This window comes from Dasypus novemcinctus, chromosome 6 (assembly GCF_030445035.2).
Source record: "Dasypus novemcinctus isolate mDasNov1 chromosome 6, mDasNov1.1.hap2, whole genome shotgun sequence".
Classification (NCBI taxonomy): domain Eukaryota; kingdom Metazoa; phylum Chordata; class Mammalia; order Cingulata; family Dasypodidae; genus Dasypus; species Dasypus novemcinctus.
This window is the reverse complement of record NC_080678.1, coordinates 110,797,420-110,941,598: the sequence shown is the minus strand read 5'-3', so window position 1 is coordinate 110,941,598 and position 144,179 is coordinate 110,797,420. Positions and strand designations below refer to the sequence as shown.

The 144,179-nt window shown below is 46.0% G+C and overlaps 1 protein-coding gene and 1 long non-coding RNA gene across 2 annotated transcripts; both read right to left on the bottom strand.

Moving 5' to 3' along the window:
• Window positions 1-65,546: 65,546 nt before the first annotated feature.
• LOC139439126 (uncharacterized) lies at window positions 65,547-74,978 on the bottom strand. Its single transcript, XR_011648960.1, has 3 exons — window positions 74,904-74,978; window positions 65,841-66,014; window positions 65,547-65,618 (listed from the first exon to the last, which is right to left on the bottom strand). It is a non-coding gene; the product is annotated as an uncharacterized lncRNA (long non-coding RNA).
• Window positions 74,979-75,803: 825 nt separating this feature from the next.
• LOC111760983 (anthrax toxin receptor-like) lies at window positions 75,804-133,843 on the bottom strand. Its single transcript, XM_071215571.1, has 16 exons — window positions 133,672-133,843; window positions 115,380-115,451; window positions 114,630-114,701; window positions 112,661-112,745; window positions 112,523-112,556; window positions 111,430-111,509; window positions 111,284-111,352; window positions 110,865-110,942; window positions 110,686-110,746; window positions 102,315-102,413; window positions 83,272-83,341; window positions 82,286-82,364; window positions 81,368-81,844; window positions 77,666-77,692; window positions 76,284-76,367; window positions 75,804-75,872 (listed from the first exon to the last, which is right to left on the bottom strand). The coding sequence occupies exons 3-16, from the start codon at window positions 114,692-114,694 to the stop codon at window positions 75,804-75,806; spliced, it is 1,377 nt and encodes a 458-aa protein (XP_071071672.1). The 5' UTR covers window positions 114,695-114,701; window positions 115,380-115,451; window positions 133,672-133,843.
• Between the last annotated feature and the right edge of the window lie 10,336 nt (window positions 133,844-144,179).

Genomic DNA, 144,179 nt, shown 5'->3' with positions numbered 1-144,179 from the left:
GCCGGGTGACTGGACAGAACTTGTTTTCTTGTCTCCCTGCTTTTCTGCCCCAAAGTATCTTGAGGGCCCCCCCCCCCCCCGGGGCACATCCTGGTCTCTCACGGGGAGCTCTCAGCTGTGCAACGCGGCCCGTAGGAGAGTGGAAATCCCAGCCCCTCGCTGTCCCATCGGGCCACTGGCACTCCACAGAGTCCGGGCGTTCCTGCGCGTTTCCCCAAGAGTCCTGGTGGCCCCTTCCTCGGCTTCCCTCTCCCTGAGCCCGTTCTCCCGGGGCCTCCTCAGAGCGGCAGTTCTGGCTTCACCAGGGAGGGCACTGAGGCTCCTCACATCCCTTAGAGCAGGGCCTCAGGGGAAGCAGAGATGGCCTGGCGGGGTCGGCTGCCTCTCCAGAACCTTCTTCCCAGAGGGCGATGCTCTTGAGCCCTCCCCATGAAGCATGAAAGGGGACAAACGGAGAGGGTCGGGGGCGGGGGGGGGGTCCGCCCTGACAGAGCGGCACACAGCGGGGAGCAGCGCGAGCCCCTCAGCACCCCGTTTAGGAGCCCCGTCTGGTCCGGTGTCCCAGCCTGTGGGACGGCAACAGAGACCCGAAACCTGCCGAGAAAGAATGGTGGAACAAGAGACACAAACAATGACAGCAAGACAGGGTTCTGATCAAACTGCAACTTTATTAAAGGGGACAAAGTATATATACCCTCGGGAGGGGGAGGAGCGGGGAGTGAGGTGGTGGAGGCTAAGGATTGGTTGTTGCTGTTGCCGGGGTGGGAGGCAGACTTTAGTTTCGCGTCTTGCGCCTGCGCACTATCTTATCAGTCTGGGCAGTGGTGGGAAGATGGAGAACAAAGAGCAGGGAGGGAGAACAAGAAGGAAGTGGGCTCTGCTCTGGTGGCCATGTTGCTGGCATTGCTGAATTCAGTGTATACTCGTATTGACCGCTCCCAACAGTCCAGCACCGTCCAGGGCCCCGTTTCCAGGCTGGATGCGAGACGGATTCTCCCATGGGGTGGTTTCCTAAATCCCCAGCCCCACAGCCCCCTAACAGGTAGAGTTGTACCTGGAGTTCTGCGTCAAGGCTGGTGGGTGGGAAGGAGGCTGCAGCCTCCAGGTGAGGCCCCCATTTGGGGAGCAGGGTCTGTGTGAGGCGGTGAGGAAAGCAGCTTCTCTCCCTGGCAGCTCCTGGCATCTTAGCTCCAACATGGAGGGGCTCCTGAGAGGGTCTGGGGGCTGTCCCGGCCGGACAGCCCACCCTTCGGCTCTCAGGCCAGCTCCCGCTGCCAGGTGCTCCCCGAGGGCCACACCCTTCTAGCCCTCGCCCCTTGGAGGACTGACCCCCCCCACAGAGGGGCCAGGCCCAGGACAGTGGGAGGAGGCACAGCTGGGCCTGGATGAGCCCCCTACCTGGGGTGTGGGCAGACCCCTCGCAGAACCGGTGAGGCCCCCACCCTGGCCTGGAGACCCCCTCACTCCTGTTCGAGGGCCAGCTCCTCAGAGCCCGGCTGTTGGTTCCCAGCCCAGGCTCACCAGGCCTGTGCCTCTGTTTCCTTCTTTCCAGGGCCCTAGGCATGTCTGAGCTGAGCCAGGGGCCTCAGTGCCGGGGTCTGTCAGCCAGAAGGTCACCACCTCCGGCATGTGGAAGCAGCAACCACATTGGATACTCTGGAGCATGCCAGAGCCACCAGCGTCCTGTTCCTGTCCCCAGACCCTCCAGATTCTCAGAGCCCGGTTGGTGAGAGGATGCACCTCCCTTTTGCTTCCTGGGCAGTTGATCTCTCTCTATAACTGCCTGTGACAAGCAGCAGCGAAAGGATCAGATTCTCCATTTAAGTTCAGCTCTTAAGGGAGCAGGCCAAGCAGCCCACTCACCCTGGCCTCATAATGTCCTAGCACGAAAGCGCTGGGCACGGCCAAGCGTGGGCACAGCCAAGCGTGGGCATGCACTGATCGTAAAGTATCCTCTTTATAAGTTGTCAACCGCCCCAGGCAATCCTATAGTTGTCAACTAGGTAAGCATAGAAATGGACTTTCCTGCCTCTGCTGTTTGTGATGTGTGTTCAGCCTCTGTGTGTTTTGTTTTACTCTAGTGTTTTTCAGAGCTTCATCTTCTTCTTTGGCTTTCAGCAGTTTGACTCTGCTGTGCCTCGGTGTGGTTTCCTAGTGGATAATGTCATTGGGGGTTACTGAATATCTTGGATATGTAAATTTATGGTTCAGGCCATTCTTTTGTCATATATGTTCCTGTTGTAGAAGTCAAGAGAGGTTCAATTATTTGCATATAGAAAGGCCAGGTCTCAGGAATAATTTTGGGAAGGAAAAAGTAATTTATTTAACACTGGTCGAACTCAGGAGCTTTCTGTTCAAAACCTGAGCCCCGAACAAGATTTTCAAGTTCTTTTTTATACAGAGGAAGGGCCAAATGATTCTTTGTTTCAGTGCTTAATAAGCTTGAATTAACATATATCTTTCACATCCTAGGTAAGCTTCTAGAGTGGACTTCATACATTCCATGTAAGCTGTTAACACATTTGGTTTGTATTCTCCCTGAATATTTAAAGTTTATAAAGTTTGCTTTGCTAAACTGTTTTTCCCGGACTGGAGTTGTTGTCATGCTTACCAAGGGCAGGGCTGCCATTCTCACTGTCCCACATGCATAGCTCAGGACACAAACAGCTCAGGTTATCTATGAAGAGATGAACACCCACCCATAGACTCCATCATTCCAGCCCAGTTCTCTGCATTCCACCACCCCTGCCCCCACCCCTAGGGGACACCAGTTACACATGTTAGACTATTTAATTTTACCCTCCAGCAGAGTCATGTAGGGATGCTTGAGTTTTTCCATCTTTTTTCTCCTTCTCTCAACTTCAGATTGAATAATTCCTCTAGCTTTAGGTTTAGGTTGACGGACATTTGTTTTTCTCACAGCTAAGGCCACTTGGCTTTGGTTTCTCTATCAGAATCTCTAACATCTCAAGACATTGCTATCAAGAGCCTCCACTTGCCTCTTACCATTGTTTCCACAACTCTACCAGGATCCCATGTTTACCTATTCTAGTCTGCCTCAAAATCCTGTCAATTAATCCCAACATTTGAGGTAATTATCAGTCCATCTCTTCTGACAAATTTTATTTTTTGACTCTTGGCTTGAGTCACATTTTTAGTTTGTATTTCTCATTAGTTTTGATTACTCGTTGGCTATCCTGGCAGGTGTGTAGATCAAGGCTATATTCTATTACCTTCCTCTTAAGAACATTGGAATTTAGAACCAGATGGAGGTGGGAGTGGATGCAGTGTCACTGCATTGTTCACTTTAAAACAGTTAATTTTCTGTTATGTGACTTTTACCTCGATAAATGATTTTTAAAGATGGTACTTAGAAAAAGGATGGTTTGATGCCTAGCTACCCTAAAGTTCCTTGCATGGTTCCTTGGCCTGGGCTAGCTGGAACTTCTGCTGCTCCTTCTCCAGTCACTTCACCTACCCCCAAGTCCTACAGGGACCCTGAGCACAGATCCCAGGCCTGGCTGGGCCACTCCCCTGAGCGCTGCCGGCTCTTCCACCCCATCACTCTTCTTGCACCTTTATTATTAAAAGATATATCATGGAGGGGGGGTATTTCTCCTGGAGCTTGACCCCCATATCCATCCTGCTGCCCCATGCCTAGCCCACTTCTGCTTCTCACTAGGTGCTTGTGAGGGTGGAAGCTGTGAATCTGGCTGAGCCCTCTTCCCCAAATTTCTGCCAGAAAGTACAATTGGTGCCAATACAACATGACATTGTGGCATTTGCCTTTGCCAATGATTTCCCAGGAGGGTGACTGCCCCTCCTGAACATGGATTTTTGGTGGACTGGACCAGCTGTGCCATTCTTGGGAGGTTTCCTGAGATTGGTGGGCTTCTTTTTGGTGGAATTATCACTGACCACAAGGTGGTGGGATTATACTGGCTATCACAGAAACCTTCCAGCAGGGTCATTCAGGGACTCCTGATTATTTCCATCTTCTTTTTTTCTCTTGTCTTCAGAGTGAATAATTCCTACAGCTTTGCCTTTATGTTGACTGATGTTTGTTTTTTCTCCTATCTACAGTTAAGGCCACATGACTTTTAATATTAATATTTGATATGTGTGGGCACAGGTTTGAGCAGATTTCATCTCTTGGAGCTTCCTCATGATTCTAGAAAGCCTTCTGAGCCCCCCGCAGGCAGCAATCCTCATGGCTGGTACAGTCTGGACTTTGTTTTTTTAATTTATTTTTATTTATTTATCCCCCCGCTTGCCACTTGCTTGCTGTCTGCTCCCTGTGTCCATTCCCTGTGTGTTATTCTGTGTCTGCTTGTAGCCTTTTGTCACATCATCTTGCTGTGCCAGCTCTCCATGTACATGGGCTGTCAGCTGTCTGCGGGTGCAGGCCAGCTGCCTTCACAAGGAGGCTCTAGGAAGCGAACCCAGGGCCTCCCATATGATAGACGGGAGCCCAGTTGGTTCAGCCACATCCGCTTTCCACAGTCTGGACTTTTTGACCTTTAGCCTGTCATCGAGCAAGGCACTGATCAGGGGACGTTGGGGGGAGTATTGGGCTCACCTGCCACCACAAAAGTGATGTCTCTGGGATCTCAGTGCAAACTCGAGGATGCTGTTATTTTGAGACCCTCTGCCTGCACAGTGTGGTGGTATTTGTGTCCTGGCTGGAAAGGGCCATGTCCCTTCACCTGCAGGACTAAGAGAGTGCAGGTGGGGTTGACACAGGTGGTGTCTATAAGGAAGAAGGCATTAATCCTATTCATCAGCCAGAGGGCACGGAGAGGAAGGGGGAGTCCTTTGGCATCTCTATATTCCTTGCCCCAGAGAAAAGGGCTTTGAAAAATGATCAGATTCTCATCTATAAATGAAATGTCTCCCAAAAATGTACTCCACATTTTTCACTTCTGGGAGAACTTCCCTGCTGTGAACAATGTCCAAGCTGTTATATTACAAATGATTTGTACATTACAATCTGTAAATAACAAAACACCTATAATTACAACTTCAGAAAGCTGCTGAGGGGAAAGCAGATGTAGCTCAACAGATAGAGTGTCCACCTACCATATAGGAGGTCCAAAGGTTTGATACCGAGGACCTCCTGGCCTGTGTGGTGAGCTGGCCCATGTGCAGTGCTGCTGTGTGCAAGAAGTGCCACCCCACATAGGGATGCCCCTACGTAAGGGTGCCTCCCATGCAAGGAGTGGCCCCTGTACAAGGAGAGCTGCCCTATGCGAAATCACAGCCCACCCTGGAGTGGTTGCGACATATATGGAGAGCTGATGCAGCAAGATGACACAACAAAAAGAAACACAGACCCCAGTGCCGCCTGGTGAGAATACAAGAGGACACAGAAGAACACACAGCAAATGGACACAGAGAGCAGACAGTGGAGGTGGGGGTGGGGAAGAAGTAAATAAATAAATCTTAAAAAAAAAAGCTGCTGAGATAACAAGAACTGAATGGGGCTAGACTCTGGAACGGGAGTTTTTGGATTATTGTACTCATTTTGGCAGAGTCTTAGTCCCAGGAGGAATTTCATGAATCAAAACTTTGTACTGGAAGAAGTCTCTCTTGGGGTCAGAGAAAATAGCAGCGGCATGGTGTATTAGACTGATGGGGGCTCTAGTAACTCCCAGGATGGGGGATTGAACCTGGGACCTCATATGTAGGAGGCTGAAGCCAGCAATCAGTTACTAAGCCACATTGGCTCCCCTGAGTTGGTTTTTCCATTTATTTTGCTTGTTGTTTGTTTGTTTTTAGGAGGCACTGGAATTGAACCTGGGATCTCCCTGTGGGAAGCGGGTGCTCAACTGCTTGAGCTGCATCCACTCCCACAGATTTTTTATAAGTTCTGAATCTGAAGAGAGTTAGGAAGCTCACAATCCAAGGGGAAATTCTGAAAATCAGAGCATGACTTTAGCTTAGAGTAAGAGATATCAAGTGCCCTCTCACCACAAACAACTAGAAACCAGACAAAATGCACCACACAACACTTCTACGACAGTGGAAATCCAGTGGCGCCAGCCTGTGATCCCCAAGGTAAGGCGGGAGATGAGGAGAGCACTGAGATTACCCCGCACAGGCTATACCTCAGGGGATACGACCAGCAGAGTGGTGGCTCTGAGCCTGGGAGTCAGGGGTCTGGGGTCAGGGCAGTTGCAGCTTCGGGAATATATGGGGCAGAGTAACAGACACGAAAATACCCTTGAACCTCTGGTTAAATCTTAAGATGGATATGTAATGGGCCAGACTTCATAATGCCAGTCAGAATCTGTTGGCAAAGAAAGAACAGCTGAGGGAGAGGAAGTTGAAAAGTGCTCACAGTTTACCCATGGATGGGAGATGTTTCTGCTTTACCCACCAGAGTGGAAAGCCCCTGCTGAACACAGGTGTAACCTAGCAGTAAGCATGGGGGAGAGGTCCCTGTACAGCAGCTGTGACAAAGCTTAAAGTGAGGACAATAGAATCTTTATACTTAGTTCCCAGCAATTTGAGTATGATATGCTTTGGTGGAGCTTTGTTTATGTTTAACCCACTGGGTGCTTGTTGATCTGCTTGCAACTCCAGGTTTATAATTTTTTATCAAATTTTGGGGAAAGAATTGGTCCATTATTTCTTCAAATATTTTTGTCTCTGCCTCTCTCTCCTCAGCTTTGTGGACTCCAGTTACATCAAAGGATCGTTCAATATCTTCCCCTCAAGTTACTGAGTCCCTCTTCTTCTCTCTATGTTTCATGTTAGGCAATTTCAACTGAAGTTTTCCTAAGTTTATGGGTCATTCCTTCAGAAGTTTCTAATCCTCTCTTATGGCCATCTGGAACATTTTTTGCTTCAGATATAGTGTTTTTTCTGCTCTAGAACTCCTGCTTGTTTCTGCTTTATATCTTCTATTATTCTCCATCATGTTTCTATTTTCCTTTATATCCTTGAGCATATTTATAATAGCTGTAATAAAGCTCTTATCTTCTGGTTTCATCATCTCTCTTATTTATGGGTGTGTTTATATGGACTGATTTTTCTCCTGATTTTCTTAGGAGTAGGCTGACTGGGGCGGGGGGCGGGACATGAAATAGAGGAAACAAAGAACAGAGTGACCACCGACCCTGAGTGAGACCCAGAGCTGTCACATACATGTTACACCACAGCTTTAATTTATAGATTGAGCTAACGAATGACACTTTAGTTTTAACTATGTAATCTCACTCCTGTAATTCCTAGCATGTAGCTGTGCATCACTATTTTTTAATGAAAGTCTTTAGTCACAAAGTAAGTTCTTGTTTTTCATTCCCTAGCAAATTCCTGTTTTTCTCTCCCCAGCAAGCTCCTGTGCTTCTCTTCCCCCTTACCTAAGACCCAAGGACACTCTAAAGAGCACAATTAAAGTGGGCCAAACCAGCGGCCATGAGCTCACCCCTTCCTCTTCCTCGAATGCCCACCTTGCAGACCCAGGTTTGCAGGTGGGCTCAGCCGGTGGCATTTCTGTCCCCACCTCTCTAATTCTATAATAATAAAATGCTTGCCTCCTGGGGTTGGGGGGGGCAGATTTGAGACTTTGTCTTTGACCTCGGCTGGCTTAGTAAACTATAATGATAAAAATGATAATTCATTGGTAGAACAGAAAAATAAATGTTAATGCACCTAATTAAAGGGCTTCAAGATGTATGTGCAAAATCTGATAGAACTAAAGGGAGAAATGGACAAGGACATGATTCTACATCTCAAGTTCAAGCTTAGTTTAACATTCTAAAATCAATGTAATTCACCATATCAACAGAACAAAGAAGGAAAAAAAACATATGATCATCTCAATGAATTGGGACAAATCATTCAGTGAATTCAAGATACATCCAAGGTGACAATCCTTAGCTCAGAAGGAACAGGACCCCATTTGGAGGAAGGCATCCCTGGAAACAGGATCTGACTCCTTATGGCGGAACGCTCACTCTGACCCCTGAGACGGGTACAAGGCAAGAATGTCCACCTTCACCATCCCAGTCAACACACTTCAGGTGGTTCCTGCAATAAGGCAAGTGATGGAAAAACAAGGCTGGAGAGGAAGGAGGAAAAAGAAAACCTGGGGTTCACATTCATCATGAGAGTAAAAATAGCAAATCCTAAGGACTCTACCAAGAAAAGCCCAGAATTAGTGAATTTAGCCATGTCTCAGGATTTAGGTTTACTACCTAAATATCAGTTGTATTTCTATGTACTGGCACTAAATGATTAGATATTGAAATAGAAAATATCCATATACAATAGCGTCAAAACCCATAAAATACTTAAAATTAAAATTAATGAAAATATGCAAGAACGTTACTGTAAATCAAGGAGTAAATTTAAATATCTATGTAAAAGAAGAGCTATATCATTCTCATGCCCGATATTTTAAAATGTCAGTTTTTCACAAATGGAGTCAATGCAATCTCATTATAATTCCTGAAGGTTTATATGAATTGAAATGACATGCTGATTGTTGAATAGTATGGAAACACAGATAATAGAGAAGAGTCAAAGCATCTTGTGTCAGAAGATTCAAATTAAAGTCCGGAAATTGAGCCATACTTTGATGCCTAATTGGTTTCTGATGAAGGTCCAAAAGCAATTCAGCAGAGGAAAGTGAATTGTTTTTAACAAATTTTACTGGTAAAACTGTAGTTCTCCCCAAATGATTCTTTTTTTTAAAATTAATTAATTATTTATTTATTTTTAATTACATTATGAAAAATATGAGGTCCCATTCAACCCCACCGCCCCCGCCCCCCACTCCCCCCACAGCAACACTCTCTCCCATCATCATGACACATCCATTGCACCTGGTAAGTTCATCTCTGAGCATCACTGCGATAGCCCTTCTTTGGAGCTGGTGTTTCTGCGTGATGGAATTGGACTCAGAGGGGATCTCTTTTCACAAGACTTGCATGCTACTTTATTGGAATTGTAGTCGGTGCTGGGTTTAAGATATATGTAGGGGATTCGAATCTCTGGACTGATAATATGACACCCAGGCCCAGAGCCTCAACAGACTTCAGCTCCTACACTTCGATTTATTGGACTTACTCCACTCAGCTAACATGGAGTTGAAGAAGGTCAACCACCACAACATGGAGCCTAGAGTGTCTACAACTGGAAGCGGGAGGAGTGCATCCAGTACCGATATGGAATCTAAGTCCCCAAATGACTCTTGACCCCTATCTCACAACATTTAAAGAAGTTAATTTGAATTGAAGAAGAGATCTTAAACTTAAACTGTGTTTCAGAAGTAACATCAAAGAATAACTTTCTGACCTGGAAACTGGCAATGATTTCTTAAACAGGACCCAGAAAGCATGAAGCATAAAAATGATTATAGATACAAGAAACAGAACTTACCCTCATTAAGAGACATCCTAAGGAAAATGAGTATCCAGGACACAGAGTAGGAGAAAATGCAAAAGAACATTTATCTAGAATATGTAAACAGCTTGGAAAATTCAACACAAAACACACAGAAACAATGGTGAAATACCTGAATAGACACTTCACAAAGGAATACACATGAGTTGGCAATGGAAGAGAAAAAGAGTGATCAAAAGAATTGATCATTTGATAAATGAAAATTAAGACTAAAATGAGATGCCAATATGCAGCCAGAAATTGCTAAGACTCAAAGTCTAACATCATCAAATGTCAATAGAATGTGGAACAATTGGAACTCTGAAATGTTGTTGATTGGAGTATAAAAGGTAACAATCATTGTGGAAAAAAAGTGCATATATTTGAAGTTAAATATACATGGGCAATTCAACTACCATGTGGAAATATATTTCCACAGACAGACTCTTTCACAGGAGCTTCCTTTTTAATAGTCAAAAGATAGAGACAATCCCAAAGCCCATAAATCAGAGAAATTCTAACCACTTGTAGTCGAGTCATAAGGCCAGCCCAGGGATTAACGAACTTGGGTAGGTATTGCACCCCTGGTCGCTCCCCTTCTAGGTACACTTTCTTCACTTGGTTTCTAGGAGACTGGGCACTTCTTATTTGACCTCTTCATGCTGGATTTCCCGAGAGCTCAGTCTGTTTTTTTTTTTTTTAATCTCTCCTTGCTGTCCTTCCCATGGGAATCTCCCCCAGTCTCCTGCATTCTAGTAGCTCACATACACAAAGCCTCTCTCTTGTAAGTCTGCAGCACAGATCTCCCTTTTGAACCCCAACTCAGAGATCTAAGTCATAGGTTGCCTTCTCCACATCTCTTCTTGGATGTTTATTAATGAATTTAAATTTAGCATGTCCAAAACTGAATTCTTGATCTTTCCTCAAACCTGCCCACCTGTAGGCACCTCCGTCGCAGGTGGGGGCAAGTCTTCCAGGTGCACAGGCCAAAGTTCCAGGAGTCCTCCTTGAAGCCTGTCTTCCCCTCTCTCTGTGCCTCCAAAATACGTCCAGAATCCAATGGCTTCTCACCACAGCCAAACTTACCCACCCCCCTCCAAGGCATCTTTGTCCTCTACCTGGATCACTGGGAAAAACTAATGGTCCCCCCGTTTCCACTTCTTTCCCCTTCCATTCTATTCTCTACCCACAGCCAGGTGGTTAAACTTCTGCTTAAAACAACCATGTCCTGACAGTGGCCTGTGCATCCCCGCAGGACCTGCCTCCCCAGCTCCATCTTTCCAATCAAGGCACAACCCAGTGCACCAGAATGTTCTCCTCTGGTCACTCTTCTTCATGTCCCCACCACACCGTGTTTACCTGACCCCAGTGGAAACAGACTCTTAAACCAAAACCCACAATGGCCACAGCCACTCCACAGCAGGCACCTGGACTGGTTTCTCTGCCTGAGTCTAGGAAGTAACCAGACTTTCACAGGTACCTTGTCCAAATCACATAAGAGCTCAGGGATTTCTCAGGAAAATCTAAAAGGGGACTCTGCAACTTGGAGAAACTCAATTACTGTCTAATTAAATAAATCACAAATAAAAGGGCAGTAGAGATAATTATATTTTGGTACCTCATTGGGTTGATTCTAAAATAGTACCTTTTTTTAAAAAAAAATATTTCTTACTTTCTTTCTCTCCTCTTACCTCCCCCCCCCGTCCCCGTTGTCTGTTCTCTGTGTCTATTTGCTGCATCTTCTTCTTTGTCCACTTCTCTTGTTGTCAGCAGCACAGGATCTGTGTTTCTTTTTGTTGTATCATCTTGTTGTGGCAGCTTTCTGTGTGGGAGGCACCATTCTTAGGCAGGCTGCACTTTTTTTTTTCTGTACTGGGAGGCTCTCCTTATGGGGCAGCACTCCTTGTGTGTGGGGCTCCCCTATGTGGCACAGCACTCCTTGCGAGCACCAGCACTGCGCATGGGCCAGCTCCACATGGGTCAAGGAGGCCCGGGGTTTGAACTGCAGACCTCCCATGTGGTAGACGGATGCCCTAACTACTGGGCCAAGTCCACTTTCCTCCAAGTTTTCTTCATATTCTTCATATTCTTAATCTCTTCCTTCACTTCATCAAATTGGTCGCTAATATATGTTTTGAGAGTTTTAATTACTTGTTCGATGTTCTACGCCTCTTCATGGTTTTTAGTTTGTTCATTGGATTTGGCCATGTTTTCCTGATTATTGGTTTTGTTTGTAGTTTTTTGTTGCTGTCTGGTCATCATTTTATCTTGGCGGGTTTAATCAGTTCTGTAGCTTCTTTGTCTAGTCTTGGGGTTTAATTAGTTGTTGCTTTTGCATACACATTATGTCTTCTCTTTGTCACTTTGTGCTTCTTATTCTATTTTCTTGTTGCTGGCTAAGTTCACTTGAAGGAAAATATTAGGGCCAGAGAAAGCAAAATAAGTAAGAAAAGAAAATGTATAATAGTAGTATTTTTTTTAACTTTCATTTTTTAAAATTTATTTTTAATTTATTTTTATTTTTTAAAAATATTACATTCAAAAAATTTGAGGTCCCATTCAACCCCACCGCCCCCACCCCCCACTCCCCCCACAGCAACACTCTCTCCCATCATCATGACACATCCATTGCACCTGGTAAGTACATCTCTGAGCATCACTGCACCCCATAGTCAATGGTCCACATCATAGCCCACACTCTCCCATGTTCCATCCAGTGGGCCCTGGGGGGATCTACAATGTCCCCTAATTGACCATGAAGCACCACCCAGGACAACTCCACATCCCAAAAATGCCTCCCCATCTCATCTCTTCCTCCCATTCACCGCACCCAGCAGCCACTATGGCCACCCTTCCCACGCCCATGCCACATTTTCTCTGTGGACATTGGATTGGTTGTGTCCATTGCACATCTATGTCAAGAGGGGGCTTGGATTCCACATGGATACTGGATGCACTCCTCCTGCTTTCAGTTGTAGACACTCTAGGCTCCATGGTGTGGTGGTGGACCTTCTTCAACTCCATGTTAGCTGAGTGGGGTAAGTCCAATAAATCAGAGTGTAGGAGTTGAAGTCTGTTGAGGCTCAGGGCCTGGCTATCATATTGTCAGTCCAGAGATTCAAATCCACCAAATATATCTCAAACCCCAGCACCAACTACAATTCCAGTAAAGTAGCATGCGAGTCTTGTGAAAAGAGATCCCCTCTGAGTCCAGTTCCATCATGCAGAAACACCAACTCCAAAAAAGGGCCATTTGACATGGCAGTGAGCCCCATCTTCCATGACCATAGAACTCGTGGGTCTCTTTATCCCTCATAAGAACCAATACCCGGGGTTGTATCTACTTTATCTGTCTCTTAGATTCTGCTCAGTTGTGCATAAGGGCATTCCTTCTGACAACCTCCAGACTCTTTTTTAGAGACCCATAGCCTTATAAACTCATTTCTCCTTTCCATTTCCCCCTTACATTAGGTCAAACAGCATTTTGAAGTCATGTTATTATATGTAGACAGGGATATTCTGCTGATCTGCATTGAACTTTTAATTCAAGGTCATTTTCTAGTTGCATCTTCAGCTGGTATGTGGTAGTGATCCCTCGGTGCCAGGGAGGCTCATCCCCGGGTGTCATGTCCCACGCTGGGGGGAATGCACTGCATCTACATGCTGAGTTTGGCTTTGAGAGTGGCCACATTTGAGTAACGTGAAGGCTGTCAGGAGGAAACTCCCAGGCACAATGCTACTCTAGGCCTTGTTCTTATTGCAGGTGTATAGGCTCACAAGCATAGCCATTAGTATCAGGAGCCGACTGTTGGGCCCTCATTCCTTCCTGGTTCTTACCGTTGCACCTGGGGGACTGCCGCTGCTCCCCCAGGGACCATGACAGAGACTCCCCAGCCAGGAACCCAGTACCCCCCCAGCTGTTGTTTTTAATTGTTTCCATTATGAGTATATCTAAACATTACCATGTACCCTGGACATATGCCCTGTATAACTCTCTGTCAACCATATATAGCCTGTCAATAACATCCCATATCAGTATTCCTCCACCGCCATTGTTGAACCACTCTGTGATCCAAAACTTCCTGTAAAGTGAGTCCCAACATAATGTCAGTTTCCCTTACTAGTAAAATGGAATATAGCGATGAGTTTAAAGGTTAGATCTTCAAAATATAATTAAGAGGGTTACCTGTTTAGGATGCTCAGAGGGGATGGTCTGATGCGGGATGGGCTCCTGGGGAATGTCTGAATGCTTATTTTGCCAGAGTGGGTGGTACCTTGGGATAGAGACCCAAGTAGTGAGAGTGGGGGTGGACCCACATCCTGGGGAGGACTAATGACATCAAATAGAGGGAACTGTATCTCTCGAGAGAAAGGGTGGCTCCCAGGGCATTGGGGCAGCTGAGCAAGTTAGGCCCTGAACACTGTTGCAAGTATCTCTGGACATGGCTCCTCAGGAAACGGAGGTTGGATGTCACTGTTGGCATCAAGGGGATGGGAAAATGGATGTTAAATGTGTGGAACCAAAGTAAATGTGGGATAAGAGAGGACTTTCACGAGAGTACACAAGGATGGATATAAAACATGTACTATTACACCATAAACATATAGGGGACGACAGACTAATAATGTAAACCATAATGTAAAACATGGGACAACTAAAAATTTAGAAAACTGTATATCCTAAAGTATGGATGACAATGTAAGCACAGATATCATCTTGTTTGAAAGCTCTTGTCACAGAGTCTCTACATCACTGTAAGTAAATATGATATGAATAAGGTCTAAGAATATCGCTGTGGAAGGGAAAAGGTTTTATGGTGGATGTGTGGGAGTACTGCATATTGTACATATGAATTACTGTGGTCTATGGCTCTTGTGAAGAGAAGTTCAATAATTAGGGAAAAAAAAGAAAAAGATAGGATGTATAATTTTTCCAACTCAACACGTATTCTATATCTAACCTTTAAACCCATCGCTATATGCCATCTTACTAGTAAGGGAACCTGACATTATATTGGGCTTCAATTTTCAGGAAGTTTTGGATCACAGAGTGGTTCAACAATGGCAGTAGAGGAATACTAGTATAGGATACTATTGACAGGTGATATATGGCTGACAGGGAGCTATACAGGGCATATGTCCAGGGTGCATGGTAATGTTTGGATATACTCATAGTGGCAACAATTAAAAACTACAGCTGGGGGGGTACTGGGTTCCTGGCCAGGGGTGCTCTGTCGTGGTCACTAGGGGAGCAGCAGCAGTCCCCCTGGTGCAATGGTAAGGACCAGGAAGGAATGAGGGTCCAACAGTGAGAGCATGATACTAATGACTATGCTTGTGAGCCTATATGCCTGAAATAAGAACAAGGCCTAGAGCATCACAGTGCCTGGGAATTTCCTCCTGACAGCCTTTATATTACTCAAATGTGGCCAGTCTTGAAGCCAAACTCAACATGTAAATGCAATGCCTTCCCCTCAGCGTGGGACATGACACCCAGGGATGAGCCTCCCTGGCACCGAGGGATCACTATCAAATACCAACTGATGATGCAACTGGAAAATGACCTTGAATTGAAGGTTCAATGCGGATCTAGCAGAATATCCCTGTCTACATATAATAACATGACTTTAAAATGCTGTTTGACCTAATTTAAGGGGGAAATGGAAAGGAGAAATGAGTTTATATGGCTACGAGTCTCTAAAAAAGAGTCTGGGGGCTGTCAGAAGGATTGCCCTTATGCACAACTGAGCAGAATCTAAGAGACAGATGAAGTAGATACAATCCCAGGTATTGGTTCCTTTGAGGGCTAAAGAGACCCATGGGCTATATGGTCATGGCAGATGGGGTTCACTGCCATGTCAGATGGCCCTTCTTTGGAGCTGGTGTTTCTGCGTGATGAAACTGATTCAGATGGAATCTCTTTTCATTAGACTTTCATGCTACTTTACTGGAATTGTAGTTGGTGTTGGGGTTTAAGATATATTTAGGGGATTTGAATCTCTGGACTGACAATATGATAGCCAGGCCCTGAGCCTCAACAGACTTCAGCTGCTACAATCTGATTTATTGGACTCACCTCACTCAGCTAAGATGGAGTTGAAGAAGGACAACCACCACACCATGGAGCCTGGAGTGCCTACAACTGAAAGCAGGAGGATTGCATCCAGTATCCATATGGAATCTGAGCCTCCTCTTGACATAGAGATGCCACAGACATAACCAATCCAAGGTCCACAGAGAAAAGATGGCATTGGAGTGGAGTGGGAAAAGTGGACATGGTGGCTGATATGGGTATGGGGAATAGCAGGAAGAGATGAGATGTGGAGGCGCCTTTGGGACTTAGAGTTGCCCTGGATGGTGCTGCAGGGGCAATCACTGGACATTGTAAATCCTCCCAGGGCCCACTGGATGGAATGTGGGAGAGTATGGGCCATGATGTGGACCATTGACCATGAGATGCAGAGATGCCCAGAGATGTACTTACCAAATGCAATGGAAGTATCATGGTGATGGGAGTGAGTGTTGCTGGGGGAGGAGTGGTGGGGTGGGGGTGGTGGGGTTGAATGGGACCTCATATTGTTTTTTTAATGTAATATTTTTACAAAATCAATAAAATAAAAAAAAATAAAGGTTAGATCTAGAGTACATATTGATTGGTAAATTTCTACATCCTATCTTTTTATTTTCTTTTTTTTTTCTAATTATTGAGCTTCTCTTCACAAGAGTCTTAGATCACAGTAATTCATATATACAATATACAGTACTCCCACAGATCCACCATAAAACCTTTTCCCTTCCACAGCGATAATATTTTAACTTATTCATATCATATTTCCTGAAACTGATGTACATATTCCGAAACAATAGCTTTCAAACAAGGTGACATCTGTGCTTACAATGTGGTCCATACTTTAGGATGTACAGTTTTCTAAATTTTTTAGTTATCGTATGTTTTGCATTATGGTTTACATTATTAGTCTGTCATCCCCTATATGTTTTTGGTGTAATATTACATGTTTTATATTCATCCTCGTGTACTCTCGCAAAACTTCTCTCTTGCCCCCACATTTACCTTGGTTCCATCCATTCCACATCCATTTTCCCCTCCCCCTGGGGCCCACAGTGCCAGCCAATCTCCGTTTCCCGAGAAGCCACGTCCAGAGATACTTGCAGCAGTGTTCAGGGCCTGACTTTCTCAACTGCCCTAATGCCCTGGGAGCCACCCTTTCTCACGAGAGATACAGTCCTTTCTATTTGATGGCATTAGTCCTCCCCAGGATGTGGGTCCACCCCAACTCTCACTTCTTGGGTCTCTACCCAATGGTACAACCCACCCTGGCAAAATGAGCCTTCAGCTATTCCCCCGGAGTCCATCCCACATCAGACCATCCCCCTGAGTATCCTAAACAGGTAACCCTCCTAATTATATTTTGATATGATTTTTTCAACATTTTACTCTCAGCGAACACCTGACACTCTCCTATGTTCGTATGTTGCCCCTCCCTCCCCCCAATTTTTGGACAATATTACCCCTTGGCCCATCCTCAGCCCCCCTCAAACCTGCAAAGCCCTACCCAAAGGCAACCCCTTGCCCCCATTTTGTCCCTTCTTTGTGCTCATACTTACCGCCAGCTCATAATAGATTCCACCCCTGCAGACGTCAGCTCACATCCTTCCTCCACCCCCCGATTTCCTGTAAGCCTCTTTTCCAGTCTCTATCTCTCTGAGGCAGGTTGCTCATTTCATATCATTGAGGTCATGTAGTATTTGTCCTTCAATGCCTGGGTTGCTTCACTCAACATAAGGTTCTCAAGATTCATCTATGTTATCACGTGTGTTTGTCGTGTATTTGTTCTTACAGCCGAGTAGTATTCCATTGTGTGTATATACCACATTTTATTGATCCACTAGTCTGTTGATGGGCATTTGGATTGATTCCAACTTTTGGCGATAGTGAACAATGCTGCTATGAACATTGGTGTACATATATCTGTTTGTGTCCTTGTTTTCAGTTCTGATGGGTATATACCCAGCAGTGGTATTGTTGGATCATATGGCAAATCTATAGTTAGTTTTTTGAGAAACCACCAAACTGACCTCCAGAATGGTTGGATCCTTCTGCATTCCCACCAGCAGTGGATGAGTGTTCCCCTTTCTTCACATCCTCTCCAGCATTTGTATTCTTCTGTTTTTTTCATAGCTGCCAATCTTATGGGAGTAAGATGGTATCTCATTGTAGTTTTGATTTGCATTTCCCTGATAGCTAGAGATTTGTAGCATTCTTTCATGTGCTTTTTAGCCATTTGTATTTCTTCTTTGGAGAAGTGTCTGTTTAAATCTTTTTCCCATTTTTTAAATGGGTTGTTTATCTTTTTATTTTCAAGATATAGGAGTTCTTTATATATGCAAGTTATAAGTTTCTTATCAGATATATGGTTGCCAAATATTTTCTCCCACTGTGTGGGCTCCCTTTTTACTTTCTTGACAAACTCCTTTAAGGTGCAGAAGGCTTTAATTTTGAGGAAGTCCCATTTATCTATTTGTTCTTTTGCTGCTCGTGCTTTTGGTGTGATATTCATGAAGCCATTTCCTATTACCAGGTCCTGTAGATGTTTCCCTACACTGCTTTCCAAGATCTTTATGGTCTTGGCTCTTATATTTAGGTCTTTGACCAATCTTGAGTTGATTTTTGTATAAGGTGTGAGATGGTAATCCTCTTTCATTCTTCTACATATGGCTATCCAGTTCTCCAGGCACCATTTGTTGAATAGGCCATTCTCTCCAAGTTGAGAGGGTTTGGTGGGTTTATCGAATATTATATGGCTATATATGTGAGGTTATATATCAGAGCTTTCAATTCGATTCCATTGGTCTGTGTGTCTCTGCTTATGCCAATACCATGCTGTTTTCACTACTGTAGCTTTGTAGTATGTTTTGAAGTCAGGTAGTGTGATTCCTCCAATTTCATTTTTCTTTTTCAATATGTCTTTGAGTATTCGGGGCCTCTTTCCTTTCCAAATAAATTTCATAGTTAGTTTTTCTAGTTCCTTAAAGAAGGCTGTGTTGATTTTTATTGGGATTGCATTGAATGTGTAGATCAGTTTTGGTAGGATAGACATCTTAGTAATATTCAGTCTTCCTATCCATGAACAAGGAATATTCTTCCATTTATTTAGGTCTTCTTTGATTTCCTTGAACAGTCTTGTATAGTTCTCGGTGTATAAGTTTTTTACCTCTTTAGTTAAATTTATTCCTAAGTATTTGATTTTTTAATTTACTATTGTGAATGGTATTTGTTTCTTGATTTCCTCCTGATCTTGCTCGTTATTGGTGTACAGAAATGCTACTGATTTTTGTGCATTGATCTTATAACTTGCGACTTTACTGAACTCATTTATGAGTTCTAGAAGCTTTGTTGTAGATCTCTCAGGGTTTTCTATGTATAGGATCATGTCATCTGCAAATAATGAAATTTTGACTTCTTCCTTTCCAATTTGAATGCCTTTTATATCTAGTTCTTTCCTCAGTGCTCGAGCAAGTACGTCTAAGACAATGTTAAATAGGAGCAGAGACAATGGGCATCCTTGTCTTGTTCCTGAGTTTAGAGGGAAGGATTTCAGGATTTCTCCATTGTAAACAATGTTGGCTGTAGGTTTTTCATATATACTCTTTATCATGTTCAAAAAGGTTCCTTGTATTCCGATCTTTTGGAGTGTTTTTATCAAGAAGGGGTGCTGTATTTTGTCAAATGCTTTTTCTGCATCTATTGATATAATCATATGATTTTTTTCCTTCAATCTGTTTATATGGTGTATCACATTGATTGATTTTCTTATGTTGAACCATCCTTGCATACCTGGAACAAATCCCACTTGGTCGTGGTGTATAATTCATTTAATGTGTTGTTGAATATGATTAGCAAGTATTTTGTTAAGTAGTTTTGCGTCTAGGTTCATTAGAGAAATTGGTCTGTAATTTTCCTTTCTTGTGGTGTCTTTGGATTTGGTACTAGGGTAATGTTGGTATCATAGAAGGAGTTAGGCAATATTCCTTCTGTTTTGATTTTTTGGAAGAGTTTCAGCAGGATTGGTGTTAGTTCTTTCCGGAATGTTTTGTAGAATTTACCTGTAAAGTTGTCTGGCCCTGGGCTCTTCTTAGTTGGGAGATTTTTAATGACTGATTCTATCTCTTTGCTTGTGATTGGTTTGTTAAGATCGTCAATTTCTTCTTTCGTCAATATGGGCTGCTTATGTGTTTCTAGGAATTTGTCCATTTCCTCTAAATTGTCATTTTTGTTGGAATATAGTTTTTCAAAGTATCCTCTTATGATCGTCTTTATTTCTGTGGGGTCAGTGGTGATATCGCCTTTCTCATTTCTTATTTTGTGTATTTGCACCTTCTCTCTTTTTTTCTTTGTTAGTCTCACTAAAGGTTTATCAATTTTGTTGATCTTCTCAAAAAACCAGCTCTTGGTCTTGTTTATCTTTTCAAGTGCTTTCTTATTTTCTATTTCATTTAGTTCTGCTTTTATCTTTGTTATTTCCTTCCTTCTTCTTACTGTTGTGTTACATTGTTGTTGTTTTTCTAATTCCTTCAAAAGTGCAGTTAGTTCTTCAATTTTTGCTCTTTCTTCTTTTTTGATATATGAATTTATGGCTATAAGTTTCCCTCTCAGTACTGCTTTTGCTGCATCCCATAAATTTTGGTATGTTGTGTTATCATTATCATTTGTGTCAGGTAGTCATTGATTTCTTTTGAGATTTCCTCTTTGACCCACTGTTTTTCTAAGAGTGTGCTGTTTAATTTCCAAATCGTGGTGTGAAGTCTGGGCCTCTGTCCCTTGCAAATTTCCAGCTTCACTCCACTGTGGTCAGAGATATTGTTTTGTATGATTTCGTCTTTCTGAATTCATTAAGCCTTTCTTTGTGGCCTAGCAAATGGTCTATCTTGGAGAATGTTCCATGTGCGCTTGAGAAAAACGTATATCCTGCTGTGTTTGGGTGTAGTGATCTATATATGTCTATTAGATCCTGCTCTTCTAATATACTGTTCAAATGTTTTGTTTCTTTAGTGATTCTCTTTTGAGATGTTCTGTCCAGAGTTGATAGTGTGTATTAAAATCCCCCACTATAATTGTAGATGCATCTATTTTTTCACTTAGTTTTTCCAGCATTTGCCTCACATATTTAGAGGCACCCTTGTTAGGAGCATAAATATTTATGATCATTCGATCTTCTTGACAGATTGTCCCTTTCACTAAAATGTAGTATCCTTCTTTGTCTCTCACAATTGTTTCGCATTTAAAGTCTATTTTGTCTGATATTAATATAGCTACTCCTGCCTTTTTTTGGTTATTGTTTGCTTGTATGATTGTTTTCCAGCCATTCACTTTCATCCTCCATGAGTCTCTGGGTCTAAGATGTGTCTCTTGTAGACAGCATATAGATGGGTCATATTTCCTTATCCAGTGTCCCAGTCTGAATCTTTTGATAGGTGAGTTTAATCCATTGACATTCAGTGTTATTACTTTCAGGGAATTATTTGTGTTAGCCATATTTTGATTGGATTTGTGTTTGTCATATTTTGTTTGTATTATTTTTTTCCCTTCTATTTTTGTCTTTTTTGTTGCTCTTACACTCTCCTCTAACTCTGCCTGTCCTGGTTTTTCCTTTCTTCCTGCAGAACTCCCTTTAGAATTTCTTGAAGGGGAGGTTTCTTGTTGGAATACTCTTTTAGTTTCTGTTTATCTGCGAATATTTTGAACTCTCCATCATTTTGAATGCTAGTTTAGCTGGATAGAGTATTCTTGGTTGGAAATTTTTTTCCTTTAGTACCTTGACTATATCATACTACTGCCTTCTTGCCTCCATCATTTCAGATGAGAAATCAGCACTTAATCTTATGGGGCTTCCCTTGTATGTGATGGTTTTCTTTTCTCTTGCTGCTTTTAGAATTTTCTCTTTGTCTTGAGCATTGGATAATTCGACAAGTATATGTCTTGGGGTGGGCCTGTTGGGGTTTATGACCATTGGAGTGTGCTGTGCTTCTTGGATATGTACATCTGTCTCTTTCAGTAGATTTGGGAAGTTTTCAGTGATTATTTCCTGCAACACTCCTTCTGACCCCTTTCCCTTCTCTTCTCCTTCTGGAATGCCTATAATATGTATGTTTGAGTGTTTTGCATTATCATTCAGGTCGCTAAGTACTATCTGGTTTTTTTCTATCTTTTTATTGACTACTTCTGCTATCTGTTTGATTTCCAATACACTATCTTCCACATCACTAATTCTCTGCTCTGCCTCTTCTAGTCTGCTGATATTTGCTGCAAGTGTATTTTTTATTTCTTGAATTGTGGTGTTCATTTCCATCATATCTGTTATTTTTTTGCGTATGTCTGCAATTTCCCCTCCAAGTGTTATCTTCATGTTGTTAACCTCTTCCTTTACTTCATCAAATTTGTTGGTGATAAATGTTCTGAGCTCTTTCATTGCTTGTGCGAAGTTCTGCTCCCCTTCCTGATTTTTAGTTTGTTGATTGGATTCAGCCATGTTTTCCTGATTACTGGTTTGGTTTGTAGATTTTTGTTGCTGTGTGGTCATCATATTTTCTTGATGGGTTTAATCAGGTCCTTAACTTCTTTGTCTAGTCTTGGAGATTAATTAGTTGTTGTTTTGGCCTAAGTGTTATATCTTCTCTTTGTCACTTTTTTCTTCTTATTCTAATTTCTTACTGCTGATTAAGTTCACTTTAAAGGAAAGTATTAGTGCCAGGGGAAGGCAATTGTGTAAGGAAGGAAAAAGTGTGAAGTAGTATTGGTGATATATGTTAACAAAGCAACAATATAAGTTCTGGGAGGATGGAGGTTAGAATCATGTAAATTGTGTAGAGTTATAGCAGTAGGTAGAGTACCTATAATGAGGTAGATGACTGAATATGGGAGGAATATGGTACGTACTAAGAAGCTATTGTTTTCGTGAGAGAGGGAAAGAGAAAAGAAAGGTAATAGTTTCAAGAGCAGATACCAGACAGAAAAGAGAACAAAGGTATTAGAAATTAAGAGTTAGACACTTTGTGGATCAAAGAAAGGGAGGTGGAATATAGGAGAGATAGTAGATGGTGGAGGATATCCAGATGTAGGGGAAAGGGGATAGTTTAGATAGCCAAAATCTATTCACAGAGAAATGAGGCAGTGGAGGATGAGGAAGCCCAGCAAATGTGAGGTGTTTCCTGCAGGACCTATTGTATTGTTAAGATAAAATAGAATAAGAAGAAGATGGGGGACAAGAAAGAGAGGGAAAAAAAAGACTTTGGGGGATATGCTGGGAGAAAAGACTAGGGGATAATGCAATGCCAGGAATCAGAACATTAAAAAAATAGAATAAAAAATAGAAATAGAATAAAAGTAAAAACAAAAGAAAACCGAACAAAGAAGAAAAAACGCAAACGTTGAGGGCTAGGACATTCAAGGACCTCAGATGGCCCTCAGGGCGTGGTGGATTCAGGGATGGAAAGTCTGAGATATTGAGGACTCAAGAGGTGTGAGTCTTTGGGGTGTGGGCCACCAGAGTCCAGGGAACTCAGACCTGGCAACCTCAAGTCTGGTTAACAGGAAGCCTGGGAGCACCACAGTGCATCACAGCCTTCAGGGATCCCTGCAGCTGGGTGCCAGGCCTATGGGTGAGGTCACATCCACAAGCTCTATCCTGTGTTCTGTACCCTACAATTCACTCAGTTACTAGCGTCTGTTGTGTGGATATATCACCAATTGACTTCAGGAACCCTCCCACCCTGTGGCTCCCTGGAATGGCCACCTGGGGGCGCCTCTAGGCTGCAGCCAATTTAATGATTCAGATCAATATCCAGGTCCGGGGGAGGGGCTCCAGCCCAAAACGTTAATAACAGAATCCAAACCTGAAATTCCCACGTTTCGCAAAATATTCCCCTAATCAGCTTCCAAACACCTCCCACCCTGTGAGACCCTGGTAGCGTCTCTTTGTTGCTATCACTTTAAGACTGCTGTAGGTCAGCAGCCGGGCTTGGGGGGGGGGGTGCCTCTAGGCAGAAAAGCTATTGTTTGTGTCCGCAATCAAAAATTCCCCCGTGTGTCTGCCCAAATTGGTCTGCAAGCGTCTCCCATCCCACTAACCCCCCAATAGGCCGCCCAGGGCCCACAAACTCCCCAGTACTGCAGAGCCTCAAAAAAAAAAGAAAAAAAAAACAAAAAGAAAGAAAACCCTGCCGCGCTGCGCCCGCTCCCTGAGCTGCGCCTGCTCCCCGCGCTGCGCCCGCTCCCCGCGCTGCGCCCGCTCCCCACGCTGTGCTGGATGCTGTGGCTCTGCCCACTCAAGGAGGGAATCTTCCGTGCACAGCTGGGATCTCCATGTATATTTCAGACTCATCCTCTCTGTTACCTTCCCTCCAAATCGATGTCCAGACACCTCCCGACCAGAAAAAATCCCGAAACAGCCCAGTCCCAAAGAGCCTCCAACGCCACCCAGCCGAATCCCTGCAGGAGATACTATCAGGGAAGTTCACTCAGCCACCATCTTGCCCCGCCTCTTCCCCTAATAGTAGTATTGATAGTAAATGTTAACAGAGGAACCATGAGAGATACAGGAGAATGGATATTAGACTCATGTAAACTGTGTAAGGTTATAACAGTAAGTGAAGTAGAGCACCTATAATGAGACAGTCAACTGAATATGAGGGGGAACATAGTATGAATTAAAAGGCCAGTGTTTTCAAGGAGAAAGGAAAGAGAAAAGAAAGACAATAATATAAAGAGTGAATAAAAGACAGAAAATGGAACAAAGTTCTTAGGAATAAAAAGTCAGAAAATTTGGGGGCCAAACAAAGAGGTGGAATATAAGAGAGCAATAAATGATGGAGGATAGAAAGATGTAGAGGAAAGGGGATAGTGTTGGTGGCCAAAATCAATACACACAGAAAAGAGGAAATGGAGGATGAGGAAGCACCGCAAATGTGAAGCGCTCCCTGCAGCAGTTAATATAAAAAAAATAAAAGTAAAAAAGAAGAGAATGGAAGAAAAAGAAAAAAAATGGGGGTGACAAACAAAGGGGGGGAAGCAAGCAAGAAAAAGAAAAAGAGAAAAATGAAAAGAAGAGAAAAAGGGCCTTCGGGGGATAAAGAGGAAGGAAAAACAAGAAGACAAACCAACAAAAAAAAACCCAAAGTTTCAAGCAAGGAATCCTCTTTGCAGTTAAATAAAATGCTTAGGAATCTGACATTCCCCCTTTCTCCCTTCCTTACCTCCCTCTCTCCCAGGGCAGCAGGAAAGCTGCATGAGGGGTCCATTAAGAGATTCAAGTGGGTCCTTGGTGAACCAACTCAACACAGAAGACAATGACTGCTTATTTCCAGCGAGAGAGCACCCACACCTCACCAGGAACCCCAAATATGCTGTTGGAAGCTTGGAAGCACGTCCTACAGCCCCTCTCCTTTAGGTGTGTTACAGGAGGGCTAATTGATTTTCTGACTCCACTTCTCCAGACCAAGCTTCCTATTCCAGGGCATTTAGGTAAATTGGGCTTTCTCAGCAGATTTGCCTCTCCTTTCTTCCCAGGCTCTCCCCAAGCCAGCTGGTATGCTCCTCCAAGCTAAAAAAAAAGAAAGAAAAAAGAAGGGGGGAACAGAAAATTCAGCCTGCACTCACCTGGCCCCTGTGCGTCTCCCACCAAATCGGTTGCACTCACAGAGTCAGTCCAAAACCAGAGGGCTGGGGCAATCCCGGACCTCAGGGAGTGCTGGATTCAGGAATGGGAAGTCTGGCATATTACGGACTCAAGGTATGTGGGTCTGTGGAGTGTGGGCTATGGGGGCTTAGGGGACACGGACCTGAGAACCACACATCCGGGAAACACGGGGCTTGGGAACACCACCACACAATTGACAGTTTTCAGGGAACACTGTGGCCACCAGCCCTAGGGGAAAGAGTCCCACCTCCCCACATCTTCTGACCTCCATGTCCAAAACCCAAAATTCTACCTCTAGGAAGCACCACTTCTGTCACTGTCTCTCCAAATCGATGTCCAGACACCTCCTGTCCAGCAAGCCCGACACAGCCTGCTCCAGCAGGACTCCAACCCCACCCAGCCGCTTCTTTGCAGGAGAGATTATGAGGTGCACTCACTCAGACGCCATCTTGCCCCACCTCCACTAGTGGGCTCTTTGTCAGTTATCTTTATTTTTCCATCACTGGAATATGAGCTCTTCAAGAGGAAGCTCTTTGTCTTATGCCGTGCTGGTGCCTGGCACATAATAGGCATAAAGCAATTTTTGTGTGTGTGTGTGGTACTGGGAATTGAACCAGGAACCTCCTATGTGGGAAGCCAGTACTCAACCCCTGAGCCACATTGGCTTCCCTGAATTGGTTTTCATTTGTTTTGCTTGTTCTTCGTTTTTTTTTCCAAACTGAACCTGAACCTCCCATGAGGGAGGCAGGAACTCAACTGCTTGAGCCACATCTGCTCCTGTAAATTTTGAATGAACATGTAATAACACTTGTATTTATTACCATCTCCAAAAACGTGCAGACCCCACTGCCGGCTCAACTGCAGGCTGGACTCCAGCTGCCACAAGCGGATGCCCAAACGGGTGACCCTGGGCAACCAAGAGGGGTGGAAGAAGCGTCCCTGACTCCAGGTGAGTGGAGGGACAGAGAAGGGCTTGGCGGCAGGGGATGCTTGAGGCTCAACCATAGCGATAAATAAATTCCACGTGGAGCGCCTCCGTAGCCCCATGAGGCTTGGCAGGTGGGAAGTGTGAGCAGCTTGCGGCTGATCGCCTCCTTCCCTGCAGCGAATTTTCTGAATCAAAGGTGCTTGATTCACCTTTTATTTCAAGGCTGATGGGAAAGGAGCAGAGATCCTCATTCATTAGCCAATTCTATGCCATGGCATTTCCAAGTTAGACAACTCATTTACATGCTGTTCCTCAAGCGGGGTCTTCCAGGAACTTTGTTTGCTTGAGTGCTTATGTCACTGCACTGGGAGCTTGAGCAGCTCCTCGTCCATCGTGACATTAACCCCCATGGCCTCGTCCTCACAGAGACAGGTTGTCATCATCACACAGGTGAGCACACTGGCTCGGATTTTGTCACTTACCAGGGATTCAGTTAATGCAATCGAACCTCGGCTGTGATGGTTACAGTACAATATATTCTGCTGGGTCAAAGTTTTCAACTTAAAAAAAAGTTTTTTGTTTTTTGTTTTTGTAATAAAGACACAAAATCCAGAGTCCACATAATGAAGACTGATCAACCTGATTACATAAAAGGCGAATGCCTATTTTTATCATCTGCACTGCATCTCTGAGATGATGTAATTCCGTGGTATGTATGAAGCACATGGTGTGTGGCAGGTGCTACTAAATGATGCCTGCTGTTATCTTTCCTGAAATTTTTCATATGATGACTTTGCTTGCTGGATGTGTCTGGAAACTGGTTGAGAAATACTTTGTAAAACAATTTCTAACTTTTATGTGTAAAATGTAAAGTAACTTTAAAAAAATATATTTATTTATTTATTTCTCTCCCCTTCCCCTCCACCCCCCCGCCCTGGTTGTCTGTTCTTTGTGTCTATTTGCTGCGTCTTCTTTATCTGCTTCTGTTGTTGTCAGTGGCATGGGAATCTGTGTCTCTTTTTGTTGTGTCATCTTGTTGTGTCAGCTCTCCGTGTGGGTGGCACCATTCCTGGGCAGGCTGCACTTCTTTTTGCACTGGGCAGCTCTCCTTACGGGGTGCACTCCTTGCGCATGGGGCTCCCCTACACGGGGGACACCCCTACGTGGCAAGGCACTCCTTGCCCACATCAGCACTGCACATGGGCCAGCTCCACACAGGTCAAGGAGGCCCGGGTTTCAACCGTGGACCTCCCATGTGGTAGACGGATGCACTAACCACTGGGCCAAGTCCGCTTCCCTAAAGTAAATTTTTATATTAGAAATTGAGACTTTAACACTTTATACGATTATCATAAATTAGGACTAATGCTTCCAGACAGACCATTTTTTGTGACCGAAGGCCTGAAACATCTTAATTATTCTCAGTACAGGGGCTCCAGGTAATGTGGACACTAACGATTTACTGCAACTCAGCAAGTCACTGCCTTACGCTGTCATTCGTAATTGAGATTGTGGTATATATATTTAAATCCATGTAAATATTAAGTTATAATAAATAACATGAAATCCTTTACTAGTTGCTGTTCTTAAAAGGAATAGGTCTGTTTTATGTCAAAAGCCAGTTCTCAGGGAAGTTTGGGATTGTTCGTTCATGCACCACTTCCTGATGCCCACTAGGTGGCAGTGTGGCACGGAGTGCTGGGACTAAAAGATGGAATCGCCGAACAAGGTTTTGACTTAGATTCTTGTTCTGTGAACCTTATAAGACAGGATGAATGTCAGAGCGGGGATAAGGAGGTGCTGAGGGCCACTGATGTGGCCTGGGGCATCCGCGAAGAAGGCTTCTGGGTAACAGTCCCCTTTCCTTGATACCTGTAGCTGGAGTCCTATTGTCTGGATCTTTGGCTTTGTCCTTCCTACTCAAACAGCCTTGAGCAGTTTATTGAATAGTTAAAGATTAAAGACGTCACGCTCTATTTGCATTGCTCTTTTTACTGCATAAATTCACGGCACTTATAACTTTTGTATACAGAGGAGCTTCAGCGTCCCTGGAGAAGAAGGGTTGTCGCAGGGTTTTTCAGGGCCTCAAGGTGACACGAGGCAGGACTTGAAGCACGGCAGTGAGTCAAAACGGGCACGTCACCTGCTCACGGTTCAATTTGGTGGAGCTGCACTTGATACGATGCATGTTTGTGCCCAACAGACTGCTTTGGATAGCCCACTGATGTAATCATTTATTTCTTATGCAAGGAAGCTTAGTTTTCTTAGACGAGTCACTGGATGTTATTTTTTAAATTTTAATCTCAGGAATTGGAAGTGGTCAGCCAGACCAGACACGATCAGAATGTGAAGATTACCATCAAATTCTCCAAAGAGCTCTCGCCTACCTCACCAGATTGCCTCTGCTATTACAATATTCACTTCGGAAGGTGAGGTAGTGACAGTTAGTGCCTGAGAGTTTTGTTTTACTGTGTAGCAGAGCTGTTGATCGCTGTAGATTGCTTTTAGCATTCCACATCTTTTTATTTATTTATGCTTTATTTTTAAATTTTTTCATTTCACATCTTGATGGTCTCCAGCTTTGCATAGAGTGAAGGGTCTTTGAAATGAAATGACTGTTGGGCCTCACCTAGAGACGTGCAAGTTCAGGCCTCCCCCACACTGTTGTTTTCCCACTTTCCCTTCCCATGTCCGACTTCCATCTAGAAAGAATAATAAACCCTGACCCTTCATATCTGTGCATCCTTCTCCCTGCAGTGAATACACCTGTTTTCTCTTCTACATTTCACTCTGCTGATCAAATTAAAACTGGGGCACAGAGTCTAAAAAGACATTTTGGTTTTGTTTGGGCATGGAGGACATCCTGATGGTATTTCCACCTTATTTGGTTTTATTGTCTGGAAAGGGACCAGAAAATGTGGTCAGAAGTGAACATACCATTCAGGTCACAATACAGTTCCCTTATACATGCCTATCAGGCACGTCATGTTCATGCAGAGTTGAAACACAGTCAGATTTCTCCAAGTGTATTCTCTTATATGCTACTGGATGCTTAATAATAGTCACTATTCTTTCAATGAAATCAATTCTTTTAATTTCTAGTATTTTGAGGGTAATGAATTCACAACAAGTTGGCTGCAACTCTTACAACACAAATGACCCAACTAAGATTCCTCATCATCGGTTTGTATATGGTGGAACGTTTCACCTTCTGTAGACTTAAGAAAGTTACTCCAATTTTAAGTTTTATGATTGACAAGTGCTGGCTTTTTAAATGGTATCCACCAACCATGAAAAATTAAGCTTTCAGGTTGATGTAAACTTAAAATAAAGTGTGAGATTCACCTTTAAATATCCCAGCACGATCACCATAAACTGAACTCTGAAACCCTCGTGAACCAATTCTCTCTGGCAGGTTGGAGCTCTGGCTTGCTTATACAGCTTCTATTCTTCAATATGAAAACAGCATTTCTCCTGTGCTGATGTGAATTATAAACTCCTCCAGCAAGAAACTGTCCTTGACTTGAGAGTCAGACTGTATCAGCAAACCAGAAGGGTGCTGTGGAATCAAGAGGTTCAATAATTGCGCATGGAAGGCCAGGGCTCAGTAATAATTTTGGGAAGGCAAAAATTTATTTACGACTGGCTTGGGAGCTTCTCTGTCCAAAAACCCAAGCCCCAAATAGGATTTTTGGGTTCTTTTCCTACAGAGGAAGAGCCAAATGGTCCTTTGTTTGAGTTCTCAATAACTTGAGTTAACACTTATTTCCCACATTCCAGGTAGGCTTGAATTAACATGTTTAGTTTGCATCCTCCCTGAATATTCCAAGTCTCTAGAGCTTACATTGTTAATTGGCTTCCTGGGACTGGAGTGGTTGGCATCATTAGGAAAGGTGAAGCTCAGCCTTTCCTTGTCTGACACACACAGCCCAGGTTATTTACAAAGAGATGCGTAGCCCCCACCCAGGGCTCCTGTCATTTCCCCCCTTTAAGCTAGCTTACTTGCTAAGCTTTGGCATAATTATTGCTGGAGTTATGAGGTGGGTGGCTGCTTGTTGTTTTGATTGATTACTCCATTTATCAATTTCCCATTGAGGGCTGAAGGACAAAGCCCCTGCGCAACAGGCAGGGCCTCTTCCTATTCCCAGGAGAAGTCCTCGTTCTGCACAGCAGAATCCTGGGGGTTACTGGTGCTTATGTGGATTAATTTTTATTTTTTCTTTAGAGAGTTTACACCTTTCTCTTAAAGGGGTGCTGAAGGGAGATGATCTTTTTTCCATAGCTACTTCCTGCTGGCTATGGGCTGTAGTTTCTACCTGACAAGGTGTAAAAACTTTGTTATTTTATTTTGCCTGGAGGAAGATGGATCTGGCATTTTGTATGAAGCTGGATGAAGTGTTCACATGGCTAATAAGATGCTCATTCTGAAACAAATTTAATTAGAATACATGTTTTTTTTTTTTTTTAAGAGTACACTGGATTACAGAGGTAGAAAAGGTTAGGTGCCCGTAAAGATGGCACCTGTTTTAAAAGTTGGTGGCGAACAGTATATATGTATTTTAAGTTCTTGGTTAGCCCTCAGAGAGAAATTGTAATAGATAACAATTTAGGTACTTAGCTTTGTTTTGAAGATACATTTCAGGCTGTTCAGTGATTGGCACTTATGTGCTTCATCAGGTCCTTCAGGTGAACTAGCACTTTCTTGGGCAGCTGGTCTCATTCAGGATTAATGCACCAACTTGGAAATTTCTTTTACCTTTAGCTGTGGGAGTGATCAGAACTACAGAGTAAAGTTTTTTTTTTTTTTACATTTTGGCTTTAATTCCTGGTATTTGTGACTGTTTAAAAGGTGGCCCACTGTTAGTAAGCAAGCCTCGTTTTTATCACACAGTAGAGTGGTAGGGGGGCTGAGCCTGGTATAATGAACCAGTTACCTATAAGCCATGGTGGCCCCTGGCCATAAGCACACTCTTTACACTGTGTGGGGTAAAGGCTGTGAGAGGCTGCCCCCAAGTTAGTTTGGTGGCCTTTAGATTAAAAGGTTTTTTGACTCCACTGTTTTCAGCCAAGATGGCTGTTACTTAATGCATAAGGGTTTTGAGCTTCAATTAATAGTTTTAAGTTTCAGGCTTGCAATACTTCACATGTTTTCTCTCCCTGGGAGCAGGCCATAATGCCAATTGTGTTTCAAGTTCTACTTACAGTATTCTGGTATTTATTGTTCCACTTCATATGTTCTTCACAGAAGCAGTACTGTTGACTCTAGAGAGAAACTAGGGAGTAGGTTTTACTGGCTGGTGCCTAGTGCTCTCTGGCACTCTGAAACAGTGCCAGTCTGAAGATGATGTCCATTGCACATTTGGCTGTACTGAGCCACTGCTGGCTGCTGCAGGAGCTTGAAATTGCAAAGTAGTTTCCATCCACTTCAGGAGCATGACCAGAGAAGTAGTAGATATTTTTATTGTTTTAGGGGTCAGTGACCAAACAGCCAATAACTCACATGGAGAGGCAACCTACAATGTATTCAAGGCCTGTTTTGAATGTAAAAGAGAGTTTGACAATGCTCAAGTTTACTTCTTGATTTTTATATACCTTTTAAACATTTCAATGCAAAGTGTTACATATTAAATGAACTTACTTTTTAGTACTTTGCTTTTTACTTTAAAAAAAATTATTTTCATTTATTTCTCTCCCCTTTCCTCTGGTGGTCTGCTTTCTGTGTCCATTTGCTTCTGCATCTGCTTGCATTATCTGGCAGCACTGGGAAACTGCATCTCTTTTTTGTTGTGTCATCTTGCTGTGTCAGCTCTCCGTGTGTGTGGTGCCACTTCTGGGTGGGCTGTGCTTTTGTCACACTGGGTGGCTCACCTTACAGGGCGCACTCCTTGCCCATGGGGCACCCCTACATCCCTGTGTGGCATGGCACTCCTTGCACGTAGCAGCACTGCACATGGGCCAGCTCCACACGGGTCAGAAGGCCCTGAGGATCGAACCCTGGACCTTCCATATGGTAGATGGATGCTCTATCAGTTGAGCTATGCCCGCTTCCCCTTTGCTTTTTGCTTTTACACTTTTATCTTGAAGATATTAATTAGCAGGCATTTTAATTTAGCAGTGGAAGTAAAACTATTTTTATTGGTAAAATTAAAACAGAAGATTCCCAATGGAATAGAGGAAACTTTTATTATTGCTACTTGAATATGCACATTGAGGTGACTTTCAGACAGGTTTCATTGCTATGAAGTTACTTATTGCTGTTCATATTAATCCAGGCTTCTAGCTAATAATGGCCCTTAGAACTAGAGCCATTTAAATGCTTCAGTTGGGAAGATGTTTTTATAAACTCTTTACAATTGACAACAATTACAGACTGGTAAATTTACCTTAGATTACAATTAGTAAGCAATGGGATTTTCTTTGTGCATTTAAGAGAAAGCAGGCCTATATTTAATTTAATTTTATTAAACATGAGCTTACAGCTTTTATTATTTTAAAGATTCAATATATATAATGTAAACTTATTAACCTGGTATCCCATAAACCAAAGAGATAATACTTAAGCTAAACAAATTGAAATTGTTATTTTTTAAACAAAGAATGTTGTTTTCTTTTTCTGTACAGGGGCTTAAAATCTTCTGTTTTTGATCATTTTAAAACTGAATAATTTTTAAAGTATACTGATTTTTAGGCTTTGGAATATAAAGCAATTACTTAACTTGTTCCAATTGTAGCTTAATAAGGATTTTTATAACTTTTTGAATAGTTTTTGTATTCAGATTTCCATATGATTTTTTAATACCACCTAGTTCAATTTGTGTTTTAGGAATATATATATATTACTTATATAACTGCATATTTAACTTCAACAATTTGAGCAAATAGGCAGACATGCATAGTTTGATACAGAAACACCACTTAGTTGTTTAAAACTTTTTTCTTTGCTGGCTAATCCAGAGTATAATCTTCTCACTGGTTTTCCTGGTTACATTGTTTTGAGGAAACTGGCAAGCATTTGGGGCTTCTGCTTAGACTGAAAAGAAATCTGGTAGCTCTGACTCACTTTCTTCTGAGACAGCCTGAACAATAGGGGTTGCTTAGTAAGGCCTTTTGGGCAAAGGAAAGGCCTCATATGCGGCGGCTTGCTCGGTCGGTAGAGGTGGGGTCTGGCTGCGGACGAGGGGTCGGTCCAGCTCAGGACAAGGGGTCGGTCCCGCTTGGGATGAGGGATTGGTCCTGCTTGGGACGAGGGGTCGGTCTGGCAGCAGACGAGGGGTCGGTCTCACAGGGGTTGCGCGGTTCGTCTGACGGGGTCGCCTGGCGAAGCCAGCGATGAGGGGGTCACCCGGAGAAGCAGGCGACGAACTGGGGACAAGGGAGGCCAGGCCCTTGTCAGGGGCTCTCAGGACTGGAGGGCGCACGGCAGAACTACCGTGGAGACAAGGTAAACACACAAGTCCACTTTATTGAGGGAGAGGCAAGAGTTTTATATGGGCAGGGGAACGCTGATTGGTCGAAGCCACGCCTTGTTCTGATTGGTTGCCTGAGAAAGGTCAGTGGGCGGTACTGGATGGGGGAGGGGTGGTGATTAGGGATTGGCTGTTGCTGTTGCTGGGGGAAGCGGCAGGGTTTAGTGATTGGTGGCTGCTGTTGCTGGGGTAGAGGGCAGACTGGAGTTTCCCGCCCATGTCTGGCTGTTGCTGCTGTCGGGGGGAGGGAAAAGGGCAGACTGGATTTTTCCACCCTGCGCCTGCGCAGGGAGAAAGAAGAAGAAGGGTGCCGCCCCACAAGGCATCGTGTGGCGCCATCCGGGAGGAGGGGCGGCTGCAGAAGAATGGCTGCCGAGAAGGGGAGACCCGAGGGCACTCTGCGCCCATGCCGAGCTTCCTTCAGGGGTGGCGGTGGGCCCGACCAACCACCCTATTGTGGGGGCAGCGGTTTGGAATAGGCCTACCACGGCCGCCGCCCCTCACCAGGCCAGCAAACCACACTTCAGCCCGAGGGGTGACCGCATTTCCCCCTTCTTTTCAAAGAAGGGCCAGGATGGCAGCAGTAACAAGTAGCCGAGGCCCAAGGGCAGTAAGCAAATGAGGGAAGTGGGCTGAAGGGGGAGGTGGGTATGATGGGGATACAAATGTACAATTAGGGGGGTGGTATCTTGCCGTTGTAAACAAGGGTGGCCAATGTCCAATTCTCGTTGATCTCGGTGGCTATAAGGTCCATCTGCTGTTAAAAGTCCAGAGTGACAGTGCGCTACAGGTAGTTGATCTCTCCTTGGCGGCGAAGAGCGGCAGAGGCAGACTGTGTGATGGTCTGGAGGATCACAGTTGTGAGGACAAGTCGCATCAGGGCACCAGCGGCGGTGGTGGCGGCAGCGTCAGGAGTGGTGGAGACGTAGGCGAGGACAGCAAGAAGGCCAAAGTCTCCACGGGCACAAGAGAGGCCAATGTTAATGGGGTGGGCCGACATGGGGTGGCCCAATCTGCAATGCAATGGGGGTTCAAGCAAAAAAGGAGGGTGGTGGGGGATGAGAAAGGACGCTTTGGATGGCTGAGAAGAGGAGTGAGGTCGAGACAGGAGGAAGCTCCGCAGAAGTATGGGGAGGCAAAAGCAGAAACATTATTAGATGCTAGAAAGCAGGCCGCAGGCCGGGGAAAGCGGGTTGCAGGCCGCTTAGCGGGGCCGGAGCTGCTTGAGAGCGATGGCGGCATGGGGGGCCGTGGTTACAGAAGACTGGGGGCACCTGCGGGAAGAGTGAGCAGGAAGAGGTCGGGTAGGAGGAGGCCAAGAAGATGAAGTGGGGGGGGTGTCCTCAGCAGTGGCGAGTCATTGATAGCTGACCTGTACGTATGTGCTAAAAATTGCATTAGCCTGATAAAGCAGGTTATGGATCTGTAGTGGGGGTAGAGGGGTAGGAGGGGTACGGACGGGATTAGAGGATTGACTGCTGGAGGTTATGTAGGAGGGAGGCTAGAGGGAGCCACGCGTGTGGCAGCTTGCCACGGATCGGATGGAGGGGGCTGCCGGGGGAGGCGGAGCCGGGGGGGCCGCTTGCACAGAGGGCGCGAGAGGAGCCATTGCCCATGCGGTGTTGCAAAATGGCTGCAGGCCATCCCCAGCAGTACTACAAAATGGCAGCGGGCCACAAAATGGCCGTGGGCTACAAGATGGCCACGGGCCGCCCTGCGCGGAGGGATAAAATGGTGGGGAGGGAGCTTCCGGCCCACCCAGGCAGGAATTCGTTGGGGGGAGGGAGGGGTAAAGGGACCTCCCCTTTTCGAGTGAGGAAGAAGGCAGAAGTCCGCCATCTTGGGAGTGCTTCCCCTTTTCGAGTGAGGAAGAAGGCAGAAATTCGCCATCTTCACCGACGCTCGACACTGCAAGATTACACTGTTTAGGGGGACAATTTTCGAGCGCGTTATTAAGGCGCTCAACAAGTGACTCAGAGTCAAAATCAGAGTCGGTATCAGGATTCCGATCAGGGTCACTGTTAAAGTCGCCGTCCTGACAATCACGGCGGCGGCGGTGGCGCGGCCGGGGGGAGTCGATGGTAGGGGCGCCTTGAAGGCAGGAGCGGATGGTAAAAAGCACCGGTAATAAGCCAGGAGGCAATCTTTTACCTTCCTGCTCCACAGCAGAAGTGACCCTATCTATAAGGCGAGTATAGGTGTCCGGGTCCCAAAGCTGACACGTGGTAAGCCACGGATTAAAGGGGAGAAGAAGGTCCCAATAAACTTGGAGCTGTTTCAAAGAGATCTTACACCAGTGAGTGTCCAGGAGACTGGTGAGGGCCCGAACTTGTGGGGCTTGCTTAGCAGAAAGGATGTTACCCATTGCTAATGGCCTTTTGGAGCCGATAAGAAAAGGGGCCCTTACCTTGAGAGCGCGGCGATGGGAGCCGAGGTGCGTGGTGAGACGAGGGGTCGGAGCCGATGGGACTCTGACGGTGGTCGCGGGCCAAAGGAAGGCCCCGACGACGGGAAGGCAGAACGATGAGCAGTGGAGCAAGGCAAAGGGGAGCAAGCGCGGAGGGGAGGAGGCAGAGGTGAAGGCCGGGGTGGAGGTGCTCAGGCACACACTCCTGAGAGTTTTATTGGCACCTCTTAATCATAGCGGGTCGGTACAAGCCCCCGACATGGAAGGAGAAAGCAATCCAGTGATTCTCCCAGACCGCCGTGGATCGTATGAGGTCACTAAGGTTCAGGAGCAGCAATGCAGAGCGAAAAGATAGGGGTGAGAAGAGAGGAGGGCGTAGGGCTGTGGTAGGGTTACTTCAGACGTGCAAGCGTGCGCTCCCAAGAAATCCAAGGCTCCTCTTAATCATAGTGGGTCGGTATAAGCCCCCGACATGGAAGGAGAAAGCCATCCAGCGATTCTCCCAGACTGCCGTGGATCATATGAGGTAGCCAAGGCTCAGGTAGCAGCAATGTTGCACGAGAGAAGCCCCACGGTGAGAAGAGGGGGGGGGGGGCCGCCAGGTTATGGAGTGAGGCTGTGGTGGGGTTGCCTAGCCCCACGTTGGTCGCCAGCTGCGGTGGCTTGCTCGGTCGGTAGAGGTGGGGTCTGGCTGCGGATGAGGGGTCAGTGCAGCTCAGGACAAGGGGTTAGTCCCGCTTGGGACGAGGGGTCGGTCCAGCAGCAGACGAGGGGTCGGTCTCACAGGGGTTGCGCGGTTCGGCTGACGGGGTCGCCCGGCAAAGCCGGCGACAAGGGGGTCGCCCGGAGAGCAGGCGACAAACTGGGGACAAGGGAGGCTAGGCCCTTGTCGGGGGTTCTCAGGACTGGAGGGCGCACGGCAGAAGAACTACCGCGGAGACAAGGTAAACACGCAAGTCCACTTTATTGAGGGAGAGGCAACGGTTTTATAGGGGCTGGGGAAGGCTGATTGGTCGAAGCCATGCCCTGTTCTGATTGGTTGCCGGAGAAAGGTCAGTGGGCAGTACTGGACGGGGGAGGGGTGGTGATTAGGGATTGGCTGTTGCTGTTGCTGGGGGAAGTGGCAGGGTTTAGTGATTGGTGGCTGCTGTTGCTGGGGTAGAGGGCAGACTGGAGTTTCCCGCCCACGTCTGGCTGTTGCTGCTGTCGGGGGGAGGGAAAAGGGCAGACTGGATTTTTCCACCCTGCGCCTGCGCAGGGAGAAAGAAGAAGAAGGGTGCCGCCCCACAAGGCATCGTGTGGCGCCATCCAGGAGGAGGGGCGGCCGCGGAAGCATGGCTGCCAAGAAGGGGAGACCCGAGGGCACTCTGCGCCCATGCCGAGCTTCCTTCAGGGGTGGCGGTGGGCCCGACCAACCACCCTATTATGGGGGCAGTGGTTTGGAATAGGCCTACCGCGGCCGCCTCCCCTTGCCAGGCCAGCAAACCACACTTCAGCCCGAGGGGTGACCGCACTCGTACAATGGGAAGAGCACTGCTTACTTTTGGAAAACCTGGCAACAGTTATTTCTGATTCCTCGTGGAAATGGCCAATCAGAATTAATTTATATTATTGGGATGGTCAAGGAAAAAGACAGCTTTCCTTTTAAAAGGGTAAAGAATTGTGAAGAACAAAATTATTTAGAATGACACAAAAGTGATATACATAAAACTTTTCTAAATCCAACTATAAGTTTCCCATAGTCTAATTATCAAGTTGAATTGTCAAGGGGTGGGCCAGACCTGCAGGAACCATAAGCAAAGCCAAATGCAGTTTATAATTACTATCACAATAGTTGAAGTTTAAGGGTCAAATTAGTTATAAAATAACTATAAGTTTGAGTTATGATTACTATTATTATAAGCACTAGATAACCTTGAAGTAGACATAAACAGAGGTAAATTAATTTAATATTACTATTACAATAGCTGAAATTTAGGTTATATTTGCTCCACTATAGTAGTTTAGTTATAAATTTATATATATATATATACACACACACACATGTATATAAGTACTTATAAAATGATTTTAATTTTTAGTTATAGTTTTTAGTAAGTTTTTACCTTAAGGTGAATTTATAATTAAGCCACAAGAATTTTATTAGTAACAATCCTGTGAAGTTTCTTGCTTTTCTAATAACTGAATAAATTTCATTTGTGAGTTATGCATTAAATTTACCAGCAAGACAGTATTGGTATTTAAAAATTCATTTCTTGGTTACTTTTTTTTTAGTCTTTATTTATATTTTAATGTCACATTAAAAAATATGAGGTCCCCATATTACCCCCCACCCTCCTCACCCCACTCCTCCCCCCATAACAACAACCTCCTCCATCATCATGAGACATTCATTGCACTTGGTGAATACATCTCTGAGCATCACTGCACCTCATGTTCAATGGTTCACAACATAGCCCACACTCTCCCACAGTTCACCCAGTGGGCCACAGGAGGACATACAATGTCTGGTCACTGTCCCTGCAGCACCACCCAGGACAACTCCAAGTCCTGAAAACGCCCCCACATCTCATCTCTTCCTCTCACTCCCTACCCCCAGCAGCCACCATGGCTACTTTCTCCACACCAGTGCCACATTTTCTTCGATTACTAATCACAATATTTCATGAATAGAATATCAGTAGGTCTACTCTAATCCATACACTGTTCCTCCATCCTGTGGACCCTGGAATGGTTGTGTCCACTCCAAATCTATATCAAGAGGGGGGTTAGATTCCATATGGATGCTGGATGCAATTCTCCTGCTTTCAGTTGTAGGCCCTCTTGGCTCCCTGGTATGGTAGTTGACCTTCTTCACCTCCATGTTAGCTGAGTGGGGTAAGTCCAATAAACCAGAGTGTAGGAGTTGCAAGTCTGTCAAACTCAGGGCCTGGCTATCACATGGTTAGTCCAGAGATTCTGGTCCCCTGGGTATACACTAAACCCCAGCACCAACCACAGATCCGGTAAAAGTAACAGGAGAGGCTTGTGGACAAAGATCACATCTGAGTCCAGCTACTTTTTTACTGTTATTCAACAAGCGGACTTTAAATTGATTTTCTAGGCACAGGCAAACTGACAAGGTTAAGCATAGATTTTAAAGTTGAACACAACGTTAAGTACAGATTAAAATGGAAGAATTATTATTATTTTTTACCTTTTGCATTTCCGGGGTATTGGGAGATAGGCTGATTATATTTAGCATGATGTTGCCAAGCCAAATTGTTCTTTTCCTTTGCAGTTTTTTATGACTTTATTGTCAGACAGTTTCCCAGCTAAACCATTAAAAGGGCTATTAAGTAATTAGAGGTTTCTTGTTGTAGGCAATAGTTTTTTTTCCTCTGGACAAATGTACTTTACCAGTTACACAGTTTTCAAAACATTTCAAAGCATTTTTACACAGACATGTGAAGAGAAATTCAGAGAGGCAGAATCTGGGCAGAAGTTAATTTTGCAAATGTATTTTGGCTGTGTCACCTTCGGGGAGGAATTTTTATTGCATTCATCCTGGCTCTGCTCAGCACCCCTCCACCTCCCCCCTCCTAGGCAGCTGGGCATGATCAGATGGGAATGTGGTTTACGAATTGAAGGTGTGGACTTACTGGGAGAGGCCAGCCCCTGGCTTTCCACTGCTGTCATGCATCTCCCTAAGGGAGGAGGAGAGAGAAGGTAATGGCAGCAAGTTCCAGCCTGCTAAAATGGTTTGAAAAAACTTTCCAGGCTTGGTGCCTTCCCGGGGACCCCTGTCCTGGCAGGGTCATGATTCAAGCCATTGTTCCACCAGCCATCCTGACTGGGGCCAGCTCCAATAAACTAGGGTGCATGGTGTAGACACAGATGACCCCCGAGCCCCAGCAAATCAGATGGACCCAGAGGCAAGAGAGCAGAGTGTGTGCACATTCAGACTCCATGGTTTTGCTTTATAAGCTACAATCATTTCACTCCTTTGCTAGTGGCAAGGGAGGGCTCCAGGTTAACCAAAGTTCACTACTTCACACAATTACACAATCCAGCATCATTGTCCAGAGGCATGAAAACATTCTGAACAGCAGAGACAGAAGCACAAAGCTCATCAATCTGACCCACAACCTTTATTCCCCCAGCACGGCTGTCCCTGAGCAACCACTGTAGTCCTAGGAATAAGGAACTTTCTTTTTTTTTTTTTAAGGATTTTTAATTTATTTCTCTCCCAGTTGTCTGCTTTCTGTGTCCATTCACTGTGTGTTCTTTTGTGACTGCTTTTATCCTTATCAGCGGCACTGGGAAACTGTGTTTCTTTTCATTGTGTCATCTTGTTTTGTCAGCTCTCCATGTGTGTGGCCCCTTTCTTGGGCAGGCTGCACTTTCTTTTGCACTTGGCAGCTCTCCTTATGGGGCACACTCCTTGCACGTGGGGCTCCCCTGTGTGGCATGGCACTCCTTTGAGCATCAGCACTGCACATGGGCCAGCTCCACATGGGTCAAGGAGGCCTGGGGTTTAAACCGCGGACCTCCCATGTGGTAGGTGGACACCCTATCCATTGGGCCTAGTCCACTTCCTGGAAGAGGAAACTTTCAAACCAAACCTTTAATAGGACTTTCTCTTTACCCTTGCTGTTTACAAAGCAAGCTTATTTGCAACTCAGCACCAAAATAAAGATTTATTTCTGGCTAAACTTTTTCACTGTGTAACCTTATACTCAGATCAAACTGTATTACAAAAACCAAACCATTTTCCTGTAACCAAGATTTTCCAAATCCAGACCAATTTTCAGGATGCATTAAGACTTAAAACCATCAATGTTTTTCCCACTGTAATTAAACCTCCATTATCTTAGTGAAGGTGGAACCAGAAGCTAACTGCAGTTAGCTGAACCTAAACATCAGGTTTCTTTTTTTTTTTCCTCTTTCTTTTCAGACCTGGAAAAGATGGCTTTCCCCTGAATTTCTGGAGGTACTGGGGTCCTCTTGGGAGGTGATCAGGCTCCCCTTCTAACATTTAAAGTTGGGTTTTCCTGACAGTATGCCCCCCTGGGAGGGTCTTCCCTGGGGTGTGGAGATTTTTCATTCCCAGAATCTTTTTAGATCATCTGCTGCATCTGATTCTTGCTGAGAGGATTCCGGCAGAGCCCACATCCTCTTTCTGGACTGAAGAGAGTCCAGGGCTGCCTGGATTTGGGGTCCCTCTGATCCAGAGCCTTTACCTGGGGGGTCTCACCTGGCAGCGCTGCCTTCCCCACACCATACTTGGTGCACAGCCAGCCCTTGGCTTCTCCGGTGGGAGCTGCAGTCAAGGACTCAGCACCCCCCCCACCTCCCCATCCAACTCAGTCCTATTCACAAGGGAAAGGGAACAGGTAAGCCAGAATCTTTCCCCTGGTGAGCCTCTTGCTCACACCATCACAGTAAGGGATTCAGCACTTGATTGCTACTTTAATTGTGGCTTGATGGCCTTAGTTGACTATTTTCCACACCTGGGAGCTCAGCTTCCTCAGCTCAGAAGCTGCTGTATCCAGATTGTACCCTGCTAGCATGGCTCAGGAGACGTAAGGAAGAAGTCTGAGAACTTCTACAAGGTGGGGGCCACCTTGTATGAAGTTTTGGGCACTGGGACAAATAAATTTGATTTCATATTCATTGAACCTTTTTCCTGTAGATGAATGAAAGGATAGATTGATTGATTTGTAGACTGTCTGCTAATGGATTGCAGAAGTGTGGAAAAGAATAGAGGCAAGGAGACCATCGAGGAGGTTGTCAAATCGTTTAGCAAGGGAGGAGGTGGCCAGGAGAAGTAGGTGGGAATGGGCAGGACTTGATGTCTTGGAATTAGTGCGTGTAGAAAAGAGGAGAGTGTTATGTAACCCTTGGACATTTTATGAAGAAGTGGTTTGATTTTGGTGCCATTTGATAAGATGGGGAAGACTGTAAGAAGGGCAGAAGATGGAATCTGAAAGGATCACAAAATGCTGTATCAGTGATTTATTATTTTATTACTATTATTATTTGTAGAGATTTTAAAAAATTTATTTCTCTCCCCTTCCCCCCCCAGTTGTGTCCTCTCTGTGTTCATTCACTGTGTGTTCTTCTGTGCCTGCTTCTATTTTTGTCAGTAGAACCTGGAATCTGTGTCTCTTCTTTTTGTTGTGTCATCTTGTTGTGTCAGCTCTCCATGTGTGTGGTGCCTTTCCTGGCCAGGCTGAACTTTCTTTTGCACTGGGCGGCTCTCCTTATGGAGCATACTCTTTGCGCATGGGGCTTCCCTATGTGAGGTACACCCCTGTGTGGCATGGCACTCCTTGTGTGCTTCAGCACTGCATGTGGGCTAGCTCACCATGGATCAAGGAGGCCCTGGGTTTGAACCGTGGACCTCCCATGTGGTAGATGGATGCTGTATCTGTTGAGCCAAGTCCGCTTCCCTGTATCAGTGATTTAATTTGTCTTGAACCAAGTCTACCATGAGTGGACTCTTCAGGGAAACCCTGCTCCAAGACATGACTCAAGATCCAGGGTGTTACCATTTGTGGCTCTTCCCTCTTGACAAGTGGTCCCATGGTCGCATGTTAGAGGAAAACCAGTAGAAGTGGTGCAGTGACGCATATGTGCCTTTGGCTGGATTGGCAGTAATGACCCCTTCTGCTTGTCTTCCTGTCAGCCAAAATTCAGTCCTATGGACTGAATGCAGCTGACTGCAGGCTGGGAATGCCATCCTCTTGTGCCTTGAGGTGGAATGATTTCAAGGAGGCATGGTGTAGTTGCTGCTACAGGGGGTAAATGAAGCCTGCTTTTAGGATGTGTTGGTAAGTTGTAGTTCCAGAGAGAGGACAGGCTGGAGATGCTGTTTCCAGCTGTCTCTGGATATTATGTCGTCAAACTGGGCTATAAAGAATAACCTAGAATATATAGCCATGTGAATAATACATTTCAAGGAGGAACGTTACCAAGAAATTAAATAAGGCAAAAACCAGAAGAGACCTTTGCAAGTGAGGATGGAAGTCCAGTTGTGAAGTTATTGAAGAAAAACGGTGGCCAGCTTTGCCAAAATGATGAGAAGGGGCATAGTTTCATAGCTGGAGGAGAATATATTTAAGTTAGGGAAAGCTAGAGTATGTTTTTATTCTGATGGGAATGTTCAAATAGCACAGAATGAAGTGATAATTTAGGATGCAAGTGGAATAAGTGATAATGGAAGCACCCTTGAAGGTGACATTGTCTAGAGTCCAGAGCTTAAGCAGAGAGACAGAGCTTTCTGGAGAGCAGGACACACCGTCCATTGTACTCTACCTCCTGGTAGAAGGGAAGGTGGTAAAGGTGGATGGAAGGGGTGGGAGTTTCTTTCTGAATTCTTGTATCTCTCAGTGGAAAATAAACCAGGTCATTGGCTGAGTGGGCTAGAGGGGGGAGACTAGGAGACATGTAGGAGTTTTGAGAAGAGGTGGGCTTTGCTGGGGAGCACCCCTCAAAGAGTGTGCCAAGGCTGCAGGTGTGAATAACCAGCAGGGTTTTGTTGCTGGGTGCTCCCTCTGACAGCCCATTCTGGTGACCAGAGTTAGAGGCGAGCCCGCACGACTCGGTGAAGGGTTAAGGAAACAAAGGAATCACTGGCATTTTTGATGAAGGGATTCGAATGACAGGGCATGGATATCAGCTGGAGAGCTAAGGGGGTGACGATGTGGGGGAGATGGAAACTTCCACACTTTTACCATGGTCAAAGGTTATGTGTCCTCTACTTGGGTCTGGTCAGTCTAACTCTTTCACCTCAAGGTTCATTGACTCAGAAGAGTCATTTGGACACCCCAACAACTGCCTCCATGCATGTACCTGCCTGCATCCTTGGGCCTGGGGGAGGCTCCCAGGGAGATTATAGTACTTCACTGCAGGTATCTCAGCTGGTACCTGCACATGGGGGTGATTATTTTATTAACTGCTTCCCTTTTAGATTATGACTTTCTGGGGGCAGAAACTGTCCGTTTTGCTTTTAGTAATATCTTCAGTATCACATGCCTGGCACTTATCAGATACCCCAGAATTAGCTGGGAATATTTACTAGTTCATGTGTGTCCATGTCACAGAGCAGTGGGTTAAGGCACAATTTTCAATAGGGCAACTTGCTTTCCTGCATGTATCGGTAGTGTCAACTGAGACATGGCAAACTAAGCTGCAAGACAACAGACCCATTTATCTGGAGTCTTAGAATTTCAATTTGGGAAGCACAGATTCAGGGAGCACCTCAAATCATGTCCCATTTGGCATTTCCAGGCCAGGGTTTATAAAGGAAAGAAGTTTGACAAGTTGTTTGTGGTTGGTGGGTATTTGGGGTGCTCTTGTCCTTCAGGTTAGATGGTTAACTGAGTTCTTTACCTTATGGCTTATGTTGTGGTTCAGAGGTTCTTGGGGTTTTGAGAAGCATTGTTGCTCGAGGCTTTGCCGACTTAGAAGTTTATGGTATCGTTTGTGACATCTCATTCAGGCCTCTGTAAGAGTGACTTCTAGAGTGACCTGCTGGCTCCATTTTAAATGTCTTAGAGCCACAGTAACTCTACTTTGTTTTATTTCTTTAAACAGTAGGTAGAAGACTTGGTTGTGGATGAAAAATAAAGAGGTGGCTCCTGCAGTAAAATACTTGAGTAAATGGGGGGCGACATTTGAAATTGTTAGGGTCGTGTCTACAGACCCTGTTTGAAAGGCAGAACAAAAGGAGGCAACTGCTTAATTTTAACAGTGTAATGAAAACCTGAAATCCTCTAAATTTATACATGAGTCCCAGGAAGAGAAATTCAGCCCTGGCTTTCAATAGAAGCTTATTAATAATGTGAATAGGAATAACAAGATTTGTTAGATACAGAAGTCGATGTTGCACTGGATGACGCGAAGGTATTTATGAAAAGGGTAAGGATTAGCGTGCAAGATGCAAATCTTCCCACAGGAAGGACAGCACATCCCGAGCTCTGTTCAGCTAGGTGGTGGAGTGGGGACCAGTGAAAGATGGTGACGCTTCTACTACCAGCGTGTGTAAACCCCGTGCTCCTGCATGGGAGAGCTCCAGACAGCAGCACAGGCTCACTCCTAGGTTTCTTTCAAAAAGAAAACCACCACCAACAAAAGCCCAGCCACCTCTGGCCTTTTGCACCTATTTCTGTCTCTTCTGAAAATGGCCCTGTGCTCCTTGGCATGCATTGTGCAGCAACACATATGTCTGCTCATGAGAAAGGCAGGGGATGGTTCCTTGGAGGTATAGAGTGACAGAATTCTAAACAGAACTTAGAGCCTCATCTCTAACTTGGAGAAAACAGCCACCAGCATGCCTCCTCACCTCCGTGTGTGCTCGGAAAGAAGCAGAACAAAGCGAACCCTTGTGCACCTGCTCGTGGCTGTCACTGAGGTCCCTCCTGAGAATGGTGGCCATGCCCCCTTGCTTTTCCTGTGCAGCACTACCATCAAGAGATCATGGATCCCAGGCAGCCACCCTTCATCAGCCAGGGCAAGTGGAAGAAGAGCCAGACGAACTACCCGAGAGAATCTGTGCTGCTGATTCCTGAGCTCTTCCCTTCGACAGGTACTGCTGGGCCATGCAGTCTTTCCACAGTGAGCCCCTCTGAGCCCCACAGGCCTGTGACTGGAGACGTGTGCTTCTGGCAGCACCTTGCTGTAACCTTGGAACTAGATGTCCAGTCTTGCTGGGTTCCTCCTCTCCAAGATGCCACTGTTTAGACTTCTCTGCCATAAACGTAGCCTTGCTTGTTCAGATAGACCTTTTGATTTTCTTTTCTAAAAGTTTAACAGACAAGAAGTGTAAGGATTATACGATGATGAAAGATTTGGTGGTCCATATGAGGTTGAATCCAGAAAAGAGGAAACCTGAATTTTAAAAAATTTATAACTACTACACAAAAGTAAGTATTCCTTCTCTGTCTGTGCGTACCAAACTCAAGGCCTGTCTAGATCCTCAGCATTTCAGATTCTTCTACTAGAAAAAGACAATTGGGAAGAAAATGACATTTTTTGGCCAACTCTAGTTATTGCATCATTAGAATATTGAAAGAGGTTAAGAGGGGCGAGAAGGAAAGGCTCTCAAGTGCTTACAGGAACAGTGGCGCGAAACCAAGACTGCGCTGGAGTTGGACGGTATTTGTCTGCAGCATTTCCACAGCAGCAGCAGGCATGAGCGCTGGCTCAAAGGAAAGTCGACACCTGCCTTTTGCAAATCATGGGGTTGCTTCTTGCTTATTTTCGTGAGCTGTTTTCCATTTTCAGAGATGAGTGTGTGCAAAGGGAGCTTCAGTGCTGGGATCTGAAATTTGATAGCAAATTTCTGTCCTTCTCAGGGAGAGTTTTGAAATCAGTAAAAATCATCCAAGGAGAAAGAATGGTAAGAGTGTTTCAAGATTGTTGTGTCAAGTTTGGGGCAAATGAATTATGATGCCAGAGGAATGGACTCGGTCCTGCTATAATTGTGACCACTGTGTCTTCTCAAATTAGCCATCCCTTCCCCATGAGGGAACAAACAGGCTTGCAATAAGAATGTTTAGAAAATACCTGGCACATAGTAAGCTTTGTATTATGGCTTTATCACTTAATAATGTGGGCATTTTTTCAAGGCATAATAATCCAAATTTATCCATGAAGACACAAATTCATAGAATCAATCTAAAAGACTGTAAGCCATGGGAGATTTCCAATTTTACTACCTCATATTTTTAAGGAAAGTGAGTAATTCAGTCAGCATTTGAGCTTGTCATTTGTAGTATTTCAGTAGGAAGTCACAGTTGATAAAACATTTAAGATTTATAATATGCTTTAGAATTCTTTTCCAGCTTGACTCCCATTCACAACTTGCAGACTGGTCAAAAGAAATAGAAGTGGCTCTTACTCAGGAGAAGGTCTCTCCATGGCTGGCCCTTGCTGTATACCAGGAAAAATCAGAATGCTGCCATGTCTTGAGCACAGAGTCTGCAGAAAGTGACAAAAAACATGGGCATAGCTATGAAAAGTCCAAAGTGTAAGTATGTAGAGCAGAAATCCATTCCAGCTTAAATTTGGTTCCTGGCAATCTAGCAGCAGAGGAACTGAAATATTAATTTGTAGGAATGAGTCTCCTTCTTTGACAAAACCCTTTAAAATTTTGTAAACAAAAAGTCTTTTGTTTTGTCTCCCTTAGACATATGTTGAACCTTGATTTTGTGAAATACGGTTAGTGGCTAGTGGAATCCATGTTGAAGGAGATTTCAGAAATAGCAACTTGATCTGGAATTGGCATGGGTAGTAATAACAAGTAGCTCCCAATCATGTTTTCAGAAAATTGAACTTGTTTTTGTTTTCAAAAACAAAATTTTCCCTAGGATGATTGTCTCAGCATTGTATCTTATGCCATTTTCTAATTCATTTCATGGGCTATGTAAAATTCTTGTTATATGTTTTGTTCTACGTTATCTTATGTGTATAGAAGATATACGTATTTTATAGGATTGAGGTGGGTGATACAATTGAATCCTATTTAATGGTCTTAGATGAACATGCTTCATCAAAAATACAGATGGTACATATCGTCTTGATATATGGTCCATCTATAGCAGTTGAGTAGTTCTAAAGCTGCATACTCATGCATTTTAGAAGCTAGAGTTTTGCCAAGTGGTTCTGAAACCAGCCCAGGAAAGCAAATTTACCTCTCTCGTGTAGCTGAACTCAGGCAGCTGCAGTTTAGCTATTTTTTAATATCATCTCATGCTAATTCTCTGAGGTTCATAGACGTAGAATTGCCACAGAAGTCTGTAAATTTCTATGGTGTTTTTAGATTTCTAAGTGCTGTGGGTCATGGTAATCTCCAAATGTGATTGTTAGTGTTCTCTCCCTACTTATAACTCACTACATCTATGACCCATCTCCTCCAGCATATCTCTTCCAAAGCTCAGTATTTCTCTTGGAATCTTCCCTTTCCTTTCCCTTAGCCACTGCCTTAGACCTAGTTGTCATTCTGGGATGGGAATTCCTTCACCAACTGTTCCTTCAGTTCTTTCTCCTAACACATCTCTTTCTTCTGCTTCCTCCAGCATGCAATTAGGAGCTTGTTCTTTCTTGATCACGTGACCAAGGTGTTTGTCCTATTGTCTTGTACCTAAAACCTACACTTCTCTCTCCTTCACAATTTCCAGTAAGGAGGACTTTTCAGGCTATGCTGAAGAATTCCTTGTACTTATCATTCTTACATGAACTGCCTCGCTTTCATAATCCTGTCTCTCCTAATGCTGTGGCTCACTTCCTATTACTTGATCACGTGCCATCTTATATTGTCATCTGGTGTTGTGGCCTTAGGTCCTCAGAGCAGAGAAATCTTTTGTTGGGAGCTCTCACAGCATGGCATTTTGCGCATGAGAATCTGTGTGAACGGGATGGAGTTTGGTCAGTGTTTGGATTTCAAATCATTATCATAATGGGAATTTCTTTGCTTGTTTAGCATCTGCCTAAAAAATTAAGGTCTGCCTTTTAATTTGGGGATTCTGAAAACAAACCAACCCATCTACCCTCCCTTTGTTTCCCCTCTTGAAGGGGAACTTGACTAGTTTACCTCCTGGTACAATAGACTCTTCTCTTCATCAAGGCATCTCCTTACATATTCTAAGGGTGTAGGTTAGATGGTGAGAAGACTAGCCCCAGAATCTTTCTTCTTATGTTCTCCAGAGATTGAGGGATGACCAGGAGGACAGGGACTGAACCCTCACTCTCAAAATCAGAGAATTTCCTAGTCTAATAAAAGATGCCTCACCAAAAGGTCCTGTGAGCATCATGATGTGATAAGCAACATTTCAAAGAATTTCCTTTTGAATCAGGAACAAACACTTTCTCCTCGACTGCCCAGGCCTTGAGACCAGTGAAGGTTTGATACCCTCCTTTGCTTATAAACAGGCAGTTTCCAGAACTCTTCAGCTTGTTCTGTGGTTAGTACCTAACTCAGTAGATTGTAGAAGTAATGAACTGAGCCCAATGAAATGCTTGGTAAGTACTTGACTGATCATGTTTGTCCAGTAATTGGTGAATATCCTTATTTTTTTAAAAAGATTTATTTATTTATTTATTTCTCTCCCCTTTCCCCCAGCCCCAGTTGTCTGTTCTCTGTGTCTATTTGCTGCATCTTCTTCTTTGTCCACTTCTGTTGTCAGCGTCATGGGAATCTGTGTTTCTTTTTATTGCATCGTCTTGTTGTGTCAGCTCTCTGTGTGTGCGGCACCATTCCTGGGCCATACACACTTTCTTTCGCACTGGGTGGCTCTCCTTATGGGGCGTACTCCTTGCATGTGGGTCTCCCCTATGCGGGGACACCCCTGCATGGCAGGGCACTCCTTGCACACATCAACGCTGTGCATGGGCGAGCTCCACACAGGTCAAGGAGGCCCAGGGTTTGAAGCACGGAGCTCCCATGTGGTAGATGAATGCCCTAACCACTGGGCCAAATCTGCCACCTCATGAATATCCTTATGATGGAATCCTGCAGTGAGTGTTTTTTTAACCCTGCTTGTTGGCTTCATGATAAATTCCAGGGAATTGAAACACTAGCTCCACAGGACCTGTGCCAGTTTAAGCTCTTGATGCAACTGCCAAATCACCTACATTGCAGCCTGTCTCTCCACACACTCTCCCTCACAGCTGTCATGTAAGCTCTAGAAATGTCACCCTCTTAGACCCAAATATTTGCTTAATCAGTCTACACTAGCTGGTCATTGCTCCACCTCAACTGCTTCCTTGATGGTTTTCATTTCTCCTATCACTGCCTGGCTGTTTCTCTGGGAGTCTCACGTGTGTTTGCTTTCAAGGTCATCTGCATGCTGTCCAACAACAGGGAAGTCAAGTATGATAGCATAAAAAAATACTTGTGTACCGACTGCCGCATTCTGAGCCAGTGCTTGCTGGTGTGGACCATAGAGAGATCACAGATGCCAATGAGCATTGCTATCAAGATGGGAGGAGAGCTCTGGAAGGTGGACACAGGTGTATGTTGGATTTCATTGCCTACTCTCTTTTTTTTAAAAAGATTTATTTATCCCCCCCCACCATGCTGTCTGCTCTCTCTGTCCATTTGAGGTGTGTTCTTCTGTGTCTGTTTGTCTTCTCTTTAGGTGGCACAGGGAACCCATCCTGGGACCTTCCAGAGTGGGAGAGAGGTGATCACTCTCTTGCGCCACCTTAGCTCCCTGGTCTGCCACATCTCCCATTGTCTCTCCTCTGTGTCTTTTTGTTGCATCATCTTGTTGCACCTGCACTCCTGCACAGGCCAGCACTCCATGTGAACCAGCTTGGCTTCACCAGGAAGCCCCAGGAATCAAACCCCAAACCTCCCATATGCTAGACAGGAGCCCAATCACGTGAGCCACATCCACTTCCCTCATTGGCTTCTCCTTATTTGTTTGTGTTTAGTGGGGTTTGATAAGAGTCTAAGGAACTCTTTTTTAATTCAGTGGTTAAAGTTTGCTTGGATTCTGTTATAACTAAATCTACCTTTATTTTAAAATTTAAGCTAAAGCAAGCAATGTTTATTGGTATCGATTGTTTCCATGATATTGAAAATTGACAGAAGTCAATTGCAGGATTGTGTCAAGCTTGAATGAAGATTTAACACAGTGAGTAAGCTTTTGCAGATGTTGTTTAGTTGGTGTTAAGCCTAGAGAATGAGAGCGGTCTTTGGGTAAAACTGGAGAGGTGAGCCAAACAAGAAGTTGCCTGCTTCTCAAGAGGTCAGGAGCTGGAAAGAAAAGTTGTTCTTTGCCCTTCTGTATATTTCCAAAATACAGTGGAAGGCTTCACAAAGTTTTATATTGCTACCTAGCCAATCATCACAAAGTTAGCAGCTCCAGGTAACATCTGTTTGTGACTGGACAGTTCTGTGGGTCAGAAACCTGGCATGGTATGGGCGCAGGCCTCACAAGTTTAAAGTCCAAGTGTGTTAGCTGAGCTGCATCATCGCCTGGAAGCCTGGGGTCCCCTTCCAAGCTCACCTGGATGTGGCAGAATCCATCCCTTATGGTTGTTGTGGGACTGAGGTCCTGTTGGGGTTTGGCTGTCAGGTCATATAAGCTTCTAGAACACGTCCACATTTCTTAAGTGACCCCTCCATCTCCAACCAGCCTGGGCACACTGAGTCTTCCTTCTGATTTGAATCCCTCTGTCTTTTCTGTCACCAGCCAGAAGTAACACTCTGCTTTAGAGGGTCTCCTGTAATTAGATTATTCCTCCTTGGAAAATGTTATTTTAACGGGAACTCTGCCCCATAGCATATATCATCACAGGGGTGGTAACTCGGCATATACACAGGATCTGGGTTTGGAGTAGGGCATTTGGGGGACCATTGTGGGAATGCAGCCTCCCTCTCCAGGTGGATCATCAGTACAAGAAGGAAGACAAACATGGAAACCCAACTGGGATGCAGAGGCAGCCAGGAAGGAGGATCTGGGGGTTCTCGTCTATTTGTGCATAAACTACCCAGAAGAGGAAGGCTGCTTCTAGCTACCAGGCCTCTCCTTTTCTCCACGGGCCTTTTCTATTCTGCTCTTGGGTGCAAACCACACTGCTCCCTGAAATGAATTTGTGCACACTTCAGTACATAATTCCTTCTGCATTACATGATACATGACTGTCGTAAATCACCATTTGTTTCATCATAATGTTTGTGGTCAGTGAAGCATAACTGTCAAGAGTATTCTTTAAGAAGCAACCTTTTTATTTTTAAATTTTTTCCTTACGAGGTACTGGTGATCAAACCCGGGACCTTTTACATGGGAGGCAGGTGCTTAACCACTTGAGCAACATCTCCTCCCCAAGAAGAACCATTTTTATTTTGACAGATGATTAACTTGACCAGCCACCATATTCTCTGTCAAAACAAAAACCTTCTTTTGCTATGTTTTTCTGGGGGGGAATTAGAGAATGATATTGCATTGATAAGGACAAATTAAGCTTTCATTCATTCAACAGATATTGTTGAGTACCATTTTCTAAATACTCAGATTGCAGTCATTAACCTGTAGACCAAAAATGCCTGCCCTTTCCTATGGAGCTTAAATTCTGGTGGAGAGGCAGGCAGACAAATACACACATCCCAGGACAAGTGGTCAAGATGTGCTGAAGTAAACTAAAACACAACAAGACAGTTGAAACTTGAGGGAAAAGTAGAATTTTTCTTGACATATTAAGTGGCTGTTACAAATGCTGTCACCATTCCCAAGAGAGCTGCTTTCTCAAAGCAGATGGTTGTAGATGAGCCAGAGTGTGAGAACTCCATCTCCAGGAGGAGGCCCCCAGGAGTTCTGGCTCTTTGTTTGTTGTTGTTGTTGTTGCATTCTCCCATAGGGGAAACTGCACAGCCATGCATAGTGACAGTGGTGTATTCTGTAGTATTGCTGTTAAATGCCCCCTTATCTCTTCCTTTTGCACACATCAATGTTTTGTAAAAATGTTTGATGTCATAAGGGACAAGACTTTGGTGAGCTCTGTAGGGGGTTATAGAATTGATCTTTAATAAGATCCTCAATTCTGATTGTAATGTTGATGTTATAGATTCATTCAGAAGGGAAGTAAGATTCCAAGACTCTTGCTTTCCAAACCCATCACTTTATTATTCTCTGAGAAGATGGCACTCTCAATGTGTTTTCCAGGAATCAGGGCAAGAGCTTGTGGATGGGCTGAAGACCTGCTTGTGTGGTCAGTGTCAACACTAATAGTTTTCAACTGGGACAACCTTCTGCCATCCCAACCCCCATCCCCAGAGGACACTGGTCCTTGTCTAGAGACTTTCCAAATGTCATGGTTCACAGTTTGGGGTGGGGGTGTGCCTGGTGACTGGCCTCTAGTGCGCAGAGGTCAGGGACGCTGCTAACCCTACAATGCATAGCGCAACCTCCTGCAGCAAAGAATTATCTGGCCCCCAAATGTCTACAGTCCTGTGGTGAGAAGTCCTGGACTAGACTAAAGATTTAGGCTGTGAAAGACCCTAAGTGCTGTAGTGTCAAAAATGTGCCTCAAATTTGTCAAAACTACCAATGGTTACTGTTTATTAACACAGGTGTCTGGTTTTTTTCCAGCTGTGATGAAGACCTGGACTAAGTGTAACTCAGCCCCTGCCATCTTTTATTATCGTGTATTGGGATAGGGTGGGAGATGGACAGTTTCAAGCATTGCTAGATTATGGAATACCACAGCTCAACCTCCTTAAAACTAGTTGCTAAGTCCTTTGAGTAAGTATCTACATTGCAAAGGGCCACCTTTATGTGTATGTGTGCATGTGTGTATGTGAGAGCTGCACTTGAGTCTTTAACATTTCCAAAGCAAAACTAAAAACCAAAATATATATATATTTCCAAAGGAATTCCAAGTGTTAATGATGAGGACAAGGAACTCGACACCAATGGTGGACCTCAGGCAATGGGAGGAGAGAATACAGACCCTACTGCTTTGACATTGGGTCCCACACCAGAGTCAGAGGGAAAAAAGGCAGAATTGGTATGTTTGAGGAGTAGATATTTCTTTGCCTCCAGGGTAAAAATTTTGCCATTTTCAATCTCCATTCCAGCCCTGAAGTAGGAAGGCTTGGTGGCCTCAGATTTTCACAAGATCCATGATGTTAGCCTGGCCAGTGGCTTGCACTCCTCTCCCCTTCACCCAGAGTTTTGCAGTTACCAGGAGGGGGAGCCCTCCCAGCTGGCTTCTCTAGCCCCATCTGTGTGTCTTTTGGCCCTGCTGCCCTGCCTGAATAGCAGGAATAGCTCCTAAGGCTGGAGGAAAGACCTTTCCCCTGGGGAGTAGGTGGCTGGATCGGAGTAGACACCTTTTTATTTACATCTTGAAATAGACACATGAACCTAAAACAGTGATAATGGGTACCTAGAGTGCTGCTGTCCCCATATGATTATTATCTTTAGGAGGTACTGGGGATTGAATGGAGGACCTTCTATGTGGGAAGCAGGAACTCACCTATGAGCTACACCCATTCCTGCAAACTCTTTTAAGAGATCCTATGTATATGATCTTTCACATATTGAATGCTTCCAAGATAAGACTGAGTAGACACAGTAGCACTTATCACAATTTTTTAAAGTGCCAAATTGACTGTAATTGTGGTGAAGAAATGCATTAACATCAGAATTTTTTGTTGAGTCTCAAGGAAGAATTCAAAATCACTTCCAGGCATGGTTATCAATGTGGAGCTGCCCAGAAGGGAATAGTAAGCCCTTTTTTAGTTTTATTTTCATTTTTAAAAAATCTGATTATATAATTTTCTCAAATTACTTCAGTTTAGCAAAGTCATTTAATTCAAATAACTTCTCCTTAGAAATTATTTTTGGTTCTTTACACCTATTTTGAGCTTATATTATTACTTTTACACTGTGGTTCTTTATTTGGATATAGGAATTGTGCTTGGTGATCTGGTTGGGTGGGTTTCTTAATCTCACTTTTATAGGAGTCTGTGACCCAAAACCATTGTTTTTTGATGGAGCCCTAAATTGTATGTTACAATCATATGAGAGAGTAAATTGTGCTTATATTGACATTCCTCAGTCATCAAAGTCAGGTCTTAGCAAATATAACCTAAAAATCAAAGTATTAAATTAACACCCTAAGGAGGTTTATTGTTTTTAAATGTTTTGTTGCACTTCTAGGGGACAGCATCTAAACTAAGCTAAAGCACAATTTCTCTTACGTGCAAATTTTCTGTATGTAATATCTATCTCCTCTGAACTGGGGTGATTCAATACCAAAGTAATATTAACAGTTATTTGGCAACAAAATACAGAGTTTAATTTTTAAAAATCAGGACTGGATAATATGGACATCAAGAAATAATTGAAAATGATGATTCAGAAATTGCTTTGTCTTCTTTTGAGGAAGCAACTCTTAGAGGGAAGCTGCAGGCAATACAACATAGAGCTAAACACATAAGTTTCAGATAAAGTGTTGGAAATAGTTTATATAAATGAATTTTTAAAAGATTATATATATGTATAATGGAACAGAACATAAGAGAACTGATAAATGTTGAATAGAAAGTTGACTTTGTAATTGGATATCTAGCAATGATAAAGATGGTAGAAGTGAGATAGATAGAAGATAGAAGAGTTAAAGGGCAGGTTAGACACAAAAGAACAGAAATAAATAACTGCAAAATCCATTCAAAGAAATTCACAGAATTCAGTGCAGAGTCATGGAGAGATGGAAGGTATGAATACAGATTATCGAAATGTAAAACTAAGTGAGCAGATTTGCTATAGGTTGAGTAGAAGTTCAAAAAGGTGGAGATAGCAGGAAGGGGGTCAATACTTAAAGAGAGAATTGTTGAAAACCTGACTTCTTAGATTCAGGAATAATAGAACCTAAGCAAGAACAATTAAAATAAATCAATACCTAGACACAAAGTGAAACATCAAAATATCCGAGACAAGAGATTTTAAAATCAGAAGAGGAAAATATTTTATTGATAAACAATAAAAATTCCATTCAATAATAGAAAACATAAGACATTGAAAAAATATCCTCAATATGCTAACAAGTAACTCTCACCCTAAAATTTGATACCCAGTTAAACTATCATTCAAAGGTGAGAGTGAAATAAAACAAGATTTAGATAATTATACATATTGTATATGTGCATCAGACCTTCACTGAAATATAACTATCTTAAAGTATATATTTAGGGAAAAGGAGAGAACAAATAAAGAAGGAATGAGATTCAAGAAGCAATGCTATCAAAAATATTTGGGAGTTTAAAACACTGACCTTATCAATGTCAAATTTGGGGAGTATGTAAGAACTAGGTAGATATAAAATATTGGACATAAATACCATTTGCATGGGAAAATAGGGATCAGGGCTAAAGAATCTAGAGATCCTCAGTTGCTAGGTAGAATGGTTAAATTAAAGTTTAAATGATTAACTTTAGACTTGTTAAGTTGACTATGTAAATTAAAAAAACTTGACTTCCATCTCAATAGAGTGGGAGGAGTGATAAATGAAATTGAAAGAAAGGCAGAAATATTGATCAATCTAGTAGAAGACAGGAAAGGATTAAGCAAAACACAGAAAAAACATAAATGTAAAGAACAAAATAATATGGTCCACATAAAATAAACCTGATAATTTAAACATTAACCTTGCCCCTTAAGTCAGATTGCAGTTTGGAGAAAAATCATTAAGTTAGTTGTTCTTTGGAAGAAACACTCCTAGTAAATCTTAAAAGTATGATAAAATTGGGGGAAAAAAATGGATGGAAAAACACACCAGAATATTAATTCAAAATGCTGGCCTTGGATATATTGATCAAAAGAAATAAACGAAACTAACAGTTCACCAGAAAGAGACCAATTCTGAATTCGCAGCTGCTCAACCTAAGCTCCAATCTGGCTATATACTTTAGAGAAAGACTTGCATTTGGGGCCTAAGAAAGCACCCATTAGACTCTTCCTCATGTCTTTAGACTGGAAAAAAAAATTAGGAGGAAACTAACAACAAGAGAATGGATAATGAATTTTGAAGCCTGTATATGATGGGGAATTACTTAACAGGCAACTGAAAGGACTAGGAACATTTTATTATGTAATTCTGGATAATAAGATCTATCCAACAATATGGGTAAATCTTTAAACTAGAGTAAATAAAAGTTCTTTTGACATATACAACCTACACATATATATATACACACACACAATATAAATATATATACATTTTTGAAATGTATGTTGTTTAGAGATAATATGTAGGTAATAGCAAATGTGCTAATTTTATTTTTCTCTCTAGACATCTGTGTGTACGTTATTAGTCTAAAGCACCTGACAGTACCATCCCAATGATTTAAATGTCCTTTATGGAGTTGTGTCATTATATCATTGTTTACCTGTTCGACAGACTGCTTCATTTAAGAAAACACTTTCTGCTTGGGGAACGCATTTCTGTTGAGTAACAGACTAAATGTTTTCAGAGCCTCCACTCACTACGTGCTTTTCTTCTGCAATGAGCTGATTCTCATGTGTCCTTTTAATTCCAGGTATGATTTCTTCATTGTGAGTCAGCTCTGAAAGATGGGTCTGTTACTCCCACACATTATAATGTCATCTATGACACCGTTTGCTTGACCCCAGACACAGTGCAGCATTTGACTTACAAGCTGTGCCACATGTATTATAACTTGCCAGTATGTATCTTCTGATCCTGGTTTTCCTCCAGATCTGTAAAATGAATGGCTCAAACTTGCATGCCTATGTTTTGAATCTGTGATGTGACATATGTAAATGTAAATCTAAAGAAAATAGATGTAAATTAAATTCAGAAAAAGAAACTTCCTCTTCGTTTTCTTCCTCCTATAGGATGTGATTTGCGTTCCTGCGCCTCTCCACTTCGCTCACAAACTGGCTTACCTCGTGGGTCAGGGCACTGACCAACAACCACACAATTCACTGTCAGAATGTCTCTATTACTTTGATCTGCCAAAGATTGAGCTTTGTACGTATCAATTTGTAAATTGAAGCTGGACGTTTGTATTATTCTCCTAGATTCATGTTTCAAATTTGACTCATTCTTGATTGGACATGGGAGAGGCTCAGGGGGATGTATTCTATTTTCAGTAGTATCACTCACTTAAACAAGACTTTATGCACCATTTTCCAGGAAGGAAAACCGACAGTGAGAGTTTTGTCTTACAGGTTAGCTTTCCAATATGTTACAAAGAGCATATAATTTAAACAGAGATGAATGCTGCCCTCCAAGAAAAGGGTCAAATAGAAAATGGTTGACCATTATTCACATGAAAATGGCAATAATGCACATCTATAAACAAATATATTGGAACACTAGCATACACACAGTTTCCCAAGTACAATGTGTATGTGCATTACATGAAACACTCATTGCTTTGTGAAATATTTATTTTGCTTTGGAAGGACAGGAAATATGAGATGGTGATGGATTTGTGTTAATTAATATGTTCTATTTTTAAATAAGTGACCTATTACTGATATATTATACATGAAATGTTCATGATATTCTCTGCACTGGGGTGGGAGTTGAATATATTTTTGGTATAAAAAGATACCGGTGATTTGAAAGTTGGCAGCTTAGGAACATGGACGCATTTCATCATTTTCTTTTTGCGGAGAAGGAAAACTAAGACCTTGACTGGCACCTCTGACTTCATTCTATTGCACATGTGCCAAGTGCGATGATGTTTATTTTGATAGCTGCACCATCATCTGGAGGAAATTTTGCATAATTTGTTTGAATGAAGCCATTTTTCCTCCTGAAAGTAGACACGTTTTTTCCCTCACAGTATAAAGCAATCTTAAATAGACTCAGAATTTAATGGGCCTGGTATTTGAGAGTACCCTATTTTCTTATATTCATAGAGTGGTATATTTTGGGGAATGATTTGTTTCAAACATGCCAGAAAGTGTTATGTCTGAAATTGATAGAACTGCTTCAATCATAAGTTAAGTAAATTTGATTTGATATTTGAGCGAGTCTTAGAAGAAATACAATTAAGCAAGAGTTACTTAAACTTTGCCATCCAGTTAAAATTCTAGTGATCAGTACTGCCAACGGTGATAAATCTATTATAGGAGATTGGCTCATAATGCAAGACAAGCAAAGGCAAAATGCTCTTTTCTGAAGCCATGAATTAGACTTAAGGTAACACATTTCTAGGTATCTACAGAAAAAGAAACAAACTTAAGGTAGTATTTCTGTGTTTCCTATTATGCAGTATGTGCAAATATAATTTATCCATAACAGTATTCAAATTTGTAAATTTAAGAGATATGGTTGAATAAAATGTTTAAGTTGGATCTCCTTATTTAAAAATTCATGTTGGCCTTTGTATTCTAAATCTACTGTTTGGAGAAAAAAATTGTTGCTTTTTCAAACTAAATGGATATATTTTCTGGACTAGTGGGGCATCTAAACCTTTAACCTATATGCTTTAAAAAAATTAAACAAAGGGAGACAGATATTCAATATTTCTAAGAGAAAACCTATGGTCCCAAAGGCCTAGGTAAAGCTTCTATAATGTATCACCATATATAAGTATCCAATTGCTGCGAGGTATCTAATTAAAGGACTATCAGGAATGCATTTGGCCTAAATGGAAATATTATATATAATTGAATACATCTCCTGATTCTGCCAAGATTTTATAAATTATCCATTGAAGTGATAGCAAGGCAAAGAAGAAAACAGCTTTAATATTTGGCAGGTAGCCCTGATATTTGAGACGAATTTTATATTTCCTTTGAGATGTCTTCTTTGACACATGGGTTTTTTAGAAATGTTTAATCCTCAAATATTTTTGGATTTTCTAGTGGTCTTTCTGTTACTGATTTTTACTTTAATTGCACTGTGATGTGAGAGCATACTTTGTCTTCTATTCTTTTAAATTTGTTCATGTGTTTTATGGATCAGGGTTTGGGCTATCTTTGTGAGTGTTCATTGGATGCTTGAGAAGAATGTGTATCCTGTTGTTTTTGGAGGAAGAATTCCATTGGTGTCAACTAGATCTAGTTGATTGTTGCTGTTGATATCAAATGTATTCTTCTAGATTTTCTGCCTTCTGGTTCTGTCTGTAACTGATACAGGGGCACTGAAGTCTCCAGAGAGATTTGTCTTTTCTCCTTGCAGTTCTACCCTTTTTGCTTCACACATTTGGTGCTTTACTGTTAGGCACAAATACATTCAGGATTGTTGTGTCTTGAAAAATCTGCCCACTTTTTCATGATGTAATGCCACTCTTTATCCCTGATAATTTTCCTTACTGTGAAATCTGCTTTGTCTGAAGTTAACAGAATTATTAAAGCTTTCTATTTGATTAGTGTTTGTGTGGTGCATCTTTTTCCATCCTTTTTATTTTTAATCTGTCTTTGTCTTTATATTTAAAGTGGGTTTCTTTAGACAACAAATAGTTGGGTCATCTTTTTATTTTTTTTAATCCATGCTGATAGTCTGTTTTTAAATTGCTGTATTTAGACCATTCACATTTAAAGCAATTGACATGCTTGGATTAATATATATCATTTTGTAACTATTTTCTATCTGTTGTCCTTGTTCTTTCTTTTACTTCTTTTTTTTAAATTTCTTTTTAAAGAAGCTCTAGACTACATTGAAAATATAGATTCCCATATACCCTACCTCCTCCCCCACCACTTTTCCCCATTAACATCTTTTTCTTTCTTTTTATGCCTTCTGTGGTTTTGAGTAAGCATTTTATGATTCCATTTTCTCTCCTCTCCTAGCATAAGAAATATATTTCTTTTAAAATTATTTTACTAGTTTCTTTAAAGCTTGAAATAGGAATTTTCAAATCCACCTTCAAATAACACTATGTCCTCACAGGTAGTTAAGGTACCTTATAATGCAGTATTAGCAATCCCTCCCACGTGTCACTTAAAATATTGGCTGGAATATGTGTTCTCCCCCACATGGAAGGATGGGAGGAGCCCAGCCCTGGAGAGGCTCCTGCCAGGCCCTGCTGGAACCGCCAGCTCCCTAATGTGCCCCCAAGCCTGTGATGCAGCAAGTTCTCAGCTCAGGGATCCCTGCTCTGTTCTCTGTCCCCTCTTGGAGAGCATGGCCTTCCTGACCACGCAGGGCTCCTGCCTGAGGCCAGGGCTGTTATGACTGCTCCTCCCACAGGGAGCTGGGACTCAAACCTCCCCCTGGCCCTGCCTGGCCCTCGTCTGCCTGAGAAGGGCATTAGCCCAGGGACCACGGCTCAGAGCCCAGCCTTGTAGTGGGTGAGTGACCTCGCCCCATCCTGGTTTGATGCTCCCAGGACTGGTTGGGTCACGTCCCTCTAATCATTAAGCCGAGGCGTTGGTGCAGGGCCGGCTCCTTTCCACGCCCGCGGAGCCCGTGCTCAGGCACTGAGTCCCCTGCGAGAAGCGGGAGAGGGAGGCTGATGCCAGCCCTGCCCAGGCCAGGGGACAGGAACTCGCGGGGACCACACGAGGGCGGGGCACGACCTCGGCCTGCAGGCTGTGCATCTTTTAGGCACCTCAGGGGTGGACCCTGGGGGCTCCAGATCCCAGCAGAGTGACCCGTGCGGAAACAGGGTGCGGGGATACACGTGCTTGCTGGCACGCATTCACCCACACAGGTAAAATGTGCATAAAATGGACCCAGTTTCCACACAGAACCTGCAACAGAGCCTGGCAAAGACGCACACAGAATTAAGAGGGCGCATAAACCCTACAAGAAGACCTCGATAACACCCAATTTGGAAATCACACCTGCACACAGCGACTTCAGAATTGTCCCGGCACGCCCAAGACTGCTGTGAGGATCCGGTGGGAGGCGCCCGTCAAGGCCCCTTCGGGCCCCCCGGCTGGCTCTGTGAGGAGGGGTGCACGCCGCCAGCCTCCCCGCTCCTGTTGCCTTCCCTTCCCGGTCGGCCTCTGGGGGGCCCTCGGTTTGTTCCCCCGACTCCCCTGTCACCGGGGCTCACCCGGTGAGGGACAGGCTCCTCTCTCCTTGTTTCTGGGGTCTGAACGTCTCCACATCCAGAAGGTTCTGAAGGCATTTCCCACACAAGAGGGCCTTTCTCAGGGCTCGCTTCTCCCGCCCAGAACCCTCCCCACTTGCTCACAACCCCCTCAGCTGTCCACCCAGAAGCCTGGGCATGCAATTGGGCAAGGAGATGAATGTAAGCTACGAGCGCCATTTGGGAGCCGTCTGCACCTCACGGGCCTCCCGACCCCCAGCCCCGCCTGGGCGCCTGGTGCTGAGGCAGGAAGGCCCTGCATCCCTGGCTCAGCCGCATCTGAGACAGCCTCCGGCCCGGCCCACCCGGGGCAGGGCCCTGCACCCCGACCTCTCCAGCCGCGTCCCTTCTCGGTTTCCTGATGCCAAGGCCTCCCGTGAGGACAGAGGCAGAGGCTCCCCAACATGTGGAGACAACTCTGGGGGCGCTGACAGCCCCGGGGCCACCTCCTAACTGTCCCTCCCCCTGCCTGGGCCCTGATAGCAGCTCTGTTGGAGTCACGTGACCAGTGGGTGGCCAGGAGGGACCCTGACCAGTAAGTGCACCAGGCAGCTCCCTGGGAGCCCCTCAGTCCTCCATGCAGGGGCTGTGGGGGGTGCGGGCAGCACCCAGAGGGCAGGGGCCTGCAGGAGGAAACGCTGCTGGTTCCCAAGGCTTTCCAGCTTCTGGAGCCCTGGGCCTGGCTGCCTGCCGCAGCCCCCCTCCGCTCTGCCCCCCCGCGACCCGCCCCCCTTGGCTCCAACCCAGCCCCAGGCCCCGCCCCCTCAGCCCTGTCCTCTGCTCTGGGGTCGCTGCCTCTGCACAGCCTGAGGCGGGTCAGGCCTGTGCTGTGGGCAGCGCAGCTTTGATGTTTCCATGGAAACGCCCCTTGGACAGAGGCACTGAGGGACACCGCAGGCTGGGGCATCTGGAAGTGGCCTGTGGAGAGTTGTGCAGGTTTCGTGGGTCCCTGGAAGCTTCCATGTTAGGCAATAGTGATGAGGGCCATTTTCGGGACTTGGAGTTGTCCTGAACAACATTGCAGGGATGGATGCCAGACATTATATATCCTGCCATAACCCACTGAATGGGTGGGGGAGAGTGTGACTACAACGTAAACCATTACCCATGCGGGGCAGCAGTGCTCCAAAATGTATTCACCAAGTGCGATGAATGTGCCACGATGATTAAAGAGGTTGTTGATGTGGGAGGAGTGGGGTGGGGGAGCATATGGGAAACTCTTATATTTTTTAACGTAACATTTAAAAATAATAATAAAAAACTATATTAATTTTGAAGAAAAAAAAGATTGCAGCCTTCTGAGCTCCTGAAGCCCCCCTCTCACCATGGGGGCTCCCCCTCCCCAGGCTGGTGTCAAAGTCCAGAGGGTCCTGCCACGCCCTCCCCTGCAGTGGTCAGGGCTCTTGGAACACCTGGCAGTGGCCTGCTGGGGCCTCCAGCCAGCAGGTCACCACACTCAGGGGTGTAGCTCCCTCCTACCCATATGTCCTCAGGACCCTGTGGCCCCTCCTGCCCCTGGGGTGGAGGACGTGCTAGCCAGGTCCTCGGAATGAGTGTCCCCAACAGCCGGCAGTGCAATGTCCTGTTCCTCCTTGTTAGCATTCTCTTATTTATACAACCAGAAGCTCTTAGTCTTTGTGAAACAAATAAAAAGAAAACAGAAAAAAGAGTTGACTGAGTCAGGCTTCACATCCTGCAGAGAAATCCAGGAAGCGCGGTGTGGGGAAGCCGCTTGCACAGTTGATCTGGGATCGAGTCTCCAAATGGGGCCTAAACTGACTGCCGAGCCCCTCCCCAGGGCTTTAAGCCCCTCTCCCTCGCTCCTGGCTCTGAGTTGGCCCATTGCTCGGCCTCGCCTTATGCGGCATTTTGTCACAGGAACAACCTTCTTACCACCAGCTTGGGAGAGGATTTGCTGGCACACAGACGGCCTGGGAGGTGAGTGGGAAATGCTCTCCCCAAGCCCGTCCTGGGAGCTGGCTGGACAGACGGGGGACTCAGCTGCACAGGAGGGTGAGGGGTAGGGAGGGGGAGAGGGGGCTCCCTGAAGCAGCAGCAACGCCAGACAGGAAGGCTTTGAAGGTCAATGGTTATTTGTCCCAGGGTAAGCCTGCACACACAACCTACATACACAGAAACAGGCCCCCCCAGGAATTTTTTTTTAAACATGGGAGATATTATGGTTATTTCTTTCAATCAGTATTGATTAAACACCAAAACCTGTTCTTGCCTTACACTCAATTGAAAGTTTCAAGAAGACAGGACTGAGGTGGAGAGTTTAGTTTCCTAACTAGTAAGATCAATAAAGACTGGCTGGGAAGCGGATTTGGCCCAGTGATTAGGGCGTCCATCTACCACATGGGAGGACTGCGGTTCAAACCCCGGGCCTCCTTGACTGGTGTGCAGCTGGCCCACGCACAGTGCTGATGCATGCAAGGAGTGCCCTGCCACGCAGGGGTGTCCCCCGCATAGGGGAGCCCCACGTGCAAGGAGTGCGCTCCATAAGGAGAGTCACCCAGGGTGAAAGAAATTGCAGCCTGCTCAGGAATGGTGCCACAAACACGGAAAGCTGACACAGCAAGATGAAGCAATGAAAAGAAACAGATTCCTGTGCTGCTGACAGCAGAAGCAGACAAAGAAGACACAGCGAATAGACACAGAGAACAGACAACCAGGGCGGGGGAACAAATAAATAAATAAATCTTTAAAAAAAAAAAAATAAAGAATGGCTAACTAGGACATGTCACCAGAGAAGAGAGTGTAGTTAGGGAATGGAAAGCTGGGTTTAATCTGAGCAGAATTGGCAAAAAGTAGTTTGTAAATGTTTGGAAATGAGTAGAAATGGCGAAAGCACATAAGAGAATTTGTAATCAGAATTGCTAATATATAGGTATTAGAGTTGGCTTTTTTTTTAATAATGAAAATGCTCTAAAATTGATAGAAATGATAAATACCCAATTCTTGATTATACCAATGGATTTTACACTTTAGATAAATTGTAAGGTTTATGAATAAAAAACATAATAGGGTGGGTTGGGGAAAAATATACCAAATGTAAGATATGGACTGTAGTTAGGAGTAATACTTTGATGATGCTCTTTTATAGTTTGCTATGTTTCACAACAATGCAAGGATTAGTGGTGGGGTGATGTGTGGGAGCCCAGTATGATGTGTTGTAAGTGTACAACTTTTACTATATACTTATTATTTATGTATGTTCATGTATGAATGATATATTTCAATAAATTTTTTAAATGAAAAAATAATATAATAGAGGATGCCTGGGCGCCCTCAGTCACAGCTGCCCTTGCAGACCCTCCTGAGGGGCTCAGGGATGCCACGCCCGGTTCCGGGGGCCTGTGGGCCTGGTGATTTCACAGGCACAGAGAGACCATGGGCTGCGCCTGGTGGGAGGACGCTGCTCACTAAAACCCAGCCTTCTTGGGCGTGGATTCTCCAGCAGGGGCAGATGGACCCAGATGGGGACTCAATTTTCTTCTCTAGTGGAGAGGACACGGTTCAGTGGAATCCTTCTGGGCTTGGGCACAGTTCAGGGCACCTGGACGGAGAAGTCATGCTTCCAGCTAGTGACCCTGGGGGCTCCTCACCACCTTCTATGACACGTTCAGAATGTGGGACTCCAAAGTGGGAGACCAGGGACATGGAGAAAGGAGATGAGAAATTCAAAGGCTTCTCTTTGCATGAAGTTAGGACTGGATTCACATGAAACAGGCTCTTTGGGCTTTTTCATGGACCGGAGTTTGGCAGATGGATGAAGACGAGGTGCTGTGAGAGGCACAATCCATGTCATCCCACACGGGGCCCCAGGATGCGTTATTCTAGCAGGTGGAGCATATATGCATTTCGGAGAGGACAGAAACTCACCATCTAATAAACTCTTTTAATCATCAGCAACAAATGCCAACATCTTTTTGATTGTAAAACCAAAACTATGTCCACCTCATCAAGTCAACAATCCTGGCCCTTTGATGCTTTAGCGATGAGGCTTTGCAGGCAGGGCTCGTGGAGGGCAGGCAGCCGGAGCCCGGGAGCAGGGATGGGGGTATGCAGTGGGGGGACGGCAGTACTGCGGGCATGCCGCAACAGGGACCCCCTCGTGGCAGGGTGGGGCGCACGGGGCTGGGTTGCAGACCACCGGCCTGCATGGGGCTCTCACTGGGGCAAAGGTGAGGCACCTCCCCTGTAGGGCAGAGAAGAGAGAGAAGGTCACAGGAAGGTCATCCGACTTGGGAGTGGAGGCTGCAGTTCCCTTGGCGCGGTGGGCTGGGCTCAGGACACCTGCACCCATCGGTGGACCTTTCCCTGGGTGCTGGCCTCCAGCCTCCACTCCACTTGGCGACAAGGTTCGGCTGTCACCTCCTCTGCAGGGGTCCCCCTACCCTCCCCAGGCCTGACCTCTGACCTTGGCCTCTCCCTGTGGCCGGACTCCCCCTGGGGCCACAGCGTTGCCTGGTTTGGGCCCTGGCAAGTGTCTGCTGAAGGAGGGCCCCTCGCGGCAGGGTGGGGCGCACGGGGCTGGGTTGCAGACCACCGGCCTGCATGGGGCTCTCACTGGGGCAAAGGTGAGGCACCTCCCCTGTAGGGCAGAGAAGAGAGAGAAGGTCACAGGAAGGTCATCCGACTTGGGAGTGGAGGCTGCAGTTCCCTTGGCGTGGTGGGCTGGGCTCAGGACACCTGCACCCATCGGTGGACCTTTCCCTGGGTGCTGGCCTCCAGCCTCCACTCCACTTGGCGACAAGGTTCGGCTGTCACCTCCTCTGCAGGGGTCCCCCTACCCTCCCCAGGCCTGACCTCTGACCTTGGCCTCTCCCTGTGGCCGGACTCCCCCTGGGGCCACAGCGTTGCCTGGTTTGGGCCCTGGCAAGTGTCTGCTGAAGGAGGACCCCTCCCCAGGGCCCTGGGCCACTGCGGGACGTGAGGCTGGGGGCTGCAGGGGCCCCTGAAGGCAGAGGGTCTGCCCCACCCCCTGTGCGAGGAAGCCTGTGCAGACCCTGCGTCTGTCTGCGGCACCCGCCGCCCCGGCGCTGCTGTCCTCCCTGCCCCTCCGTCCTGGGCTTGCCGAGGACCCCCACCCTCCACTCAAGGCCCCCGCAAGCGACCAGAGCACATTGGCCCCTCCCTCACTCCAGTGAGGAAGGGTCTCCCCGCACCTTCGGGCAGCCCCCTGGGAGAAGGGAGACCCCCGGCCTTCTGGGACCCCTGCTCACCTCCAGCGGGCAGCACCCCAAGACCCTGGCATCTGCCTTTAGAGCCCAGCACCCCCGGTGCCCCAGAGGCCAGCCTCAGCAGGACAGGCCCAGCAGGGCCCCGGCGGGTGCTTGCCCACCCCCCTCGGCTCAGGCCCGGGGCCGCGGTCCTCCAGCTCGCCTGTGTACCCGTGTCTGCCTGGCCTTCCACGAGGGCCTGCCCATGCCCCGCTCCAAGCCAGGCGCCTGATGTCAAGACAGCCGTGCTCTCAGGCACGTGGCCCCCCGGCTGCTGGAAAGCGAGCCCAGGGTGCCCAGGTCCTCGAACGGCCTGCAGAGCTGTGCACATCACCAGGTGAGGCCAAGGGGCCTGGAGAGCCCCTCCAGCCTGTGGATGGAGGACGGGCCAGTGTGCACGCCCAAAGCCATGGAGCTCAGGAAACTTCCATGGCAGCTAGGGGAAGCTAAGACACCGCCCAGGACAGCCAAGCAGGGGCCCCAGGAAACGGTCATGTCACAGCCTCCAAGCCACACAGGAATGGCCACTGGAACCATGTGAGGTCTCTGGGCCTTGCTGACTTCATGTGTCTCTCCCCACACCCCTGACACACACCAGGGCCTGTCCTGTGTGGTGGGGTCACCTCAGGACCTCATGCATGAGGGACAGTGGAGGACACAGAAGGCAGGTGGAAGCCAGCCCCACACAGCTGGGGTTGAGGAGGGGCCCAGCACCTCAGGAAGCTCAGAGCTTTCCTCCACAAGACACGGGGCATGACCCCCAACCCGGGACACAGTGGGTATTGGATTTGGGGTCCACGAGCTGCCCAGGAGTGCTCAGAGAACCTTCCAGCACGCAGACACGCTGCTACTGGGTGGACGCCTCCTGGGTCGGAGACCTGCTGTCCCCTGGCTGTGGACACTCATTGGCCCCGTGGTGCCTGTGCTGACCTGCAGCAATCCCACTGTGGCAGGGACTGGGGCAGCCTGCTCAGGGGGCTCAGGATGTGGCCAAATCTTACATTCACTAAGCTCTCCCCATCTCTAAGCTTTTATACACACTCTTCTTCTCTTTGGAATGCCCTTTTTTTTCTCATCTACTCATCTTTTAAAAGACAACCCAAACTTTACCTCCTCCACAAAGTCTCATTTCCATCAAAAATGACTGAGCCTGGGGAACCAGCAAGATGACAGCAGAGTAAGGAGCTCCTAGAGTTGGCTCCTGCTACAGGACAGTTAGCAAACACCCAGAGCTCTCTGGAGCTAGCTGAAGATTCTGTTTGGGGGCTCCAGGAGACCAGAAGGGCATCCTGCCACATCCTTGAAGGAGTGGAAGGAGGAGACTGCCCGTCTGCAAAGAAGACTCATAAGTTCAGACTCCACACCCTGGAGGCCAGTGCCCATCCTCCACTGGAGGCACAAGCCGCCTTGGGAGCTGTTCCGCGGCTGGAATTGAAAGCTCCACTTGCCCAAAATGGGGGAGGAAGAGATGGGTGGGCACCAACTTCAGTTACTGATGGGTAAACTCAGTCAGCTACAGTATGATGCTGAGAACAGCTAAGGTTTGAGCCTGTCCAGGTCAGAAAGAGGCCAGGAGCTGCCTTCTTAACTCCATGCCTGGCACGAGAGGAAGAGGGGTGGACTGAGATCCCAGTGCTGGTGGGAACTGGCTTCTTTCCCTCCAGGTCAGATGGCAGCTCCAGCCTTGGCCCCAGTGCCACCTCCAGCAGGGAGGAAGCTGCAGGGACCTGTGCCAGCCTCTCTGGGAAATTACCAGCCAAACCATGGACACAGGTGATGATCCTACTCTGGTGGTGCAAGCCACCCCAGGAGCTGTTCTGTGATGGGAATTGGAGGCTTCATTTCCCAGAGACAGGGGAGGAGGAGATGGTTGGCTGCCGATTTCAGCTACTGATTGGGAGACTTGGCTGGCTAAGAGATAACCCTGGGAACAGCTGGGGTGAGAACCAGCCCACCTCAGAAAGAGGCCAGTAGCCACCATTCTGACTCCACCCCCAGCCTGAGGGGAAGCTGGGCTGACAGTTTCTTTCACATAGATCAGCCTGCAGCCTGCCTAGGCTTCAGCCCCGCCTCTGGCAGGGAGGAGGCTGAGGAGCCCTGCACCAGCCTAGACAGGCAACAGCAGGGAACTCTGGCTGGCATAGACTGAAAATCAGAAGACTACCAGGGGAATTGCAGTCATCTTAGACCTGCACTGCAGAGATTGCTGCCCACACCTGCAGCTCCATCCTTGCCCCAGGTAGGGGAGAAAGGGATGTGAAGCTCCATCAGTCTCTCTGGGCAACGACAGTCTAGGCCTGCACATGGATTATTCCACATGGCTATGACTCTGTCCCTGTCCCTGGCAAAGGAGAAAGTTGGAAGAAGCTTCATTGGTCCCTGGTGGAATGAGGGCAGCTTGAGCCTCCACAGCTTACAGGACCAACTACATGCTTGGCTCCTACTGCATAACCAGCAAGGGAGAAAGGGCAGGAAGCCCTAAACTAGAGAGAAAAACTGCACCCAGAAAAAATACCCTAGTAAGCTAGATGCAAAGACACCGACAAAAAAATTACAATCCACACCAAGAAACAGGAAGCTATGTCCCAGGTAAAGGAACAAGATAAGCCTCCAGATGACATAAAGGAGTTGAGACAACTAATCATAGATGTTCAAACAAATCTTAATAAATTCAGTGAGATGGCTAAAGAGATTAAGGATATTAAGATGAGTACAAAGAAGAATTTGAAAGCATACATAGAAAATTAGCAGATCTTAGGGAATGAAAGGCGCCATCAATGAAATTTAAAAAAGATTGGAATCATATAATAGCAGATTTGAGGAGGCAAAAGAAAGGATTGGTGAGCTTGAAGAAATGGCCTCTGAAAGTGAACATACAAAAGAGGAGATGAAGAAAAGAATGGAAAAAATTGAACAAGGTCTCAGGGAACTAAATAACAGCAAAAGGCATGCAAACATACGTGTCCTGGGTGTCCCAGCAGGAGAAGAGAAGGGAAAAGGGGCAGAAGGAATATTTTTTTTACTTTTTATGGTCTTTGTTTTTTTAATGTTACATTAAAAAAATATGAGGCCCCCATATACCCCTCACCTCCCTCACCCCACTCCTCCTCCCCATAACCACAACCCCCTCCGTCATTCATTGCATTTGGTGAATACATCTCTGAGCACCACTGCACCTCATGGTCAATGGTCCACACCATAGCCCATACTCTCCCACAGTCCACCCAGTGGGCCATGGGAGGACATACAATGTCTGATAACTGTCCCTGCAGCACCACCCAGCACAACTCCAAGTCACAAAAACGCCCCCACATCACATCTCTTCCTTCCACTCCCTACCCCCAGCAGCCACCATGGCCACTTTCTCCACACCAATGCCACATTTTCTTCGATTACTACTAATCACAATAGTTCATGAATAGAATATCAGTAAGTCCACTCTAATTCATACTCTATTCCTCCATCCTGTGGACCTTAGAATGGTTGTGTCCACTCCACATCTACATCACAACGGGGCTTAGATTCCACATGGATGCTGGATGCAATCCTCTTGCTTTCAGTTGTAGGCACTCTTGGCTCCCTGGTGTGGTGGCTGACCTTTTTCACCTCCATGTTCACTGAGTGGGGTAAGTCCAATAAACCAGAGTATAGGACTTGCAAGTCTGTTGGGCCTGGCTATCACATGGTCAGTCCAGAGATTCAGAAGGAATATTTAAAGAAATAATGGTAGAAAATTTCCCAACCCTATTGAAGGACATAGATATCCCTGTCCAAGAAGCACAACAAACTCCCATCTGAAAAAATCCAAATAGACCAACTCCAAGACACATACTCAAAATGGATCAAGAAACTAAAACTAAAAGCAAGAACCATGAAACTTCTGGAAGAAATTATTGGAAAATATCTTCAAGACTGTTGTGGAAAACTGGTTTACCTGTTTGTTACTGTAAATGTTACACCTGTTAAATGTAGCTGTTGTTAGATGTTGCAGTTGTTTCCTGTTTTTGTAAATGATGTTGTAGTTCAGATAGCAAACAACTGCTTGGTAGTTTCCCAATAAATGCAATGGGAAAACCAGGGTTGAGGCTCTCATTCCAGAAGCTGTGAGTCCCCTGGTCTCAGGTTTCTCTCCCCTCTTGTGTCTCTACCTTTATTTCTGTGTTGCCTTCCCTTCAAGCCAACATATTGTGAGCTGAATGTAGCACAAGACCTGGTGGTAGGTGGTGGATTCTTAAAGGAGATAAGAGAAGAACTGAGTGGACTACTGATGTTTAATGTACATAGAAGTTTTAATTAGCTTTACTGTAAAATTGTGGAAATGTATAGAGTGGATGGTAACACACAGTGAGTAACAGCTAGTTTATAAATGGGGATGTGACTGAAAATGGTAGTCTAGTTTTGTAAATGCCACTGACAGAATGCTTGAGAATAATCTAGGAACTGGGTAGCACAGTAAACCAAGAGGTGGATGAGAACTGCGGTTGATGGTACAGATTCAAGAGTGTCCTTTGTTAGCTAGAACAAATGTATATCACTACTGCAGGGCGATGGGAATGTGGAGAAGCATGGGAAAGGTATGGCTGGAGTGACCTATGGACTGTGGTTAGTAGTAACAATACGATATTCTTGCATCTATGCAAAAGATGTACTGTGTTGGTTCTGAGGCAGTGTGGGAAATGTGAGCCAAATGTACACTATGGACATGGCAGTAATCAGATGATATTATTTTATCTGTGGCAAATGACACACCACATTGTGGTGTATTGATGGAGGGGTGCTTTGTTTGGGAATTCTGCACATGTGCATGATTGTGTTATAGGCTTACAACTTCTGTCATAAAAAATACATTTAAAAAATAATAATAGGGTGGGTTGGGAGAAAAACACACCAAATGTAAGATAGGAACTATGATTAGTAATAAGATTTTGACAGTATTCTTTCATAGTTTGTAACAATCATCTCATAACAATGCAAGGTGTTGGAGGGTTGATGTATGGGACCCCTGTATGATGTCATGCACGTTTGCTTTATAAGTTCACAACTTTTACTATACACTTAATTGTTTATGTATGTTCATATATAAATGATATAAAGATAATAATCAGATTGGTTAGGGGAAAAATACTTTGCTTAATAGTAATATTTTGACAATGCTCTTTAATCATTAGTTGAAAAGGTTTAAAAACACTGCAAGTTATTGGTGGTAGGGCAAGATGTTATATATGTTTGTTTGATGTCATTTATGCTTGTTTTGTAAGTTCACAACTACTATACATTTATTGTTTATGTATGTTTATGTATGAGTGATGTGTTTCAATCAATGAAAAAATAAAATAAAATGCCTGTGCCTCCTGGGACTTCCCAATCCTACCTGCAATCACAGCACTTCTCCCCCAGCACTGACCCTGAGCCACGAGACCCTCTACTCATCTGGCCTGGGGACTGTGACTCTTGGGCTGGGGAGGGGCTCCCGCCCGGGCCTGGTTGGTGTGCGGCCTTTGTATTTTGCAGCACAAGGGAGTTTTATTATTTTTCCCTGTTTTTCAGATGAGAAAAGTGAGGCTTTGAGAGGTTAAGAAACTAGGCCAAGTTTACACAAGTAGCAACTGGTTAAACAAAGTTCTTCCTATGGTCACCCCTGAAAATGTTACAGGGACCCCTTCCATCCTTCCACAATTGTCCCCCAAAGAGGCTTTCTGTGCCTTCATACATGCCAGATCCAAACATGCCTCTTGGTGTCAGAGAAATGACCCAAAGTATCATTGCAGGCCCTTGTCCAACCATAAATGCTCATTCATCCACCCATCACACCTCCATCTACCCACCCATCCATCCATTATATATCCTCCCATCCCTCCATCCATCCACCCACTCTTCCACCTTCCTATCCACCCATCAACCCATCCATCCATCCTCCCATTCATCCATCTATCCCTCCATCCACAGAGAGTGCTGCATCTACAGGCCCAGGCATAGGATGATAAGTGCTTCAGAAAGCTGATCCTGTCCACACTGACGCCTGCAGGGCAGGCAGGTGTCCGTCCCCCACCCTCTCTCTGTGCCAACACTAAGTATCATCACGAGCACCTTGACCACTGGGCTGATGAAGATCATGTTGATTTCCCACTCTCTCTAGACTCGCTGCCTCTCTCTTCACCCAGAGCATGCCACCCTGGGATAACATTCATCGAGTTCTACTCATTCATGGGAACTTTGGGTTTTGTCGCTGTTGGGCATAGAATGGAATCTTTATCTTTGTTTCTCGCTCCTTTATTTCTACTCATTTATTCTAGAACATGAGCAACTGATTCTGGGGCTGGTGCTCCCCAAGGGCAGCAGGTCCCTCTGCTTTCTTTCAGGGCATGGTCTACGGGACACTTGCAGTCTCTTGCCCCAATCATGCCCATCCTGGGGCTGCAGGGGCACCCTGGAATGATCTGAACAGGTGCTGATAGAGGGGCAGATGTAAGCACCTTCACCCAGGAGAGGAGCCCTCTGGGGGCTGCAGGGATCCTGAGTCCGTGGCATGGGCATGAGGGGGTGAAGGGATGTGAGGTTGGGGGGGGCGGCTCTCCTTCCTCTCTGGCCATCAGCGATTGCCACGTGAAGCCAACTACCATTACGTCTCCTCAGGTCACTACTGTGCAGCTCAGGGCCTTTCCTGAAGGGACCGGTAGAGCTGATAGGGAGCCTCAGTGTCCAGGGCTCTGGGGCTTGGACTCTGTTTCTGGATCTCCTGGGGAAGTGGGAGGGAGGGGAGCCAGGTGCCATCACAGTCCAGAGGCACGAGCAGAGACGTTTCTAAAGATCGCTGGTGGAAGGACACTGTCACGTTAGGATTTCCCCAGCCCTACGTCTGTGCCCCCTTTGGTCCAGCTCCATCACGGGCAGGATGAGAAGAACAAGACTCACCTGCCCCTTGGGCACCCGTGCAGTCTCAGACCCACCCCAACACACTCCAACCAAGGCCCACAAACACAGGCGGATTTCCATGGAGAAGGAGTCTGCTGGGACATGGGGTGGAAATCAAGACACCAGTGCCCGCGAGATCCTTGCACGTACAGCCCAGTCCACTACAGAAATGTGCTTTCCAGGTGTTCCCAGGGTCCACCTGATGGCCAGATGCAGGCCAGCCAGGGGCTCTGCGGGGAGAGGAACTGCCCCCTGCAGCACCCAGGCCTTCGCTGAGGCGGAGTCTCTGTCTCCACACCTGGGAGGTGCAGAGGAGGTGGCCAGGCCAGGGGCGAGGGCCGGCCAGGGGTGGGCGGCTGCCTCCCTGCGCCCAGGTGAGGACGCCATGTGAGTGACCTTCAGGGCCTCGGCCCGTGCCCAGAGTGAGCCTGTGCCCCAGCCCAGAGCAGTCCTGGAGCACCACCGGAGCCACAGACACGGCGGTCAAGGGCTGGGCACCTCCAGGGCCCCTGCCCCACCTGCACAAAGCGTGACAGGGGAGGCCACACAGGGTGGACAGCAGGCTGGGTCAGGGGGCCCGCAGCCACGTGGGCACAGCTGCCAGGTGATGTAGGATGACCACACGAGATCCCAAGTGCTGACCCGAGCACAGGCAGTGCAGGGCGAGGAGGGCGCTGGGCTCCAGAGCCAGGCTGCTGGGTCCCGGTCCATCCCCGCCCCGCAGTGGCTGTGTGAGGTGGGGCAAGGCACAAGCCTCTCTGTGCTCCTGCTTCCTGGTCTTTACAACTGCACATAACCACAGCGCCAAGGCTTGAGCTGGAGGAGGGGCTGGAGGGGAAGAATGTAGGGACCCCTGAGGGCAGCTGCCCAGGATGTCCACCATGGGCACAGCACCGCCCTGGTTCCAGGTGCACATGCAGCGCTGCCATTTACCCCCTGTGCCGGGGAGCCCACGCCAGGGGACCGTGGCTACCTGGAAGAGCCCGTGGGGGCTGCACCCAGAGGCCCCCACATGGGAGGCCACTTCCTGGGAGGCATAAAGCCAGCTGACCCCCAGGGCTGCAGGTGCAGGGGGCTCATGGGCCAGGAGTGCTGGAGCCGGTGGTTGGCCCTGCTCTGCAGCCCCTTGCCCTTGACTCTGGCCGTGGCCCTTCAGCCTCCAGCCTGGACAGTCCCCCACCCATCCAAGACCACAGGGAAGGAGCGTGTGGGCAGCCACGGCTGGCCCCTGGGGCCTGCGTGCTCCTGAGGCCGTTTCCCAGGGCTGGGCCCCTGTCTGTGGGCAGGCGTCACGAGGGAAAAGCACTGGGGCGTGGGCCCGCCGCGGGTGCAGCACCGCGCCTGCTCACCATGCACTGGAACGGGGGCCGCACCAGGCGCACTGGGGTGCAGCACCGACTCAACAGGGCACACAGGAGGCTCAGCTTGCCCTGCAAAGGAGACGTGGCATGAGGATGCGGCACGGCTGAGCGACGCGTCCAGAGAGGGTCAGGCACCCCTGCTGAGCCCCAAGAACCCACATGAGCTTGGGAGTGGAGCCTGGCAGCCTGCGTGCCTGCTGGGGTGGTGGTCGCTGTGCTGTGTCAGAATCTGGAACAAGACACCCTTTTGGCATGGGGGGTCAGTGGCTCGTTTAGGGGACAAGTTCCCAGGTCGGGTGAGCTACACCAGGAGCCAGGAGAGGTCCCTGAGGGGGCAGCCGGGGGGTGTGGGGAGCTGGGCAGGAGCCCACGGTGGGCAGGGAGGCCTGTGCTGGGGTGGAGGAGGAGGGGGCAGGCAGGGGCCAGGTGGGAGGTCCCGTGCCCAGCTCAGGGGCAGGTTCCTGATATGGGGGTGGGAAGGGCAGAGAACAGTCCAGAAGGAACCCTGGGCCGGTGGAGGGCAGCACCTTGCTGGCCTGAGCCACAGGGTGGGGCAGGTCTGGGCCAAGCAGGCCGAACAAGTCACTGTGTCAGGACAAGGGCAGGGCTGGCTGTTCCAGTGCTTTCCAGGGCTGCAGAGGAGCACAGAGCAGACGCAAGAGCAGGATGGAGGGGTCCAGCCAGCAGGAGGTTGGGGCTCTTGTCCTCCAGGTGGCCCTTTCACCCCAGGACCCTTGGCCTGGCAGGGCTCTCCCAACCAGGTGGGCAGCAGCGTGTCCAGGGAGGGGTGAAGGGCTGAGACTTGGGCTCCCAGGACTCAAGGCCCAGCACTGGTCACTCGAGGATGGGGTCTTGGGGCTCCTCCTCCCTGCAGCCCTGCACCCTTTGTCACCAGCCATGAAGCCAGCAGCTCTTGTCCTCATTCTGCCAAAAAGGCTGCTGCTGGGCTGGGCACAGCTGCGGTGTCTCAAGAGAATTGAGAAGGCGCTAACAGCGGCTGCTCAGCACGTCTCTATTTCTCTGACTCATTCACCCCTCTTTGTGGCTCAGGCTGTTTTTCTCCCTCCACTGCTGGCTGGGGTTTGAAACTTGAGCCACACCTGAGCTGAGGAAACCTGGGTGGCAACCAGTTACCTGACTCCTGTGGGCTGGCTGCCAGCACCCAGCAACCAGGTGGGGCAGGGGCAGCTGGGCTCAGTTGACTTGGAGCGTCTGGGACACTGACCCACAGCTTCGTGCCCTCCCCTGGCCCCCGGCACCCAGGGAGGAAGCAAAGCACCCCGGACCCTGGACTCCCCCAGGTGGAGCCTTCCAGCAGGGCCTCTGCACCTGAATCATCACCCTCTCCCCTGCCCCAGCCCTCCTCACCTCCATTTGCCTCACATGCCCAGTGCCCGGGCAGTCACAGCAGCGGGTAATCATCATGGGGCACGGCGGGCTGCAGCACACTGTCTGTAGGAAGAGAAAGCGTCTGCTCCAGGGCGGCACAACGGGGGGCGGGGGGGGGGGCTGGTGCTGCCACTCAGCCGATGTTTGTGGGGTGAATAAGGAACAATCGAGTGAGGGACCCCGGATTCCATCCACAGCCCGCGCCTCCAGGGAGCATCCTCTGGGGCAAACAAGACGGCATCTGGCTCGTCCCCAAAGTGCTGCAAAGCTCCCCTGTCCCCTCGCTCGTCTGATGCCCCCATTGGCAGAGCCTCGCCTTGAGGCTGTGCCCTGTGTGAGGCTTGGATTGAGGGCCCCAGAAGAGAGGGGTTCACGCCTGCAGCCGTGCTCTCTGGGGGGAGCCGTCTGTAACAGGACGTGCCCAGGACGCCACTATTGGATGGGTGGCCAAAGAGAAGTGGGGGCTCTGTACACTGCAGGAGCCTCATGAAGGAGGAAACGTGACTTGGGAGGAGTCTGAAAGCAGAGGATGGAGGGGACCAAGGATGGCGCCATGTGGCCGAGGCATGAGGCCAGCCAAGGACCCCGAGGGCCACAGTGACTGGCACTGGAACCCTGCGGACCCGGGAGAAAGCTGGCCTTCTGGGCTCCAGACCAGAGACAGTGACCTCCAGGTTCAAGCCACCTGGTGCATGGCATTTGTCAGAGCAGCCCTGGCAAATGAAGACACCACGTGTTGGGCCAGCCAGGGGTCTGCGCATGGGCAGGGGATGCCCCTCAGCCACTGGGCTCCAGCTTTGAAAGCACGACTACCCCAGGTCCACCTGGCCCCATGGCTGCTGCCCTGAACCCAGCCCTGGGCTCCCCCGGGTGGGTGCCCCTCACAGCTCCATGTCAGGTAAGGTCCCTCACCCACCCTCAGCCCTGCAGGCCGCAAGGGCTGACCTGGCCAGGCCCCTCTGCCCACCAGGAGACCGTGATTAAGAAAAGGGCATGGCAGATCCCAGAGCTGGGTCCTTGCAACATGAGGCTCCTTTTCCAGAAGCTTCCCTGAGTCCTGGGCAAGTACCATCCTGCCAGCTGGCAGGGGCTCAAGTGCCCCACTTGTCTCAGGAGGGTCCATGGCAGACCCCCCACAGGCTGCCCACACTGCCCCTTTGGTGGGAGCCTGGGAAGGGGGATTCCTGGCTTCCCTAGCAGCCTCCAAACCCCCCACCCCTGCGCCCCCCTCCTCCTGCTCTGCAGGCTCTTGGCACAGGCGGTGGAGCTCCTGGGGTGGGAGCGGACCCCTCCATGGGCCACGGGAGGCTCGGTGCATGGCAGATGAGCTCACAGGAAGTCAGGACGCACTTAGGACTTACCCTACATGGGTCCGGCTCCCTTTTACACTAGAAAGTTAAAAAGACATAGCCAAATAAGATTAATAAGAAAATGAAATAATACTAGTATTTAAAATAACAAGTAAAATACAAAAAAAAACTTTAAAAATTGACATAATATAAAAAGTTTTTAGACACTGTGTCTTTCATCACTGTAAGGTCTGTTGTCTTGTATGTACAGTAATAATTTCTCCTGTATATTCCCCGAGGACCTTATTTTTTCCACTTTATTTTCAAAGAAGCGTAGGTTACAGAAATGTGGGAAGGGGTCCACCTGGGGCATGCCTTGAAGGCATATGAATATGTACAAGTGTTCACTGTCTGGATGGTTGAAGACCCACACAGTAAGCAAAAGAATATTGAATTCCCATGCTGGGGAGTGCTGCTGCATTCTTTAACAGCATGGCAAGAATCTCCCAAGTACAAGGGCAGTGCCTAGTGAAGGAGGAGAGACCATGATGACAGGCCCTGCATATTGATGACTGTACTTACAGACCTGTCCTTGTGAATTTGAAACTTAGCCTAACATTATATATTGCCTAAGAGTTACCTCCTGAATGCTTCCTTGTTGTCGAAATGTGGCCTCTCTGAAAGCCAAACTCAGCATATAAACACACTATCCTTTTCCTAGCATGGGACATGATGCCTGTGGATGAGCCCCCCTGGCACCAAGGGATTATTACCAACACCAACGAACAATGCATGCAGAAAAAGACCTTGACCAAAAGGGAGAAATACTCAATACAAATGAGTTTTTATGGTTAAGAGATTTCAAAGTGAATCAGAAGGTCATTCCAGAGGTTACACTCTGCGCATCTCAGCAGGCTCAGCAGGATCCCATTGACTGCCACGGTAAACAATGCCTCAAACAGCAGGGCTCCTAAGAGCTAGAGACACTCAAACACCAAAAGCAGCACAGAGCCCCTCAGGAGTTAGGCACCCTATCAGCTGGCCTTACTCTGGAATCTATGCTCCTCAGTGTAACAGACTTAGACTCTTGAATAGTTTCCCTAAACAAGGCTCCTCTGTCCCTTTTATTTGAAATATCATTAGCACTCTACTTATTAAATGTATGTTCCAGAGACTTAAAATCTTTGGTCCATCCATGTGCCAGTTGGGTCCTGAATCTCAGCAGAGTTGCAGCACCTACTCTCCAGCTCATTGGACTCATCCAGCACAACTGACAAGGAGATGATGATGGACAACGCCCATCCCAAGAAGCAGAGAGTGTCTGCAACTGCAAGCAAGAGAGTAACATCCACCTACCACCTGGGAAACAGGGCCCCTCTCAATCAGAAACTGCATCACCATCGTCAAATCCTCAAGACTGCGGAATGAACACTGGACTAAAGTAGACTTATTACTATTCTATTATAGACATTATTCTAGCAATGGAAGAACTTCTATCATTGCTATAAAGGCAGTGGCCACCAGAGGGTCTGAGGGGAGGGGGAGGGAAGAAGAGGTGTCACATGAGGGGAATTTCAGGACATTGGAGTTGTCCTCCAGGACAAGGCAATGATGGGTACAGGGCATTATGGATTTTGCCATAACCTACGAAACTGTGCAGGCCAGAGTGTCAACTGTAATGTAAACTAGAGTCCATGGTTAGTAGCAATGCCTCAATACATGTTCATCAGTTTTAGCACATGTGCCACACTAAGGAAGGTTGTCATTGATGTGGGAAAGTGCGGGAGGGGGAGACGGTGAGGTTTATGGGAATCCCTTATGTATATATTTTTTATGTAGCATTTATGTAATATAAAGCTTCTTTAAAATTAAATATTTTAAAAAAAGACATAACCTGTGCTGGAAGGTGTGGTTTGGGCTCAGCCTCAGCCCCTGGGAGAGGTGGGGACCCTGCTCAGAGCCGCGGGGCACAGACTGATGCCTGCAGGGCTGTGGCCGGCATGGCTGCCTCTGAGCCTCAGTTTCCTCCTTTCTTACAGGGACACCGCCCCTCCCTGGAGGGCTGGGGCAGGCCAGACAGGCTGAGGCCACCCCAAGCCGAGAGCCCTTAGTGGGATGGTCCCCACAGGCTTTCCCTTGAGCGCTCCCTGGGCAGGGACCTGCCTGCTCCTTCTCTGCCCCCCCTTCTCCTCCTCCTCCCTGCAGCCCTCGGGAAGGTCCTCCAGCCCCTCGAAGTCCCCTCCTTCCTAGCCCAGGAGCACTCCTCTCTGTCTTCCTGCTGCCCTGCTGCACACTTGCCTCTGGTCACCTCTAGAAAGGCCGTGGGCACTGGAGCAGCCTGGCCCAGCATGCACAGCCTCCCTGTGAGCACCCCATGGCAGGTGGGGCAGGAGGCCAGTGTACCTCTAGGCTCCAGGGGGGACGGAGCCTGAGCCTTGGTCAGTCTTGGGAGATGCAACCATAGCAGGGGCGCTCACCTGCTTGTTCACTTGGCAGGGCACTCACCTGCCTGCTCAGGCAGCAGGGGCACTCAGGTGCCTGCTCAGGCAGCAGGGGCACTCACCTGCCTGCTCAGGCAGCAGGGGCACTCAGGTGCCTGCTCAGGCAGTAGGGGCACTCACCTGCCTGCTCATGTAGCAGGGCACTCACCTGCCTGCTCATGAAGCAGGGGCACTCACCTGCCTGCTCATGAAGCAGGGGCACTCACCTGCCTGCTCACATAGCAGGGGCACTCACCTGCCTGCTCATGAAGCAGGGGCACTCACCTGCCTGCTCACATAGCAGGGCACTCACCTGCCTGCTCAGGCAGCAGGGGCACTCACCTGCCTGCTCAGGCAGCAGGGGCACTCAGGTGCCTGCTCAGGCAGTAGGGGCACTCACCTGCCTGCTCAAGTAGCAGGGGACTCACCTTCCTGCTCACATAGCAGGGGCACTCACCTGCCTGCTCAGGCAGCAGGGGCACTCAGGTGCCTGCTCAGGCAGCAGGGGCACTCACCTGCCTGCTCACGTAGCAGGGCACTCACCTGCCTGCTCACATAGCAGGGGCACTCATCTGTCTGCTCACATAGCAGGGGCACTCACCTGCCTGCTCACGAAGCAGGGGCACTCACCTGCCTGCTCACATAGCAGGGGCACTCACCTGCCTGCTCAGGCAGCAGGGGCACTCAGGTGCCTGCTCAGTCAGTAGGGGCACTCACCTGCCTGCTCACATAGCAGGGGCACTCACCTGCCTGCTCAGGCAGCAGGGGCACTCAGGTGCCTGCTCAGTCAGTAGGGGCACTCACCTGCCTGCTCACATAGCAGGGGCACTCACCTGCCTGCTCACATAGCAGGGGCACTCATCTGTCTGCTCACATAGCAGGGGCACTCACCTGCCTGCTCACGAAGCAGGGGCACTCACCTGCCTGCTCACATAGCAGGGGCACTCACCTTCCTGCTCACATAGCAGGGGCACTGACCTGCCTGCTCAGGCAGCAGGGGCACTCAGGTGCCTGCTCAGGCAGCAGGGGCACTCACCTGCCTGCTCACGTAGCAGGGCACTAACCTGCCTGCTCACATAGCAGGGCACTCACCTGCCTGCTCACATAGCAGGGGCACTCACCTGCCTGCTCACATAGCAGGGCACTCACCTGCCTGCTCACATAGCAGGGGCACTCACCTGTCTGCTCACATAGCAGGGGCACTCACCTGCCTGCTCATGCAGCAGGGGCACTCACCTGCCTGCTCACATAGCAGGGGCACTCACCTGCCTGCTCACATAGCAGGGGCACTCACCCAACAGCACAGGTAGAAGAAGCAGCACAGCAACAGGAGGAAGAGCAGGGCAGCTGCGCCAGCCACCACGGGGATCCAGGGGAAGTCGCTGCTGCTGCTGCCGGTGCTGATGAAGCTTTCAACAAGTGGTGGTAAGGGTATCTCCAAGCCACGGGGCTCCGCCTCCTCACCACCGCCCTCGCCCTCGGGGGTCCCCTCCTGGTCAGTGCGCTCATCGCTGCTGTCCGCATCACCACTGCGGTACTTGGAAAGCCTCTCGAGGGCTGTGGCTGCAAGACGCTTGAAGAGCTTTGCAGGGGGCTTCTCAGGAGGCTTTCCAGGGGCCTGCTTGGGGACCTTTCCAGGGAGGTTTTTTGGGGGGGCCTCCTGGGGCATCTCAGGGGCTTTCTCAGGGGTTTGCTCAATGGGGCGCTGGCTGTTGACCTTGCTTGGGTTCCCTGCCTTGTCCTCGGTGGTTTTGGCAGCAGGATTCTCCCCCTGTGGAAAGGCCACCGTCACCATCCAGCCTTGGCTGCCAGAGAACAGGTGTGGCCGAGGGCTGGGCTGGGGCTGGGTGGCCCACTCCCAGCTCCCATCCCCTGGCATTCCACCCCCAGCCTCCTCCTCTCCTCAGGCGCTTCACCTTGGGGGACCCCAGGGGGGCCAGGAGTCCATGGCCAGATGCCCAGACCACCTCGGCAGCACCCAGGGCCACAGACGCCACGTGTGGCGGAGGCTGCCCCATCCCCCTGCCTGAACCCCGACCTGGAGGGGTGGGCCCTGGGGCCCACACAGCCAGGGGAGCCACAGGCCTGGACTCTGGTCTTGGTGGACCCCTGCCCCACCCACTCACCCTGGCTGCCAGCTGCCCCCCAGTGTGTCTGCATCAGGGCTGGGCCGATGGGCCCCGTGACGGGGGTGCCCCCACCCAGTACTCACGCAATCCTTTCCTCTGAATTTGAGGTTGTTGGTGATGAAGGTTATGCCTTTGTTGAGGCTGATTTCAACGAAGATGGGCCTAAAGCACAGAGGGGGTGGGCCGGTGACAACCAGGTCTCCCCATGGCTGAACCTTGGCCCCCAGCTTCTGGGTGCAGTGACTTTGCCAGCAAGGCACTGGGGTAGTGGAGAGAATGGGGTGAGCTCTCCTTCCCCAGAGCACGAGGTCGGCCTGGCGCAGAGGCCCCGAGGGACACGGCCGGCCCCAGGAGCCCGGCATCATCTGTGCACCGTGTGGCCATGAGCCACATGAGTGGCAGCAATGGGGGGGCTCCCTGGGCTCCTCCGTGTGGACAGGGCACGTGGGCTCAGCTCTGGCGAGTGGCAGGAGCCCTTTGGAACCGGATGGGCTGAAGCGTGTGCCCCAGAAAAAACCATGTTCACGACCTGCACCCAGTCCTGGGGTGTAACCCAGAGTCAGTGGAACTTCTGAGGACATCGTTATGCTGCGGTCAGGGGAATGAGACTGCCCTTAGTGCTGTGACTGGGGGCTTTCAAGGGAAAGCCACTTGGAGGAGAAGATGCTGGAAGTCCTTGGGAACCGGCAGAGAGAGGAGAGCACACGGCCATGTGGTGGGGGAGCCACAGGACCCCAGGATTGCCGGCTGCCAGCACCAGAGCGCTGCCCACCCTGGAGGGAGTCAGCTTCCAGCCCCAGCACTGGCAGCCAAGAAATCACTCTTGTCAAGACAACCCATGGCTTGCTAGATGTCCCAGAAGTGGGGAAACTAAGGCAGGCACCCTCCACCTCCTGCCGTCCTCAGCAGAGCTGGGCCACACGGATCCCTGCCCACCCCCAGGACCACCCATCAGGGTAGGTACAGAGGGCTCCCCGGGTGCCCCGGCCGAGGGTGTCCTCACCCAAGACCACTAAACCACTGCCCACCTGGTCTCCTGCCACGAGGGTCCCCAGGTCGGGTCACTTACTTTCCAAGTATCTGAGGTTCTACTCCAGGACAAGTTATGACATTGTCTCCAGAAGAGCTTGCTGCTTTATCTAAAAGAGAAAACCCACAGCAGAAGGTCAGTGCATGTCCATCCATCCACCACCTCCTGCTGCCCTCGGCCAGACAAGTGGACCCTGGCAGGTGGCCAGCCTCTCCTTCAGCCATCGTCTACTCTGAGAAATTGTGGGATCCCTGGCACTGGGCCGCCGATGGTATTTAACAGAAACAAGGCAGGCAGAGAGACGTTCTCAGGGCAGGAACATTCTCGTGACTGGATGGGGAGGCAATCCCATAAAATATAACCATGAACAAAATAAATGTCAGGGAGTGTGAAGTGCATGACAATGAAAATGGGGAAGGCACAGAGCAAGGAAGTGAAGGGACATCCTCTCAGAACGGGTGGCCTGGATCATCTTTTACAGGTACAATTTCTCGTTTGGAGACATTACGATATTTGCAGATGAACTGACGTGATGTCCGGGATTTGCTTCGAATAAGCGGCAGCGGGGATACTGATGTCACCAGCTTGGCATGGGTGTGCCATTACTGACAGCAGGTAATGAGTATTTCAAGTTCATTCTACGATTCTCACAATGATTGTATGCTGTTGAACCTTCACTAAAAATCAGGCCTTTCCAAGGACGCAATGCTTGCTTTGAGCCCCAACAGGTGAGGAAGCCATCAGGGAGAGGTCTGAGGGAGGAATCTTCCAGGCTGTGGAGGGGCCTGTGCCAAGGTCCTGAGGTCAGAACTACTCGTGCTTGTGCAGGGAGGAAGGGAGTGAGCAGGACGGGCAGCATGGGCTTTATCCAAGGACAGCGAGTGTGCCAGGGCCTGACAGATGCCGGGGTGGTGTGGACTTGAAGGCAGCAGGACTTTTGGTGGCTGGATGCAGGGGAAGCAAAAAGGCACGAGGGGGCCGTGAGCTTTGGAGGAGAGGACTGAGTGGCTAGGGGTGCCCTTTCCTGCAATGGGGAAGCCTGACATGGGAGGGGATTTTGGATGCTTTGGCTTTCCTTTAGCCTTCGGTTACTGTGGGGTTTGGGACTGGGGCACAGGAGGCTGAGTGCAGGCCCACAGCTGTAGGAGCACCTCTCAGTCTGCAGCCTGCACACTCACTGGCCCCTGGACTGGGGTGAAGGGCACTGCAAAGAAGCCCTCTGAGTGGGGCTTGTCATTACAGTCATCCCCCAAGCTGGAGGAGCAGGACCTTTGCTTTCCAAGGCCCGGGCCCAGCTGCACCTGGGAAGGAGGGTGAGCAGCAGCATCCACTGTCTCTCTGCAGGATGGAGGCTGGGTCTGCCACCTCACAGGGTTGGCTCTTGTGGAATGTTTTCATTTCAACTAGGCTAGTTGAGTTCCAGGAAGATGGCATTGGAGTAGGCAGGCAGGGCTCAACTCTCTCACAAAAACAATGGAGAAAGGGCCAAAAGCTGTCCTAGGGACCTGCTTTGGGAGTCAACAGACCAGGACAGTGCTATGCAACTCCCAGGAGGGCAAGGGACAGAGAGATGAAGAACCCAAAACAACAAACCTGAGCTATCAAATGCCCACCATGGCTGGGAAGGGCTCCCCTCCCCCATCCCAAGATATTAAGCTGGGGTAAAAGCCCTGGCTCCCTGCAGCCCAATGGGGGGGGGGGGGAACAGATGTCCTCCTCCCTGTCAGCTGTTTCAAGGGAAAAGGGAAGGGGCATCAGAAGGCTTCTCTTCCATGAATTCAGCCAGCAAATCCTGCTGTGAATTTCAGCTCTGACTGCACCACACAGGAAAGTAGAGATTGAAAGAAACACTTCCACGGACAGGTTTTCCAAGAAACACCATGCGCTGGCTGGTCTGGAAATTGCATGGACAAAAACTGCTTTAAGGACTCTCTTAACCCCAATTCTTGGGAGAAAATCTGCACACCATTAGTGAATCCCTGGCCCAGTTTTGGTAATTTAAGCTGGGTACTTTTAAAGACTCAGAATAAGGTGAACCAAGTATCAAAGAAGAGCTGGGGCGGGGGGGGGGGGGGGGAGGCAGGAAACAGGCAACAGAAGAAATTGACTATCAGAGCAAATTGATTGACATATTCAGATGCCTAGACATGAGCAAAAAATTACAAGCCATATTAGGAAGCAGGAAGAGATGGCCCAGCCAAAGGAACCGACCAAATATCCTGGAGATATACAGGATTTAAGAAAATTAATGAATGATAATCATGCAACACTCCTAAATCACTTCAAAGAATTGAAAGAAAATATGACTAAAGGGATAAAGAGTATTAAGAAGACACTGAGTGAGCATAAAGACCAATTTGAGACTGCAAAGAAAAGTAACAGAGCATACGCAAATTAAAGACACAATGGATGAAATTAAAAATAGAAAGATGAAGAGGAAGACCCCACATTTGAGGAAGAAAATGAAGAAATTGGAGGAGGTGCAGAAGGTGGACAGGGTAATAGAAAGAGACTTTTTTCTAAGGAACTACAGTGTATGATGTATGGATTTGGGGATGACCAGAATCCTTATACTGAGTCAGTGGATATTCTTGAAGACCTTGTCATAGAGGTCATCACTGAGATGACTCACAAGGCAATGTCAATTGGAAGACAAGGTCGAGTACAAGTTGAAGATATCATCTTCTTGATTCGAAAGGACCCAAGGAAGTTTGCTAGGGTTAAAGACTTACTATGAATGAAGAATGGAAACAAGCTAGAAAAGCATTTGATCACACAAACTATGGATCTTGATCCTTTTTGTACTTCTTAAAGCTTCCTTATCTTCTGGGTCAAATATATATAGTAACTGCCTATTTCCTATAGTAAGGTCCGGATATCTAACTATGAAAATGAAAGCTGGAGAAACATACAGGCTTCAGCCTTTATTTTCCTGTCTTCAATTTTAGAGCTTTTGAGTCTTTAATTGCCTGTCTTTATATTGCCATTGGGTTTTAATGATCATATATAAGTTAAAGGACCTTGCAATTCATGTAATTCCTTCTGACTTTTGACTAGATGATGAAGTAGTACTTATGTGTTAGGTGTCCTTTTTTGTCATTGTAGGCTATATTGTAGCTGTTTTATATGTGACGAGTAAATGGCACCTTTGATCCTGTGATGGCTGAGACATGTTTTTTATATTTTCTTAAGTTTCTAGACAAAACTCTGATATTACTAATGAAGTGAACTGGTTTGTGTTTCTCTTAAGTAGATGATGATATAGGAAAATACAGTATTTTTAGAGAATGCTTAAGTGTCTTAAGTGGTCATTTGTTTTAATTTTCTTCAGATAGCAAGAGTGTTTTGTTTTTTGAGAAACTAAGTTTCATGTAAATGCCTCAGTGTTGGTAGGCTTTCTTTATTTAAAATCTTTGGGGTTTATACATTCTGTTTGTCAAGCTTTACAACTGAGTTTCCCAAGTCAGTTTAAATCTTCTAAAAAGAAATGCTTTCAGTAGCATGAATGTCATTGCTTAAAAAGCTGATGGCAGGATAAGCATTTGGGGTAGTGTTTTATTAATATATTTGTTAGTACTTGTTCATTGTGGAAATGTGTACTTGCCTAAAAGCATATGTGGCCATGGAAACCACTTGTAGTTCAGGATATACAGGTTGTGTGTGTATTTAACTATCTTGTATTAAATTATTATTGCACTTAGCTTAAAATGAGAGTTGAAATTGCATTTAAAGTGATCATTAAATGTAACTATCTGTGAAACTGAATGTTTTGTTTTGTGTGCTGCTTTTTCACATTATCTATAAATCAGTGCTTGGGGAAATTCTACTTTCTTAACCTATTCATACAGGGAATAAAGTATGAAAAATTAGAAAAAAAATACATTAGAGGGAGGAGGTGCAAGATGGCAGCAGAGGGACGTGCAAGATGGCAGCAGAGAAGGGTGCTTTGAGAGTTAGCTCATCCTACAAGGCAGTTGGTGATCTCCCAGAACTATGTAAAGCACCTGCTTGGGGACCCTAGGAGACCAGATGAGCATCCTGCAACATCCTTGAAAGAATGGAAGGAGGAGACCTACCATCTGCAGAGAAGATTCATGAGTAGAGCACTCTACACTATGGAGGCCAGTGTCCATTCTCCACTGGTGGAGAAGCTGCCTCAAGGGCTATTCCATGGCTGGAGTTGGAAGCTCCATTTCCCAAAAATGGGGGAGGAAGAGATAGTTGGCCCCTGAATTCACGTAATGATTAGTAAACACGGCTGGGTAAAATATAACCCTAAAAACAGTTAAAGTTTGAACCTGTTCAAGTTGGAAAGCACCCAGTAGCTGCCATGTTAACTCTGCAAAAGCAGATCTCAATACATTCAACAAGATAGAAATTATACAATGCACCTTCTCTGATCTTAATGGAATAAAGCTGAAAATCAGCAAGAGGTGGAAAAAGGGTACATTCACAAATATATGGAAATTAAACAACACACTCTTATATAATCAGTGGGCCAAAGAAGAAATTTCAATAGAAATCAATAAATATCTCAAAACAAAAGAAAACAAGAGCACAACATATCAGAACATATGAGAAGCAGTGAAGGCAGTGTTGAAAGGGAAATTGATGGCACTCAATGCTTATACTAAAAAAGAAGAAAGAGCTAAAATCAAGAAGAATAAAACAACAGCAAACTAATCCCAAAGGAAGTAGAAGTAATGAAATAACAAATATCAGAAGAGAAATAAATGAAATGGAGAACAAAAAGCAATAGAGAAAATTAACAAAACTCATAATTGGTTCTTTGAGAAGATTAACAAAATCAAAAAACCCTTAGCTAGACTGACAAGGAAAAAAAGAGTGAAGATGCAAATAAATGAAATAAAAAATGAAAATGGGGACATTACTACTGATCCCACAGAAATAAAAGATATCGTAAGAGGATTCTATGAACAACTGTACACCAAAAAACTAGACAATGTAGATGAAATGGAAAAATTCCCAGGAATGTATGAACAACCTACACTGACCCTAGAAGATATAGAAGACCTTGACAAACCAATCACAGGTAAAGAGATTGAAACAGTCATCAAACAACTCCCCAAATGACAAGCCCAGGACCAGATGGTTTCACAGGTGAGTTCTACCAAGCATTCAAAGATGATTAATACCAATCTTACTTAAGCTCTTTCCAAAAAATGGAATAAGAAGGAACGCTACCAAACTCATTCTATGAAGCCAATATCACCCTAATACCAAAGCCAGATGTAGATATTACAAAAATTTTTTTAATTGCAGACCCATTTCCCTAATGAATACAGGTACAGAAATCCTCAACAAAATACTTGCTAATTGAATCCAACAACATATTTAAAAACTTATTCATCATGATAAAGTGGGTTTTATACCAGGGATGCAAGGGTGGTTCAGCACAAGAAAATCAATCAGCATGCTATACCAATAAGCAACCGCAATGCACAAAAACATCAGTGATGTTTCTATATGCTAATAATGTGCAGTCTGAGGAGGAAGTCAGGAAAAAAATTTCATTTACATTAGTGATTAAAAGAATCAGATATATAAAAATAATTTTAACCAAGGATGTAGAGCCCTTGCATTCAAAAAACTACAATGCATTGTCAAAAGAAATTTTTAAAAAGACCTAAATAAATGGTAGAATATTCCAAGCTCATATATTGGAAGACTAAATATCATTAAGACATCAATTCTACACAATTTGATATACAGTCAATGCAATCCCAATACAAATTTCACCAGCATTTTTTAAACATATGGAAAACACAATTATTGAATTTATTTGGTAGGGTAATGGGGTTCCGATTAGGCAGAAACATCTTGAAAAGGAAAAGCAAAGCTGGAGGACCCTCTCTTCCAGATTTTAAATCACATTACATAGCTACAATGGTTAAAAAAAAAAAAAAAAGCATGGTACTGGCATAAAGACAGACACATATACCCATGAATCCAAACTGATGGTTTGGAAGTACACCCTCATATCTATGGTCAAGTAATTTTTGGCAAGCCTATCCAACCCACCCAGCTGGGGCAGAGCAGTCTATTTAACAAATGGTGCTGGGAGAATTAGATATCCATAGTCAAAAGAAAGAAAAGGAACCCTTATCTCATGTCTTATACAAAAATTAACTCAAAATGGATTAAAGACCTAAATATAAATGCAAGAACCATAAGGCTCCTAAAAGAATATGTAGGAAAACATCTTCAAGACCTGGTGGTAGGTGGTAGATTCTTAAACCTTATACCAAAAGCATGAGCCACAAAAGAAAACATGGATATATGGGACCTCCTCAAACTCAAACACGTCTGTGATGCAAACGACTTCATCAAGAAGGTGAAAAGGCATCTGACTAAATGGGAGAAAATATTTGGAAACCACATATCTGATAAGGGCTTGATTTCCATTCTAAATAAAAGAGAGCATATAACAACAATAAAAAACCAAACAATCCAACTTAACAATGGGCAAAAGATTTAGATGGACTTTTCTCCAAAGAGGAAATACAAATGGCCAAAAAGCACATGAAAAAGTATTCCATATCACTAGCTACTAGAGAAATGTAAATCAAAACGACAATGAGATCTCATCTTACACCACATAAAATCGCCATAATTTAAAAAACAAAACAAAACAAGTGCTGCAAAAGATGTGGAGAAATAGGAACACTCCTTCACTGTTGGTGGGGTTGTAAATGGTGCAGCCTCTGTGGAAGACAGTTTGGCTCTTCCTTAGGAAGTTACATATAGAACCACCATATGATCCAGTAATTCCTTTACTAGGAATATATCCAGAAGAACTGAAGTCTGTGGCACAAACAGAAGAACACGTGGCACACCGATGTTCATAGCAGCATTATTCACAATTGCCAAAAGATGGAAATAACCCAAGTTTCCAACAGCCAATGAATGGCAAACAAAATGTGGTATATACATATGATGGAATACTATGCTGCATTAAGAAGAAATGAAATTGGGACACCAATGATAATATGGATGAATCTTGAAGACATTATGCTAAGTGAAGTAAGCCAGACACAAACGGACAAATCTTGCATGGTCTCACTAATATGAATGAAATATGAAGAATAAATTCATGGAGTTAAACCCTAGAGGACAGGTTATCAGGAGTTATGAGGAGGTCTGAGAAGGAGTACTGATGCTTAACGTATGTAGAATTTTTAATTAACTTGACCGTTAAAGCATGGAAATGGACAGAGTTGATGGTAACATATTATAGTGAATAACAGCTGGTTTATAAATGGGAATGTGGCTGGAAAGGGTGATCCAGGGATGTAAATGTCAATTGAAAGAAAGCTAGAGCTTAATCTAGGGACTAAATAACACAGTGAACCCACAGGTGAAAGAGAATTGTGGTTGATGGTACAGATGAAAGAGTGTCCTTCTGTGAGCAAGAACAGATGTACATCACTATTACAGGGTGGTGGAAATGTGGAGAAGCACGGAATAAATACAACTGGTGTGACCTATGGACTGTGGTTAGCAGGAATAATGTAATATTCTTGCATCTATGCCAAAGATTACTATGTTGATCATGAAGGAATATGGAAAAAGTGTGCCAAATGTACACTATGGACCATAGTTGGTGGTAATGGTGTAATGATATTATCTCATAATCTGTAACAAATGTTTCACTATGGTGTGGTGTGTTGGTGAAGGGCTGTTGTATGGCAATTTTACACATACACATGATTGTTTTATAGGTGCACAACTCCTGTAATAAATATATATTAAAAAATAATAATAGGGGGAAGTGGCTGTGGCACAATAGTTGTGCTCCAATCTACCATATGGGAGGCCCTGGGTTCACATTCTGGGGCCTCCTTGTGAAGGCAGTCTCACCTGCATGCTGCGGAGAGCCACCCAGCCCACAAGCAGTGTGGAGAGCTGACTCAGCAAGATGACACAACAAAAAAATAAAGGAAGACAAGCAAAAACACAGAAGAACGTGCAGCAAATGGACACAGAGAGCAGACAGCAAGCAATCCACAAGGGGGGAGGGGAAATAAAATAAATACATACAAACCCAGAAGAATGTGCAGCATATGGACACAGAGAGCAGACAGTATGCAAAAAGCCATAAGGGGGGGGAATAAAAATAAAATAAAAATAACAGACAAAAGCAGTTTATTAAATTAAAATAATAATAATAATAATAAGGTGGGTTTGGTGGGAAATACACCAAATATAAGATATGGACTATGGTTAGTAGTAATATTTTGATGATACTCTCATAATTTGTAACAAATATTTCAGAAAAATGCAAGATGTGGGGTGGGGTGATACATGGGTTGGGGTGATATATGGGACTCTGTATAATGTCATACATGTTTGTTTTGTAAGTTCACAACTTTTACTACACACTGTTTATGTGTGTTCATGTATGAATGATATACACCAATACAACTGATAAATAAATAATTATAACAATAATAATAAATAATATTTTTAAAAATACATTAGAACTTCCAGAAAGATGGCTGACTAAAAACACACTGGACTCTCTTCTTTCCTTAAAAAATATCTAGACGGCAGACATAAACAGCTTGGGAAAATAATCTTCTAGGGTTTAGGACACCAGGGGATGGCTGGACACTGCCCAGAAGAGAAAGGGGCAAGGGAAAATAATTGTGTCTACAAAACTATGCATTAAAAGCCATAGCTACAAATGCCAGCACCTTCCCCCACAATATAAAAACTTTTGAATTCTCAGGCCTCTGGATTGATGGCTACAAATGGGGCCCTAGGGATCTACCTCCCCAGAAAAAGTGAGAGAAGGACACAGCCTAAGGCTGACCCAGCTTTTGACCCACAAATTTGGTCTGCTGTGTTCCATGGGCCCTTCCAAGCCAGATGGAGCCACACCATTACTTGTCTTAAGAGCTAGCAAGAGATTAAAGAGATCCAACTCTCTCAATCTCCCTCTCTACTGACCAGGACTGGTTTTTGAGGTCACAAAAAGGAGAGAAATTACTTCCCACCTGGGAAATGAGAGGGGGCAGCCAGCAAAGTTTGGAGAACTGCCCCTGAGAAAGTGTCAATTACAAAGCTATTAGCCTCCAGACAGGAAACTTTGTCACAATGATCCAGTCGATGTTGCAGCAACACACTTCAACTGGGCATTGAAAGAGGGTTACCAAAGATCGCCATCTGCTGGGTGACCAAGGATTTGCATGTGAGAAAATTAAAATTAAATAAGAAAGAGAGGCTTTTTCTGGCCTTTGCAATCTCCCTCCACAAAGCCCTAGGAAGCAGGTCTGCTCCCCATTACTGGGTTCATAGCCCAATTTGATCAACTAACCAGGACAATCCCAGAGACTCAGAACAGATTGAACCAAAAATCAAAGAATAGCAGTAACACATAGCCTCTTGCCACTAAAGCCCTATGAAAGAGGAAAAAAATTTAGCATCTGAGTAAACTCACCACCCTAATCAGATGCCTGGATATCAAAAATTACAAGCCATTAGTAAGAAAATGTTAGAAATGGCCCAAGAAAAGGAATATATCAAAACTCCAGAAGGGACAGAAGATTTGAGACAATTAATCAATGTGATGAACACAAATTTCCAAAATCAAATTAATGACTTGAAAGACAAGGCATCCAAAGAGATAAAGAATATCGAGAAAACACTAATCAGTGGCCGCCAGAGTTTCTGAAGGGACAGAGAGGGAAAATAGGTGCAATACCGGGTATTTTCAGGACATTGTAATTATTCTGCATGACACTGCAGTGATTGGTATAGGCCATTATACATTTTGTCATAACCTATAAGATTGTGCAGGACAGAGGTTAAAAACTATAATGTAAATTTAATCCACGGGTAGTAGCAATGCTTCAGTATGTGTTCTTCAATTGTAACGAATGTACCACACTAATGAAAGATGTTGTTAAGGTGGGAAAATGTGGACGGGGGAGAGGATGGGACATATGGGAATTCCCTATAATTTTTATGTGACATTTATGTAATCCAAAGCTTCTTTAAAAATAAAAATAATATTACAATAGAAGATACTGAGCTAACACAAAGAAGAATTTAAAAACCTGTACAGAAATGTAACAGAGCTCATGGGAATGAAAGACACAATAGGTAAGATCAAAACCACATTAGAGGCATACAACAGTAGATTCAAAATGACTGGAGAAAGAATAAGTCATATAGAAGACAGAATGCTGAAACTGAAGAGAAAAAAGAAGAAAGAAAGAAAAGAATGGAAAAAATAGAGCAGGGGTTCGGAGTTGAATGATAACATGAAATGCAACAACATACATGTCAAGGGAATTCCAGAAGGAGAAAAGAAGGGAAAAGGGGCTGAAAGAATATTTGAGGATATAATAGCTGAAAATTTCCCAACTCACACAAAAGAAATGAACTTACATGTCCAAGAAGCTCAGTGTATCTCAATCAGAATAAATCTGAATAGACCCACTGCAAGAGTCATACTACTCAGAATGTCAAATGTCAAAGATACAGAGAAAGTTCTGAGAGCAGCAAGGGAGAAGCAAATCATCACATACAAGGAACACCCAGTAAGACCTAGTGCAGATTTCTCATCAGAAACCATGGAGGCAAGAAGACAGCAGTATGATATGATACAAATAGGATACTGAAAGAGAAAAACTGCCAGCTGAGAATCCTTTATGCAGCAAAATTGTCCCTCAAATATGAAGGCCAGTGTAAAACATTCACAAACAAATAGAAACTAAGAGAATTCATTAAAAAAACAAAAAGGATCCACCTTTGCAGAAAATATTAAAGGAAGAGTTTCAGCCTGAAAGGAAAAGACAGGAGAGAGAGGTTTGGAAAACAGGATAGAAGAAGGAATAGCAGAAAGGATAACCAAAAGAGTAAAAAGACAGATGAAAACAAGTCTTTGATACATGAAAACCAAAGAATAAAATGCTATAAGTAAATAATGTATGTACATTAGCATTATTGAATGTGAATGGATTAAACTCCCCAGTCAAAAGATATAGGCTGACAGAATGGATTTTTAAAAAAGAACCATCCATATATTGCTTACTAGAGTTTCACCTTAGACCCAGGGATACAAACCAGCTGAAAGTGAAAGGTTGGAAAAAGTTGCTTCACACAAATAGTAACCAAAAAAACAGCAGAGGTAGCTATATTGGACAAAACTGACTTGAATTGCAAAAAAAAGTTATAAGAGATAGAGAAGACATTATATATTAATATAAGGAACAATCCACCAGGAAGAAATAACAGTCATAAATGTCTATGCACCTAGCCAGGGTGCCCCAAAATACATGAGGCAAACTCTGACAAAACTAAAGGGAGAAATAGACACCTCTACCATAACAGTTGGAGACTTTGGCACACTAGTCATATCATTAGATTGAACAGTTAGAAGATCAACAAGGAAACAGAGAACTTGAACAATATGAGTTAGGCCTAACAGACATATGCAGAATGTTGCACCCAAACTCAGTGGGTTATAATTCTTCCCAAGGGCACGTGGATCTTTCTCCAGGATAGACCACATGGTAGATCAGAATACATTTCTCAAAAAATACAAAGAGACTGAAATTATACAAAGCACCTTCTCAGATCATAATGGAATGAAACTTCAAATCAATAATAGACAGGAACTAGGTAAATTCACAAATGTGTGGAAGCTAAGCAACACACTCCTAAATATTCAATGAGACAAAGAAGAAATTGCGGGAAGCAGACATGGCTCAACCAATAAAGTGTCTGGCTACCATATGGGAGTGTCCGGGGTTCGATACCCAGGGCCTCCTGACACATGCAGTGAGCTGGCCCATGCACAGAGCTGCTGCACACAAGGAGTGCCATGCCACGCAGGGCGGCCCTGCATGGGGGTGCCCCATGCACAAGGAGAGCCACCCTGCATGAAAAAAGCACAGCCCACCCAGGAGTGGCACCACACACAAGGAGAGCTGATGCAGTAAAATGACATAACAAAAAAGAGATGCAGTTTCCAGGTGCCACCGAGGGTGCCAGTGGACACAGAGAGCAGACGGGGGCGAAGAAGGGGAGAGACATAAATAAAATAAATCTTAAAAAAAAAAGAGTCCTTTAAAAAAAAGAAGAAATTGCAAGTGAAGTCAGTAAACATATTGAGACAAAGGAAAATGAGAACACAACTTATCAAAAGTTATGCGATACATTGAAGACAGTCTGGAGAGGGGAAATTTATAGCCCTAAACACACATATTAAAAAGAAGAAAGAGCAAAAGTCAGAACAGGCTGAACTGGAGAAACTAGAAAAAGAACATCAAACCACTCCCAAAGCAAACAGAAGGAAGGGAATAATAAAGATTAGAGCAGAAATAAATGAAATTGAGAATTAAAAAATAGAGAAAATCAACAAAACGAAAAGCTGGTTCTTTGAGATCAATAAAACTGACAAACCCCTAGCTAGACTAACAAAGAAGAGAGAAGATGCAAATAAACAAAACCAGAAAGGAAAGAGATGCAGCTATGACCCTGCAGAAATAAAAAAGATTATAAGAGAATATAGTATGCAAACAAACTAGACAACCTCGATGAAATGGACAAATTCCTAGAAATGTACAAACAACCTACACTGAAGCTACAAGAAATAGAAGAACTTAAATCACATTTGAAGATATTGAATCAGTCATCAAAAAACTCGTAACGAAGAAAAGTCCAGGACTAGATGACTTCACAGGTGAATTCTACCAAGCATTTTGAGAAGAATTAACACCAATCCTGTTTAAATTCTTCCAAAAAATTGAAGAGAAGGGAAAATTACTCAACATATTTTATGAAGCCAGCATCATCACAATAACAAAACCAGATAAAGACACTGCAAGAAAAGAAAATTACAGACCAATCTCTAATCAATATAGATGCAAAAAGTTCTCAACAAAATAATTGCCAATAGAATCTAATATATCAAAAGACTTATAGATCATAACCAAGTGGGATTTATTACTAGTATGCAAGGGTGGTTCAACATAAGAAATCAATCAATGTAATACACATTAAGAAATTGAAAGGAAAAAAAAACACATGATCATCTCAATTAATGCAGAAAAGGCATTCGACAAAATCCAGTATCCTTTCTGGATTAAAAAAACACTTTGAAAGTTAAGAGTAAAAGGAAAATCCCTCAAAAGGCATATATGAAAAACTCACAGTCAACACTGTACTTAACTGGGAAAGTTTGAAAGCCTTCCCTCCAAGATCAAGAATAAGACAAGGATGCCCACTGTCACCATTGTTATTCAACATTGTGCCAGAGTTCTAGCCAAAGCCATTAGACAAAAGAAGTAAAAAAAAAAAAAAGACATCCAAAAGGGAAAGAGGAAGTAAAACCCTATTTGTGATGACATGATACTATATTTAGAAAATTCTGAAATGTCTATGACAAAGTTACTTGAAACAATAAATGAGTTCAGCAAAGTAGCAGGATATAAGATCAACATGCAAAAATCAATAATGTTTCTGTACACTAATATTAAATAATCCGAAGAGGAAATCAGGGGGGAAATTCCATTTACAATAGCAAGAAAAAGATTCTAATACCTAGGAATCAATTTAACCAAAGAAGTACAGGAATTACATGCAGAGAACTACAAAATAATGTTAAAAGAAATCAATGAGGAACTAAACAAATTGGGTTTGATTTCCAGTGCTTCCTAAAGAAGACACCACAGGGAGCCGATGCTGCAACAAGCAGGCACCGCAAGAGCAGATGCAACCGCTGTAACAAGCAGATACTGCAACCGCTGCAACAAGCAGACTGCCACAATCAGCAGACACCATAATCAGCAGAAGTCTCAACCACCACAATGAGCAGACACTACAGCCAACAGGGAGTGGATGTGTCTCAGGGCTTTGGACACTTGCTTCCCACATGGGAGGTCCTGGATCCAGTTCCTGGTGCCTCCTAGAGAAGATGAGCAGACACAGCAAGCACAACGAGCAGACAGACAAGGGAGCCATCTGGGAGCAAGTTAAAAATAAATAAACAGACAAACAAATAAATCTTTATTTTAAAAAATAAGATTATATGCCATAATCAAGTGGGTTTTATCCCAGGTATGCAAGGGTGAGTCAACACAAGAAAATTAGTGTAATAAACCACACTGATAAATTGAAGAAGAAAAATTACATGATCCCTTTGAATGATGCAGAAAAGGCATTTGAAAAAATATAGCACATTTTCTTGATAGAAAATACTCCAAATGATAGGGATAGAAGAAAGCTTTCTCAAAATGGTAAAACACATAAGTGAAAAAACTAGTTAGCATTGTATTCAACGATGAAAGATTGAAAGCTTTCCTGCCGAGATCACCGACAAGACAAGGATGCCCACTGCCATCACTGTTATTCAACATTGTGCTAGAAGTTCTATCTAGAACAATTAGGCTAGATAAAGAAATAAAAGGGACCCAAATAGGAAAGGAAGAAGTAAAACTTGCACTATTTGCTGATGATATGATCCTATTTCCAGAAATTCCTGGAAATTCCACAACACAGCTATTAGAACTAAAACACAAGTTCAGCAAAGTGGCAGGACACAAGATTAATACCCAAAAGGCAATAGCGTTTCTATACACTACTGATGTGGAATCTGAGGAGGAAATGAGAAAACAAATTCCATATTTGCAACTGAAAGAATCAAATATTTGGGAATAAACTTAACCGAGGACATAAAGGACCTATATTCAAAAGACTAGAATATTGCTACAAGAAACCAAAGAAGACTTCAATAAATGTAAGGACATTCTGTGTTCCTGGATTGGAAGACTAAATATCGTTAGGATGTCAATTCTACCCAAACTGATTTACAGATTCAACACTACATTAAAAATCCTGGCACCCTTTTTATCTTCTCAGAAATGGAAAAGCCAATTATCAAATTTATTTGGAGGAGTAAGGGGCCCTCAGTAACCAAAACTGTCTTTAAAAAGAAGAGCAAAATTGGAGGACTCTCACTTCCTGACTTGAAGCATACACTTAGCTACATCACTAAAAACATGGTACTGGCATAAAGACAGACAGATTGACCAATGAATCAAGAACTCAGAAATAGATCCCCACGTCTACAGGCAAGGGGCTTTTGACAAGCACTCAAGTCCTCCCAGCTCAGCCAGAACAGTCTCTTTAATAAATGGTGCTGGAAGAACTGGATATCCATATCCAAAAGAAAGAAAGAGGATCTCTATCTCACACCTTATTTTAAAAAATTAAATCAAAATGGATCAAGGACATAAATATAAAAGCAAGAACCATAAAACTCCCAAAATAAAATGTTCTGGAATTTGATAGTGGTGATGGATGCACAACTCTGTGAATGGACTAAAAATTGCTGAATTGTACCTTTTTTAACATTTAACTTTATGGAATGTGAATTATGTCTCAATGAAGCTGTAAGAAAATCTTTGTCAGTAAAGTTAATGATGTCCCATTGTTAAAATTAATAAAGAAAGAAAGACAGAAAGAAGAAAATGTAGGAAGGCATCTACAAGATATTGTGATAGGCTGTATTTTCATAAACTTTACACCAAAAGCATGACCAACAAAAGAAAATAAAGATAAATGGGACTTCTTCAAAATTAAACACTTTTGTACCTCAAAGGATTTTGTCCAAAGGGTAAAAAGGCAGCTGACTCAATGGTAGAAAATAGTTGGCAATCACATATCTGATAAAGGTTTAATATACATGCTATATAAAGAGATCATATAACTCAGCAATAGAAAGGCAAACTACCCAATGAAAAAATGGACAAAAGACTTGAAAAGACAATTGTCCAAAGAAGAAATAAAAATGGCAAAGAAACATGAAAAAATGTTATACAGCACTAGTGATTAAGGTAATGTAAATCAAAACTACAATGAAATATCATTTCATACCTGTTACACTGGCCATTATTAAAAAGTCTGAAAATTGGAAGAGTTGGAGAGGATGCAGAGAGATAGGAATGCTTATTCACTGTTGGTGGAGATGTAGAATGGTATAGCCACTGTGGAGGACTGTTTGGCAGTTTCTAAAGAAGTCAAATATAGATTTGCCATGTGACCTGGCAATACCACTACTGGGTGTATACCCAGAAGAACTGAGAGCAGTGACAAGAATAGATGGATGTTCATAGCATTATTCATGATGGCCAAAAGCTGGAAACAACCCCGGTGTCCATCAACTGATGAATGGATTAACAAATTGTGGTGTGTACACATGATGAAATATTAAGCAGCTTTAAGAAGAAATGAAGTCATGAAGCATGTGACAACATGGAAGAACCTGGAGGACCTTATGATGAGTGAAGTAAACCAGACACAAAAGGACAAATACTGTATGGCTGCACTATTATGAACAAAATGTATTATGTAAACTCATGGAGATAATAATTAAAATATAGGTCACCAGAAAATAGAATGAGGTTAGAGAATAGAGAGTTGAGGGTTAATTTGTACAGAATTGGTAAAAAGGTTTTTGTAAATCTTTGGAAATAAATGTCTTTAGCATGTACTATTGTGAAAATAGTATGTGCTAAAGACAGAAATGTGGAACAGGTGAGAACACATCATGGTATTTGTAACTAGCAGAGTTATTATATGGCTATGACAGTGGTTGAAAGGGTATGTTTAAGGTAATGTTTATTACTAGAAAGAAAGCTAAAAAATGTAACATGGGATTGTATAACAGTGAAACCTCATGTAAAATATGAATATGTGTGTTACTGCATGCACACTGTAAATGCAAATATACTAGACAAAGAGCAGAACAGCTCTGTGTATGGCAGGTGAAGCATAGATTGAGAGGTGTTGAGTTTGGTGTGTTTGTTGTTTGTTTATTATTATTGTTATTGCTGTTATTGGAATGATGAAAATGCTCCAAAAATGATTGAAGTGATGAATGGCACAACTATGTGATTATAATGAATACCAATGATTATATCCTTTGGAAGGATTTATGCTTTATTAATATGATTCAATAAAATAGAATTGTTTAAAAAAAAACTAAGTTTGTTATCAGTTTAGAAATGCTTGCTAATTTTGATGGGACTGGCATCCAGGTGTTATTTCCTGAGTAACTTAATTTTTAAAACACATGGATCAAAAATGAAAGAGAACCCTCAGTTATGGCCCTAACCACTTCATTAATTTGAGGAACTCATAGGTCTCATGAAGAAATATTTGTAGGGGATTACAGTTTCTTTAATTCCAGTTCAGTCTGTTTTTCTTCCATAAATTTTAGGAAAGTAAATTTCACTATGCTGCATTTGAGATTGGAAACAATAGTTACTTGGGTTTGGGATCAGGGTAATGTTTTATTCTCTGTTCTTTCTTCTACTTCCCTGTGGCCACATCAATCTTATAATTAAGAATCTCTAACAATTGTGATTGTTTTTCTCTTTTCCACCACGGATCAGGGCTCTTCTCAACAAAAGGTTCATTTCCATGGGGACGGGTGTGTTGGCCCATCTCAATTGTCAGAGGAGCCAAGAAACTGGTGATCTGGACATATCTGGAAACTCATCTTCAAAGTAGGTGCTGAGGCAATGTGGGAAGGTTGGGATTCCCTGGAAAACAGAGCCCCAGGGAGTGGATGACGACAGCATGTCCAAGGTCAGGGGCAGGAAGTGCAGGGCACTGCAGGTGCTGCCAAGTCACAGCCAAGATGGCTCATGGCCAAGACAGCTGTGTGAGGGGCAAGGCAGGCAGATCAGGAGGGAGGGGCCACCCAGAACGAGCTCATCATCCGAATTCACAGGCCTTCCCCCTGTCGTGAAAACAACATGCGAAAGACAGAACTCGTGGAACAGGGGGCCATACTGGCTATTAAATTTTTCTTCTCATTTCTCAGTTTTCCAAAAGTTTTCCCAGGTGTTTTAATAAGAGGAACATGTGATTGGAAGGAACAAGACAAATTCTTCTCAGCACATCAGAGCTGCTCACGATGTGCCACATGCCATGGCTCTGCCCACGTGGTGTGACTGGGGGCCCGGTGCCCAGCACTGACTCAGAGGGGACACCAGGGACCCCCAAGGGGGCACAGGAACCCCCAGTCCTCTTGGGAAGGACCCAGAAGCATTTCCAGGGCTGTCAGGTGGGCTCCGCCTGCACCAGGAACTCTCTTCTAGGTGAACTAGAAGGCACCCTCCATGGTTTTGGCTATCAGCACTGGGGGGCTCGGGTCCACCCACGCTGGGGAAGGGCAGGTAAAGGGGAACAGCACTCTCCTGAGTGGAGAGCCAGCACCAAGGTCCTCCCTGTGCTCTGCCCACCTAGAGGAGCAGATGCCCACCAGTGCTGGAGAAGGGAGCAGTTCTGGGTCTACCAGGCAGCCGGGCAAGGCACTGGCCCAGGAAAATGCAACCATAACAACCGGAGGCAGTGAGGAGCTGGCAGGCAGAGGGTGCTGAGGGCCACCCAGCAGCCCAGGCTCTGGGGAAGGCCCACCCAGCCCCAGCTCCCCGGGGGCCACCTGCCAGGCCCTCTGCTTCCTAAGGCTGCTCACCCTCGGCCACGTGCCTGGCACCTCAGTCCTGCCAAGTAATAGGCTGCTTCTTACATTTTCACACAATTATTACACCCTCAAGGGCACCTCCCCCTCTACTACGAGATCTTGCCACAACCATGGCCCGTGTTATAGGAAAGAAAACAGGCTCAGGAGCTAAGGCCCTGGGGCCTGGGCCTCAGACTCTGGAGCGCAGGCCTGGCCAGGGCTCCTCATCTCAGCTCAGGATGAGCCACCTTCCCTGCAGGGGCCAGTGGCCCAGGCAGGGCGCAGGGCCCAGGCTGGCTGCCCATGCCCCCAGAGCCACCTGTGGCCTCCATCTTGGCCCTGGGGAGGGCTCCCTGCGAGGCAGAGCTCAGCCCTGCTCCAGGTGCCTGGGGTCTGTTTCCGGTCAGGGTGGGAGGGGGCCAGGCCCCTCGCCCATCTGACCCTGTGTGGCATGCTGCCTCTGACCCTACTACGTCTACTGAAAGAGGCCAGCAAGGACAGGCAAGGCTAGGCATCTCAGAAGCAACACGTGCTGTGGGGTCACTCAGGACTCAGAGGCATCTGGGCAGGTACTTACCTTTGAACTTGGTTCTGCTGAACTTGAATCTGCAAATAATGTCCTTCTTATTCAGGGCATTCGCAAAGCCTCTTCCATGCACCTTGATATCAGGGCTTTCTGCAAGGACAACGTGGAACAGGCTTGTGAGGACACACTCAGGGCTGTGTTCCCTCGGCTCTTCCTTTCAGGGCAGGCTGCCCCAGAATGAACACCCAAGGTGACTCAGGCAAGGAAGCAGCTGTGGGGACACCACCTCTGGGGGACACCACCTCCAAGCAGCCTCTTCTCACCACTGATTCTTAGAAACCCTGACTGTGCCCTGCCAGGCCTCTCCTTAGGGTGAGCTCCACCACTGAAATCCCAAGGGGCTCCCTAAAGCCATGGGATGCTGGCAGTGGGCAGAGTCACCCCTTGCTTTACAGGTGAGAGCAGAGTTTGGCCCAGGTGTGGAGGGCCTCCCACACTCGCAGACCCGGCACCAAAAGTCACAGTCGAGCAGGTCCCCACTGGCCACGCTCAGCAGGGGCCCATGGCCGTGGCCGGGGAGAGGGCTCCTGCCCAGTTCCCAGGTGGGCGCGGGGCTCAGGATTCCACATCAGGGAGGAGGCAGCTGCCGGCCGATGAGCAGGCGCCCCTGCCACACTGGGAGGCCCTTCTCCTCCTGCACTGAGCTGGGGCATGCTGGACGTCAGGCTTGGCCATGTCTTTCCTTCACACCTGAGCCGCACTTGTCGGGCTCCCCGTCCTCTGATGCTGTGACTTGCAGGTTTCAAATGGCCGCTCAGTTTTGCGCAGCAGGGATGATGGCTAATTTTTCCTGTGTGACGTCCATCTCATGTGTTCCTGTGCTCCACCGGCTGGTGCTGTGTCGAGGGGGCTCTAAATATGCTTTTCCTTTCTTCTTGTTCGTAAACATTTTTTTTTGAGAGGGGAAAAATGTACTTGCACACAGATACCCACAAGTACCCTCACAGAGCCACTCACAAATGAGCAACTTCCTGCACACTTCAAACACACTCACACACCACACATTCACACACACACAAACACATGCACACACATATAGACACCCAAATATAAACAAAGGCACATACACATGCATATGTGCACACACCACACATCCAAACACACATATTCATGCTCACACGTACATATGCATACATTGCAAATACACACACACTGCATGTACATAGACAGATACATACACAAACATGATTCTCACACATGCCCATGAACACACAAACACACATGGATATGCGTGCATGCACATACACAACCCAAATGCACACATACACATGCATGTACACACATGATGATATCCACATGCACCAACATATGAAGTCTGAAACATATACACACAAACATGCACGCATACACACATACAGGTTCATGCTCCTCTTATACTCGTATCTGTGCACAAAAGCATGCCTGCCCACACACACAATTGTTCTGGTCCACTAGGCTGCCGAAAGCAATATCCCAGAAATGGGTTGGCTTTTACAGTGGGGATTTATTAGCATACAAGTTCACGGTTCTGAGCCTTGGAAAGGTCCAAATCAAGGCACCATCAAGATGGTACCTTCCTCCTGAAGACCGGCTGCCAGTGACCCTAGCCTCCTCTGTCACACTGCAAGGTCCTTGGTGGCATCTGCTGGTCTCCTCTTCCAGGCTGTGTTGCTTCCAGCTTCTTCCTTCCATAGCTTTCTCTCTTTGTGTGGATTTCATTGTCTTATAAGGGACTCCAATAAGAGGATTAAGACCCACCCTGAGCCAGGCCTTAACTGAAGGAACCTCATCAAAAGGCCCTACTTGATATAGGTCCACACCCACAGGAATGGATCAGCTTTAAGAACATACTTTTCTGGGGTCTACACAGGTTCAGACCATCACACTCCACCCCGTGAACTCCAAAAAGACATGTCCTTGCCATATTGAAATACATTCATTCCATCACAACATCCCAGAAGCCTTAATTCATTTCAGTAACAATATTAAGTAAACTTCTCATCAAAATCAGTTACAGCTGTCATCTGTCCTGGGGCACAATTTCTCTGGCTGTGGACCTGGGGACTCAGAGAACAAGTTACCTGCTTTCAAGAGACACAGAAGGGATAGTCATAGGGCCAACATTCCCACTGCCATAGGGAGAAATTGGAAGGAAAACAGGGGTCACGGGTCCCAAACAATTCCAAAACCCTTCAGGGCAGACCCATGAGATTTCCAGGTCTGAGAGTCGTTATGGAACAACGGTGTGACCTCAGGCCCTAGTACATCAGAAGCCCCACCCTTTCCAGGTGTTTGACAGGATCCCTGCCCACCCCAAACACTGGGGTGAAGGCTCCAGCATCATCAAATGTTGAGGTGACAGCCAGCTCTCAGCCCCACCTTGTCAAGCATCTGGGTGGCAAACAACCTCTCCATCATCCCCAAGGCATCTGAGAAATCTGGGGTGGTGGCACTCTTCCAACAACAAGGCAAAAGGTTGCTGCCTCCAAGCTCCTGGGTGTACTCACACCTTCACATAGCAGGGCTGACCTCCAAGCTCCTGGGCATACTCACACCTTCCACATGGCAGGGCTGACCTCCAGGCTCCCAGGCGCACTCACTCCTTCCATATAGCAGGGCTGACCTACAAGTTCCCAGGTATACTCACACCTTCCACATAGCAGGGCTGACCTCCAAGCTCCTGGGCATACTCACACCTTCCACATGGCAGGGCTGACCTCCAGGCTCCCGGGTGTACTCGCACCTTTCACATGGCAGGGCTGAACTCCAAGCTCGCGTTGTACTCACACCTTCCACATGGCAGGGCTGACCTCCAAGCTCCCAGGTGTACTCACACCTTCCACATGGCAGGGCTGACCTCCAGGCTCCTGGGCATGCTCACACCTTCCATATAGTAGGGCTGACCTTCAAGCTCCCAGGTGTACTCACACCTTCCACATGGCAGGGCTGACCTCCAAGCTCCCAGGTGTTCTCACACCTTCCACATGGCAGGGCTGACCTCCAAGCTCCCGGGCATTCTCACACCTCCACATGGCATGGCTGACCTTCAGGCTCCTGGGTGTACTCGCACCTTCCACATGGCAGGGCTGATCTCCAAGCTCTCGGTGTACTCACACCTTCCACATGGCAGGGCTGAGCTCCAAGCTCCTGTGTGTACTCTCACCTCCACATGGCAGGGCTGACCTCCAAGCTCCCGGGCATTCTCACACCTCCACATGGCAGGGATGACCTCCAGGCTCCTGGGTGTACTCACACCTTCTACATGGCCTGGCTGGTCTGCTCTCTTGGCTGAATACTGTCTACAGTCCAGACCTCAGCTGCCATGGTTGTGCCTTTGAAGTCATTTTTCCATCAATCTACCCCATTTCTGTTCCTTATAGACCAAACCGGTAATGGCTCCATTCGTACAGATTTTGCAAAAAACTTGTTGGTTTCACAGGTAGAACACGGGTCCAGGCCATAAGACAAAAGATCTTCTGGAGATCCTCCCTGGATGTTTGCATTCCCAGTCCTGATGCACACTGATGACCAGCTCCCTGTTCAGAGATGTTTTCACATGGGGCACTATTCTCTGGAGACTCGCTTTCCAGAAGCTCAGAATTTACCAAGTCATCAATATCTGCTCTCTTTGTGCCCATCAGTTCAGTCCTCACTTATCCCTTTCCTCTCACATTTTACTATGAGCTTCAAGGAGAAGCCAGGCTGCATTTTCTACATTTAGTCTCAAATCTCCTCAGCTACATTTCCAAGCTTGCCATTTCCAAATTCTGTCATCTTCCATATGATATCAGGACTCAACTTTGCCAAATTCTCTGCCACTTTAAAACAAGAATCGCTTTCTTCCAGTTTGCAACGACACACTCATCATCTCTGAGTAAGGCCTCATCGGAAGTTCCTTTAGCATCTGTGTTTCTACCAACAATTTCTTCAAAGTACTCTGGGCCTTTCCTATCAAGCACCACCCAATTCTTCCCACCTCTACTTTTTTATCCCATTTAACAGCTTTTTTTTTTTTTTGTATTTTTTAACGTTATTGAATTATATCACTCATGCATAAACATAGATAAAGAATTAGTGTAAGAAACATAAACCTCATACAGGGCTCTCATACCTCATCCTATCACCAATACCTTACATTGTTGTGGAGCATTTTTTACTCATGATTAAAGAGCATCCTTAAAATACTACTAATAACCAAAGAATCTTATATTTGGTTTATTTTTCCCTAACCCACCGTATTATTATTATTTTTTATGTTTATATCATTTATACATGAACACACATAAATAATATGTGTATAGAAAAGTTGTGAACTTACAAAGCAAACATGCATAACATCATACAGGGGTCTCATACATCAACTCACCACCAACATTTTGCATTGTTGTGAGACATCTGTTACAAATTATGAAAAAATATCTTCAAAATCTTACTCCTAACCATAGTCCTTATCTTTTATTTGGTATATTTTCCCCCCAAACCACCCTGCTATTATGTTTTTAATGTATTTTTATGATAGAAGTTACAAACTTACAAAACAATCATGTACATGTACAGAATGCTTATACAACATCCCTCTGTCAACACATCACACCATGGTGGAACATTTGTTACAGATTATGAGATAATATCATTGATCATTACTAGGTCCATAGCATATATTTGGCACACTTTTTCCATACTCAAACAGTATCAACACAGTACATCTTTAATATAGATGCATGAATATTACATCACTGCTGTTAACTACAGCACATAGGTCACTCCAATTGTTTTCCCGTGCTTCATCACATTCCCACCAACCTGCAGTAGTGATGTACTTCTGCTCTAGCTCACAAAGAACTCTTGCATCTGTACCATCAACCACAATTCCCACCCACCTCTGGTTTTACTGTGTGATTTAGTCCCTAGGTAATTCTCTAGCTTTTGGTCAATTGGCATTTACATTCCTAGACTACCCTTTTCAGCCACATTCCCATTTATAAACCCACTGTTACTAACTGTAATGTGGTACCTTCAACTCTATACAGTTCCACACTTTTACAGTAAGGTTAATTAAAACTTTTACATACATTAAACATCAGTGGTATACCTCAGTCCTCCTCTTATCTCCTTTAAGACTCCACCACCTACCACCAGGTCTTAAAAATATTTTCCTACATTTTCTTCTAGAAACTTTATGGCTCCTGCTTTTACATTTAGATTTTTGATCCATTTTGAGTTAATTTTTGTAGAAAGTGTGAGATATAGGGGAGTCCTCTTTCCTTCTTTTGACTATGAATATCTAGTTCTCTCAGCACCATTTGTTGAATGGACTGTTCTGCTCAAGTTGGAGGTGTTTGACAGGCTTGTCAAAAATCACTAAACCATAGATGTGAGGGTCTTATTTTTGAACCATCAGTCTGGATCCATCGGTCTATGTGTCTGTCTTTATGCCAGGACCATGCTATTTTACCACTGTAGCTAGGTAATATGAATTAAAGACTGGAAGTGAGAGTCCACCAACTTCACTTTTCCTCTTAAGATGTTTCTGGTTATTAAAGACCCCTTACCCTTCCAAATAAATTTGATAAGTGTGTTTTCCATTTATTTTTTAAATGCTGGTAGAATTTTTATCAGGTTTGCATTGAATCTGTTTATCAGTTTGAGTAGAATTGATATCTTTAATGATATTTAGTTTTCCAATCTGTGAGCATGGAATGTTCTTCCAATTATTTAGGTCTTTTTTTTTTTCTTTTAACAATGAGTTGCAGGTTTCTGAATAAAAATGCTTTACATTGTTGGTTAAGTTTATTTCTAAATATTTGGGTTTTATCTTTTGTATTTTATTTTCACTATTCTTTTTACACTTTTACTTACTTTTACTGATATGTTCTTCATTTGTAGAATCTCTCTTAAGCCTCTCTCTCCTGCCTTTTCAGGCTCCTGCACTCCCTTTAGTATTTCCTGCAAAGCTGATTTCTTGGTTACAAACTCTCTCAGTCTCTGTTTATCTGTGAATGTTCTAAACTTTCCCTCATTTCTGAAAGACAATCTTGCTGGATATAAGATTCTTGGCTGGAAACTTTTCCTCTTGCAGTATCTTAAATATATCATACCACTGTCTTACAGCGTCTGTGGTTTCTAATACAAAATTGGCACTTAGTCTTATTGGGTGTCCTTTACATGTTATGCATTGCTTTTCTCTTGCTATTCTCAGAATTCTCCCTTCAACTTTGGCATTTGACATTCTGATTAGTATGTGCCTCACAGTTGGTCTATTTGGATTTATTCAGTTGGGAGTACATTGTGCTCCTTGGACATGGATATCTATATTCTTCAATAGGGTTGGGAAATTTCCTACCAGTATTTCTTCAAATATTCCTTATGCCCCCTTTCCTTCTCTTCTCCTTCTGGGACACCCATGACATGAATGTTTGCACTTCTCTTGCTGTTATTTAGTTCCCCAAGACCATGTTCAATTTTTTCCATACTTTTCTTCATCTGTTCTTTTGTGTATTTGCTTTCAGAGTTCATTTCTTCAAGCTCTCCAATCCTTCCTTCTGCATCTTCAAATCTGCTATTATATAATTCCAGTGTATTTTTAATTTCATTTATTGCACCTTTCATTCCCATAAGATCTGCTATTGTTCTATGTATGCTTTCAAATTCTTCTTTGTGCTCATCCAATGTCTTTTTAATTTCCTTAATCCCCTTAGCCATCTCATTGAATTTATTGAGGTTTGTTTGAACATCTATGATTAGATGTCTTAACTCCTTTATGTAATGTGGAGGCTTGTCTTGTTCCTTTAACTGGGCCATATCTTCCTGTTTCTTGGTGTGGATTGTAATTTTTTGTTGCTGCTTGGCATGTGGCTACTAAATGTATTTATTCTGGGTGCAGTTTCTCTCTTTAGGGCTCTTGCCTTTTCTCCCTTGCTCGTTATTTAGTACAAGCCAAGGATGTCATTGGTGCTGTAAGCTGTGGAGGTTCAAGCTACCCTCATTGCCCCAGGGACTGATGATGCTTCTCCCAGTTTTCTCCTTTGCCAGGGGTAGGGACACAGCTGCAGCCTTGTATAATAATCCAAGTCATACAGGCCTAGACTGCAGTTGCCCAGAGAGACTAATGAAGCTCACGCCCCTTTCTTCCCTGCCTGGGGAGGAGATGAAGCTGCAGGTGTGGGCAGAAATCTATGCCATGCAGGCCCAAAATGATGACAGATGACCTGGTAGACTTCTGACTATTTGGTCCGTGCCAAACAAATGAACCCATAGTTACCCGGAGAGGCTGGTGTAGGGCCTGCCAGCTTCCTCTCTGCTAGAGGTGGGGCTGAAGCATAGGCTAGGACTGCAGGATGATCTTGGTGAAAGAAGCTGGTCCCTACCTTCACTGTAATTTTCAGTCAACCTGGCTTACCCTCATCCAGGGGGATGGAGTCAAAATGGTGGCTACTGGCCTCTTTCAAACTTGGACTGGCTCAAACTTTAGCAGTTCTTAGGATTATATTTGAACCCGCTGAATTTTCTAATTAGTAGTTGAATTTGGTGCCCAAACATGTCTTCCTGGTTTTTGGAAGTGGAACTTCCATTTCTAGACACAGAATAGCTCCTGACGTTGCAGGATATTTGTCTGGTCTCCTGGAAGCCCCAAACAGGTGTTTTAGACAGCTCTGGGGGATTACTAACTGCCCTGTAGCACAAGCTGACTCCAGGAGCTCCTTATTCTGTTGCCATTTTGCTGGTTGTCCCATCTAACAGCTTTTTAAACATTTTTGGTATTTGCAATAGCAGCTACCCACTTTCTTATTACCAAAATCTGTTCCAGTTTGCTAGGCTGCCAAAAGCAACATACCAGAAATGGGTTGGCTTTTAGAGTGGGGATTTATTTGCTTTCAGATTACAGTTCTGAGGTCTTCTTCCTGAAGACCACCTGCTGATGGTCCTGGACTCCAATGTATGTTGCATGGCACATGGTGCATCTGCTGGGTGTCCTTATTTCCAGCATCTTGCTTCTGTTGCTGTCTCTCTCTTCTTCTGAATTTCATTCACTTTAAACAACTCCAGTAATAGGACAGAGAACAACCCTGGGCTATGCCTTAAATGAAGTAACCTTATCAAAAGGGAAAGACCCTACGTACATTAGGTTCACACCCACAAGAATGGAATAGCTTTAAGAACATGCCTTTCTGGGGTCTATACAGCCTCAACCACAACAACAACACATGTACATACACACACACACAAACACATGCCAACACCCACATGCACATATATACACTCATGAAAGGCACACACACACAATTCACACACATACACACATGCATATCCACATACACACATGGATGTACATGCACATGCACACACATACCTCTGTCTACACTAGTGACACCTCAGCCCTTACCTCCCATGCAGACATTGGTAGGTTCCAGATATTTAATTTCGATGCAGCTCTTCTCAATTACCTAGAATCCACAGTGGGCAGAAGGGCAGGGTGTTAGCTGTGGGGAGATTCTCGACAAGCCCCTCCTCACTTTCAGCTTCTCACACCCATCGGGCTTCTCACGTCCAGTTTCCACTCACCTGGGAACTGATGCTTGACAGGGAGTTCAGATCAGGGACCCCAAACACATGGTCCTTGGAATGTGCAATTCCTTCCAGCTATGAGGGAGAGGAGGTGGTTGGGACGCACAGCCAGGGCATGGAAGGGGCAGCTGGTTCCACAAATGGGACAGTGCCTGGCCAACACGTCAGGGTCTGGGCAGTGTTTCCCTGGAACTAGATCCTTCATCTGCAGCAGAACTCATGGGGGACGGCCTCCACCCTCAGCTGGGGTGCAACTGAGCCTGCCAACTCCATCCTTTAAAGTGGACGGGGTAGACCCAAGTAATTGGGGGGGGAGGGTTAGGATGGCATCCCTGGGCTACCTGGGGAAAGCAGCCTCTGACACCTGCCCCCAATCAGGCTCAAGGGCGGCCCCTGCATTACCTGTTCTCACTTACCTGTTTTTGCTCAAAGTCGTTCGCACCAATGGTGAAAACGATAGCTCCCATCTTCCGAGCCTTTCGAGCCTAAGAGAAAGAAGGTGTTGAGTAGAATTCCCCAGAATCAGTGCAGCATAATGGCTGTAATGATGGATTGGACTCACTTCCTCCGCAGCCAGCCAGTCTGCCCCTTGAGGTATGTTTGCAGCCATCAGAGCATAGACCACTCTGGTGACCTTCCTACCTGGAGGACAAGCAAAGAGGGGCCAGGTGGGAATGGCACTTGGGGTGCACCAGGGAGCCATGGCAGCAGAACTGCAGGGCTGCCCATGCTGGGACACGGCCCAGTGCCCCACACCAAGTCCTCGCAGGCAAGGCGTGGGCAGCTCACCGGGATGCATGTGCCAGCCACCCTACTCTGCAGGCTTTCAGCAGAGAAGGGCCTGAGCCAGGACCCACCTGGCAGACAGGAGACTGAGCCCAACTCAGGGCCCCTTCTGCCAGGCTGCCCCACCCTCCCCCACCAGATGGTACCACCTGTGCCAGGAAGGGAAACCCAGCTCGTGCACCTGACAGGTGCAAGACTCCAGAACAGCAGGGAGACCACAGGCTGACCTGCTGTAATGGGTGGGCTGCAGGTTTAGGGTAAGCAATCCCTGAGCCGGGCTGGCCTGGGGGTTCCTGCCAGTGTCCCAGGCCCCAGAGCCCCTGGCCAAGGCCCTTGAAGGGGGACCATGCACCCAGCCAAGGGCTCTGCAAACCACAGTGCAGCCCCCTGAGAAGCCTGGAGGGACGTCAGTCCTGGTCTGAGGACAGCACCCAATACCATCAGGGAGGGAGGCACAGGGTGGAAGGAAGAAGAGCCGAAAGCCACAGTGCAGCTCAGAGGGCTCAGCAGGCAACAAAGGGTGGCAGTCGAGAAGACGTTCTGTAAATCAAACCTTATGTCTGCGTGGGGCCCTCGTCTGCTTCCTTATCTTTTCCCAACTGCAGATCAGAGAGGTAAGTGGCCTCACCTGGATGCACCTGCAGCCTCTCAAATCCAAAGGTGCAGGCAGATACCTTAGTTCTCGTAAAGGCGAGGTGGGTATTATCTTAGCCTCCTCGTACAGAGGAATCTGTAACTGGGAGACCGTAAGGAACTTCCTCCAGCTCAGAGCTAGAACGTAGGGGAGGGATCGGGACCCAAACGCACTGATGCCCAAACCCGGCTTTGCCCTGGGCCCCTGAGAACACAGAGGGCAGGAGGGGGCTTACCTTGAGAGCTGGATTTTCTCATCATCATATTTGCCTGCAACAAAAGAAGGAAATGTTGGACAAGGGGGTTAGATGAGCAAGGAGCCCTCTAAGAACGTGATACAGAGGCATGAACTCCCCAGGCTCCAGCAGCTGTACCTTCTCTAGTCCTACATTCACGTAGGAAGATGGCACCAGATTACGCTCACGCATGAGTCTCCGAAGACCTTGTTGAAGATATTCTCTGAAACGCAACATGGAGAAGGCAGTGGAGGTGGGCGTGGCCCTCCCACCGTCACTCTGCGTGGACGTGCAAGGATGCTGGTGCATCTCACATGCAGACAGGGCTCCGCTGTCCCCATGGGCTCGGCCTGGCTTGCTGGGTGCATCCCTGACCCACAGCACCCAGCCCCCAGCCCCAGGGGCCCTGCCTCTGACCGTCCACTCCACAGCGGGGGCATCCCTGCACATGCAGCTGCGAGGCAGCACTCACGAGGGACCAGTGTTTCTGTGGAACTCCTGGGGGACCCCCCGCAGGTGGCCCATGGGAGGCTGAGTTTGGGAAAACTCGTCCTGCTTCTCCACTGCCCACCCCCTCCCCTGTTCAGCAGCCCCCTGTGGGGGGGGGGCTCAGTGCCTCTAGATGCTTGTGTCAGTGCTAGAGGAAGCAGCAAATAGGCCTAAGAGGGTTCCTAGGCTTGCTGGGGGAGAAAGGCCGAAAGCTGGGAGGAGGGTGGGTTGTGGGCAGAGGGGAGGCAGTGTGGGTGGCCTCACAGGCCCGCCCAGCTCAGGAGGTGGGACTGGGGCCCCTCGAGGCTGGTGTGCAGGCTCCACCTCCCTGGGCAAGCCCTTCCTCCTGCAGGTGCCTCTTGCCCTAGGACCCCCCTCCCTGGTCTCACTCTCCTGACAGCCCAGCTGGGGCCACCCAGTCCCTGTGCTCTGGCCTCTGCCCCCACAGCAGATCCACCAGGACCCTGCACCTGCCACCCACGGCCACACGCTCTCCACACCCCCCAGGGGGTCGGGCTCCCTCTGCTCCCAAGTCCAGGGACCCTTCAGGCCCTACCCCACCCCTCTGCCCACCCCTCCTCAGCTCCGGCAGGGAGCACCTGTGGGAGCACCAGTCCCAGGCCGCCCCAGCTCTGCTGCAGGCCACGTGCCCCCAGGGCTGCTGCTTGAGGACTCAGGGCTCCCTGCACGTGTCCTTCCTGCACGGCTCCCGCAGCCTCCTGCCTGGGGGGGCCTTCCTGCCCCAGGCCAGCTTCCCCTGGACACCACTGCCCCACCCAGTAGCTTTCCAAGACTTGCTTCCTCCCACCTCCAAACCCACATGACACCCACTCCCCCTCCATGCTCTCACCCCTGCCCAGAGCATCAGCCCTTGCAGCTCCTCCTGGAGCACCATGGGGAGGCCTGGCCCCCCCGGCACCCCCCTCAGGTGCTGCCTCCTGCCTCCCCTGCTGCCCTGGCTTCCCTCCAAGGTGCGGGCAGCGTGCTCTGCTCCAACCCAGGTGCCACCCCCAGGCTGACATGTACCCAAGGCTCCTTTGGCTCCCCACTCGGGATGGGACCCCAGCACTGGCGTCCCCAAGTGCCTGGACCCTGCGGCCACCAGGCACTTCACCAGCCCCACTTCCAGGCTTTGTGACCCCATTCAGGCCACCGCATGCCCCCACCTGTGCCTGTCCCATGCCTGCGGGACCCTGCCCTTGGGCTCCTCTTTTTGACCCACTCTGGCTTCCCCAGACCCTTTGCTCCAGCACCCTGACTGCCCCCATCGTCCCGCCTGGTTCGGACCCTGCCCCCCCAAATCTAGAGGGGGATGAGCAGGCACAGAGCTGGGCTCACAGCACAAGCAGGGCTGAGACAGAACATGCACGAGTCTCCACCAGCCCCCCTGGGTCCCTGGACTCTTCAGAGACTCTGATGAAGGGACGTGCTGCCAGCGGGTGCTCGGGACAAGGGAGACAGGGCAAGGGGTGAGGAGAGAACAATGGGGGAGGCAGTGCCAGGTGCCAGGCGTCCCCGAGGAACCCAGGTCCTGGGTGAGGGCCAGCCTGACACTGGGGCTTGCTCCTCACTGCCCTGTGGGGCCTCTGGGTCCACTGAGGACATCCGGGGGTCTTACTCGTCTGACGTGAGGTCCATGGACACGTAGGCCTGAGAGTCGAACGTGATGAAGGCGATCCGCATTTTCGGGCTGCGAGGAAGCACCCACTCGTGAGAGGCCACTCACAGCTGGAAGCCGCACGCCCAGGCAGCCAGGCCGGGTCCCCGCCCAGCCGTCCCCTCCCCACCGCGTCTCACGTCTGGGCCCACTCCCCACCAGGCAGTGCCGACAACTTGAGTGAAGGACTTGGAGGCTTCACGCAAGAGCGGGTGCCAGGATGGCATTCTGCCCACCCCTAGAGCCCAACACCCCAGAAGACGCATGTGCACACCTGCGCACAACTGTGCACACCTGCGCACACCTGCACACACCTGCAGTGACATCAAGACCTGCACTCGCATCTCTGAGGCGTCTCCCTTCTACTGTGATATTCTTGCAGCTCTGTCCCTCCTTCCCCTCCCCCATTTCCCCTCCCCCATCGCCCCTCCTCCAACAATTAGCCCTCTCTGGGGAGCTGGTCCCCACCTCCCTGTCCTGGCCATGGATGGATTTTACTGAGCTCCCTCCCCTTGGCACCACCCCTTGGCCACCATAGGGGGCGTCCACTGGCATCTCTCCATCTGTCCTCTGCTCTTGTTCAGAGCCCTGGGCTCAGGGCTCCCACCCAAGGGACATGCAGGCCCCTGGAGGCTCCAAGGAATGTGTGCTCTGCCTGGCCGGGGCCGAGCTCCCACAGCCCAAGGGGCCCGCAGCTCGGAGAAGCCATACTTCTTTAATTTATTGGAGATGTCAGCAACAAATCTGTTTATGCTCCTCCAGCTTTTCCCCACAAACGTCGACCTGAGGACAAGAGGGCATGGGTCAGGGGGACGAGGTGCCCTGTTGGGCAAGCAGAGTTTCTACCTGTCCCCCAATTCCAGCAGCCTCTCTAACAGGCGCCTCCCTCCCGGACACAGCCTTGGAGAGCAGCAGCCCTCAGGCCCCATGGCACATCTGGTGAGCAGGGCAGGGGCGCCCCCAGCCTGTTTGCCCAAGTCAGAGGAGCTTCCTGGACCAGGACCTTCCAGTGCTGAAGCCAAGTCAGCCCCAGGCAGATGGAGGTATGGACACTGGAGGAGCCGAGAGGGCCAGGATGGGGGTGATGGATTGGCTGGCTGAGCCCATCAGGTGCTGACCAGCAGGGAAAGCCACAGGCCCTCCTGCCCACACTTTCAGGCTCTTTCTCCCTCTGAGTAAATGGAGAAGCTTCTCCAGGTTGTGTTCAGTGCCTGGAAGAAGAGAGGTGGTTGGAGGAGGCTGAGGCTCAGAGCCCCTTTTGGCCAGGTGAGAAGCTGCTCATATCTACGTATCTCCCCTGGGTTCAAGGTCATTGCACATCCACAGATCTGTTGTGTACAGCTTTGTGGAGCTGGGCATGACTCAGGTTATGGAAGGAAGTGGTAGGTGCCTGGGTTCCTTGCAGCCCTGCAGTCTGAGGGCCTGCAGAGGTAAGTCATGGGGGCAAGGCTGGCCCCAGGCCTCCTTATTCCCTGCTGGCTCTCTCCCTGGATCTGTGACCACTCAAGTCCCCCCTATTACATGCATCAGAGGGACCAACCCACAGGGAGGCCCTTCCTTTCCCTTCCAGCAATTAATGTAACTTTGGGCAGTTTGGAGCTCTGTATCCCATAAAAAAAACATGTTCTGAAACTAAATCCATTACTCTGGGTATGAACCCTTGAGGATAAGGACTTTGATGAGGTTGCCTCAGTAGTATGTGGTCCAGAATGGGTCCTAATCCTGTTACTGAAGACCTTATAGGTAAGGTCACAGAGAAAAAGCCAGAAAGGGAGCAGCTGGAAGGTAAAAGTCAACAGAGCCTAGAAGAGAAGAGGGAGACCAGGAGAGGCTGCCATGTGCATTGCATCATGATGTAGGGGCTCAGGACGAAAGACCTAAACAGCCTGCCCTGGGAGGCCAGTCTTCGGGAAGAAAGCATCATCTTGGCTTGGACCTCTCTAACATCAAAACCATGAGCCAATAAATTTTTGTCTTTATTTTTCAATGTTACATTAAAAAATATGAGGTCCCCATATACTCCCCACCCCCTTACCCCACTCCTCCTACAACAACAACCTCCTCCAACATCATGGGACACTCACTGCACTCGATGAACACATCTCTGAGCACTGCTGCACCACATGGTCAATGGTCCACATTTAAGACCATACTCTCCCCCAGTCCACCCAGTGGGCCATGGGAGGACACACAATGTCCAGTAACTGTCCCTACAGTATCACCCAGGACAGTTCCAAGTCCTGAAAATGCCCCCACATCACATCTCTTCTTCCCACTCCCCACCCCCAGCAGCCACCATGGCCACTTTCTCCACCTCAATGCCACATTTACTTCCATCACTAATCACAATTCCAGAATAGAGCATCAGCAAGTCTCCTCTAATCCATACTCCACTCCTCCATCCTGTGGACCCTGGGATGGTTATGTCCACTCCACCTCTGTATCAAGAGGGGGCTTAGCTTCCACTTGGATGATGGATGCAGTTCTCCTGTTTGCAGTTGTAGGCACTCTTGGCTCCCTGGTGTGGTGGTTGACCTTCTTCACCTCCCTGTTAGCTGGCTTTGTGTTTAATCCAACCCACTGTATGGTATTTGCTTTAGCAATGAGGAAACTAAAACAAATCTCCATGTCCTGTTTACAGACATTGCTATACACGCAAGAGCAACCTTCTCCTCCCCTCCCTCTTTACTGCCTCCTCTAGGCTGTGTCTAAAACGGTCAGCAGAGCAGCGCTCCAGGGTGTATTCACCAAATACAATGAATGTGCCTTACTGATAAAAGAGGATGTTGATGTGGGAGGAGTGGGGGTGGGGGGTGGGGAGTGGGGAGTGGGGTATATGGGAACTTGCATTTTTTAACATAAGAGTTGTGTGATCTATTTATCTTTTTTAAAAAAAATTTTAAATAAGTAAAACTGCCAGCAGACAATGAGGAAACTAAGGACAGATGGTTCTAAAGATATCAGGACTATCATTTATGGGGTATTTATATCCCAGGCACTTTTTATGCATGACTTCCAATTCCAGGACAACCTGATGACCGGTGTTACTACCATTTCACAGATGGGATAACTGAGGGTCAGGCAGGTCAAGTCGTTGGCCACACTTTCTGGGGCTAGCATGGATAAGAACCCGTCTCCAATCACAAAGCACCTGCTCTGCCTTTTGCAGGAGGTGCAGGCACTCTGGGTCTTCTCTAGCATTGGACAACTTCTGGACTGCAAAGCTCTAGCTTCTGAAAAGGCACTCACAGTACAGACTTTACCCTTCTCAGCCCACAGGAAAAAGTACAAGGCCCCTCCTTTTCCTAGCTAATGCTAACACTTCTCTCTACTCTTCTCTTCTTGCCCTGACTGAAAAGGGCCTTCCAAAGAATTACAATTACAAGAATATTTATAGGAAGCAAGAGTCATCAACTCACACACACCATCTAGGAAAGTTCCCAGTTTGAGATGATTTTGAAGGAGGTTCTAGGCTACAGAAAGAAAGCAAAGGCTTATGGCCAGTAGAATGAGTCACGGGATACCCAAAGACTGGAGAAGGACACAGTGTGGAATAGCAAAAAGCTTCTGGCACAATGAGCCATGATAGTGTTTTTGTGCCCCCCTTTTAGATGAGAATGGACAAAGATGGTCAGACACTCGAGGAACACCTCAGCTCTTAAAATTTGTGACCAAAATATCAGTACCTACAGCAAAAACCAGAAAAATTCAGAAGAATCGGTGAGCAGGATAAAATGTAAAAATTCTGCAATTCATAGTCTCAGAGAATTAAGAGAATATCTATGAAAAAATCGGGAAGCTAGTTATATAAGAGGGAAGCTTCTACATAATCAGAAAGCATGGGAAACTAAAAGATCCCTGAAGTAACAAGATAAAAAATAAACATAACAAATCATTAAAAACTAAACACCATAATAAATAGCTCAGCTATAAACAATATATTGTAATTGCAAAGTAAGCAATAAATACTTAGTCTGAAATTATTTAACTCTGTTAGGAAAATGGAAGAGTTCAAGAGATAATATGTAAACTTTAATAAGAAACTGTACTCAGTACAACCATGTTATCAGAATAATGTGCAACATGCTCACAAAAGAAGAGGTTTTGCAAGTGGCTGCTTCTGGAAGGTAGGATTGGAGGTCAGGAGATGGGAGGTTAATTTTCAGTTTAGATGGGGCCATTCCTGCAGGGTATGAAAATGTTGGTCCATGCAAGGAAACCTGACCTAAAATTCAGAGTTATCTTCACAGTGTCTCCGTAAAGAATGTGTCCCTGGGCACTGGACATGTGTGAGTGGAGGTAGATTAGCAGTGCAGTTCTATCCCCAGGTGGAGATTGAGCCTGATGACCTGTGAGGTCACTAACCACTCTGTGAGCTGTGAATCCTGAAACCAAGCAGCAAACAAGACAGGGTGGAAAAAATATGTTTCAGCATCAAGCCTGTACCTTCCTCCTGATCTTCCCACTGCCTGAATATACTGAGGTCAGACCACAAAAGCCACATGGGGCCATTGGCCTGCAAGGGCATCCAGTGAGCTGCTAGGTCTCAAGCATCTTGGGGAGAGGCCCCAACATTTGGCTACTAGGACTGTCCGGAGCAGGCTGATGCTTCTTGGGCAGTGAGATGACAACTCCCAGCAGGAAGTGGTGGATGGCAGGAGTGTCAGAGGAAAGGACAGGAGGCAGGCAGGTGGGACCAGGCATCCCATCCAGCCTTTACCCTGGAATGCCCTTTATTCCACACCTGCACATCAGCCACAGGCACCTCCTTGTGGCCTTGTGAGGGGTCCTGAGAAGGTGAAAACAAGAGAACCTGGATGGCCCTCTGAAAGGGAGAGCACAGAGTAACTGCTGCCTTGTCTGTCTCTGTTCATCCTTGTGCATCTGCTGCCTTCCTAAGGTCAGTTCCTGGAAACTGACTTAATCCAGCAGTACACCAGGATCTCAAAGATGCTGAGGAAGGGGGTACAAGTCACAGCCAAGGCTGTAGGGAAGCTGTGCGGCAGCCTATTTCATGGGTTGAAAGAATTTTGTTGGAAGACTCCAGGCTCACTGCCTCGGGCCGTTGGCTAGATCTCTGCTGTGACACTGGCTCAGGCCTGGTGTGAACTGGGGGTTCCAGGCTGCAGCCCCCTGAGGCAAGCTGTGTGAAGCCTCAAAGAAAAGATGGACCAACTGCATGTCACAGGCCAAAGGGAGATGAAGGGACACTCGGAGATGCCCAGGAGAGGAGCAGGACAGGCAGGACCTCTCCCCTTTGGAAGAGAATTTAGGACAGGTTCTAGATCTGTCATCAGCCTATCAGAAGCCGCTCCTCAACCATCTACTCCAGGTTGCGGTCACCCCTCGGGCTGAAGTGTGGCCTGGCGGGGGAGCGGCCGCGGCAGGCCAAGCCACTGCCCCCATAATAGGGTGGCTGGTCGGACTCACCGCCACCCCTGAAGGGAGCTAGGCATGGGCGCAGAGTGCCCTCGGGTCTCCCCTTCTCGGCCGCCATGCTTCCGCGGCCGCCCCTCCTCCTGGATGGTGCCAACGATGCCTTGTGGGGCGGCACCCTTCTTCTTCTTTCTCCCTGCGCAGGCGCAGGGCGGAATATTCCAGTCTGCCCTTTTCCCCTCCCCCGACAGCAGCAACAGCCAGGCGTGGGCGGAAAAATCCAATCTGCCCTTTTCCCTTCCCCCGACAGCAGCAACAGCCAGGCGTGGGCGGGAAACTCAAGTCTGCCCTCTACCCCAGCAACAGCAGCCACCAATCCCTAAACCCTGCCCCTTCCCCCAGCAACAGCAACAGCCAATCCCTAATCACCACCCCTCCCCCGTCCAGTACCGCCCACTGACCTTTCGCTGGCAACCAATCAGAACAGGGCATGGCTTCGACCAATCAGCCTTCCCCAGCCCTTATAAAACTGTTGCCTCTCCCTCAATAAAGTGGACTTGCCTGTTTACCTTGTCTCCGCGGTAGTTCTTCTGCCATGCGCCCTCCAGTCCTGAGAGCCCCCGACAAGGGCCTGGCCTCCCTTGTCCCCAGTTTGTCGCCTGCTTCTCTGGGCGACCCCTTCGTCGCTGGCTTCGCCGGGTGACCCCGTCAGCCGAACCGCGCAACCCCTTGTGAGACCGATCTCTCGTCTGCTGCCAGACCGACCCCTCGTCCCAAGCGGGACCAACCCCTCGTCCAGAGCTGGATCGACCCCTCGTCCAGAGCTGGACCGACCCCTCGTCCGCAGCCAGACCCCACCTCTACCGACCGAGCAAGCCGCCGCACCAGGTCCAAGAAAGAATTAACCAGCTGAAATCCTTTGGCCTTCCTTCAGTTAAATCCCCCCCCAAATTTGGCTGCAAACCCCAGAGATGAAGAAGTGACAGGACAGTCCAAATCCAAAGCACTCATGGGGAGGCTGCACAGAGAGCTGGTTAAGAAAGAACCAAGGGATTTTACATCCTGACCTTGAGATCCCCAAGCATGGAGAGGGGCGGGCCTGGCTCACATCCCACAGAGCCTGGCCTGGAACCCAGGTCGGGACACCTGGCATGTGCTCTGAGGCTTGTGTGCTGCCAGAAAAGAGCCATGTCATGGGCAGACAAAGGGTGTGGGTGGGTACTGTGGTGCTACAGAGAGCGGAGGGGGGTGGGGGCAGCCCCGGACGTCCCTTCCCACCTCCCTTGCCTGTGGGGCTATCCCCCCACCAGGGGGCTTCGGCGTGGGCCCTGGAAATGCAGAGGCTATCCCAGCTGCAGGGATCTTGGCCAACAGCTGAGGACAGGCACAGTCAACCCAGCAGAGACCCAGGCGAGGGCTTCCTCACTCAACCTGAGCCTTTCCTTTTCCGCGAAAAGAATCAAGAGTGGGCCTGCCTCGTTCTGGTCGAAACCTGGAAGGATAAAGCTGCAACTGAGAAGGAACATTCCTTCCTTCTTCACAGGGTCGAGGCACCGGGCTGCGTTCCTCCAGGTGTTGCCATCCAGCCTGATGGAGGTGGGGCTGGAGACTGAGGAGGAATGTCAGTGTGGGGCCCTGGCTCACAGCCCCCAGAGCAGAAAGTCAGGCAGGGACCCTCAGGGACTGCAGCACGCCATCAGCAAATACTGGAGACTTTGGGAAGAGCATGTCCTTGATTGGGCCTTAGTGTGGGACTTTGAAACCTGTGAGCCAATAAAAGGCTGTTCTAAGCTAACTCATTGTGTGCCTCAACAGTGTCGGCAAACCAAGACAGATTTTGGTACTGGGAGTGGGGTGCTGCTTTTAAAATTATCTAAACATATGGAAGTGGCTTTAGAATTGGATAATGGGTGAGGGTTGGAAGAATGTGAAGCACTTGATTAAAAAAAAAAAAGCCTAGATTACTTTGAAGAGACGAGTGGTAGAAATGTGTATATTAAAAGTAAATTGTATACAATTTCTATTTGGTTTGATCCTAAAGTTTTGGTAAGGAATGGTGGCGATGGTTGCACTGCATTGTGAATGTAATTAGCAACACTGATTCATAGCCCTGAATTACATTATGAATGTGGGTAAAGGGGAAATGTCAGGTTGTAAATATGTTACTAGATTAAATTTTTTAAAGAAAACTTAGGACTGTACAACTCAGGCAGAGAACCAAATTGTAAACTATGGACTACAGTTAATAATACAATTATAAAATGTCCTTTCATGAATTGTAACCAATGTAAAACACTAATGTAAGGTATTAATAATAGGATGGTATATTTGAATTCTTTTTCTTGCATGATTTTTCTGTAAGCCTACAACTGTTCTAATAAAAAAAGAGAAATTGGCAAACAAATGTTTCTGGTGAGGGTTCAGAAATAACTGAAAGGTGTAGAGAAAGCTTCTTATCAACTTAGAGAATACTTGTATTGCAATGAACATAATGTTTATAGAAATATGGACATCAAAAGTGCTTCTGGTGAGGCCTTAGGAGGAAATGATGAATGTGTTCTTGGAAACTGGAAGAAAGGCAAATCCTTATTATGTAGCAATGAACTTGGTGAAATTGTGTAGCTAAGCTGGATGGAAGACAAAACTTGTAAGTGAGCTCTTGGATGTTTAGCTAGGAAATTTCCAAGGTAAGTGTGGAAAATGCTGCCTGGTATCTCCTTGCTATTTTTAGCAAATTGAGGGAGGGAAAACAAGTCTAAAAGGAACCAGCTATTGATGCTTTGGAAAGTTCTCAGCCAATCAAGACAACATATTCTGATTAGGCACGGAAACAGCTCTATTAGGGCCCTCCCCAAGATTGGAGGAAGGGAGCTCCCAAGAACACGGTCCCTCAGGAGGCTTTGGTTGAACTGAAATTTGCAAAGATGAGGTGTATGACTCATGGATCCAACCAGCCACTTCAGAGGAAGTCAGGCTTGGAAATGCATTTATCCAGGAAGGATCTGTGGGAAATCCTTTTGTCTGGTAGCATGGGCACTCTTGAACTGCATGCAAAACTGACAAGAATTTTGAGAATTTTCTGAGTACAGGCACTGCCAGCCTTGGCACAAAGGGTCAGAGATGGGACAAAATCAAGAAAAAATGACTGCAGGGGCAGAGCCATGGGAGCAGAAGTCTGGGCTAACTTCTCGTTTGCACTTCAGTCCTTGCTTCCATCCTTCCTCCTTCATATCCATTCTCTCCACAGATGCCAAAGGCTCTTTTGAAAACACAAGTCTGACCCACCACACTTCTGATGAAGGCCTCCTTTCAGTGACCCCCAAATGCCCTTGAGATGAAGAGCAAACCTTATTCATGGCCCCAGGTCCCTGCCATCTGGCCTGTCCTCTCCTCTTCCTCTTCCTTTCTCCCCTTCCTTCTTTAAGCTCCTAGACCACCTGACATCTGCTTTCTCTGGATCTCTGCACAGGCTTTGCCCTCAGCATGGAGTTCCTTCCCTAGGACTCAGAGGTGCCCCAGTCAAGGAAGTAGGCACACAGTAGGGGCTCACCCACATTTTCCAAGTCCATCCAGTGTAAACACCTGGTCCCCAAATCCTGGGTGTCCCTGAATGGGAGTGATAACCAGAGACCCTCCACACAGCTAACAGATTTTTTTTTAAATTCCCCCCACCCCTTGCAGCTTGTTTGTTGTCTGCTTTCTGTGTCCATTCACTGTGCTTTCTTCTGTGTGTCTGTACATTTATTTATATTTATTGCCCCCCCTTTGTGGCTTGCTTTTTGTCTGCACTCTGTGTCCATTTGCTGCACACTCCTCTATGATTTTACTTGTCTCCCTTTTAGTTGCGTCACCTTGCTGGGTTGGCTCTCCACGGTGTGCAGGCGAGCCTGCCTTCACAAGCCTACCACCATATGGTAGACGGGAGCCCAACTGATTGAGCCACAGCCGCTTCCCTAACAGATTATTTTTGCCTCCAAGACCACATCAGCAGCTCCCAGGGACCCCAGCCATTGGTTTAGGACTGGGTCCTGGAGTTGCACACTCCAGAGTTTCTATTCTGTCTCCAGGTCTTCCTTCTAGAAGTGTCAACAGATCACTTTCAGTCCATGAGCCTCCTCCTCTCATTCTCTACAAAGTAAGGGTAATGCCATTTACCCACAGTGTTGTCAGACACTCAGTCAGGGGCGTTCACTTCCTCCTTACACTTACCCCAGTCCAGGCCACAACTCACCTTCCCCACTCAAACTGTCAAAAATTTCATGGCCTCTGCTTTCAATATGGGTTTGGAATGTGGCCAATTACCATATTCTCCACCAACCTATATCCTCCCCATCATCTTCTCCAACCCCCACGTGAATGTGCGCCGAGCTCAGGAAAGAGGGCACATTAGTTCCCTGGGGTTAAGAAGTCCACTGTGGTCCTGATAAGACTTCTGCACCCACCTCTGGCCACATGCCACCTTGAGGATATGCAATGTGTATACAAGGGTGATTTCTTTGGCAAGCTCAGCATATACTCCATTTTCATAATCCAGTAGCATCGTGGACTGGCAATTGTATAGACTGAGTTTGAGAAAGGGACCATGTAGAGCATCATCAATCCTAGGGTCTGATCTGGGCCATAGGCAACTTGAGTTGCTCACCCTGTCCCCTGCCCTCCAAGGATACCTAGAGGTACCTGTGCTTCCTCCCCTCTTTTAAGAAGCCAAATGAGAGCTATTAGGAGCAAAATAGTAAAATAGGAAGTATTAAAGAATCTTCCCTCCACCTCAAAAAAAATGAGCTAGAAAAAGAGAGTGTAATTAACTAGGGGGTAACCCCAAAACCAGATCAGACATTCAGAACAATGATGGGAGTTCAGGATGTAAGGAAAGACTGCCAATAATTCAGTTTTTGTAATGAAGACTAGAAACCATGAGACCTGCAGTGCTGGCAGTGGAGGTGGCACAGCTATGGCAATATGTCATAGATTCTAGGAGTAGCTGGCTGTAGTCACTGTGGGCAGAGGAAACATCATTTCTAAAAGTCTGGCTGGAGGTCAAGGTCAGTTTGGGAAATCCTGAGACACCAGCACACATGCTAAGTTCAGTCTGGGCCCACTCAGCAGAAGGGGGTTCTGGTAAAGATCCAAGCATCTTTATATTTGGTCGGTATCTGTGATGGTTAGACTAATGTGTCAACTCAGCCAGGTAATCGTACCCAGTTGTTTGGTCAACCAAGCACTGGGCTAACTGTAGTAAAAGGGCATTTATAGGCTTTAGTCACCACTGATTTTACTGCATAGATAGCTGATTACATCTACATCAGTCAGGGAGATTTCTGTCAGCAAGGAGTGACACTTTATCTAATCAGTTGAATTCCTTAAAAGGGGAAGTGATTCAGCACTCAGAGAGAATTTCCCATCTCGTCTTTGGACAGCCAACATCTCCCAGAAACTCATCAAGGACCTTCATTGGATGTTCATCAGAGCCATGCTTTGCAGCCTGCCTGTGGAACCTGGACGTGTGCAAACCCACGGTGACATAAGAGACTCTTATAAAATCGCATACTATTGACAGATATCTACTATTGATTTTGTTTCTCTAGAGAACCCTGACTAACACAGTTTCATTTCTCTTTTTGTGTGTATTTTCTGGTGGATGGGTCATGAAGGACCTGCAGAGACACAAGCCTTGATTTTGGCTTTCCTGGCAACAATAGCTTCCAGCTTTCCACTGGCATCTACTTAGAGAATTAAGGGGTGGCAGACATTTTTGGAAGGGGTGAGGGTATGTTTTTTTCCTTATTATTCTACCCCCTCACTTTTTTGTCTTTTATTTGATCTGGAAGACTGAGGAAGGCAATAGCTAGCCTGCAGAGTGACCACAATACTCGAAACTCAAAATGTCCAATTCTCAACCAAAAATTACAAAAATGCAAGGAGAGAGGAAAGTATGACTCATTTGCAGGAAAAAATGAATTCAAAAGAATCTTTTAACAGAGGAATCCCAGTCACTTGGATTACTAATCAAAGATCATAGATCAATTCTCTTAACAGGACAAATGAACTAAAGGAAACCAGGAAAACAATATATTAACAAAATTATTATTTCAATCATGAGACAGGAATTATAAAGAGGAATCAAATAGAAATTCTTGAACTAAAATTATTCTAACATGAGGAAAATTCAATAGCATGGACAGACTGAAACAAGAAGAAAGGATCAGCAAACCAGAAGATAAGACCATTGAAATTATGCAAGTTGAGAAGCAGAAAGAAAAAAGAATGAAAAAGTGAAGAGAGTATAAGGAAATGGTAGGACAATATCAAGTGTACCAATTCATATGTCATAGGAATCCCAGAGGTAGAAGAGAAAAAGTGGAAGAAAGAATTCTAAAAGAGATAATTGCCAAAAATGTCACAAATATGATGAAAGATAGAAATAAACTAATCCAATAAGCTCAATCAACTTCATGATAGATAAATTCAAAGAGATCTACATTAAGACACATTTTAGTGGAAATGGCAAAGCCCAGAGATAAAAAGAGAATCTTGAAAACAGCAGGAATGAAGTGATACATCTTGTAAAAGGGATGCTTAGGAAGATTAACATTTGGTTGTTAATTCAAATATATGGAAGACAGAAGGCAATGGCGTGAAAGATTTGAAGAGTTGAAAGAAAAAAATGACTGTCAAAGGAAAATAATATATCTACAAAATTTCTCCTCAAATATGAGGGAGAAACTGTGATATTTCCAAATAAACACAAACTGAGGAAGTTCATTACAAATAGACATGCCTTATAAAAATGTTAAAGGAACTCCTTCATATTGAAAGGAAAGAACACTAGACATCAACTCCAAGCTGTTTGAAAAATAAAGACCTGTGGTTTAGTACATATATGGCTAAATGTAAATGTCAATATTACTGCATGTGTCATTTGTAAAACCATCTTTTATTTATTATATGGCTTAAAGTTCAAATGCATAAAGTCAACCATAGTGATACATTATAGAGCACACATGTAAGAAGAACCTTTCAATAAATGTAACATAGGGAAGGAGAGAAATAGGAAAAGGTTATGTGTAAACTATTGAAAATAAACTATAATAGATCTATTATGTCAAATGTGATCCATATGTTAATCACAAAAATGTCCAAATTATCTACACAAATGGAAATGAGAAGTGATTTAAAATGGGTCATGATAAAGGATCACCTTAGCAAAAAAAGGTAGATAATAATGGAGCAAAGGAGGGATAAAAATGGATGAGACATACAAAAAGCAAGTAGCAAAATGCTAGAAGTCTTGCCTTTTAAATAAATACCTTAGTCTAAATGAATTAAACACTCAAATATAAAGGTAGAGATTGGCAGAAAGAATAAAGAAGCATGATCCAACTATATGCACTTACAAGAGACTCATTTTTATTCCAAAGACACAAATAGGTTGAAAGTGAAAAAATGAAAAAGAATGTCCCAAGCAAATTATAACCAAAAGAGAGCTAAGATGGATATCTGATATCTTTCATATCTGAAAAAATATATGGTAAGCAAACACTCTTACAAGAAACAAAGATGGTTATTATATATTGCTAAAAGAGTCAATTAAAATAGAAGATATAACAATTATAAAACATATATGCATGTAACAACAGGGCCCCAAATACATGAAGAAAAAGTAGAAAGAGCTGAAAGGAGAAATAGACAGTTCTATAATAATAGTTTCAACACACCATTTACCATAGTAGATAAAACATTGAGACAGAAAATCAGCATAGAAATAGAAAATTGAAATAGCACCATAAACCACCTAGAACTAAGAGACATATATAGGGCAATTTACCCAACGACACAGAACACATACATCCTTCAAGTGCACATGGATCATTCCATAGGAAGACCATATGTTAGGGCATAAGACTTGTAAATTTTAAAAAATGAAAATCATACAAAGTAACTTCTTGGAGCACAATGGAATGAAGCTAGAAATCAATAACAGAAGGATCACTGGAAAAATTATAAATATGTGGAAATTAAACTACAAACTCTTCAAAACCAGTGGGTTGAAGAAGAAATCACAGAGGAAATTAAGAAGAGATCTGATGTGGGGGCATTTTCAGGACTTGGAGTTGTCCTGGGTGGAACTGCAGGGACAGATGCTGGACATTGCATGTCCTGCCATGGCCCACGGGGTGGAGTGGGGGAGAGTGTAAACTACAGTGTAAACCATTATCCATGTGGTGCAGCAGTGCTGCAAGATGTATTCACCAAATGCAATGAATGTGCCACGATGATGAAAGAAGTTGTTGATGTGGGAGGAGTAGGGTGAGGGGAGTAGGGGATATATGGAGACTTCATATTCCTTTAATGTAACATTTTTTTTAAATTAAAAAGGTAGAAAAAAAGAGAAAATACTTAGAAATATTTTTTTAAAGCCAACATACCAAAATTCATGGGATAGAATGAATGCAGTGCTGAAAAGGAAATTTATAGCAATGAATTCCTATATGAAAAAGAAGAGAAAAATCTCAAATCAATAACTTGACTTCACATTCTGATGAACCAGTGAGAGCAAAATAAATTCAGTGTTACCAGAAGGAAGGAAATAATTTCTATATTAGACCACAGATTAATGAAATGGAGAATGGAAAACCATTTGAGACAATCAATGGAAATAAACTTGGGTTTATGATAATTGGACAAAAAGGACTGTATTTTACCTACAGTGTCAAAGAAAAAATATACAAATAACTAAAATCAAAATAAAATAGTGATGTCATTACTGACTTTATAGAAATAAAAAGAATTATAAAAGAGTACTCTAAACAATTTTATACCAACAAATTAGAGGGCCAAGGTCAATTAGAAAAAGTCTTAAAAATACATCAACTACCTAAACTGACTCAAGAAGAAAGAGAAAATCTGTACAAATCTATAACAAATAAAGACACTGAATAAACAGAACCATTCACCAAAGGTCCAGGAATAGATGGTTTCAATAGTTAATTCTACCAATACTTCAAGTACAAAATAACACCAATCCTTCTCTGATCCTTCCAAAGCATTCAAAAAGAAGGAACACTTTATAATTCATTCTATAAGGCCAGCATTACCTGGATACCAAAGGCTAATAAGGAAAGAAAATTACAGAGCAAGTTCCCTTGTGAATACTGATGCCAAAAACTTGAACAAAATGCTAGCAAACTGAATCCAACAGCATGTGACAAAAGATTGTACCCATGACCAAGTGGTATATATCCCAAAATTCAAGACTGGTTCAATATATGAAAATCAATCCATGAATAGAATGAAGGAAACAAAAACACATGATCATCTAAATGGATGCAGAAAACACACTTGGAAAAAAACCAGCACCCTTTCTTGATTAAAACACTTAGAATTCTAGGATTAGAAGGGAACTTTTTCTTTATGATAAAGGTCAATTACTAGAAAATGACCTTAAATAAAAGGGCCAACTCGGACCAGCAGAATATCTCAGTCTACATATAATACCAGGAGTTAAAAATGCTTTTTGACCTGAATAAAAGGGGGAAATGGAAAGGACAAATGAGTTCATATGGCTATGAGTCTCCAAAAAGAGCCAGGAGGTTATCAGAGGGGTTGCCCTTCCACACACCTCAGCAGAGTCCCAGAGACAGATAAAGTAGATACAATCCCAGGTACTGGTTCTTCTCAGGGCTACAGACACCCACAGGTTCTATGGTCATGGCAGATGGAGTTCAGTGCCATGTCAGTTGGCCCTACTTTGGAGTTTGTGTTTCCGTGTGATGGAGCTGGACTCAGATGTGATCTTTGTCCACAAGTCTCTCCTGTTACTTTTACCAGAACTGTAGTTGGTGCTGGGGTTTAATGTATACCCAGGGGACCTGAATCTCTGGACTGACCATGTGATAGCCAGGCCGTGAGCCTCAGCAGACTTGCAAATCCTACACTCTGGTTTATTGGACTTACCCCACTCAGCCAACAAGGTGAAGAAGGTCAACCACCACACCAGGGAGCCAAGAGTGCCTACAACTGAAAGCAGGAGAATTGCATCCAGCATGCCTGTGGAATCTAAGCCCCCTCTTGATATAGATGTGGAGTGGAAACAACCATTCTAAGGTCCACAGGATGGAGGGATAGAGTATGGATTAGAGTGGAATTACTGATATTCTATTCATGAACTATTGTGATGAGTAATCGAAGAAAATGTGGCATTGGTGTGGAGAAAGTGGCCATGGTGTCTGCTGGGGGTAGGGAGGGGGAGGAACAGATGTGATGTAGGGTGTTTTCGGTACTTGGAGTTGTCCTGGGTGGTGCTGCAAGGACAGTTACCGGACATTGTTTGTCCTCCCATGGCCCACTGGGTGGACTGTGGGAGAGTGTGGGCTATGGTGTGGATCATTGACCATGAGGTGCAGTGGTGTTCAGAGATGTATTCACCAAGTGCAATGAATGTCTCATGATGATGGAGGAGGTTGTTGTTATGGGGGAGGAGTGGGGTGAGGGGGTGGGGGTTATATGGGGCCTCATATTTTTTTAATGTAACAAAAAAAATAAAGACAAAAAAGAAAAAAGAAAAACTCGCATCTAACATCTTGCTCAATGATGAAAACTGAAATCTTTCCCCTTAAAATCAGAAACAAGATAAGGATGCCCATTTTAATCATGCTATTCAATATTCAATATTGTACTAGAAGTCCTAGCCAGAACAATTAAGAAGGAAGAAGAAATAAACTGTATCCAAATTGGAATCAAGAAATTGAACTATCTATTTTGCAAATGATGTTGTCTTTTAAATAGAAAAGCCAAGGGAATCCATAAGAAAACTACTAGAATTAACAAATTCAGCAAAGCAACTGGGTACAAGTTTAACACATTAAAGATCAATTATGTTTCTATATACTAACAATGCACAATCTAAACACAAAAATAGGAAAACAATTCCAGTTATGACAGCATATAAATGAATAATATATCTAGGAATAAATTTAAGCAAGGATGTAAAATCTTTTATAGTGAAAATTTCAAAAGAGAATTGAAAGATATTAAAGAAGGCATAAATGTGTGGCATGACAAATCCCATATCCATGGATTGAAAGAGTTAATATTGCCAAAATGTCAATTCTGCCCAATAGAATCTGTAGATCCAACACAATCACTGTCAAATTACAGCAGCCATTTTTGCAGAAATGGAAAAGCTGATCCTCAAATTCACATAGAACTGCAAGGAACCTCAGATAACAAAACAATTTTGAAAGAGAAGAATTAGGTTGAAAGCATACCGTTTTCCAATTTCAAAATACACTACAAAGTTACAGTAATCAAAACAGTGTGGAACTGGCCTAAAGATAATGCATCGTTGGACCACTGGAATAGAATTGAAAGTACAGAAATAAGCCCAAACATATATGGACAATTGATTTTGTACAAAATTGTCAGTAACACACATATGTGAAAGATTAGATTCTAACAAATGACATCATTAAAACCTGGATATCCCCTTGCAAAGGAATGAGGCTCGACTCCTACCTCATATCATATACAAAAATTGACTCAAATTGGATGAAGGTCCTAATTATAATGGCTAAAAATGCAAAGCTCTTTGAAGAAAACAATCTTTATGATATACTATTTGGCTATGGAGTCATAGATATGATGCCAAAGTATGAACAACAAAAGAAACAATATGTAAGTTCCATTTCATGACAATTAAAACTAATTCATTAAGGCAGTATTAAGAAAACTGAAAATATTTTACAAAATGGGAGAATAGCGGCAGATCATAGACTAATAAGGGTTTAATGTCTAAAATATACAGAAATTTTTGCAATGCAACAACAGAAGCATAAAAAACTCAGTCAAACAAAAGGCAAAAACTTGAACATACCAAAGAAGATGCACAAATGAAAAATAAGCATATGAAAAGAGCACCTACATCATTAGCCAGTAAGGAAATATAAATGCAAACTAGGTTTATGTGGCCTTGACCAACCCACTTAGCCCCTCCAAGCCTTAGTCGCCTCATCCTAAAAGAGGGGAATCGAACACACTCCCTCAGTTGTCAGGGACTAAAGTGTCTAGTACGTTGCTTATCATGTAGTAAGTGCTCAGTTAATGTGATTTCACACACCCCTGGTGCCAAGCTCCTCCTCCAACCCTGGCTGGGCTGTGCCCCCACTGGGCCAAACAGCAGAGCCTGGGAGAGCAGTAGGATGGCTGCCCAGCAGCGGGGGGCCCTCTGGCCTCACTGCCCTTTCCAGAAAGACTAAACTAGAGAGGCTGTCATCCCCTCCAGATCCAGCCGTCCTCCAACCCTGATCCACTCTCCAAGGGGGCGTCAACCAGGCGAGACCTGTCCAGGGTGTGTCAGAAGTCCCCCCACTAGGCAGAGGAAGGGATTCTCTTCCAAGATCTGCCTCCATCACTTGCTCCTGGGTCCCTCACTCACCCCTGGGGCCTCACCCCTCCCACCCAGACTTGGATGGACACCCCCGTTTGCTCCTCTCCATTCCAGGGCTGTTTGGAGGATGAAAGAAGACAACCACGGTGAAACCGTAAAGTGCTCCAGCAGAATTACCATTGGTTGCACTTCCATTACTCTTCAATGAATGCAAAGTTCACTGTCAACCCAACAGGAGGAGCTGAAGGTAGAAGCAAGACAATCTCTCCAAGGCTGACCCTGCACCTCCCTTTCCTTCTTTGGAAGGACAACCTCACAGGGGCCAGGAGGTATGTGAGCCACTGCCCAGGGGCCAAGGCCACAAGCAGACCCGCCAGCTGCTCCTGAAAGTGACTGTGAAGAAGGAAGCAAAGCCACCAGAAGAAGCAAAGCAAAGGATTTTCCAAGCACCAGCGACACTTAAAATACCCAAAGAAAGCCACGAACCTGCTTCTTTGGGACCCTGTAAAGCCAGAAGTCTTATAGACTAAAGATCAGCCCACTTGAAGGCCACTTAAAAGAAGGGACAGAAGCTTCAGAAACATTGTGGTGGCTTATGTTCCCTTCCTTATAAAGAACTAAAAGAAAACAGTTTGACAGCCAAGAGATTTCAAATGGAGTCAGGAGGCCACGCGGGAGGTGACTCTTAGGCAGGTCTCAGGTGTCACAAACCACTCGAGTCTGCAAAGCCTCAGGCACAGGCTCCTCAAAATCTCAGGGGCATCCCCACACCAAAAAGCAAAGCGCAATGAAAGGACTCAGCTAACTCCTAACATAACCCCAACCATCCTCCAGCCACAGTCAACTTTTGTGCTCGTCTTTTTCTTTGAAATCTCTTGCTTGGAGATGCCACAACACAACACTACTTGGGGTGCTCCCTGAATCTCTGCTCCCCGAATTGCCATTGAGGCCAAATGAACGTCTTGGTTGCCTTGCATCTTAGTCTATTTCTCAGTAGAAACCTCCAAAGGAAAAGTATCTGGACACAAAAGCCTGGAGCATCCTTCTGCCTCGGGAAACGAGGCGTTCCCAGAGCCACCTCTCTTGCGACTGACCCCTGGGCCTCCCGCAGCGCCCACAAAACAGGGGCTCCCCAGGCCCTGGACCCAGGCAGAACCTCCCTGTGGAGCCTGGACCTGCTCCAACAACCCTCCCCGCCCCCCACCCCCACCCCCAGTGCACCAGGCGCCCCCAGCAACTTACTTGTCCAGGACGAAATAGAGATCCAAGGAGGGCTGGCAGGTTCCCAAATCCCCTGTATTCTGGAGCCACGTGCCCCTCCCGCTCCGAACGTGATGGGGTCTGCCCCCCACGCTCAACACCTGCAGCTGCAGGAGCAGCAGCAGCAGCCATAAGGGCGCTGGCCCGGGCGCCCGGGGAGCGCGGCTCCCCATCCGTCTGGTATCTCTGGAAGCCTGGAGTCAGGCCCAGCAAGTCCACCAACGTCTCTTCCAAGCGCTACCTCCGCCTCTGCGCGTGCTCAGCGGCCGCCGGCCCGCGCCTCTAGCCTAGACACGCACGACCTCGCCACGCACCCACGGAGCGCGCCAAGCAAGACAGCGACTGGCTCTGGGAACCAGCCGCAACTGCCTGCTCGCCCCCTTCCGCCGCCCCGGGGCCAGGTTATTACGACGGCCATGAGGCTGACGTGGCCCCTTTGTGACCTGCAGCACTGCGGGGCTGCTCACAACTGCAAGGGGGAGTCACAGGATCTGTGCGGGGTGGGAGGGGGCTAAAGAGGCGCCCCTTTCCCCCAGACCCTCACAGGGGGCCTCTAGGACTCTCAAAATCGCTGCGTTTTTGCTTAATAGCATGTTACCAGAAGGGTCTGGGTGCTGGCGGATGAGGACCCGGCACTCCCTCGCCCCCCACCCGCTCTCCCCACCCCGGCCTGGGAGCAGAGCCTGGAGGCAGAGGCTGGGCTCAGGCATCTCTCTGGTCCTGTTACTGTCAATCCTGCGGGGAACGCAAGTGGAACCCAGAGGGTGCTCGCAGGCTGAGGACGCCTCCCTCTCCTCGCCCAGCAGGAGGCGGTCCTCCCCTGACCAGCTCCAGGGGGAAACCGAGGCCCTGCAGGAGGGGCCAGCGCCGAGGGCCTGCAGCAGGCAGTGGGGGAGGCGGGGCCAGCCGCGGGCTCCGAGGGTCTCCAGACTCTCCCTTGGGGCTGCCTCTGGAGGGGTCGGAGGGAAAGCCGGCTGGGGGAGCGGGAGGGGCTCTGGGAGCCCCCGTCTGTCCTGAGGGGCCCTTTCTCCTGGAGAGAAAGCCCCGCCCGGGCTGGCGCAGCCCCCGACCCGGGGGTCCAGCCGCGACTCTCCTGGCTTGGAGGCGGAGCTGGGGGACCCAACTGCTCAGCGCCCCCGGGCCAGGGCCAGGCGCTGACAGGGCCGCGGGGCCACGCCGCGGTTCAAGCCGGCAGGGAGGGGGGCCGGGGTCCCTCTGAGTCCCCCGGCCTGGAGCTGGCTCTGGGCTGGGGGTGCAGTGACGGGGCACGGGCTCTTCTTTCACATCCCCGAGCTCAGCACTGCGATCACCACCTGCTCTGGCTGCGGGGAAGTGCCCTGTGCGCGGAGGAGGGGAGCCCCGCGCTCAGCCCTTATCAGACCAGGAGCCTCAGGCCCCAGGACCAGCAGTGCCCACACCGTGGAGTCGGATGCCAGCGGCGCTGGGCCTCGTGGAGTCGGTGGTGGGGCCGCCCCGCGGGGCCGGCTGGTCCTTTGGGGCCTTTCTCCTCCACGCAGCTTCCCGGGGGGACATGGCTGAAGTGTTTGCTGAGGGAGGGAGCGCAAAGCCGGCGTGCAGGGGCTCCGGGTGCGAGCACGTGTTGTTGAAGGGAGGGCCTAGGATCCCAGCTGCTGGGGGAGAAGGGGCAGGCAGAGGGTGCCTGGAACCCCTGGGAGAAGGCGTCACTCCATAATTTTACAGTATATGTTCAGTTCATAATAGCACAATCAAACAGTATTTGTTCTTTTGTATCTGGCTTGCTTCACTCAACATAATGTCCTCCAGGTTCATCCATGTTGTCATGTTTCCACATTTCTTCTTATGGTTGCATACTATTCCATTGGGAGAATACACCACAATTGGTTTACCCATTCATCAGTTGATGGATACCTGGGTTGTTTCCAGCTTTTAACAATCGTGAATAATGATGGGTGTGCAGAAGTCTGTTCGTTACACTGCTCTCAGTTCTTCTGGCTATATACCTAGTAATGGTATATCCAGGTCACATGGTAAGTCTATATTCGACATCCTTAGAAAGTGCCCAACTGTCCTCCACAGTGGCTGTACCATTCTACATTCTAACCAACAGTGAATAAGTGTTCCTACCTCCAACACTTACACTTTTCCAACTTTTACTAGTGGCCAGTCTAGCAGGTGTGAAATAATATCTCGTAGTTTTGATTTGCATTTCCCTAATTGCTAGTGATGTTGAACATTTTTCATGTGTTTCTTCACCATTTGTATTTCTTCTTTGGACAATTGTCTTTTGAACTCTTTTGCCCATTTTTTAATCAGGCAGTTTGACTTTTTATTGTTGAGTTGTATGACCTCTATATAACATGGATATTAAACCCTTATCAGATATGTGATTGCCAAATATTTACCCCCATTGATTCAGCTGCCTTTTCACCCTTTTGACAAAGTCCTATAAGGACAAAGTGTTTAATTTTGAGGAGGTCCCATTTATCAATTTTCTCTTTCATTGTTTGTGCTATCGGTATAAGATTAAGAAAATATTACCTACCACAAGATCTTTTTTTTTTTTTAAAGATTTATTTATTTATTTGATTCCCCCCTCCCCTGGTTTGTTCTTGGTGTCTATTTGCTGCGTCTTGTTTCTTTGTCCGCTTCTGTTGTGGTCCGCAGCACGGGAAGTGTGGGCGGCGCCATTCCTGGGCAGGCTGCTCTTTCTTTTCATGCTGGGCGGCTTTCCTCACGGGCGCACTCCTTGCGTGTGGGCCTCCCCCATGCGGGGGACACCCTTGCGTGGCAGGGCACTCCTTGCACGCAGTGGCATCAGCACTGCACGTGGCCAGCTCCACACGGGTCAAGGAGGCCCAGGGTTTGAACCGCGGACCTCCCATGTGGTAGATGGACGCCCTAACCACTGGGCCAAAGTCCGTTTCCCTACCACAAGATCTTAAAGATGTTTCTCAACATTTTCTTCTGGGAGCTTTATAGTTGTCTCTTTTATATTTACGTCCTTGATCCATTTTGTTTTATTTATTTTTACACTTTTTTAATTAAAGTTAATAGATTACAAAGAACACTACATTAAAAAATATTTTAAAAACATGAAGTTCCCATATACCCCACTCCCCACCCCACCCCATCATTTTTGTAAATTATATATTTTTGAAGATATATACATCACACAAAATAAAGTTACATTAAAAAATATGAGGTTCCCGTATACCCCCGACTCCTGCACCCCACTCCTCCCACACCAACAACCTCCTCCATCATTGTGGCACACTCATCGCACTTTGTTGAGCACATTTTGGAGCACTGCTACACCACATACATAATAGTTTACATGTAGTTCACACTCTCCTCCCATACATTCAGAAGGTTATGGCAGGATATATAAAGTTCAGCATCTGATCCTGCAGTATCATTTAGGACAACTCAAAGTCCCCAAAATGCCCCCACATCACATCCCTTCTTCCCTCTCCCTGCCCTCAGCAACTACCGTGGTCTCATTCTCCACCTCAATGCTACAATTTCTTCTATTACTAGTCACAATAGTTTTATAGTAAAATGTCAGTAAGCCCACTCTAATCCATATTTTATTCCTCCATCCTGTGGACCCTGGGATGGTGATGTCCATTCCACCTCTAGATCAAAAGGGGGCTTAGGTTCCATGAATGATGAATGCAATTCCTCTGGTTGCAGTTGTTGGCACTTTTGATTCCCTGGTGTGGTGTTTACCATCTTCATCTCTCTGTTAGCTGGCCTGGGTAAGTCCAAAGAAACAAAGAGTAGGAGTCCCAACTCTACTGAGGCTCAAGGCCCAGCTGGCACATGGGCAGTCCAGACCCCTAAGCATGCACCATCCCTAGCACCAACCACAGTTTCAGTAAAAGTGACAGAAGAGGCATGTGTAGGAAGGTCACATCTGAGTCCAGCTCTATCACACTCAGGAGCACAAAGTCCAAAGTAGGGCCCTCTGACATGGCACAGAACTCCAAATCAATCTGCCATGACCATATACCCTGTGGATCTCCATAGCCTTCAGGAGAACCAGCACCTAGGGTTGCATCTACTTTGGCTCTCTCTGGGGTCCTGCTGAGGTGTGCATAAGTGTGACCCCTCTGATGACCTCCCAACTCGTTTTTGAAGACTCTTAGCCATATAAACTCATTTGTGTTTGCCAATTCCTCCTTTTATTCAAGGTCAAAAAGTCATTTTTAACACTGGATCATACATTTGGGCTGAGATATTCTGCTGGTCTGAGTTGACCCTTTTATTCAAGGTCTCTTTCTAGTTGCATCAGCAGTTAGTGATTGGTTGTAATCCCTCGGGGCCAGGGAGGCTCATCCCCAGGAGTCATGTCCCATGCTGGGGGGAAGGTAATACATTTACATGCTGAGTTTGGCTTAGAGAGTGGCCACATTTATGCAGCATCGAGGCTTTCATGAGGTAACTCTTAGGTACCCTGCAGCTCTAAGCCAGTTCATATTTCAGGCACACAGGTTCATAAGCATAGTCATCAGTATAAAGGGCTCATTATTGGACCATCCTTCCTTGTTGGTCTTTGCTGTTACACTTAGGGGATTGTTGCTGTTCCATTGGGGAATGTGACAGAGCTCCCCTGGGTAGGAACTCAGTACTCCCTCTGTTGATGTTTGTAACTGTAACTTCTATAAAAATATCCAACATGTATCAGAACATTTTTATGTCCCCTATATACATGCCCTGGAGAACTCCCCCTCACTCATGTGCCCCCCATCAATAACATCCCACACCAGTGTTCCTCCACTGCGATAGTTGAACCTCTCTGTGGTCCAAATTTTCTTCAGCAATGAAACCTAATATATTGCCAAATTCAATTAATAGGAAATTGAAATACAGTGATGGGTTTAAAGCTTAGAAATAGAATACATAATAATTGAGAAATACTAAAGTAAAAATGAATTGGTGTATTAATAAAATGTAAAATATTATAAAACTTTGTTTCAAACATTTTGCCTTTTATCATTGTAATAGGTGTTGCTCTGTATGTACAGTGGCAAGGCACTTTCTTTCATTTCTTCCTCAGTGTCTATATCCTTTCTTTATTTTTCTAATTTTTAGAAAAAGTTTTAGATCACAGTAACTCTCATACACAAGATAGGGAACTCCCATATACCCAACATCAAACCCTTTCCCCAGCAATGATCTTTTTACATGTTCATGTTATATTTGCTGCAGCTGATGTACAGATATTGAAATATAGCTTTCAAACATTATGGTTTACATTATGGTTTACATTTTGGTTTATATTCTTAGACTGTACAAATTTCTAAATTTTTAGCTTCCTTATGTTTTACATTATGGCTTACATTTTAGTTTATAAACTTTTATACACTTTTGGTGTAAGTTAACATGTCCTATCTCCATCATTGTATGATCTTGTGGAGCACTTCCATTGCCCCCTAGTTGCCCTGCTTCCGTCTATTCTATACCTCTCTCCCCCTCCCCTCAGGGCCCACAGTGACAATTAATCTTCACTACTTGAGGGACCAGATTTATAGATACTGCAACAATGCTGAGGGCTTGGCATAGTAGACTGCCCTAACTAATTGGGAGCCACCAATTCTCTCAAGAGACACAATTCCCTCTATTTGGGAACATCAGGTCTCCCCAGGATGTGGGTACACTTATACACTCATTGTATGGGTCTCCACCCAATGATATAGCACACTGTTCTTTTGTATGTTCACTTTCAGAGGCCATTTCTTCAAGCTCACCAATGCTTTCTTCTGCCTCTTCAAATATGCTGTTATATGATTCCAGTTTTTTAAAAATTTCATTTATTGTGCCTTTCATTCCCATAAGATCTGCTATTTTTCTATGTATGCTTTCAAATTCTTCTTTGTGCTCATCCAATGTCTTCTTAATATCCTTAATCTCTTTTGCCATCTCATTGAATTTATTAAGGAGATTTGTTTGAACATCTATGATTAGTTGTCTCAACTCCTTTATGTCATCTGGAGGCTTAACTTATTCCTTTAACTGTGCAATAGCTTCCTTTTTCTTGGTGTGGATGTAATTTTTTTGTTGATGTCTTTGCACCTGGCTTACTAGAGTAATTATTCTCGATGCAGTTTTTCTCTTTAGTTTAGGGCTTCCTGTCCTTTCTCCCTTGCTGATTGTGCAGTAGAAACCAAGGATGTAGTTGGTGTTATAAGCTGTGGAGGCTCAAGCTGCCCTCATTACCCCAGGGACTGATGAAGCTTCTCCCAATTTTCTCCTTTTCCAGGGGTAGGGATGGAGTCACAGCTGTGTGGATTAATTCAAGTTGTTTAGGCCTATACTCTAGTTGCCCAGAGAGACTGAAGTCCCTTCATGTCTTTTTCTCCCCTACCTGGGGCTATGATGGAGCTGCAGCTGTGGGCAGCAATCTAAGCAGTGTGGGTCCAAGACGACTGCAGTTGCCCTGATTGATTTCTGATTATTCAGTCTGTGCCAATCAAATGTACCTGCAGTTTCCTGCATAGGCTGGTGCAGGGCCTGCCAGCCTTCCCCCTGCTAGGGGTGGGGCTGATGCCTAGGCTAGGGCTGTAGGCTGATCTGGGTGAAAGAAACTGGTTCCTACCCTCACTGTGATTTTCTGTCAGCCCAGCTTTCCCTCATGCTGGGGTCGGAGTCAAAATGGCAAGTACCAGCCTCTTTTTGACCTGGACAAGTTCAAACTTTATCTATTCTTAGGGTTATACTTTAGCCAGTCAAATCTGCCAATCAGTAGCTGAAATCAGTGTCCAACCATCTCCTCCTCCCCTGTTTTAGGGAAATGGAGCTTCAAATTCCAGACACAGAATAGCTTCTGGGACAGTTTGTGCTGCCAAAGTAGGATGATCACTGGCCTCTGTGGCTTGACCGGTAATTTCCTGGAGAGGCTGGCACAGGTCCCCCTGGATTCCAGGTGGGGTTTGGTCTTATGCTAGAGCTGCAAACTGATCTAGATGGAAAGAAGCCAGTCCCTACCAGCACTGTGATTTTCATTCTGCCCCACTTCTCCTAATGCCAGGCATGGAGTTAAGATGGTGGCTACTGGCCTCTTTCTGACTTGGACAGATTCAAACTTTAGCTTTCTCAGGATTATACTTTAGCCTGGTGAATTTACTCATAAGTAGCTGAAGTTGTTGAAAAACCGTCTCTTGTTCCCCTGTTTTTGGGAAATGGAGCTTTCAATTCCAGTCCCAGAACAGATCCCAAGGCGGCTTGAGCTTCCAGTAGAGGATGGGCACTGCCCTCCTTGGCATTGAGGTCTCTACTTATGAGTCTTCTCTGCAGATGGGCAGTCTCCTCTTTCCATTCTTTCCAGGATGTTGCAGAATGCTCTTCTGGTCTCCTGGAAGCCCCAGATAGGTGTTTCAGCTAGCTCCAGATAGCTCTGGGTGTTTACTAACTCTCCTGTAGCAGAAGCTGACTCTAGGAGTGCCTTACTCTGCCACCATCTTGCCTATTGATGGATGGGACTCTCTTGGTTACAACTGTAGACTCTCTCATTTCCTTGGCATGGTGGTTATTCATCCTCACCTTCTCGTTAGTTGTCCTGGTTGAGTCCAATAAACTGGAGAGTAAGCGTTGAAACTTCGCTGAGGCTCAGGTCCTAGCTGGTACATGGGCAGCCCAAAGATTCAAATCTCTTGGACATACACCTAAGAACTCTAGCACCAAATATAGATTCAAATAAAATGGGATGGTGGAGGTATGTGTAGAGAAGTCACACCTGAGTCAAACTCTGTCACACTGGGGAGCACAAACTCCAAAATAGGGCTCACTGGCAAGGGACCAAACTTTGGAGCTATCTGCTGTGACAGTAGGCTGGCCCTGGGTGTCTCCGTAGCACTCAGGAGCCCCACTATTTGGGGCAGTATCTACTTTGTCAATCTATGAGCTCCTACTGAGACTTATGTAAGCATTACCTCTGGAATGACTTCCCAACTCACATCGAAGTCTCCTAGTCATATAAACTCATTTGTCTTTACTCCCCCCCTTTTTTTTGTTTAAAGAAAACATTTATTTATGGTTTTTATTCAAACACACACAGAACAGGTTTTCATATTTTGAACCTTGAGTGCATAGACAGGGATGTCATGCATGGAATAAATGCTTTTCCAGCAGAGCTATTCCCTGATGTGTTTAAGTATTAGGATGATTAGGCAGAAAAGAAAAAGACTTACTTGATAGAAATCTGCTCATAAATCTGCTTGAAAAAGGACATGATTTTAACCTTATTCCCCCTTTTATTCAAGGTCTTTTTCCAGTTCCATTGCTTTTGGGTGCTTGGTAGTAATCCCTTGGTGCCAGGGATGCTCATCCTTGGGAGTCATAGCTCATGCTTGGAGGAAAATAAAGCATTTTTATGCTGAGTTTGGCTTAGAGAGGCCACATTGTAGCAACAAGGTGGCTCACAGGAGGGAACTCTTAGGCACCCTGTAGCACTAGGCTAAGTTGCAATTTAAGAGCAAAGTCTCATAAGCATAATTGTCAGTATCAAGGGTCCATCAATGGACCATCCTTCTTTACTAGTCATTGTCCTGCACTTCGGGGATCAGTGATGTTCCATTAGAGAATATGGCAGAGCTCCCAGGATGGGAATTCAATATTCTTTGGGTTATTGTGTGAATCTCCACCAACTGTGACAATGCCCCATGAACATTTGAACATATTTATGTACCTTATAGGTTTGCCCAGGTGAACTTCCTTCCATGTGTCCCCTATCACTGAAGCCCATACCAATGATCCTCCCCTGCCACAGTTGTGACCCTTTTGTGGTCCAAAACTTCTTCAAAAATGAAGCCAAGATCATGAAATACAATTAATAGTGAAATGAAATAATAATGATAGGTTTAAACATAAGAAATAAAATACGTAATAATTTAGAAAAAGTAAAACTAAAATAAAAAATTGGAATATTAAAAAAATAAAGAATATTAAAAATTTTTGATGTTTTTTCATTCATCACTGTAAGATCTGTTGTCCTGTGTGTATAGTGGCATTTTATTCCATTTATTCCCACAGTGTCTTACATTTTTCATTTTGTCTTAAAAGCAGTTTTATTATTATTACTTTTTTCATTGACAAAATTGGAATTTTAATTAGAATTCAAAGCAAACTGTGGGAGTCTATCAAAATTAGATCATAATGTCAAATTTACCATACTAGAAAAACCAGACAGGATAGAAAAAGAAAATTATAGGTCAATATTACTGAGGAATAAAGACTTGGCATCTTTAAAATATATATTATTATATAGAATCCAGCATTATATGTAAAGAAAAATGCACATTATCCAAATTGGGTTTAGTCTGAGGATGCAAGGTTGATTCAATTCTTTTTATCTTTATTATGCTTTTGTGTGTGTATGTGTGTGAGATGATATCTCATTACAGTGTTTTTTTTTTAATTTTTAAAATTAAATTGTCTTTTTAAAAAAAGATACATGGATTTCAAAAAATGTTACATTAAAAAATATAACATGTTACCACATACCCAACACCCCACCGCCCCACTCCTCCCACATCAAAACCTCTTTTATCATTGTGGCACATTCATTGCATTTGGTGAATACATTTTGGAACTCTGTTGCACCACATGGATTATAGTTTACATTGTAGTTTACACTCTCCCCCAGTCCATTCAATGGGTTATGGCAGTATATATAATGTCCAGCATCTGTCCCTGCAATATCATTCAGGACAACTCCAAGTCCCAAAAATGCCCCCACATCTCATCTCTTCTTCCCTCTCCCTGCACTCAGCAGGGCCCCTTTTCCAGATCAGTGCTACAGTTTCTTCCATTACTAGTCACAATAGTTCTATAGTAGAATACAGTAAGTTAAATCTAATCCATATTTTATTCCTCCATCCTGTGGATGCTGAGTTGTTGATGTCCACTCCACCTCTATATCAAGAGGGGGCTTAGATCCCACATGGCTGATGGACACAATTCTCCTGCTTGGAGTTATAGGCACTCTTGGTTCCCTGGTGTGGTAGTTGACCATCTTCACCTCCCTATTAGCTGACCTGTGCAAGTCCAACAAACCGGAGAATAGGAGCTGCAACTCTGCTGAGGCTCAGGGCCCAGGTGGCACATGGCAGGTCCAGAGATTGAAGTCTCCTGGGTATACACCAACCCCAGCACCAACCACAGGTCCAGTAAAAGTGATAGAAGAGGCATGTGTGGAGAGGTCCCATCTGAATCTGGGTCCAAGTCCATCACACTCAGGAACACAAATTCCAAAGTAGGGCCCACTGACAAAGAGCTGAACTCCAGAGCCAACTGCCATGATTGTAGAGCCTGTGTGTCTCCATAGCCCTCAGGAGCACCAGTGCCTGGGGTTGTATCTACTTTGGCTGTCTCTGAGATCCTGATGAGGCATGAGTAATTTCAACCTCTATGATGACCTCATGACTCTTTTTTGAAGTCTCTTAGCCATATAAATTCATTTGTCTTTACCATTTCCCCCTTTTAATCAAGGTCTTTTCCTAGTTGCATCA

Coding starts and splice junctions, on each gene's coding strand:
- LOC111760983 (XM_071215571.1), bottom strand. CDS start 114,694: ATGCGGATCGCCTTCATCACGTTCGACTCTCAGGCCTACGTGTCCATG. Junction 112,746..114,629: donor ATGGACCTCACGTCAGACGA/GTAAGACCCCCG, acceptor GTTGCGTTTCAG/AGAATATCTTCAACAAGGTC. Junction 83,342..102,314: donor CAGCAGAACCAAGTTCAAAG/GTAAGTACCTGC, acceptor TTTCTCTTTTAG/ATAAAGCAGCAAGCTCTTCT.